Below are 139,840 nucleotides of genomic sequence, written 5' to 3'. Positions count from 1 at the left end.
TCGAGGTGTCTTCTTTAGAACTCGACCGTCGTTGCTACGTTTATGATGGGCAAGAACTCTGACTATGTTACGACGGTAGGACCTTTCTCTCCGCCACTGCCACACCCTTGCTCGTATCATGAAACAGAAATAAACACAGACATTTCTTCCAGTATTACAGTTCTAATAACAAAATATAAATTATTTTTCCGAATGTAAACATTATAACAACCTACAGCCTCTTACATTCCATGTGTCACGTGGCTGGAACAAATCGATGGTACAGCGCTCCAAATACTGTATCATCACATAACCCCACCGCCAGCTACGTTACACGTGAATTCAGACTAATGTACTTAATACTAAAAGCCTTACTCAATACTTGTCACTTTGTCATTTTTCTTCTTATAAAATAAAATTATGCGTTTTACACTCCGCTACGACCTTACTCTATATAACAATGACGCACGCGTCGCGAAATGTCCTCACAACTGTCTTACATCGCACAACACACACCGAAAGTGTATATTCTTCTGCCCTTTCCCGTACGTTACCACAATAGTCCTCACGGGAATGGCCCCTTGGTTATCTTCCCTGGTGTGCGCATGACAATATACATAGTTCCCATGACCTACGCCCTTTGGTATCAATTCACTGGTAAGTATTTCTTAAACTAAATCAAATAGACACTGAGTTATGCACATAAAGTCTTATTTTTTGATCTTCTTTAGTGTGAATTACTATCGTGCTTATTAGCTTGTTGGTCATTTATAAGAATACATTTTTGTTCTCATGAGTTTTAAGCTCAATTATTAATATTATACATTAATCACTAATACCCTATCCTTTGTGCTATTTTATAGATTCTTTTCTATATATGTACATACATTTATGAAGTTACTTTCGCATGTTATATTATTTGTAGTGTGGACTCTGGTAGAGAATAACTTTGACCAGTACATCGTGGTTCCTTCATTATACATGCACATCTATACGGTATCCCCACCTCAAGGCATGAGGTTTGCCCTATAATTAATCTGTATGCATCTTTTGCAGTAAAATACAATTCACACAGCGGCGGTTTGCTTCATGTTCCATTGATGGTCCTAAAACAATATTTTATCTTAATCCTATGCACCGTTACAATAGTGTACTTATAAGTTCTTGTTAGTATCTACCACTTCATTACTACCTTTACTAATTAATGGTTACTACTACAGCTTAAGAGGGATGACCAGCTTCATTAATTCTTCATACCTTAACCAACCCAATCATTATGATCAGTTTATGAGGATCCAGTGCACTCGCAGTTGATATCCCATCCCGAAACCTGCTTATATCTAGTCAGGTTCGACATAATTTTCGAACCTCCTCCATATACTCAACTATTTTCCATTACAGGGCCTACTAACTTAAACATTTCAGTTAGTTCCCTGCTTTTACTTTCTACTAGATACTTCGTAACCCGAATAAATTGTATGGCATACTAACAGGAAAAGCTCATTCCCATACTTTACATTTCCTTGCAACCAATCCCTAACTATGGTTTTACATCGTGTACAGGAATTTGAACTTCTACTGCTTAAGTCATTCTATGTTTCTTTCTATATTTCCTCTAGCGAATATCCTTCAGCAGTTCATATTCCAAAATAATGATGATGAGTCCTAGTCAGTGGGTTTCCCTAGTCTCCATTTAAATTGAACTACACTCTTCAATTTCCAATTGTTTTCTTTCTCACGCGGAACTTGCAGAACCACGTCGACTCTTTAGCTAACATAGTATCAAGCATAACCCTGTATGGCTGCATGTTATCCTTACTATACAGAACTTTGATTTCTCCCGAATTTGCGTCCCTTAATACCACACCTTTCACATGAAGTATTTCCAGTATTTCTCATGGTCCGTCATTTTTATAGTGAAACTTGTCCATTCTCTTATTTAACTTACAGCTCTTATGGTGCACTTTCACCATTATTAGGTCTCCAACTCTTAACTGAGCTACTCGTGCCTTTGCTTTTAATCTTTCCTTGACAGGTTGATTGGTTGGTATTTCTCCCTTATCGCGCAAAGGTGGCCACCTCACCATAGCTTTTGCTGCTACTACCACAGGCGCCAGTCATGTGCTTAAATTCGGTAACTCAGTCAATATTTCTCAAATTCTATTGCTAGTTCTACTCAACTACTATGCAGTTTAACACAATATGTTCTACAAAGTCTTCCCAGTTCTTTTATCAGTCTCCCAGAACTATTCCCCTGTGGATGAAATTTAGATATCCTAACATGTTTTATACTACGATTTGCTAAGAATTGCTTAAATGTTGTGCTCACAAATTGGCTACCATTATCTGATAGAGCTCATTTGGAAGTTGCGTAGTTTATAAAATGATCCCTCTCTGAACATCTGATTACAGCACGCGAGGTAGCAGCCTTTAAAGGATATAATCGAACGTACTCGCACCAACACTCTAGCACCACCAACACATACCTGTAACCCCTTTTTCCTGAGGGTAACGGACCAAAAATATCCATTGCAAGTAAATCCCATAATCCATTTGGTATTACAGGAAACTTCTGATTCTATATGGTACATTCAAATCTTTCGTCTTCTGACAAATTAAGCAGCCTCTTAAAATTGTACCTCACTAACTTGGCCATGTTCTTCCGATAATAAAACCTACACTCCTGGAAACTGAAATAAGAACACCGTGAATTCATTGTCCCAGGAAGGGGAAACTTTATTGACACATTCCTGGGGTCAGATACATCACATGATCACACTGACAGAACCACAGGCACATAGACACAGGCAACAGAGCATGCACAATGTCGGCACTAGTACAGTGTATATCCACCTTTCGCAGCAATGCAGGCTGCTATTCTCCCATGGAGACGATCGTAGAGATGCTGGATGTAGTCCTGTGGAACGGCTTGCCATGCCATTTCCACCTGGCGCCTCAGTTGGACCAGCGTTCGTGCTGGACGTGCAGACCGCGTGAGACGACGCTTCATCCAGTCCCAAACATGCTCAATGGGGGACAGATCCGGAGATCTTGCTGGCCAGGGTAGTTGACTTACACCTTCTAGAGCACGTTGGGTGGCACGGGATACATGCGGACGTTCATTGTCCTGTTGGAACAGCAAGTTCCCTTGCCGGTCTAGGAATGGTAGAACGATGGGTTCGATGACGGTTTGGATGTACCGTGCACTATTCAGTGTCCCCTCGACGATCACCAGTGGTGTACGGCCAGTGTAGGAGATCGCTCCCCACGCCATGATGCCGGGTGTTGGCCCTGTGTGCCTCGGTCGTATGCAGTCCTGATTGTGGCGCTCACCTGCACGGCGCCAAACACGCATACGACCATCATTGGCACCAAGGCAGAAGCGACTCTCATCGCTGAAGACGACACGCCTCCATTCGTCCCTCCATTCACGCCTGTCGCGACACCACTGGAGGCGGGCTGCACGATGTTGGGGCGTGAGCGGAAGACAGCCTAACGGTGTGCGGGACCGTAGCCCAGCTTCATGGAGACGGTTGCGAATGGTCCTCGCCGATACCCCAGGAGCAACAGTGTCCCTAATTTGCTGGGAAGTGGCGGTGCGGTCCCCTACGGCACTGCGTAGGATCCTACGGTCTTGGCGTGCATCCGTGCGTCGCTGCGGTCCGGTCCCAGGTCGACGGGCACGTGCACCTTCCGCCGACCACTGGCGACAACATCGATGTACTGTGGAGACCTCACGCCCCACGTGTTGAGCAATTCGGCGGTACGTCCACCCGGCCTCCCGCATGCCCACTATACGCCCTCGCTCAAAGTCCGTCAACTGCACATACGGTTCACGTCCACGCTGTCGCGGCATGCTACCAGTGTTAAAGACTGCGATGGAGCTCCGTATGCCATGGCAAACTGGCTGACACTGACTGCGGCGGTGCACAAATGCTGCGCAGCTAGCGCCATTCGACGGCCAACACCACGGTTCCTGGTGTGTCCGCTGTGCCGTGCGTGTGATCATTGCTTGTACAGCCCTCTCGCAGTGTCCGGAGCAAGTATGGTGGGTCTGACACACCGGTGTCAATGTGTTCTTTTTTCCATTTCCAGGAGTGTATTTAGATGCAATAGACATTTCTGTATTCCAATATGATCGTATCCACTATGAACATAATGAATGAGTTTGGATATTACATGTTTTGTTACATAGATTCTCCACTGCTCTTACTCCACGTTTTCCGTCCAGTATAGTATTTCCTCATGCCATTTCCAATGATCTGACTTCTCCTTGGCCCATAGAATTTTTCCAATAAGTTTATCACATCCCTTAAATGACTGTCTCTGTCCTGTTCCTTCATAATTAATAGCGCCAAAGCTTTTTCTTCTGTGGCTATAGTTTTCGAGTGTATAAAATAATTGTGAAATTCCTTCCCTACCCCTTCTATTTCGGTTTGTTCATTTATACCTACTGGTAGCCGTGTAAAGCATTCAGTACTATATTTTTAACCCATTCAACATATTGTGTCTCAAAGCTGCATTTTGCAAAAATAACATCCATCTCAATAGTCTAGGGTGTAACAATCTGCTATGCATCAAGAAGGATAGTGCCTTATGGTCAGTGTATATAACTATTTTTATACCTGACAGCAAGTACCGAAAACACTTAAAACCCCCACACAATAGCAAGCGCTTCCTTTTCCGTAACCAAATAATTCAAATCGTGCTTGCTTGGCACCTGACTAGCAAAAGCTATACCTCTGTGATTGCCATGACTGTTGTCGAAATCGCCCTGAAAAATTTCATATGCTATTCCATATGAGGATGCGTCCTTGCACATTTTGTATGTCTCACCCATTTGCAAATGGTGCAACACCTTAGCATTTAATAACTCTAGATTGACAGCATCAGATACTTCTCTCTCCTTATCGCTCCACTTCCATTTCGAGTTTTTGTTCAGTAAATGTTTGGACATACGGTTTTCAAACCCTTCAAACATCGTCTATAAAAACCTATCATTCTCAGGAAAGCTTTTAGTTGTTTCTGATTTCTTGAGCAAGGACACTTAGCAATCAATGGCTGCTGGTTTATCACGAACAGGTTTGATTCCCTCTGTATTAACCCTATGTCCTAAATAGTTCACTTCATTTGTTCCAATGGTTGACTCACTCAGTTTTTCTGTAATACCTCCTTCAGTGTTTCTTTGTGTTCCTTCCACGTCTTGCTTATAACCATTACATCATCCACATAAAGTATTCTTTTGCATTCTAGTTCCGGACACAAAGTTTGATCTAATGCCAGCACAAAAGGTTTAAGTAGTTCTGAGTTCTAGGGGACTGATGACCACAGCAGTTGAGTCCCATAGTGCTCAGAGCCATTTTTTACACATCGCGTACACGTACATAGTCTTGAAATAATTTATAGTTCATACGTCTCATAACAAAAACTTCCTTTCCCCTTCTCCAAATGTCCATTTATGTGACGTACCGTCACAAATTCACTTACTGACCAATTCAAACCGAAAGGAGGACCGTCCCTCAAAAAGGAAAACGGAGACTGCTCTGGAATCTATATGTAATTTAATCTGCCAATATCCGTTGTAAGATCCATACAGCTAAAATATTTAATTCCTTCTAGTTAACTAACATTTCTTCAATGCGTATAGGTCTATCTCGTTCTGTCTCAATTATTTGGTTTAATGTGCGGCCGTCCAAATCGACTCTTACATTCCTACATGGTTTCCTTGCTATTAAAATCGGACTGTTATAGGGACACAGAGATCTTTCTGTTATACTTTGACTAATCATCTTATTTATTTCTTTACTAACAGCTTCTTTGAATGCAAAAGGAATGGGATTCGCGTATTCGAGAAAGGATTTTTCTTCTTTATTTTAAGCTTACATTCGTAACCCTTTATCATTCCCGGTTTGTCAGAAAATATTGTGTTGTACTGGTGTAATAATTCAGCTAATTCCGCCTTCTTTGTCTCAGTCAAAATATTACTATCCTTTACCCTTTCTTCTATCATTTGATCAGTTGTTTTAACCATTTCTGGATTGTCTTTTGTACCCTGGTCAACTCTAGGATCCTCATTTTTAACACTGATACAAATTCTCAACTCTTTAAACTCATTATCGTCTTTAATACACGGTTCCATAAAACGTATTACTGCTAACTTACCGTGAATGTGTAAGCATACATTTTCATTTTCAAAATGTGAAATGGCTTTTTGCTCACTTATCAAATTTATCCAAGTAGAAGTTGAACATTCAAATTTGGTACTACTAAAAATGTATGGGTAAATGCGTAATTTGCTAGTTTAAAGGTTAATATCACCTCCTATCTCACTGGTTTACCTCTGTTCCTGGCAATTCCAATAATGTGTACTCCAGTAGCTGGAAATATTGGATAGGATCTCTGTTGCCTAAGTTTCGCAAACCATTGTTTACACATTTATCGCTTCATCACTCCAAAACAATAGCTACTGGCTGCCTGTCAGTGTGTCCTCCTACTACAGGTTTGAAAACTTTGTTCGGTTGTTTATCCTCTTCTAATAATTCTTGCCCCATTACTTGTCCCGGACAATTAATTCTCACTCTGAAAATTTTGGGCCGTACTTGTCTTCTATTGGTCCCAAGGTGTGGCCCCTCTCGCAGGACCATCGTCGTTTCCCGCATTTTCTGTGACTACCATACCTATTGGAGATCCGTCCGGGTTCCAATTCCATTCCCCTGGACGAATCTTTAGTACGAATTTAATTTCTATTCCCTTTATTGTAAAATTTGTTTCCTTTTACTTCACAATACTGACTATTTCTAACCACATATTCTCTTCTCATTCTTCCTCCATCATTAAATCCGTTTTTCTGTTTACAAGGCCACTCATCTTCACGATCCTTCCCGAGTATATCTACCTGCTCTGACTAACTCAAAATTGCACTTACTCGAGTCCGTTCTCTACCAAACATCTTTTTTCTTACATGAGTGTAGTCGACTGATAAGCACTTTAATGGTCATTTGCTTATTGATTCATCCAATTACTTGACCTTCTTTAAGTGCCACTCAAAGTATTTAAACAATCCACCCCATTTTCTACCATATGGTTTAGGATTTAACAATTATAAAATGAGTTTCTGGTGCTCTCCTTCTGACCAGTATTTTTCCTTCAATAAATTACAAAACTTTTCCTAATTTGTAAATTCATATCGATGAAGCACTCCCCATTCTATAGCCTCGCCAGCTAAATGTCCCATGACTAATTGTATTTTCTTCTGATTGTTCCATGAACTTGGGAATGCTCCTTCAAATGGTCTTAAGAAAATAACTGGATATAATCCACTTCCTGGTCTGCATACTGGGAACTTATTATATTGTCTTACGCCTCATTCTAAACTAAATTCGTCCCACCAATTTTTAGATGAACTCGGAGACTCTGTATTGTCAGTTCCTTATACTCTTACACTCAAGCTTTCCTTAGGATGATTTCCTTTACTCTCACCTCTAAAACTATTTGTAAAGTTATCATTGGATAGTTGCCCAGATGTTGTATCATTAATTATAGACACAGTCTCACTCCAAATTTTGGTGATTCATCAACTTGTCTCAGGTTACAGTGCTGTCCCTGAAGCTTGTTGATCCTACTAAGATTATTTACTTTTAACTTTATCTTTTCTAACGGTCTCATATCTATATCTGTTAGTCCTTTCATAATTGCTACTTCATCTAATAAAAACTCTACATCTCATTTTACCTCCATTAACACTTCTCAATGCAACCCACACCCGTCAGGTTTTATTTCACTTAAGGGATCCGATACCTTTTCCCATAGTGTACTGATTTCATTAGTCATATGTTCTGCTAAGATTTCTACCTCCTCATCTATTTCATGACTTGTGTTAAATTGCATTCTATTAAATTTGTTAGTTAACCTGTCTACCTGCAATTTGAATTGCACCTTTTCATGCTTTGATTCTTCAATATGAATACGTACCTTTTGGGCTACTTTGTCAGTTTTAGCATGTAGTATTCTCATACTATGTATGAATTCGTCCGCCAGAGCATCTCTCACCTGAAGTATCTCGGCTTTTAATTCTCCGTTACTACTAGCTATCTTATTGGACAACTCAAGATTGTTACTATTTATTAGCTACATCATTTTATCTAATTTAACAATTAATGCTTTCATATAACCTACAATAGTTGAATCTCTGTCTTAATATAACTGTATGCACTGACTTAACAGAACTTTCAGTCACATGCATTTGCCACTAACACCTCTCTAGTCATAATGTTGACATCCCTTTCCTCTACAGATCATTTATTTGATTAATATTCAATTCTATGTTACCCTTAACAGTCACTGGATTCAACTCACCAAGTTTTTTATATCCAATACTATACTGGAACTGCGCTTCGCGTGTTCGTTCTATGCACCTCGTCGTCGCAGCTGTGTTGCCCGCTAACTGCGCCTCAGCTGCTGAGTCGTGCTACAAGCGTCGTCTGCGACTGCCCACCTGATGGTTTACCCCGAGCCGTCGACTGCGTCTGCGATGCGACGCCGACGAACTGCTAACACCGACTGCGACTGCTATGCGAAGCCGGTGTATTGCAACCACTGACCGATTACGATGCGAAGCCGACGATTTCAGCACATCGACAGAGTAAAACCCCGTATCCTTACTTCATTTTAATTGTAATGTCAACTAATACATCTTACGTAAAATAGACGCACATCTACTGAATACTGTGAAGCTAGATGAAAACGTTGTTAATTTCATCTTTTATTAATAGATGGGAATACTTTATTCTGTATCATTGTGAAATCAGATTCAAATTTTCACATTTACTACAATGGAACTCTAAAATGAAAGGAACAATATCAGCCACGTGGATGCATTTGGCTCGTAAACTCAGATGTTCGTAAAGTTCGAAACAAAACAGTATTGTTTAGCTAGAGAGTTATTAGCTATAATTCAAAAGCGGGAGTGTATCGACATCCTATAAAGATGATCAATAAAAACTGTAATTACACGACATTTGTATCAGTTGTTTAGTTTGATTCTGTCATTACTGAGGTGCCTGATTGCACAAAGTTAATCTCCAGTGTAATATAATTGGATTTCAGATACTTTGTATATGATATATTTGTCTTAAAAGAAAGGGACAGCCAACGAGCTGTAGTTCGTAAAAATGCTAAGCATCACAGCGCGAGGGTAAAGAGACGAAATATTATTTTTAATGTGCACCTATACCAAGACGCGCGTCCAGCGATTAAATACTCTAAATAAACACTATGGCCCGCTGGGGGCAGATATTTAAAATCATTGCCGCAGCGGTTGATAGCAAGAAGCTGCGAAACAGAAGATGATGAATTCAGTCTCTTCTGTTTGAGGAATTGAATAAGGGTGACGTAGTAAAATCGGAAGGAAACATAACGAAACATTCATTACCACTTAAGCATTTTTTCTTGTATCAACACTTAAAGATTACGTGTTTACATCATTTCAAAAGAGAAATGAAACCAGCATACCTACAGAACAGTGGTGACGCATTACAGCAGTGGCTCGATGTGACGACCACCAACGTTGTGACAGACATTGTACCTACAAAGCATGTTCTGGCACATACTCTCTATTCCATTTCGTGTCTCTTTAGTTTCTAGTGCAGCGACTTGTGCCATCAGATCTTCCTCTGTATCTACAGGAGTCTAGACGGCCGTTGTGGCCGAGTGGCTCTAGGCGCTTCAGTCCGGAACCGAGCTGCTGCAATGATCGCAGGTTCGAATCCTGCCTTAGGCAGGCATGTATGTGATGTCCTTAGGTTAGTTAGGTTTAAGTAGTTCTAGGTATAGGGGACTGATTACCTCAGATGTTGTCCGATAGTGCTTAGAGCCATTTGAACCATCTATAGGAGTCTCGTAAGCTAAACTCAGACGTTAACTGACACAAGGTGGCCGTTTGACGTACTTCGCGTCATACTATCTACCGTATTGCATACCAGGACGAGCAGCTCTGAGACTTTCCTCTTTTCCTCAGCATACATGGATGCACTACACATCGGAACAGAAACCGTGGCAGAAACGGAAACGGCGAGTTTCCGAACGTGGGTTCCTATTCAAAATGCTACGTACTCATTCGCCTCTAAAAGTCCTTGAAGCTTGTTACGGGAATTCCCTAACACCTTAAATGTTTGATTTATCAGTAGTGACTAGTTTACTTAGTGAACAGTAAGCGGTATTCGAAGCGTAATTTTGTAAATATTTGAAATTTACTGAAACGCGGATCGACAATGTATTGCTCATTTCTTGTGGTACTAGTGAAGGCAGTGGGTTCAGTTATCTTATTTCTCGTGCGTTACTTTCAAACAAAAGAACAGTGCATTTCCTGAACTCGCTTTGGAGTTGATAACGCACATCCAATACAACAGGTCTTCGATCAAAACATTCTCTTTATTTCAAAAAAATGGCTCTGAGCACTATGGGACTTAACTTCTGAGGTCATCAGTCCCCTAGAACTTAGAACTACTTAAACCTAACTAACCTAAGGACACCACACACATCCCTGCCCGAGGCAGGATTCGAGCCTGCGACCGTAGCGGTAGCGTGGCTCCAGACTGTAGCGCCTAGAATCGCTCGGCCACTCCGGCCGGCTCTTTATTTCAGTTGAGCAACCTGCAAAACTCTTCACATGTTCTTGTGATTCATCGTAGTGTTTCAAGTGAATATTTGTTATCGATCAATCGCTACATCTGACAAAGTTTCCTGTTTTCAATTACATCCTGCGAGGGATAACAACAGAGTGGGCATTAGGCCACTCTCTACTGCTAAAGTTTCCAATGCCGCATTATCATGACGACTCCGTGAAGATAAGAGATAAGGCCAGAAGAAAGAAAAATAATTACATCCTGCGACACTGTAGCTTCCTGGGCAATGTAATCTCTTGTCGTCACTCAGGATGCTAAATTTAGTTCTCAGCTTCTCTGACTGTTGTAAGCACATCTATATAAACGTTGTGTTGGCCTACAGCTGCTGTTTGTTACTTAACGGGAGCCCTATCAATTTTTGCAACATATTCAGTGAACATGGTGCATGATTTACAGTGTTAAAATAGCCCGGAAATTAATCAAATGACATCATAATGTTTGAGGAACAGTCACAAGCCTGCAAGTTAAAAGTAAATACACTGTAAAGATACAGGGTGACAATTACTGAACTATATAAAAAAAATCGTCATAACTTCTGAAAGGTTTGCGTTAGGACGTTCAAACTGCACCGTTGGCCGCAGGGCATGACAGGAATTAGTGCGATTTGGTTTAGCGACGAAACCCACCTTCATCTGAACGGTTTCGTCAATAAGTAAAACTGCAGAATTTGGGGACTGAGAATCAACAGTACGTGATTTTTACCCCAAAGTGACCCTTATTTCCACAAGATATAGTTCATGCAAGACGGAGCTGGACTCCATTGAAGTAAGAGATCGATATTCTGGAGGAGCACTTTGGGGACCGCATTCTTGCACTAGGGTAGCCAGAGGCTACTGGCATGGGCCTCGATTTGCCGCCATATTCTCCTTTTTGTGGGACACAAGATGTACAGCAATAACCCAAAACCATTGTTGAGCTGAAAGAAGCCATTAGGAGGTCATCGACAGCATAAATATTCCGACACTACAGCGGGCTAGTAGAATATCGCTATTCGTCTGCGACACATCATCGCCAATGATGGCATGCATATTGAACATGTCGTAACCGAAATCCGATATCTGTAGTGACGTTTACATGTCGAATAAAGCGTGTGCACGCCACTGTTTCTAAGTAATTTACGTTTTTTTCATATAGAACAATATTTGTCTCCTTGTACAAGTAGGTCTGAAAATAAAAATAGGTATCAGTTAACAGAGCATCAGGCACATACAAATAACTTCGAAGAAATAGGAAGAGAAGTCAGTTAGGCGTTAGTCGTATTTTCACTTCACAGCAACTATTCACATACACTAAATGATAATTGTCTACAACGTACCACAGTGGTATAGGTGAAGCTGTCACTAACAAATTGATGTAGGACACTTGTTGTCTATGGAGTTGGGAAGCAGGCTCATATTGGTCTACGAAACACCTAAGCTAACAACATCTCGGCCACACGAGATTTATGTCAAAATTGTCCGTGAATATTAAAAACCTCTTTGTCCTTCACTTACAAAATGTAAAATTGACATTTTTCAAAGTTTTAACTAAAAAGAATCTAAGATTTAGCAGCTTAATATTAACTATTAAACTGTTTTGTTTGTCTGGCTTTCTTGTAAAAAAAGTACCGGGTGATCAAAAAGTCAGTATAAATTTGAAAACTTAATAGACCACGGAATAATGTAGATAGAGAGGTAAAAATTGACACACATGCTTGGAATGACATGGGGTTTTATTAGAACAAAAAAAAAGTATTGCTACACGCGTGAAAGATCTCTTGCGCGCGTCGTTTGGTGATGATCGTGTGCTCAGCCGCCACTTTCGTCATGCTTGACCTCCGAGGTCCCCAGACTCAGTCCGTGCGATTATTGGCTTTGGGGTTACATGAAGTCGCAAGTGTATCGTGATCGACCGACATCTCTAGGGATGCTGAAACACAACATCCGACGCCAATGCCTCACCATAACTCCGGAGATGCTTTACTGTTCTGTTCACAACATTATTCCTCGACTACAGCTGTTGTTGACGAATGATGGTGGACATATTGAGCATTTCCTGTAAAGAACATCATCTTTGCTTTGTCTTACTTTGTTATGCTAATTATTGCTACTCTGATCAGATGAAGCGCCATCTGTCGGACATTTTTTGAACGATTCTTTTTTTCTTGGTTCTAATAAAACCCCATATCATTCCAAGCATGTGTGTCAATTTGTGCCTCTCTATCTACATTATTCCGTGATTTAATCAGTTTTCAAAGTTATACTGACTTTTTGATCATCCGGTACTTTGGTTGTAGCGGTTAAATTTAGATCTAATTTTAAAGGTATTTGGCTAGTGCATAACATTTAAAACTTTTTCTTTCATTATCCTCTAGGGGAAGTTATAAATTAATATTGTCAACGGAATATCCGACTAAACCGATGACGGCCGAGGTGGTGAGAATATTGAAAATCTATCTCGCCGTGCATCCACTGGACGAAACACTGGTTTTTATGGTGAAATCCATTGAACAACGGCATACCATCTCGGAAGATATGATTAATTCTGACATTCCCGACCATGAAAGTTTACATTTTACAGAACAATTTGATGTTATTTTCAGCTTGATAGATCACAAATGCCGTGCGTGAAATTCTCGACCTCGCCTACATCTCTGATAAATAATAAATGGACATCTTTGTATTTTGCCTTGTTGCTCTTCTGCAGGGTTCTCTAATGAAGCGGAAAGATTTCTAAAATAATAGGTTGTGGAAAAATTGTTTAACAGTCAACATGATCTGAAAGTACGAAAATAGGTATCAGATTTTCAACACAAAGAAAACTACTTTATGAAAACATATTTCACTGTGCATCTCAATGATTTTCTTAGCGGATTAGGAGATGAGACAGAGTGTTGTTTGTGAGGTTTAAATCTGAGGTCATGGAGATTCCTTCTCACTGATGTGTTCAATATTCCGAAGCGAAGCATGGATTTGTGACCATTGTGTGTTAAATAGCAGCAATGTTTTCAGTGTTGGATACACTCGGGCCCGTTTTGTAGACATCGACCAAAATGCCTGAAGTTGCTTAACCTGGATAGATTCGTATTACCTGACGTAATGGGTTGGTTGCACGGCGTGTTAAAATGACATCGAAATGCACGTCGCTTTTTCACTAAACACCCGCCATTTTGCCGCGCCGGATTAGCCGAGCGGTCTCAGGCGCTGCAGTCATGGTCTGTGCAGCTGGTCCAGGCGGAGGTTCGAGTCCTCCCTCGGGCATGGGTGTGTGTGTTTCTCCTTAGGATAATTTAGGGTAAGTAGTGTGTAAGCTTAGGAACTGATGACCTTAGCAGTTAAGTCCCATAAGATTTCACACATATTTGAACATTTTTGAACTTGCCATTTTGATGTTAGGCTTTTATCATGTAGCCGTGTAATTCAGCTGCTGAACGATCTACGTTCACGTACATATTCTACAAACTATTATGAAGTGCATGGTGGGGAGTACTGCAACATATGTTGCTGTTTCTTCACTTTCAAATCATGTGGGAAGAACAAATTTTTGAACGTCTCAGTGCAATATGTTCATTTATGCTCATAAATTAAGGATAATGCTGATACATGGTGAAACAACGCTCTGGTGGGCGGTTTGTGGGTTTAAATCACCTCGGTGTATGACCATGCGGTGCATCTGACCTGCGGTCGTCGCACGGTGGCGCTGGCAGCATTCCACATACGCAGAGGTGTGTTGGTGCATGTCAGATTACGATGCAGCGAGTAAGTGTGCAGACGTTTCCAGACGTGCTAATGGTGACTGTGTGTTGAAAATGGCTCAAAGAACACATATTGATGACGTTATGAGGGGTAGAATACTAGGGCGATTGGAGGCTGTTCAAACACAGCAGGTCGTAGCACGGGGCCTCCGTGTGCCACAAAGTGTGATCTCAAGGTTATGGCAACGATTCCAGCAGACAGGAAACGTGTCCAGGCGCTACAGTACGGGACGTCCACTGTGTACAACACCACAAGAAGACCGATATATATATACGAGACAGTAACTTGTTCTCGAAAGAACAGTTACTGTTGATGACCGTGCTGCTTTTCCCTGAAATAAATTATGACTAACTGAAAACCTCAGTTGCCGACAGGTGTTGTTGATATATCTCGATGTGGAGTCTCACGGGAAGCGTGCAACGGATATGTCCCTGCAGTCGCGCTATTCATCTGTGTCCTCGGTGGCTCAGATGGATAGAGCGTCTGCCATGTAAGCAGGAGATCCCGGGTTTGAGTCCCGATCGGGGCACAAATTTTCAGCTGTCCACATCGAGGTATATCAACAACAACTGTCGGCAGCTGAGGTTTTCAGTTAGTCATCAGACCGATTTCTCACCATTAGTGCCCGCAGACGGCGAAGGAGTTCTGGAGGTATCGTTGCTCGGGACCTTACCGCTGCCACTGGAACAGTTGTCTCCAGACACACAGTCCACAGACGACTGAACAGACATGGTTTATTCGCCCGGAGACCAGCAAGGTGCATTCCACTGACCCCTAGTCAGAGGAGAGCCAGTAAAGCCTGACGTCAAGAACACAGTACATGGTCATTGGAACAGTGGTCCCAGGTTATGTTCACAGACGAGACCAGATATAGTCTGAACAGTGATTCTCGCCGGGTTTTCATCTGGCGTGAACCAGGAACCAGATACTAACCCCGTAATGTCCTTGAAAGAACCTGTATGGAGGTCGTGGTTTGATGGTGTGGGGTCGGATTATGATTGGTGCATGTCTTTGACAGAGGAACTGTAATAGAACAGGTGTATCGGGACGTCATTTTGCTCCAGTATGTCCGCCTTTTTAGGGGTGCAGTGGGTCCCACCTTCCTCCTGATGGATGATAACGCACGGCCCCACCGAGCTGCCATCGTGGAGGAGTACCTTGAAACAGAGGATATCAGGCGAATGGAGTGGCCTGTTCTCCAGACCTAAGCCCCATCGAGCACGTCTGGGATGCTGTCGGTCGACGTTTCGCTGCACGTCTTCAAACCCCTACAACACTTGTGGAGCTCCGACAGGCACTGGTGCAAGAATGGGAGGCTATACCCCAGTAGCTGCTCGACCACCTGATCCAGAGTATGCCAACCACGTTGTGCGGCCTGTGTAATGTGTGCATGGTGATCATATCCCATATTGATGTCTGGTACATGCGCAGAAAACAGTGGCTTTTTGTAGCACATGTGTTTCGGGACGGTTTTCTCAACTTATCACCAATACCGTAGACGCACAGATTAGTGTCGCGTGCCGACCGGAGTGGCCGAGTGGTTCTAGGCGCTACAGTCTGGAACCGCGCAACCGCTACGGTCGCAGTTTCGAATCCTGCCTCGGGCATGGATGTGTATGATGTCCTTAGGTTAGTTAGGTTTCAGTAGTTCTAAGTTCTAGGGGACTGATGACCTCAGAAATTGAGTCCCATAGTGCTCAGAGCCATTTGAACCATTAGTGTCGTGTGTTTGCCTATGTGCCTATGCTATTAGTGCCAGTTTTGTGTGGTGCCACGTGTGTGGCACCACATTCTGCATTTGTCCTTAATTTATGAGCATGAGTGTAGTTAGTCTAATCTCATCTTCGTTTTCCACACGGGTGTGATAGGATATCATAGTGAAGTATATTTCTAGGTTCTTAATACTGGTCCTTGAATCTTCGAAATTGGGAGTATTTGTTTAGGCGTGTGCCAGTACATGCTTTCCAGTATTTCCGTGACACTTTCACTTGAAACCATAATCCAGTGATCATTCGTGCTGCCTTTCTTTGAGAACGTTTAACATTCCCTTTTAGTCCTATTTGACACGGATCCCTCACAATTAAGTGATATTCTAAGATGAGGCACAAAACTGTTTTATAAGTAATCTCCTTTGTAAACTAACATCCAGCCGGGTACTTGTGTCAGTTTATCGATTCAGATTGTTTCTAGCTGGTATTTTAATCAGATAATATTACTTTTATGAGGTTTGAGGAATTCACATACTTGCATCTCTGTACATTTAAACCAAGTTGTGAATTATTGTGAATTCATTCAAGTTTAAAATAAGGATGCAGTATCTTGGCCCTCCATCATAGATAACTGCATTACGGGCAAAAAATTTGCCAGATTAGTTATATGGAACACGAGCGGCAACATATAGCGTCCCTAAGGACCGTGATAAATTTGTGAGAGTCCTTGTTACCTAGGGCGGCTCACCGTAACAGATAAAAGAAAACACCTTACCTGATGTAGTCAGTTTACAGAAACGTGTGCCATGTGTGGACGAGCATTGTCTTACTGAAAAATGTCATCACAATACCGTCGCATGGGACGTAACACGTGAGGACTCAGGATGTCTCTAGCGTACCGCTGTGCCGTCAGGGTCCCTTCAGTCACTACCAACCGTGACCTGAAGTCATACCTGATGGCTCTCCGCAACATGACGACAGATGTAACACTGGTGTCCTCTCCAAACCATAGTGACTTCTACCCAGGTCGCCGCCATTCTAAGCGCCGATAGTCGTCTGGGGTCGCACAGAGCGGCGACATTCATCAGCAGTCCGTGTATCCCAGTCACGGCACCACTATAAATGCAGCCGTTGTGATTGTGGTGTTGAGGGCAGCCTGTGCATGGGATTGCAATTCACTAGTCTGGGGGCTACTAGTCTCCAAACTGTGGTTGGGATCACACAGAATGCTGAAGGTAATCCATATTTTTTGTAGATAGCAGGCGCACATAGGATTAGGTACCGTGTGCTTGGATCACAGAACTGTGATCCGCCTTCGTGGTTGCCACATGTGGTTGTTCGGAACCTTGATGTCGCGTATGCCTGCCCTCACTTTCCCGTGCAGTCCAACATTGGATTTTTGTCACTTCCAAATGCCCCACAAATCTGGATGTTGCGCGATTCGAGCAGCTGGCCAGATGCATGTCCCCTAACGAAGCACCTTTCAAACTATCAGGTGCTGAAACGTTGCCTCACTCGATGACTCGGCATCTCCATGTTGATTCAACAGTAGATGCTGTTCCCGCCCTTTTCGGGCGACGAAAGTCATGGAATAGCGATATGCACGTATACAGATAGCGGTGGTAACACGAACACGAGGTATGAACGCGCAGTGCGTTGACGGACTGTCATCTGAACTTGGGCTATTTACGTGAAAATGTTTCCGTCCTCCGTTCTGATTATGGTCGCATGACAGGAATTTACAAGCTCTGAATGCTGAGTAGCAGTTGGAGGCAGGCGCACGGAACATTCCATTTCGAAAATTGTTAGGGAATTCAATATTCCGTGTTGAACAGTGTGAAGAGTGTGCCGTGAATACAAATTTCAGCCATTACCTCTCTTCACGGACAACGCAGTGACCGACGGTCTAACCTAGCGACCGAGAGCTGCGGCGTTTTCTTAGACTTATCAGTGCTAACAGACAAGCAATACTGAGAGAAATAACCGCAGAAATCAATGTGCCACGTACGACGAACGTATCCGTTAGACCAATGCTGCGGAATATGGTTGTAGCAACAGACGGCCGATGTGAGTGCCTTTGCTAACAGGAAGCCAGCACTTGCAGAGCCACTCCTGGGCTCTTGATTATATCGGTTGGACCATAGACGACTGGAAAACCGTCGGCTGGTCAAATGAGTCCCGATTTCAGTTGGTAAGATTTGATGGTAGGATTACAGTGTGGTGCAGACCCTACAAAGCCATGGACACACGTTGTCAAGGCACTGTGCAAGGTGGCGGTGCATCCATAATGGTGTGGGCCGTGTTTACATGGAGTGGGTGGGTCCTCTGGTCCCACTGAGCCGATCTTTGACCGAAAATGGATGTTCGGCTACTTGGAGAGCTTTTGCAGCCATTCGTGGACCTCGTATTCCCAAACGAAGATGGAATTTTTTGGGGTGGCAATTCGTTATGTCAGCGGGGCACAACTGTTCGCGACTTGTTTGAAGAACATTCTCAACAATTCGAGCGCATGGTTTGACCACCGACATAGTCCGACACGTATCCGGCCGACCATTTATGGGACATAAACGAGAGATCACTTCGTGCACAAAAGCCTGCACCGGGAACACTTCGGAAGCTATGGACGCCTGTAGAGGCTCAGTATTTCTGCTTGCGAGTTTCAACGACTTGTTGAGTCCACGCAACGTCGGGGTTTGCTTAGCTGCACTACGCCGGGCAAAAGAAGGTGCGACACGATGTTCTGAGGTATGTCACATCTTTTGTCACCTAATTGTGTATTCCGCAGTAGTGGCGGAAACGACACTAAACAGGAACAACACTAATGCATGCTGGTGGCTATTATACTTGTAGATGTCACAGAGAATTTCAGATGTAATCATTCACACACTCGTCGATGGTGCTTATGTATACGAAGTTACATTGACATCCGACCATGTCCTTATTTTTGTTGTTAGGCAGTTAATATTATTCCTTTTTGAATTACCTAGCTCTTTTTAAATATGAGTGAACAATTCCGATGCAAATCATTAGGAATTTTTTCATGAAAATACTCAGTATTCAAAATATGATACTGTTTTCTAAATTCATCCTGAAATATTTTATCGTCTTTAACAACTAAAAGTTTTTGTCGAAATTCACGAAGTATGTGCCAGCAGGACACAACGGAATGGGCCAGGTATCCGAAACCACGAAACATTTACGAGTAGTCTACAGCTACAGGAATACAGGCGTTGCCTTTGTCTTGAGCACTGTCGAGACGAGTTGGAAATGAGAGTTTTTCTCGAATGCAATATTCGAATAACCTATTCTTAAGAAGAACATAACTAACAGTTTTCTGTGTTAGTGCTCTTCTGATTTTCTCTCAATTCCATAACTAATGTAGAACCTGAACTTAAATATTCGCAATGAAATTGATCAGAGGGCATGTGCGGTCTTTTAAGACGATACAGCCATGCTCTTCGAACCTCATGAGTTCTCTACTCAGAATCATTCTAATACAAATTATGTGCTTCTACATGGTCAACTGTCCTCTGTCCTAGAAGTATGTTTGGACTTTAGATGGAGCGCGTGAAATGTAGTTTCTATAAACATTTTCTACCCATAGCTCACAGTACCGCAGCCTGCTCCAGCCAAAGGTCTTTACCGTTGAATGATAATGGGTTTCGCCGGCCGTTAGTAAACGCCTTTATTTAAGGAAACGTGTTTCGGTCTACTGTTTGCTGGTGGCTGCAATTACGGAAACGTGCTGACAGATGCTTAGCGGTTGTTGGTCGCCTTCATTGAGCTCAGGAAAGCTTCCTCTTTCTGCAGTTCTGCACTTCTTAGGGATGTGGTGAATCTACATACCGCTGGATATCTGCGGTTTCTGAAAGCAGAAGAAGAAGTTTCCCGACAAAATACGACAAAGGCCGTGTAAAGCAGCTAGACTGGATGATGTTTCGTCCTACATTCAGTGAAAACAGTGCCTTGTCTTTTCAGTATTAATTAAAATGGGATATCCGAAACGCAGGAGATAGTGGAAAATAGATATCATACAAAATTTCTGCCTCACGTGAAAATTCATGCCTCAAAATATTGGCATTCCCTATGACTGACGTTAAGGAATATGTTGCTACATGAATGACATTAGTTTTCATTAGGAACACGTTCAGTGGGTTAGTAAACCACGTATACTACAACCTGCCATTACCATAAAACACAAAATACCAATACAGAAAAAAATTTCACAATGCAACTGTAGCATCTTATCAAACAAGTACTTCTGTACTTGGCCTTCAACGTGACTAGTAGTTGGACGTTTTAGTAGTTTCTGTAATTCTGACTATTCTTTACTTTGAGTCTTAATGTCCAGAGGTCGGGTTTTTCAAACCTGAGGAGAGAGTTGCCTGGAGGGCGGAGTTAACAGCGGTCGGCGAGTAAGAAGCTGGACATGCTCTGCCCACCGCCTGCACTTTTCCAAGCATGGTTGAAGCGGAAGACTGTTTTAGTATCGACAGGGTTGAATGCGGGAAAGAAGGGGGACTTCGCAACTTGTAGGATAAACTGTTAAAGCTGAGCCGGCCGGAGTGGCCGTGCGGTTCTTGGCGCTACAGTCTGGAGCCGAGTGACCGCCCCGGTCGCAGGTTCGAATCCTGCCTCGGGCGTGGATGTGTGTGATGTCCTTACGTTAGTTAGGTTTAATTAGTTCTAAGTTCTAGGCGACTGATAACCTCAGAAGTTAAGTCGCATAGTGCTACGAGCCATTTGAACCATTTGTTAAAGCTGATAATTTTGAAATTAATTAACTAATTATAGGAGCGTCTTACCATACATCGTGATACACCAGACTGACAATGAGATGCTCGATGTACGCACTGATGCTTGAATGATAATAATACTACAAGAATTATAGAAGTTACGTCATATCAGTTTTATAAATCAATTTAATTAATTTTAAAAATTAATATATAATAAAACTATTGAGCGGTAATTATAGTCAAGGTGTCTGACGATAACCGTGGGAGATTCCTATGATTGAATGGTGGGCTCCATATGGTTCCCAAGTCGTGCAGCGACCATAAACCATAAAATTACCAAATATGCAGCAACCAGGCGCAAAATCATGTTTTATTTATTCACTTTTGCAAATCGATTTCAACTGATTAACAGCCATCATCGGTGCTTTCAACCAATATGTGCCCTGAGTGGTAATACTGTCTTAAGCAGAGGTCAAACATAAAGTGATACATCGAGAATTGACTATCATAGTCTCTGTCGTACGAAATTGTGTTTATTAAAAAGCCACAGATATCTTTACTAACATCACATAGCATCCAAAGAGCTGTGAAGATATCTCACGGTTTACCTGCTATACAAAGTCCACAACCCAAGAATTACTAAATTACTACAGTGCAGTGGCAGAATTATTTGTGGTCTTCATGGTTCCGTCGTCCTTTCAAGATTAATTCGCAGCACATTGCATGCGTAAGTCTAGTATCTGAGTTTGTTGTCATTTCGGTTGTAATTTCCAAGTAATCGTGACTGGGGGTTGGGGGGGGGGGGCTTAAACTGATAAAAAATGTGAGCTGGTACCTGTGATGAAATCTGATGGTACAGTGTATACTGGTCCGATAAGAAGTGCAGCCATGTACGCGGCCAGTCTGCAGGAAGTCAGCCTTGTTACGATAACTAGAGGATACTTCTCAAGATGTTACACATCCGGTATGAAAACAACAGCAGTCAGTACATGCTCTTGGAAAGCGTTATCAGATAAATAATGCTTTATAAGCAAGTAAAGTGTTGTGTTACTGGCACGGTAAGCAGCACGATGGCACCACTGTCGTACTTGGAATTGCTGGGTATTTCTTGCCTGTTAGCAGCCATCAACGGGAGTGAAAGCAGAGCGTTCAATGAGTTTCCAGAGGGTTTCCTGTTTGGAGCTGCCACTTCAGCCTATCAGGTAGAGGGCGCGTGGAACGAGGATGGTGGGCGGAAATTTTTGTGTTGATCAGCATTATCTTGGACTCCAAGAATATAGTAATAACTCTAATAGTGCTGCAACGAAAAATTACAAAGGATAAATGCTTGTACATTATGGGCACCCTTCACATGCATCTCTACTTCTATAAGTTATATTTATTTTCCGTTTTCTGTCCGTGAGTATAGGTTGGGAGGTTAGTGATCTGAGCTATTGTAGATTCAGGAAGTTTTCAGTCAGAAGGCGATCCAGCAGTGGTGCAGAGAGAGAGGCACAAATGGGAATATTTGGACTGGGGGTATCTAGTTTCGGCAATTGCCCTAATACCAAGGAAATCACCTGAAAGCGGTTAAAGCAAGCAGACTAACTGCGTATCCAGGAAACCATATATTTGTTTGAGGGATATGTGGAGTACATTAATAATATCAAATGTTTCAGAAGAAGTAATAAAAAATCGAGGAGGTGGTCGTACATAGGGCTGTATACTCGAATTAGAATAATACATTATATATAACACGTGCTGAAATTTTCAATAATTACAGAGTTACAACCGTTACAATGGAATACAAATAAATAGTCAGAGGTCTCAAGCAAAGAAAAAGTTTAAGTTCAAAGTTAAGTCACATAAATTCCACCTCCGACTTCAAAACACTTGGGTTTTTTTTTTTTTTTTTTTTTTTTTTTGTCAAAAGCATGTGTAGTTTTCTCAGATAGTCTTGGTGTCGTTTTAATCATAAACCCAACGGCCAATTCGTCACTTGTGTTTACTTTCTCTTTGTTGACTTCGCACCTCAGCCGTTAGCACAACCAAAAACTTTAAAGGGTAAATTTCAGGGCCCTTGGCGGCCAAGAAACGTGACGTTTTCTGCCAATCCAACTTATTGGAATTTTAGATTAACATGATACGTCACATGACAACTAGAGTGAGCAGGAACCTGGTCATGCTGTAACGACAGACCCACTCTTATCGCCAAAGTAAACTTCTTCCATCAACGCAGGAAGCTCATTTTCAAGGACGTCAAGATAACGGCCGCTGTACGACGACGCTTTAACATGACAGGCCCAATCAAGAGCTGTTTATCATATCACACCACTCTTGTACAGAGATGAGCTCTTAAAACTGTGTCTTGGAAAAGATATGTGAGTTTTCAGTGGCCACATATATTACATAAGTCTTTCATTGGACTGTAACAACTGAAAGTGGCTTCATTAGTAAACGACTATTAACGGGACTACTCCTGCGATTTGCAATCGGAAAACGACAAAACTGCAACGCAGTACCTCCATGTTCTTCTTGAAGGTGATTAGTCCTGTGTACACGATCAGGATAGAGAGCGTACATACGCATTGTCCGCCTTATTCTTATCAATGGAACTTAGGTGCTCGCAGAAATTCTGGATGTCCTTACTGAAGTGTGAAATTCCACCAATTGAACGTTTTCTTCTATTTCATTCAAAAACCATTCATTTTCTCGTTAGGATGACGGAGAATGCTCCAGTCTAACGAATTTCAGTGAAAATACGAGTGAAGTTGAAGCAGATACTCGGCCGCCAGGAAATCGTCTATCGTGTTCCCTGCAAGGAGCAACAGTGTTTCCATTAAAAAACCCGTACAAAAAAAACCATATCTGCTTAATCAGAATTTGCAGTCACATGAAGCATGCATAAATGACTGAGCAGAAACGGCTAAGAAAACACAATAACACAATGAGTTAAAAATTGAGTTGTTTAAATTGAAGCACAACTTCACAACTCGATCATCGAAACGAAACTGACAATAAATAGATAAATACACAGCAATTGGAATTTAAATTAAAAGTTATTCATGCAAGAGCGTATTATCGCACGGAAGTTTGACCATCGAACCGAGTCTCAAATGAAGGATATCAATTTCATTACCGCCTTATTGAAGAGCATTTAAGACTACTTAAAGCGAACTTATAATCAGGCGCTGCGAACATGTCATCAGGCAGCATGATTCCGGATTTAATACGCCACGGAGTTAGCTCGTTTCCTTGCTCACGTATATCCATGATCGCTTTCACAAGGAACAGTTCCTTCTGACTGCAAGACAGCACAGGTCAATGCTGCTTACACATAGTTCTCGTTTGAACATGCTCAATCCTGAGCCGAAAAAAATGCTGACCGGAGTTTTTGTAAGAGAAAATTTATGTGCATGGTTTAGGGCAAAGGTTGTGCTTTCTATTTGGCTCCCTTTAGTTGTTGTGCTCAGGTACGCAATGAGTGGTACTACTGCGAAAGAGAAAGTCAGCCTTGTATGCGGAGGGTTAAAATGACAACCATGGTGGTCACTACATCATTAATTGCAATGGCAAAGAGGACAACACTCAACATCGAAACATGAGGTCCTCTTCTCTGGCACGCTTGCCACTTGGACTGAACTGACCTGGAACAGTATGAGGGATAAAAAGTTCTGCAGAAAAATTTGCAAGCAAACCTTAAAACTACTTGTATAGGGTAAATAGAAAGTGATGGCACAAAATGATATCATATGCCTTTTGCAAATCAAAGAACATGGTGATCAGTTGTTGATGATGTTTGAAAGCATTCTGCACTTCAGGCTCCAGATGCATTATGTAGTCTGCAGTGGACCAGAGAATCCAGAAGCTATTTTGAAACAGGAATATATGCTCTGTGGCTCCCAGGCACCAACTTATTTGTAGACTGACAAATCTTTAAAATAATTTATGTAGCATATTCATTAAGCATTTTAATCCTTAATTAGTCAAAATTCATAAGTATTTGCCTGCTTTCTGTACAGGGATAATGAAACCCTCTCGTCACGATGGGGAAATTCCTCTTGTTGCAAAATGCGTTTAAAATTCCCAAGATGGTGTATTATGATGTAATTATTAATGTGTTAAAGGATTCGGTTATGGATTCTGTTGGGTCTACAGGACGTCTCTCTGCACTCTGTGAAAGCACTGCAGGGATCCCATTCACTTAATGGAGGATTGTAGGACTACAGGCGTTGCACATTTAAAAACAACTTGTTTTGTACCCCCTGGCATTTATGACTCAAGAAATTAGAATGGTAGTTGCTGTTTTGGAAAGAGTATTGGGAAAAGTTCAGTCATTACTGACATGTCACTGGCAATATCAACATTGATAGAGATTCTGGCCATCGGCGGTATCCTAGAGCGTAATCTAGGCCCAAACGTTATGAGGTTCCTGAAAAAATTCTCAAAAAGGAATCAGCAAAGATTTAGGAAAGAATCACTTATGTCAAACACAGCTTCATTCATTCAAGACGTTTTGAAAACAATATAATTAAATGAATAGGTAGAATAAGCCTTTCTAGATTCCCGTAAGGCTACTAATCAAAGTACGAGTGGCCGCGCGGGATAGCCGTGGGGTCTGGGGCGTCTTGTCACGGTTCGCGCGGCTCCTCCAGTAGGAGATTGGAGTCCTCCCCCAGATATGGGTGTGTGCGTTGTCCTTAGCGTAAGTTAGTTTGAGTTAGATTAAAATATTGGATATGCGTAGGGTCCGATGGCCTCAGCAGTTTGCTCCCATGGTCCTTACCACTAATTTTCAAATTTTTCCAAAATACGACCTTACAGAGTGTTCTTATGAATACGTGACTGGCGCTGGAGGAATATACGATACACTCAAGCGTTAGTGTTCTTCAGAAATGTAACGATTTTTGGGTGCCACCCAACCAGGAAGGATAGCAGGATCTCTAATCTGTTTATGTACTAAATGTAGCCAGAAGTTCAGCTTCATCGCTAGGCTTTTCGTTTCATTTGAAGATATTGATGATGTTGCAGAACATTTTCAATTAGATTATTCGCCTTAAATCGGGTGATGCATCCAGTGAATAATTTTGCTGGTATGTTTTACGCCTATGAAATCTATTCACACACATCACAGTACATTTTATCCGTAGGTAGAGGTTCATTCACGCCGCCTGTCGTGACTAGCTGTTTATGTCAGTCACAGCTCCCTAGCGACGTGAGCGATCATTACCGGTTGTTGCTGTCGGAGGCAGTCTTCTGATCTCGCCATACGCAAATTTTATCCAAGGAAAAATATAGAGAGAAAGGAGAAATAAAAGTCAGAGTCCATATGTACTGGAGAGCAGTAGCTCAGAATCCGATTTCTGTTACGACCATTGTAATAGGCTTTACCTATTTCCTCAAAATAATAGCTACCGTTGTAATCCTCTACAAATTCGAAAAGCTCCTTCTTATTCAAGACGTCGCAGTGAACGAAAATATGACTCCACTATGGTCGGTTGTTGCGAATGATGAATAGAATAGAGAATCTCTGTGGACAGAACGCATTGTTTGCAGTCGGTGTCCGTGCAGGTAGACCTTGGTCGCTACTCGTCACAGTTGTTGGTACAATGATGAGTAATCATTCCGAGTTCATGGAACTTTGGCACACGGCCGCCTCAACCACCTTCCCAGACTTCAGAGGTTGCGGTTGGATGTGAGATAGTAGTCAGTTCATGACAGTAATTGCCTTGGGTCATCACGCAGTTTCACTGTCCCTTTTCCAGGGCAGAATTTTGCAACGTCGCCCATTTTTTAGCCCCACCATTTGACACAGTGGGTGCAATTACATCTCGCATATGCAGTGAGGCAGTCGTTCACATGCAGAAAACTGGCAACAGAATTGTCATGTGGTAATTATTCACCGAATCTCCCCCCTCCCCACCCTTTCCTTACGTTACCAAGATCTTTCTGATACCAAGCTTTAACAGAGGAAGTAATGCTCGTTCCTTTTGATTAAATACCAGAAGTATTTTATTTTGTGTGCTAACTTCTTGGCATGTGTTAATGTCTGTCAGTACATTTGAGAGCGCTGCTCTCACCTATGTGACTTAAATTTATTTAAATTTATGGAAACTAATTTGAATAATTTTCTGTGTTTGAACCTCTGGTCACCTCCTCACTACTATACATATTTGTATTTGATCCCCTTATAAGTAGGTTTCAAATCGATGATAGAGATTACGTAGAGGAATTTCCTGATGGAACGGAGAGTTTTTACAGTTTCTAACACACAATTCAACAAAATCTGACGTTTTAATTTCACAGAATGGGCATATGATTAGTGAAACTAAATAGTTCAGATTTCTAGGTGTTCAGATATTAGTAAACTTTCGTGGAAATCCCATGTTCTGGATCTTGTTCAAACACTTAATCTGCCATTTTTACTATTCGAACGGTATGTGATGTGAGTGATCGTTCGACACGAAAATTAGTCTACTTTGCTTATTTTCATTCTCTTATGTCATATGGTATTATATTTTGGGGTAACTCTTCCAATTATGAAAAAATATTTTCCGCTCAGAAACAGACGTTTCGGGCAACAAGCGGTGTAAGTTCACGAACGTCTTATCCAACCCTGTTCACGAGTCTGGCTTCTCAATAAATATATTACTTACTGTCACTTCTTGTTAGCACTATTAGCTGATTCCCAAGAATAAGCATCTTTCACTCAGATAATACTCGGCAGAAATCAAACCTGCATTTGGATCGCACTTCCTTAATTCTTGCGCCGAAAGCTGTGCAGTATACTGCTGCATCCATTTTCAATAAGCTACCACTAGATTTCAAAAATCTTAGCGGTAATCCACGCGCTTTCAAATCGAAAATGAAGAGTTTCCTCATGGGTGACTCCTTCTATTCTGTCGATGAGTTCCTTGAAAAATTAAGCTAGTTCTTGTTGTATTGTTGATTGCGTTTATTTAAAGTCATGGCTTAACTTTTGCGGGTTAATAAATATTTTAGTTTATTTGTTATTACTTTTATGTTGTAATTTGATGTACTGACACATTCAATGACCTCGGAGATTTCTCCTCAATTTGATCCTACGGCCGGCAGGAGGGGCCGAGCGGTTCTAGGCGCTTCAGTCTGGAACCGCGCGACCGTTTCGGTCGCAGGTTCGAATCCTGCCTCGGGCACGGATGTGTGTGATGTCCCTAGGTTAGTTAGGTTTAAGTAGTTCTAAGTTCTAGGGGATTGATGACCTCAGAAGTTAAGTCCCATAGTGCTCAGAGCCATTTGAACCATTTATTTTGTCCTATGGTACTTGAAATGTAAATTAAAATAAATATAATGAAAGGGCACCGTTAAAATCTACGCGAGACAGTAAAACGTAAGACACCCGAGATGCGAACAACTGAAGTAGCGTCAATCAGAAAGACTCCTGCTAATCAGTGAGTTAAACAACTTCGCTCGGTGCAAGCGTGGATCGATGGAAACTGGTCCATCAGACTCTTTCCAAGAGACGAATACTGAGCCGGCATGTACCCTCATTTACCTTATTTGCCTTCTCCTCTCTTCCATGATAAAAGAAAAAATAAAACATAAGAACTCACTAAATCTAAGTGTGTAGACTTCCACGGCCAGTATCCTTGTGAATAAATTACTGTTGAGCCCTATGTCGCGTAATTATGAGACCCAAAGGCAACTGTAAAATTATCGTTTCAACCGTCTATACAGCAGTCCTCTTCGGAAAGACTAAAGAGAGAAGTCATCTCTTTTTCTTTTTTTTTTTTTTTTTTTTTAGACGAGAGGAGAAAATGGATATATCACGACAAATGGGATAATGCCGATTTCAGCTAATAAATGTATGCAATACTTGCTAGAAAAGCTCCCTCGCTTTAAGATCAATGCAATTGTGTTCAGAATCCTTACAATCAAAGTTATCCAAACGATAGAGGATCTTAAACTAATTATTTTGAGATAAGGAGCCAGTGATCGCAAAACAAATCGTTCGGACAGTATTTGATGGCCTTGAATGAAGAGTGGGAGAAAAGTGTATTCCTGTGAAGCGCTTACGTTTCATAGCAAACAACCGCTTGCTGCTTCCATGTTGTTGGAATTATCTTGATATTATCTGTGATCAAGTTTGCTGTATTCTACATGTTCTTCCATAGAGTCGTCACGCTGAATGCTACCGCCTTGCCAGTTGGTAAAAACGCTAGTATGAGACTATGTTTGTTCCAGGCTAAAGTATACCGTTTCTCCATCTCTTGGTCTCGTATACAGCCTAACGGGGACATAGACGTGATCAACCAGGCGGGGACTGACTACTACAACAACCTCATCAAACTGCTGCTGGAGATTTACATTCAACCGCTGGTATGTATGCAAAAGAACCTGTTTGATGCAACGTGTTATCAGAGAAAGAACACGTCTTTATAGGTGTGTTGGTTTACTCTTTAAATGGTAAGACGCAAAGTACTATTACATTCGTTTGATTCCAATCTGCCTGCGCATATACCGATTATAAATCGTATTAGTCAGATAAGTTCTTCGATTTTTCATATGTTTTGTTTCCTTTTCTTCTTTTATGCCCATTTCTGCTTGCGTAAATTTTCTTCATATTCGCCTAGGATCTGTTTAAATTTTTCGAGATAGCTACTTTTATAGGTTTCATCCAGATTTTAATGCGTCCTGCGCCGCGAGGGTGGGGTAGCAGAATATTTATTTTACCAGTTTCATCCATATCACATAAAAATTACATCATGATCAGGTATGAACAAATTAATAATGAGTCCACCATCAGTAATCGGAAGCACGAAGATGAATGTCAATATAACTGATCTCTAATATGAAAACAAACTGGGAGAGTATTGAGCATACAGTAGTTGCTATCTCTGAAAGTACCGAGCAGTTCTGTGGTCTCAGCACTAAACGGTACTTTCTACGTTAGAGAATACATTCGTAAGAAATAAATGAAATATAAATGAAATAAATGAATATAGCCTTATCTTCCTTCACCAGAAAACGATCAAATGACACTATATGTTTCCTTATTTTACAGCAAAACGAGGTAGTTGAAACTGCTCTTCTTTCTAGTCTTTCACCTCCGTTTATAATAAATCACAACCTGTTTCCGCCGGTGATGCTCATCCGCAGATCGCTGCCGTCAGGTATTATAAGGATCGCAATCACCGACTCGAACTGGCCGTAATTTAATGTGGAAATGTCAAACATACAAAGCGCCATCTTTTCACAAAACGTGTCAGCGGTTCTCTGTTGATTGTGTGTAGACTTCTTCCACGTGTCAGTTCGTGCTCCAAGTGTTTTAAACGTTAATTGCTAGATCGCGCATCGTCATTGAGTCTGACAGTGCTTCCGTTCCGTATACCAAGTGCCGCTTGTCATAGTCTCCTCTCTCTAGCCTGAGGTTGTTTGTAAAGATAACACACAAGTATTTGGTGACTGGGCACACCTTCTCAGAGACAGAGGTGTTACAATTATGAAGAAACAAAGGAATGTAAGCAAGATATCTGATCCACACTATTCAGACAGAATTGTTGTGTCTGCTAATGCTATGGGTCCATTCCATGGAATAAAAATATTTTCTTTAATTTTAAATATGCTGCTGCAACATTGTGATCAATGTAGATGTGTAAGAGCTCCAAGCACAGCATGATCAAATTGTCTCGTACTCATCCACCTCAAACAGCTGCATAATAATTCTTATTTTGAAACGGAAGAATGGAGGAATGATAATGTATTCAAAAGAACAAAGGCTATGGATAAAGTATACCATGCCGTAATTCATCAGAAAGATGTCTGAAAGAATGCAGGTCACTAGCAACAGAAAGACTTTTTGACGACGTTGTCATTTCATCCTCCACAGCACAAGGGGCTCTACAGTCATCTTTGGAAGATCTGAATTTCGATTAATAAGAAACGGAAGTCAATTCAGAGGGACTTTTTACTTGAATGTAGTTTTCTTATTCTCCTGTAAAAATTTTAAAATATACAAGTAATCATTTTCGTTAACTGCAGTTCTGCTAGGTAGAGCAATAATGCATTTCTGTACTTGTATTGTCAGTAATAAAACGTAATGCCTCAGTATTAGTGGCACTTGAAACAAAATGTTTGTTATTGGCGCTCACAACCAATTACTTCCTGATACAGCCCTTAGAACATTCCCACTAAGTTATTTATAGTCTAAGTTGTCTCTTTATTGTTTGCAGTGATGAGATCTGGAATATAATGCTGTGCTACCAGAAGGCATTTCCCATTTTTTGGATGCAAATAGCTATTAAAAATTGTTACTATAAAACAAAAGAATGGAAAGAAGAGATACATTGTTTTCTGTTGCTCTTTATTAATGTGAGGCTAGGCACTTAGAAAGATTGACATTTCTACTCTTCCATAATGCCTTATAGTCCGCAGTTCGTGGTCTCGCGATAGCGTTCTCGCTTCCCGACCACGGGGTCCCGGGTTCGATTCCAGGCGGGATCAGTGATTTTCACCTGTCTCGAGATGACTGGGTGCTCTTGTGTCGTCTTCATCATCATCATTCATCCCCATTACGGTAGGAGGAAAGCAATCGCAAACCACCTGTACTAGGACCTTGTCTAGCACGGCGGTGCGGGTCTCCCGCATTGTCTCCTACGCTCTTACGGAGTATGGGACTTCATCATCAGCATCATATTGTCTTAAGGCTGCTGAGGCTAGACAAAGGATAATGTTCACTGTAATCCGCTGCAAATTGAACAACGTCAATAAAGGACAACTTACAGGAACATACGAATGTTACAAAGAATCCTTCATTAGACGATAAGTTTACTTGTCCATCCTTATATATCAAGTTGCCACACATGCATCGCATTCCAAATGAAATTTATTATAAACACCTTGGTTAATCTTCTCGTTTTATACTTCCACATTTCTCGTTACTGCTTAGGTTTTACATTTCTAGGACTTTCTTTGTACTCATCATCGACAAAGGTAACGTATTAGTTAAGATACTAGAAAACAATTGGAACTAACAGTAGTGAAATCACCGTCAGTCCATCGACATTTCGGTTTTATGTTAATTCCTTAAGCAAGTCAAAGTGAATGTAGGGATCAGTCCTTTGATAAGGACGTGGCCAATTTCGTTCCCCTCGCTTCCTAAGTTCGAACCTGCAATCCACCTGTAAGGCCTGATTACCACCTAGTCTGTGATACGTTAAGCCTGAATCTTCAGTTGTCGCGTACACTGTGTGTTTTCCTCGGGAACAGTGGAACTGGATTTTTGTGTCATGCGATATTTCGGATTTCTTCTTTATTTATTTCCTGTCAAGCAGCCTTTTGTGTATTGAATGTCAGTTACTTTCTTTAAGAACGTAGATAATAACCTCACACGAATGTAGTACATTTATTTTGGGTTTTACAGAGGAATTTTCGGCGTACTACAGTTGGTTGCTTGCGCCAAAAAAGAATTTATTCATGCTTTTTAGCGCAGTCAGTGTATTTCAGACAGTTTGTAACACTATTACAAGATGAAACTCCAGCGATACCTTAGCCATCTATGTGCGTCACTTAACTCTCTCCTGTCCAGGCGACGATGTACCACTGGGACCTGCCGCAAGCCCTGCAGTACATTGGAGGCTGGCCCAACCCCATCCTAGCGGTCTACTTCCTGGAGTAGGCCAGGGTGCTCTTTGACAACTTCGGTGACAGGGTGAGTTCATTTCTGTTCAAAACGTGTCTCCTCTTCTTGGCTTCAGACATCCTAAGACCCAAAAATAAGTTTCGTGGGAGCTATACCGCAGTCAGCATAAAACGCATTCCTTGAAGTACGGCTGAGATAATCTTCGTACTGTCTCTAAGTCATCGTCCTACGAATAACGTCCTAAGTCATGCACTATTGGAAAATTCGTAGGGTTTTCGAGAGGTGAAACAACGAATTTAGTGTTTTAAGTTACAGTTTTCCTTATCGGGGCATTAAGTGTCAGAGCTTTGACAGTATAGTTAAAAATGGACTTAGAGTAACCTACGATGTGGAAGCGGGGTGCAAAACCGGTTGTAAAATAAACCTAAAGAACTAAGGCGCAGTTAAAAGAAGCATTTGTAAAATTCAGGTGAGAGAACGAAGAAACTTTCTGATGTGAATAAATTGTGATCGTCACTGATTTGACAGGGCAGCGAAGTAACAAGAGAACTACTGCCGTCATTTTTACTGTCAGAGTAAGAGGACTACGAATTATCAAACTTACTATAGGTGCATCGATTGCGGCGTATCCGCATTTCATACTGAACCAAATCATATAAACAAAGAGGAATGCTACCTTAGAGACTCATATCACATTTACTGACTTAGTAAAAATTTTAGGTGGATATATAACAAGAAGGTGGGTACACAGTGAATCCACGATCATTTGCTAATTGTTAAAGGAGCCTGTGTAGAAATGTGAAGGTGAAAGTAAAATTCTACTCTCACTTATTACAATGACTAAGTGGAACGAGTGTCTCTAACTGGATTGTGGCCTTCCTCCAACACTCACTTTTTCAAGGAATTAATCGGTAAGCTAAAACTGGATATTAAATTAATATACAAACTATCTGTTACTGATTGCTTATCAAAACAGTATTTACAAAAATAAAGATGAAATCGAAATCCAGCTACAGTTATTACTATAAGCAAGAATATAAAGAGGGACAAAAATATTGCCACTGTCTCTACATTATCGCTTTCGAATCAATTCCACAGGCAAGAACTCCAGTCTTAACGCAATTTTCAAGAGACTAAACAACGAAGGTGGTGTTTTAAGTTAGATTTTCGTAATTGGAGTATTAAATGTTAGAGCTTAGATAGCAGACTAAAAGAGAGACTTAGAGGTTACTTATCAAATTTATATTTACGTAAGAGAAGACGAAACCTATATCCCGCTACAATTACTAAGTACACGAATATTGTACTGGAGAGAAATCTAATATTTTGATAAATGCTGCATTCTTGTATGCAATAAATTTCGTAAGTTTCTGTTCTCGAGAATAAAGATGATGAGGGAATTTGAGTTACACCTAATGCATTTTTAACTTTGAACGGCAAATGTGTGTTAATATTGATAATTTTTGTATCAGATAGCTACCGATGGAGATCAAAATTCAGAAGAAGAAGTCAAACAATTGTTATAAACTCTCTGGCAGGTCAAACCTGGTACTATACATGTACAACTTGGGGACCGAGGCTCACGACCCAGACTCAGAACTGTGTTTTGGATAGTAAATCAAACTTAATAAAAAAAATAGTGCAAACGTCACTGTTTCATTAAAGATGTTCGGAAAGAATTCCACATGCTGAATTTATAAAACTCCTTTATTTCATTGGAGCACACCTAATTTAGACGATATTGTCAAGAATCAAGATAGACTCAACTCATTTTACCACAGTGAAGCAAGGGTATTTTCTGTGCGTTTTTTTCCTAGAATGTCCAGTTTCGTAGGAACTGTTGTCATGAAACACTAATCTTCGTCTCTGAAAAAAAATTTACATGATTTCTAAAAATAGCTTCGTCAATAATCTGGTTTCCCACATCTTGGATGTACACGCACACGTAATTCGACAGAAAAAGCGAGGGTTATGGAAGATGGGGTAGTTTGAGATGGAGAATAACTGTATAGGTTCGTCGAATTCCTACCTATATCAAACTGTGCTGAAAAGCATGGGATTTCTTCAAACTTCCCATTTTTAACTAACCAATGATACTAGAAGGTGTTTCTGTTCAGTGTCCATTTCCTACACACCAACATATAAAGTCATCGACATCCACCTGTATTACCTGTATTGTGGTGCCATTTTTCCCTCACAGGTGAAGATGTTGCTGACATTCAACGAGCGTTACGATTTTACGAAAGGCTACGCCACCACCGGCGGCCACGCTCCGTCCCAGAAAGCTCCGGGCATCGTCGACTACCTGGCGGCGCACACCGTCATCAGGGCGCACGCCATGGTCTACCGGCTCTACGACGAGCAGTATCGCTCCACGCAGAACGGTGAGTTTGTATTTTCTTTCTCAACTGTTCCCCAAAGAAATCACCTGTTCTCAAATCCATGTGCCAAAATTCCATTCAAGTTTTAACGTCATGTACTTTGGAACAAGATGAGGAGTTCAGTGACCATTGCTTCAATAACCAACTGCACTATCTGATCAAAACTATTCAGACACATACTAATGGACTTTAATGTGGGCTGTGTCCTCCCTTCGCCTTTATGATGGCTTGACCTCTGCCTGGGATGCGTCCAATTAGATGTCTGAATGTCTGGCAGCCCATTCTTTCTCAAGAGCCGAAATCAGAGAAGGTAATGGACGCTGGTGTCCGGGGCGATGTCGACGTTTGACGCATACCGTAGGTGTTTTATTGGGTTGAGGTGGGGATTCTGGTCAGAACAGTCCACAAACTGTTGTTCGAAAGAAGCCGCTTTATGGCAGGGAGCATTCTCAACCTGATAGAAACACTCATCGTCTACGAGCCGTTCCTCTAGTGTACGCAGTACACAATCCAATAAAAGATGTTCGTGTGACTCTGCAGTTAGTGTCTTCTTTAGCGTAATAAGGGAGCTCCACACTAACCACGAAAAATACCTCCTCTGTACTTCACTGCCACCGCTAGACGTGATGGCTGGTAAGGTCCTCACCAAACCCAGTCTCAACCAGCGGTTTGCAACAGGGTAGAGCGTGTGTAATCACACAAAGTCACTCGTTTCCCATCATTCACTGCCAGGTGGCATCACTCTACAGCACCCAGCAGCAGTCTCCTAATCAGCATGAGACAAACGTGCCTCGCACCACCGACACACCTAGCGAAGATTCCTTCGGGGGCAGGCTGATATGAAATTACAATATATGTCCTTACATCTCATCCCACTATCGTATTTTTTCTGTGTACTGTGCAGCGTGCCATTTTATTTCACCACGTTATCGAGTGTTTATACCATTCTACACATCAAAACACGTCACTGGTCTAAGATGAAACTGTATATCTTGTAATTTTAAACTAACTGCATCCGATATTCCGACATTTTTAAAAAATTTCAGACATTTGCATTTTCCAGCATTTAGCATTTTATTCAGTAATGGAGTAAAAGCCCAATTCTAGAATGTACACAGGGAATATACAGATATATACACTCAAGTGTCAGTGTATTTCTTCAAGAAATTTCTGAAATAAACTAACAAGCCCATGATCGCGATCTGAACCCAACAGAACACCTTTGGGATGAGTTAGAACTTAGGACTCGCTCAAGACGCATCACTGCCTTCTCAGAATTCCGCTGTTGATGAAGAATGGACTGCCAGACATTATGGCACCTCAAAGTATGTGTCCTAAACAGTTAAAACCGTCATAAAGGCGAAGGGTTGATCCACCCTAGATTAACGTTCATTAATATGTGTTGGGAAACTATTGATCAGTTAGTGTGTTTTAACATATTTATTCACACAGTTATCAGAAATTATGGACTGAGGAAAAACTCGGTCCCAATTATCCTGGTAGCATTCATTGCGCGCCACATTCCTGCTCTGACATTATGCAGACACTCGTGGTACAACCAACAAGTGTTTTCAGAACTCCAGCTTCTAATGTTATGCAAGTTCACATAGCCCATCAAGGGCAGAAACGCCTTATTAGAAAGAATGGCACATTTGAGGATCAAGCTCTCCATCATCATCAGACTAAAATTGCTAGTTGTAGTACTTACGACTAGCAACATTTCTTGAATTTATCAGAGGGCGCGATACTGCTATTGTGTACGATGAAGTGACGTAAGTCTTGGTATGGAGACATGCCCGTATACAGATGGCAACAGTATTCCTCACATAAGTTACAAAAGTGCAGTGCGTGCCGCTCGGGACTAGCCGAGCGGTCTGGAGCGCTGCAGTAATGGACTGTGCGGCTGGTCCCGGCGAAGGTTCGAGTCCTCCCTCGGGCATGGATGTGTGTGTTTGACTTTAGGATAATTTAGGTTAAGTAGTGTGTAAGCTTAGGGACTGATGACTTTAGCAGTTAAGTCCCGTAAGATTTCACACATATAACATTTTTTGCAGTGCAGTGGTCAAGATGTCATTTGTACTCACGTGATTCATGTGAAATGTTGTTTGATGTTATTTAGGCCGCACGACGGGCGTTAACGGACACTGAAACGTATAATGGTAGTTGGAAGTAGACGGGTAAGACATTCCTTTTTAGAAGTCGTTAGGAAATTCAATATTCGTAGATCGACAGCGTCAAGAATGTGCCGAGATTACCAAAATTCAGGCAGTTCCTCTTACTCCAGACCAAGCAGTGGCCGACGGCCTTCACGACCGAGAGCAACGTGGAATTTCAGTGCTAACAGAAAAGCATAACTGCGTGGAATAACCGCAGAAATCAATGTGAAACGTAAGACGAACATATCCGTTAGGACGGTGCCGCAGAATCAGGTGTTAATGGGCTATGCCAGCAGGCGAACAACGCGAGTGCCTTTGCTAACAGCACGACATCGTCTGCAGCACCTCACCTGCGCTTGTGTCCGTATCGATGGGACCCTAGACGACTGGAAAACCGTGGCCTGGTCAAATGAGTCCAGATTTCAGTTGGTAAGAACCGGTTTCGGGTGTGGCGCAGACCACACGAAGCCATGGACCTAAATTGTCAACAAGGCACTGTGCCAGTTGGTGGTGGCTCCATAATGGTGTGGGCTGTGCTTACAAGGGAAATATTGGGTACTTGGTTCCAACTAAACCGATCATTGACTGGAAATATTGCTCTTCGGCTACTTGGAGTCAATATTCAGCTATGCCTGGTGTGTTTTTATGTATGTCCATGTGCCATGTCGTCGAGCCACAATAGCCCGCGATTTGTATGAAGAACATTCTGGACACATTGAGTAAATGATTTGGTCTCCCAGACCACCCCACACGAATGCCAATGAACATTTATGGGATATAATCGAAAGGTCTGTTACCGCACAAAATCCTGCTCCGGAAACACTTTCGCAATTATGCACGGCTGTAGAGGCAGCACGGCTCAATATTTCTGCAGGTGACGTCCAACCACTTGTTCAGTCAATGCCAATAGAGTTGCAGCTCTACCTCGGGCTCAAGATTATGAGGATCCCGTGACCTTTGTTACCTCAATGTAAGGTTTGTGTGTGTGTGTGTGTGTGTGTGTGTGTGTGTATGAGAGAGAGAGAGAGAGAGAGAGAGAGAGAGAGAGAGAGAGAGCACGCGCGCTTGCCAAAGCGATACGCCACGTATCAGTGTGTGAGGAAAGGCCACATCATCAGCTGCCAGGGGTTTCCTCCTCTGAATTGATTGCCCGGAAGCGTCGGACACAGCTCTCGCGTTAGTTGTGAGTCATCCTGGTGGAAATGGCTCTAGCACTATGGGATTTAACATCTGAGGTCATCAGCCTCCTAGACTTAGATCTACTTAAACCTAAATAACCTAAGGACAACACATCCATGCACGAGGCAGGATTCAAACCTGCGACCGTAGCAGCAGCGCGGTTCCAGACTGAAGCGCCTAGAACCGCTCTGCCACAACAGCCGGCTGAGTCATCCTGTAATTGCTGAATAACACACCGTAGGTATCTTCCGATATTGTATCCATCGCATTAGTACAAAAAAAATGGTTTAAATGGCTCTGAGCACTATAGGACTCAACTGCTGTGGTCATCAGTCCCCTAGAACTTAGAACTAATTAAACCTAACCTAAGGACATCACACACATCCATGCCCGAGGCAGGATTCGAACCTGCGACCGTAGCAGCAGCGCGGCTCCGGACTGGAGCGCCTAGAGCCGCGCATTAGTACACCTTCAACAGTAAATGCACGAACCGATCACGTCGTTTATACCAGATATCTGCAGACACCGGTTATCTTATTTTTGATCCTACAGTGAGCACATGCGATTGGATTTTACCCGATCTATTTCTGTCGCATGGTCTCATAGAGAAGTAATGTAGCTCCGAAACTGGTAGCATATTAAAAGAGTTCAGAATTTACGATTAAATGTGTACTGCCGTTTACTTAAAACTGACCAGCCGATATCGTTTTATTCGTTGTATAACTAAAATTGTGTAACTATTTTATGGGCACAGAAGATGTTTTTGCAGCAGAAACAGCAGAAGACAGAGATAAACAGAGAGCTAAAACAGCTGTTATACTCTTTTCTTGACTGCATCGTAGTATATACTTCTTTACAAATTCCTGCTGGTGTAACGCAATGTCATTATCAGTTATCTTCAAAAATGGTTCAAATGGCTCTGAGCACTATGGGACTTAACACATATGGTCATAAGTCCCCTAGAACTTAGAACTACTTAAACCTAACTAATCTAAGGACGGCACACAACACCCAGTCATCACGAGGCAGAGAAAATCCCTGACCCCACCGGGAATCGAATCCGGGAACCCGGGCGTGGGAAGCGAGAACGCTACCGCACGACCACGAGCTGCGGACAGTTATCTTCAAGCAGCATAATGATTACGCAGTACACTTGTAAAACAGTAAGCTTTCCTGACCTTACGTGTTCCAATTGGGCATAAAACTGTCGAATATATCTCAGTTGAACTCTTGCTTCTATTAACAGTAAAACGCTTTCGAATATAGTCTGACAGCTGACCATAGATGATGGTTTGCCTCGACACTGCATAATTCTCATAAAAATATGTTATATACATAATTGACATCATTGTAAATTATGGTCAGCGTAGTCGACGCAACCTTAGGAATGTGTGACGGCCATTTTTATTGCAGGTTGTTTCCACTACGCTTCGGAAGTTCCGCTGTGGGGCCTTTAAACATGCTCCATAAAGTTTCGATATATCCCCAAACGATTTCCACATTTTTGAGCAGCGACGAAAGACATTCCTGACCCTCGATCTGATTCGGACGTGGAGGAGCACACCTGGATACAGTCATGGTTCTTATAGGCAACTGCAAATATTTTTCCATGAAGGCACTGACCACTTTGACTCTCTGTAGGAAAAAAGTATTAAGAATCATGATTATTACTTCTCAAATAGTAGTATATTTACTTTTTTCCATTTGTCTCCTTTTTATTTGACTGGCCCTTGTACTTTGACGGGGAAAGAGACTGGCAGAAGGTCGTATGCAGTAAAATATCTGGTCGCATTTGATACCAAAACGAAGAACGACGAAATTTGTTGAACGCTTTCATGTTTTTCCACGCTGCACTGTTTCATTTTGCAGTATCGTGGGTTGTCGATACTTCCAGAGCGGGTGCGTCGAAGGTTCCTGCGGGCGCCGCGAGAGGCTCTTTGAACATCGCCTTCAATGAAGAACCTCCAGGCCGCCGTCCAACGCAGACAGCGTCAGGACAGTGTCATAAGCATGACCACCTCTGCATCAGTCTTCTAACTCTACTTGTAGTTCCGTGATTGTAGTGAGAGTCCCAGGTTGCTAATGGGTACCAACATTACCCCAAGTGGTTGATAGCTCTACCGTCAAACATTCAGTGTACACAGACTCATGCCTGTGTCAGGCCTATGCTTATTATTAGCCACGCCTAATCTGGCCACCTTCGACCCATTTCTCATTAGCAACGAGCGCCCAACAGTTGCCGATGCTCAACGCAAAAGATTACGGGCAGGGCACTGATGTTGCGAATGCGAAGCTGTCACCCATCTTCCAAGTATGCTAAAAACTCTGTGATATTAGTTTAATTATGTAATAGGATGCCAGTCCGTTTCCGATAAAGTTTAACATTCATGCACTGTAAAGCTAGTCTACTCTCGATGCATTCATATGACCATTGTTTTCCCTTTTTCTGACACAAAAAAAAACCATTAAATGTAGTGCATTGGCCATTATTGGTAATTATCGCCTTTTTTTCAGGTAAAGTCGGTATCACACTAAACTGTGACTGGTTCGTACCATACGATGACCTGGAGGAATCCCTGGAGGCTCAGGAACGTGTGATTGAGTTCCAGGTAGGAGGACCGCACCATAAAATGTTTGACCTCAAACACTGTTTTGTCAACACGATTATCCGTTTTACAGGAATGGGTGATACTGCATAATCTGACATTTACAATGGTATGAGATATTACCAATTTTAAGTAGATGTTCAATAAACTTTGGTAGATGGGAAATTCGTTTTCAGGTTTTATTTCTCTCTACGTGGGATTATAACTCAAAGATGATATTTTGTGACCGATTGTATAGTAAATATGACTGAATGGTGAAATTTTTCAGGAGATTGTGTAGTAAGTAAACATTACTCATTTTCTCGAAGTAGTAAAAGCTGTTAGGTTCATAGTTACGCCATCGAGATGAAGGATTGTAGCCACTCATTAATGAAAGGTGAGTACCAATTAGTAAATTGACGCTCTTTGTCTACAGAGCGTAACAGGCCGTTATCAATCGGAAAACAACTTTTGACGAGGAATTAAACCACATTTTTGCCGAGAAATTAAATCACATTTGTGTATGTATAGAAATTATACGTAATTTAGCGTCCGGAATGTTATTTTCAGTAGAAGCACGTATATTTCACCGAAACTAGTACTCATAATCGTATGAGCTCTGTTCAAATTACGAACCTGGTTTCTCTAAGATATGTGAACAGCAGTGTCTCATAACAAGGTGACAGCTGATATCTCTCTTTGACCCTTCCCTGTCATGAGTAGTTGTTACATTATCCAACTCATTTCTTAAAAATTAAGAGTAGTATCGTACTTCCGGGGCACAAAGTAGTGGCTATGTCGTTCAGCTGTCGTGTCATCTTCCGTAGGTGACATGATAAAACTACCCCCCTTCAACTCTGACTGCCATCGTGACGTTAACTAGAGTAACTCTGTGTACCAAAACAAGCTTTTCGATAGTTTTCTGGGATTCAACAGCTAAGCGCCATTTTCCCTGTAGCAAGAAGAACCGACATAGTGATCAATCAACACCTCAGCAGAAAAGACAATAGGTGCTGATGGCTCATAGCATTTTAGAGATGCCTTAGTACAAGGTAAAATCAAAAGATAATGTCAGGGCGTTGTAGATGTCAAAAATCAATGAAAATTCCATTGTTGTACGCGTCTCTTTAGTCATTGTTTAAGCAGTGAGAATCCATGCAAGAGGAGATAACAAAATGATATGAGTTTTGACAGAAAACATCGTGATCACCGGAGAAGTTGTTCCCCAATCCTGATAGTTCCTGTAGTCATTACATGGGTAAGTATTCCTGAATGAGATTTTCACTCTGTAGCGGAGTGTGCGCTGATATGAAACTTCTTGACAGATTAAAACTGTGTGTCGGACCGAGACTCGAACTCGGTAACTTTGCCTTTTGCGGGCAAGTGCTCTACCATCTGAGCTACCCAAGCACAACTCACGACCCGCCCTCACACCTTTAATTCCACCAGTACCTCGTCTCCTATCTTCCAAGCTTTACAGAAGCTCTCCTGTGAGAAGCGGAAATCTATAAATTCATCTTCAGATCCAGTGTAGCTGTGTAGAAACTGAAGATTGACATGGCATGTGAACTAATTTGGAATACTTGAAACAAGTGGTGTGCTGTGGTAAGAATGTAGCTTAATTGCTTAGATAGGTGTCATTGTTTTCACTGTATACTGCTTTTTTACACACAGAAGCAAACATTTCAAAAATAACTGCTAGTTAGCTTCAAACTCTCCAAAAAATAAGTACTGTACTAAGCGTTTGTTCGGAAGTGAATTTTATGTCGAAAGGTGTATGAGCAAATAAACAAGAAAATTAGTTTATGAAAAGAATTATTTTATTTTTTAAGGTCATATTTATGTAAGTTTTAGGTCGTAAATGCCTGCATATTTCACTGATTTAATGTCATTAAAATCCGGGACCTAGACACCACATACCATTTTCGTCCCACTTCAGCGGCGGCTGCGAGGAACTGGCGAGCTCATAGCGAGAAGAGTGTACTCTGGTGCTCCACAGGCTCTCCGACTCTCGAGTGTGAAGAGGGCGTCCTTCGTTGTGTAGGAGACAAGCTGATGACGAAACATTGCCCTTGTCATGTGCTCCTGTAACGAGGACTGGTCAGACCCCATTACGTCCATTATGTGTGTATGGTGAAATGGGAAATGTGAAAGTGATCCGATCATCAAACTTATTTTTCAGACGGTACATTCTCGGACAAGGGTTAATCATCAATGCTGTATCCACAGAGTCCCCTTTTTAGCCCCTATAAGCCTGTAACAGAAATTGTGAATCACCCTGTATACAAGTAACTCTCAATTCAAATGATTTAAACAATGATTGAAGACTATTTTGCGTCCACATAGGCATAATAAAACTAAAGATCTTGGCATGATATTAGTTGTGGACAAAGTTAAATATGAAACAGTACAACAGAGATTTTGGAGACACCCCTAGGGATAAATCTGCTTATGGAAGTACAAATAGTAAACAAAATTTCATATCCACATGTTACTATCTCGTACAAAATAATGAAGGGTTTTGTATATTTAAAGTGGGCAGCGTTTGTTGTTTGACAGACATCGAAGAGGTACTCCACTCTCGTCACATGTTCATAATCATGACAGGAGTCATGTTTTCTGCTAATACGTAGAGCCATTGTCTGAAATCTAAAAGAAACCCAGTTCTGTATGCAGAGTCCTGATAAACCCTCATGCTTCAAAATCCAGCGGAGTCCGATTAAGAAATGCCTCACAGGGAAATGTGGTAATATCCCATGTGTGACGGGGGGGAGGGGGAGGAGGGACATCCTACTGGAAAATGATATCGGGAGGCATGAGTGGAACTGCTTAGATCGCCAGCATGTCGAGATAGGTGTTCTCTGTCACTGATGAGCATGCGCCATGCGACTTAGCGCTGTTCAGATGTGAGAATCACATCTTTGAGAGTGTCTTTATCGATTTCATGTTTACCCAACAGCATTAGAAGTCCTTTCGTTATAAGGATTAGTTTTTGTGTGTACCTGTAGCCCAGACACCTTGTTTGCGTGACACAGTTTGACTTTTCTTTGTTAAGATTCTGTGGTTTGGCTTCAAGCACTTGCTGCATTATGTACACCTTACAGCTGGACCTGTACGCCAACCCTATCTACATCGACGGCGACTACCCGGCCGTGGTGCGGGAACGTGTGGACAACAACAGCAGAGCCGAGGGTCGACCCAGGTCACGCCTGCCCAGCTTTACTGACGAGGAGAAGCGGATGATCAATGGTTAGTACACCAGTACCAGATGATGAAAAAATCTTGAAACTTCTTATTTGTTTCTTTTTGCATGTTTGTTTCTGCTCCTATGCAACTTCCACCTCTTTATTTAGATAGTCTCTACCCCGTAATGCAGTTGCTTTGTCTGATGTATCATACTTCTATTACAAATACTGCTATTCATTTTCTGTTGAGATCGGGCCATTGGTGTTTTTATATTTTCAAGCTATTTTTATTGGGTCCAGAATGAGATTTTCACTCTGCAACGGCGTGAGCGCTGATATGAAACTTCCTGGCAGATTAAAACTGCGTGCCCGACCGAGACTCGAACTCTGGACCTTTGCCTTTCGCGGGCAAGTGCTCTACCATCTGAGATACCGAAGCACGACTCACGCCCGGTACTCACAGCTTTACTTCTGCCAGTACATCGTCTCCTACCTTCCAAACTTTACAGAAGCTCTCACAGACTGCTCTGTGCGACCATTAAGATGATCTCTTTTCTCGTACACTACAGAAAACTTGGAAGAATGTTTGCTGGGTAAAGAACACTTATGAGGATGTACCATTTTCTCACCGGTTTAATTAATACAGAAATTCATGAATATAAAATTTATTGTACTTAATTGTTCCAATCTATCCCATTTGTTACGGATTTATTCTCTGGACTGTTGACTCATAACTCTAATGTGTTTGTTTTAAGACTGTATGACTGTTTCCTTAGTTTCTGTAAATTACCTACACTCCTGTTACAATCAGTCTTTGTCACTTTCTGATTCATGTTGATCTTGATGATTTCAGTTCTGTACAACTCTTTCCTTGTCCCATGCAATACAAGCACAAATATTAGATTTGAATAATATTAACCATGCAGGCCTCCCCTAACCTTTGGAATCTATGTAACTATCTCTACAGATCCTACTAGAGGGCTCCATTTTTCTCAGAGCACTTGTTAAAGTCTCCTTCGTAGATGGTTCATGAAGATTCGGAAATATGAGTGGTAAATACTCCGATGTTTTGTTTCCCAGGATGTTTCTGTCATTTTGTGGAACACATGAGTCATCGGTGTTGTGTACGACATTGTACACAGTGGTAAGGAGAGGTGGGTTACAGAGTGCCGTCGAAGGGCAGTTTGACAGGAGCAGAAATGATTAGTGAACAATTTAACACAACAAACAGAAGATATATTTATCTAGTATTTCTCCAAGCGAATGAAGAGTGATTACAAATAATCCAGCAAGAAACAGGTTCCAGCTATCACAGTGCCCACAATGATGAGGGTCCTTGAAGTAAGCACAAGCAAATGGAGTTGGAGCTGTGACAGTGCTGCTTCTGCGCAGTGACTCATATCGAAATGGTTGAGCCAAAGTAGGATATGTGACTTCCACCGGCACTCCTGTATTGCTGTGGCAGAGGGTGCTCATGGTACAGAGCCAGAGCCATGGCTCAGTGGGAGTTCTTCATTGGGTCTACTGGATCCCACATTCCCACATGACCCTATCAGCGCTGAACGAAAATTTGCAATTCCATTGTCAACTGTGGTACGCCAGTAGGCTGGTGTTGTTACATGATACTACAGCCCCCATAGACACGAGTTGTTCCACAAAAAGTCAAAATATAAAATGACCACTTGGAAAGTTATGGTAAGCTTGTACAAAATATCCAAAAGTACCTCTTCTAATTGTATGGTATGGTAAACTTCATGTTGAAAACGTTGGTGAGGCCTTTGTTCTCCGATTTAGCATTTACAAATTTCCTTCTTCATTTCTATTATATTGCTTCTCTGCTTAGATCACAACCTACTCTTTTCTATACATTTATACAACTTAAACCATCGTGTGTTTATTGTGGCAGAAAGACTGTGTCGAACAATCAGTCATGAAGTAGCCTCACGATTCTTATATTGGGAATGCAGGTTACATTGTGTCATGTTATATCCTTCCTGGTTTTCTTTTTAAGTTGAGTTGCACAATACTATATCACAGACAGTCTCCCGTTGATATACTATCGGTATTGCTGACATAATATATTCAAGCTGTACGAGATGAAGTGAAGTTATCACAGATGTTGTAAACATCTGTGCTATGAAAATTACCCAAGAACATTTTAGGAAGAAACTACTCAGAAGCTTTGACTTTGCTCTATGGGCACATAAAGAACGACTAATTACAGGATATCAGTTTACATACATGTCCAACAAACATACTGCTCATTCAACTCCTCATACTGCCTCGCATTTAATTCCATCCGTTGGCTTCTTACCTCAAAATTATCAATTTACGAACTCCTGCTCGTACAAGGCACCTGATGTATCGATACTATACTACAGAGTAACTGGGGCATTGTATTCACATTGTGTGTGATATTTCATCTGGTATGCAAGTATTTGAGTCATACAGGTACCTCTTCACATTGGTGCATATTTTAAATAAAGATTAGCTAAAATTTTGTACATGTCTGGAGCAGTAACTAGGAATGAAATCCTGTTTTAGAAATAGCAAACAGCCAATCAGTTGCAAATTGGATGGTTTATTAAAATCCCTTTACCATGATGCCAACGTTTATAAAAACATCTGCTTCAGAAGGAAATACAGACAGCTGGATTTCAAGATGCGGCAAAGGTACATTAAAATACAAACAGCCGAAAAGCATCAGTAATATGTACAGAGTGTTTCAGAAGTAATGGTCAATAATTCACTCATGGAAAGTACAGCACTAAAGTGGCCAAAAAAACTCCAATAAACATGGGTCCGCAAATCAATCGTTGCTGAACTATCGCATTAATTGGAGTTGGGAACCAACTGTAAAGGCCTCTGGATACCGCAGTATTCAGGTTGGTATCTCAATGTTTGGGATCGGCTACCTGTTTGTTTACGCATGCGGAACTACTTCCCTTTCAACCTCCGTGCACTGTGCCTTCCCGGCCTCGCATTCAGTTACAAACGTGGGGGCACCATGGACAGAGGTTACACCAGTGAAGAGTAGGTTGACATGCACATCATGTATGGTAAAGCGAATGGTAGCGCCCTTGCGGCTGCACGAATGTGTGAAGAAGATTTTCTTATCTGCAGGCAGCCCCAAAGACGTACATTTAGCCGGTTGCATCAGCGCGTTAGAGAAACCGGGAGTTCCGTACACCACGTACAAGAAGGTCGAAAAAAATGTTCACATACGTGTGCGATCTTATGGGACTTAACTGCTAAGGTCATCAGTCCCTAAGCTTACACACTACTTAACCTAAATTATCCTAAGGACAAACACACACACCCATGCCCGAGGGAGGACTCGAATCTCTGCAGGGACCAGCCACACAGTCCCTGACTGCAGCGCTTTAGACCGCTCAGCTAATCCCGTGCGGCTAAGAAGGTCGACCCACACCTTTAACGCCAGATGCTGAGGAAAGTGTCTTACGTATTGTACACAAAGGTCTGAGTACTTCAACAAGGAGTTTTGGTACCCAAGTGTGTGTCCTGAGTCATAGCAGTGAGTGGCTTATTTAAAGTCGGCAAGTACTCTATCCATGTCATCTCCAGCAGTGCAAGTGCCCGGCAGTGCGGACTTCCCTCCTAGAGAAATTTCAGCAAATATGTGCAACGACAGTGTATACTGAAATCCCTGTTCGTAAGCACTATTCTGTTCACTGATGAGGCTGGATTTACCTCCCATAGCTGTAACATTTGGTCCGACGTCAATCCTAATGGAATGTACGTATCACGACATCAGTAGCGTTGTTCGTTGAACGTCTTGGCAGGTCTGCTCGGAGACAACATAATTGGACCACACTTTCTAACAGAGAGACTAACTGGACACCAGTATATGCGGATTTTGCGTACTGTTCTTCCAGTTGTACATGATGATATCCGACTGAACCAACTCCTGAACATGTGTTTTCATTTACGAGTGCGGTGACTTCTAACTCGGACTCACGGTCGGCTTGGATAGGTAGAGGAGGGCCTTTTCCATGGCCATGGCCTCCAACGTCACCGCATTTAAGTCCCTCGGATTTCTGTGTACGAGGTCATGTCGAAAGCCTGGTGTACGCTACCGAGGTCAACTCTCTGAGGAATTACGCTTGTAGATTGCAGCAACCTTCCAGAATTTATAGAATTCCTCAGGACTGCCTGAGAGGATTCGCAATTCATTTCAGAGACGAGTTTAACGTTGCGTTCAGACGCATGGACAACATTTCGAACACCTACTTTAACGTTTACATATGTCATGTGTTCCCAGACATTGATAAACTGCAACAGAAAATTTGTTGTATCTCAACACGGTTTAATTATGGATCCATTTTTATACTGATGCCTTGCAACACCTCCACCACAACATGTATTCCACTTGTTTACATTTTCTTCTGTAGAAGACCTTTGTATAAACGTTGAAATCTTAGTAAAGAATTTTCAATAAACCTTCTACTTCGCAATTGATTGGCTAGTTACTATTTCTGCAAGAAAACAAATACTAGCTAATATATAAATATATCTCTGAAGAGTAAATCGTTAAATTTGACATATCATTTACAGGTTCTTCTGATTTCTTTGGACTGAATTCATACACAGCAAGTCTTGTGAAGTCTGCAGACGTGGGTGGCTCACTATAATTGGAACACGACACTGGTGTTCAGCGAATAATCAACTTCACTTGGCCTGGCAGCGGCTTAATATGGTTCAGGGTGAGTTTCGCTATCAACTGGTCGGACGAAGATATAATAAGGTCAACCATAGCTGAAAGTGGTACAATAGGACTGGGACTCGTCGTGAACAGGAAGGTAGATCAAGGATAAGTGCCATCAGAATCGATGCGCTTGTAATTCCCGTGTTCCTTATGGTCAAACTAATAAGTGAATTAGTTGTTCACCTCGGTTTTTAGGAATCTGTATTTTTCTGCAGCCTATCAGAGACAGACGGTGGAGGGATGCAAGCGATCGACCTTCGTCACAGCCATAAACGTGTAGCTTTAGAGGGTCTCCTGGGCCATTACAACCCACACCCTCGCCCTGCAACGACACCGGGTCATGCCATGTTAATGTGATGGGAGGCAATACCCCTAGTTGCTAGAAACACCTCGTCCAAAGCCGCGATCTTCGTATGGAGAAACGTCTCCTTTAAGGAAAGCGGCTGTTGGAAATTTTCCGTGGTATGTATAAGACACAGCGATTCAGCGGCTGCTATGAAGAGTTTTGGCTTCTACCCATGCCCCCACCCACATAATAAACAAGAAATCTCACTATTGCAGGCGCTCTATCGAAATCTCACTGTGGAAGTGGTCGCAATCTCGGCAAAGCTTCGACAGAGATCGTGCGGCCGTCGGAATAATTACCTTCATTGGTGGGATGACTTGGAGCTTCAGTAAAACTTGAGACAGAAGTTAGAATTTCATTTTAGGGTCACACTGCCTCTCGCCTCCATGAACGAGGCCTTGCTGGCATCCTCGTGGGTTGCACACGCGAAGATGGGCCCAGTAGAACATAAACTGCCGCTGACTGCCGGTGTTCTTGCAGCCGAGTTCTGGAGGTTTATTTGGTTAGATTCTACTAGCAATACTTTCCGGGTGGAGTAGTTCAGGGGGCGCACTATTTGTTAACTTAGCGGTGACTCCAGTTTCGGTAACTGATGACCGCACTTAGTTGTTTGATTAGTGGGATGCGGTTTGCGTCTGTTAATGGTGTTTATTCTTTCTAGCTCATTTTTCGTCAGCACTTTCTGAAATGTTCTTCGCTTGATCACTGGCAATATTCATCACGCGATCCTAAAATTCATAAGAAAATAGGAAATAAATATAACTGTTCTCTACCTGTGCATTCATTGCTGTCTTGTTGTAGGTTTTCCCACATGGATACTCGTTAAAGGAAATAAATGGCATTTTTCATAAGCGTTGTTTTCATTAAATAGTCAGGTGCCTCCCGCAACTAACATATGGTTTCGTGTGGTGGACGACCTGTGTATTTCATGAATACCTATCTACTTTTGATGCTAAGCCTACCCCTTTTCAATTTAGTCTTAGTAGGATATTGTCTACTGCGCGACTTGATTCACTCCCTTCTAAAAGTAAATTCACATAATTTCGCATGCAGCTTCACTCTGCTTTTCGGTCATGTGGACTTCACTTTTGTATCTCAGTGTTATGTGCACTGGAACCACAACCACCACACCTCACACAAGGCCAACAATTAGTTCACAAGCAGAAGATGACGTCATATCACACATCTCCCCCATCTAAAACGTAACACAATGCCATTTAGTTTCGTCGTTTAAAGTAGCTCTGTATATTTTTCTTTCGTTTTATATCTCTTGCAATCGATTATGTGTTCACCTAGGCAAACGTATTTCTGCTTCTGTTGTCAGCGCCAAAGGATGAAAATAAATAAATAATGAAAATGCTGTTCTTTTCGAAATAATGAAATTTCGGTCGAGCTACTGACCAAGGTAATTATGTGACCCAATCACATTTAGTTTTTACGAAATGACTCATTTCGGCTGGTATTAGTCATCCTCAGGACTTAAAATACATACCATGGTTCAGTCTCAAAACATGTGATTGAGGCAAATGATTAAACTATTTTCGTGCTCTGATTTCTTGAGACAATCAGGTAGAGCGGACGCAATTCGAAATGCTGGTTTGCTTACGTGACTGACGGAAGCAATAAACATTCGTTGGGCTAATATTTGCGTTACTTACTTCACTGAAAAAACAAATTATATGGGGTGATTCCGGAATGATATTACAAGCCATCAGGAACGATAGAGAATAAATGTAGCAATTTGAGATAAGGAACCCTGGCCCAGAAACGACCGTGTTGAAAGTTGCAAGCGAAAGTGTGTCTGATACTTCTGCGAGTGGAATACATGTACCAGAATTGTTGTTGCTAATATTATAGGATAGGCAACTTGCAAAGGTGTCAGTATGGACCAAAACACGAAAACAAGGCCAATATATTTGGGCTCTATACTGTGTACCTTAAGAGCTGTGGAACTTGTTCACGAGAAGAGATGTGTTACACTGTAGCGCAAATGATCAAGTGCTCATAGTTCGTAAGGTATGTATATTATATTCCAGGTTAACTAGATTTTTTTTCCTCCTTTTTCTACATACATTTCTTTTTCTACATACATTTCTCTGACATTGTTGCTCCTGTAGTCTTAAGTCCAATTTTAGCACGGAAAGTACTGTTATAAGTATTCTATCGTTGAAGGTACCAGAACGATTCCCGGTTGTAACACTGGACTCAATCGTTTTCGAACTAGGGTCAATTACCCTAAACTGATGCATTTACCTTCTCCATTACCTCAGAAAGTTTGCAACATCATCACGGCTCGTCTTATATAATCCGTTTGAAATTATACAAGTAGTAGCAGCAGCAGCAGCAGTTAGAAACCATGCCAGAAGTGAGGACGTAGGTGTATTAGAATGACGAGATAATGTAAACAAGGACGACAAGCAGGTATTTAAGAATGAAAAGGAAGATGATTATCAAGTATGAGTAGAAAGATTTTTTTAGGAAAGGAGAGAAGGCTACGTAATGGCAGAATACTGTATAGCTAGTTAGAATAAGAGAGTCCTCTTGCAGTAATAGTTCCTACGAGTTAGGAATAGGAATTGAAAGCTGTCAACAGGATGGAAGGGAATTCATATCTTCGTGACGGTCTTCATATTTCTAGCCGTGTCCGAAGACTCTATCGCCCAGGTTTACCGGCAGCAGTATACACTGTCTAGACACAGCAACGTGACCACCTGTATAAAACATAAATAAGCAACTTTTGCAACGCGGACCGCTGCAAGGCATACAGGAAAATAGTTAGTGAGGTTTTGTAGGTACTGGCAGGGATGTAGAGCCATATTGACTCCAGTATCGTGGCCAGCTGTGCGACGTTCGTCGGTTGAGGTTACAGGCGGGAAACAGCTCGAGTTAAGTGGTCCCACAGATACTCTGTTTGGTTTTAATCTGGGGTAGATGGCCGTCAGAGGAGTATACTGCTGTTTTTCAATCCACGCACATGTGGCCACGTTGAATCGTCCTGCTGATAGATTCCATCCTGCCGAGGAAAATCGAACTGCAAGTAGGGATACACATGGTCCCCGGGGATAGATGCATTCTAGTGTTGATCCACTGTGACTTTCATAACGATGAGATCACGCAGGAAATGCGCGGAGACATTCCCTGGGCCATAAATATTGCAGGGTGTCTGCTCGTTTCACGCTGTGTACGCCAGCGGTCGTCTGTCCTGTGAGAGCATAAAACATGATTCATCTGAAAAGGCAACCTCTCGCCACTCATTGGATGTTCAGTTGGGGTATTAGCGTGCCAATTCCATTCTCCGTCTCCAGGTCATCCAGGGGGCATGAAGTACGTGCCTGTTGAGGAGGCCCAAACGCAGCAATGTTTGCTGAACAGTCGATGGGGAAACACTTTTGGCATCCCCTTGGTTTATCTACAAGGTCATTTGCTCAACAGTTGCACGTCTGTTCGCTAGTACGCGGCATCTGTTAAGCGGCGTTACGATTCTAAGAATAGCTTCACAATAGAAATCTCTGTCTGTAGAGACTCTGAGGAGACTGAACGCTGTCAGACTACTAGGGGCATTCAATAAGTAATGCAATCCATTTTTTCTCAATGCAGGTTGGTTTTCTTCAAGATTCCAGTCCACCATAGTATTAACCTCTCTTTCGGATATAAAAACTTATTTTTCAGCCTCGTTCAATTACCTTACCGTGAAAGACTGTATGCCCGCATTGTGCCACTCTATTGGTCAATGCCGGAGTCATTATCTTGCTGTATTAATAACCTCCTCACTATGCACGTACTGCTTCCCGCGGAGTGCTTCCTTCGATGAACCAAACAGAAGGAAATAGGAACGTGCGACATCCGGACTGTAGAGCGGATGATGAAGAACAGTCAAATGAAGTTCTGTGGGCTTCTCTCGGATGTGGAGACTTATGTGTTGCCTTGGGTTATCACGGAGTAGGAGAAGTTCATTTGGATTTTTGTGGCGACAAGCACGCTCAAATCGTTTCTTCACTTTTCTCAGGATAGCACAATACATTTCAGCGTTGATCGTTGCACGAAGAAGGAAGATATCACAAGACCGACACCATAACTTGACCGGATGAGGCTGTCGCCTTGAACATTTTACTCGGAGAGGCGGTGTGGTGCCACTCCATGGATTTCCGATTTGTTTCCAATACGAAGTGATGAACCGATGTTTCTATTTTAGACAAAAAATTGTAACGATCAGCCTCGTAACGTGCAAACAATTCCTCACAGATGGTCCTTCGTTGCGTTTTATCGTCTTCTTTTAGGCCGCAATGAACCCAGCAGGCACCCACCTTTGTGTACCACAACATGTAAACGAATGTGTCATAATTACCAACACAGATGTGCAGAGCAGTGAGATATTTGATTGCTATCCGTCGATCACCTCGTACGAGGGTGTCCTCACGTTCCAGCATTGCAGGAGTCACAGCTGTGCGCGGCTGGCCAGCACCCGGGAGATTGGACAAGTTTTCGCTACCTTTTTGCAATCATGACAGACACCTCGCGCCGGCCGGAGTGGCCTAGCGGTTCTAGCCGCTACATTCTGGAACCACGTGACCGCTACGGTGCAGGTTCGAATCCTGCCTCGGGCATGGATGTGTGTGATGTCCTTAGGTTTAGTAGTTCTAAGTCTAGGGGACTGATGACCTCAGATGTTAAGTCCCATAGTGCTTAGAGCCAGATACCTAGCCCAAAGACTCAGCGTGCCTTTGCTCACTGCCTGATCTCCACAGACATTCTGCAGTATCCTATTCATATCTGCAATGATCTGGTTTGCGAGCAAGAGTACCCGTAGACAGCTCTTGGCACGCAACGCATCTCTCTTAGAGACGTCACTTTGAAGGCTCTGTCTAGCGCCAGAAACTAATAGCAGCTTCATGAAACTCTGTCGGCTGAAACTGTAATATACCACTACGTCTCACAACACTTACCGCATTTTTTTCAGCCGAAATTAACCTAGGAAAAAATGTGTTGCATTACTTATTGAACGGCCTTCGTACAATTGTCAACATTGGGCCCATCACCTCCCATGATGGTATGAGGTGCCGTTAGGTAGGCAACATGTTTACCTCTGATTTGCATAGCTGGTAATCTGAGCAGCAACTATTTTACTTCTGGAACGTTAATACCAGTGACTTCGAGGCCTCCGTGACGTATTTCAGCGAGATAATATATGACTACTTGTTTTATCTGTTAGCGTGTTGCTTAAACACTGGCACACCACCAATTTCCAGTCACTACTATTGATGGCTTTTGGCGTAGAGGCAGCGTCATGCGACCACAGTTTGACATGATGCCGACCTACGTTAGAGAAGTTGTTACTGCCAGAGGTGCAAATACTTCGTATTGGAATTTCGCATACTCTCCACCGACGAAGCACCTAGAAGTTTCATAATTTGCTCTTATAAGGGATAGTCAAATGAAAACGGAACAGATCGGAAAAAATAGGTAATCTGTTAATTATTTAAAAGCAATCGCCACAACTGTTAGTGCATTTATTCCACTGTGAGACAAGGCAATGAGTACCTCCGTGGAAAAATGTTTTTGGTTGCCTACGAAGCTACGATCGTACCCATGTGTGCACCTATCCGCCAGAGGCAAATCAACGGCATGAATGTCTTTCTACAGGGCCCCAAAAATACGGAAATCACATGGGTGAGAGATTGGGACTTAATGGAGTATGTTAAGGGCTTTTCCCTGCGAAACATCTACACCGTAGTCTAAACAAACTCCCAACCAAATGCCCGCCCGCTTGATACCACAGTTACTTCGAGTACGCTGCAGAAGTTTTACTGGGAAGTCCTTAATCATCCTCCATACAGTCCCGATCTCTCCCTATTCCATATTTTTGGAGCCCTCAAGGAAGACATACGTGGCCGTCTGTTTACTTCGGTGAAGAAGTGCTTCCGTAGGCAGCCGCAAACATTTTTCCATGAAGGCACTGACCCCCTTGTTTCACCGTGGGGTAAATGTATTCACAGTTACGGCGGTTACCTCTGAAATGATAAACAGTCTACGTACTTTTTCTTCATTCTGTCTCGTTTTCAGTTTACTGCCCTTATAATATACTGCAAACACATAATACGTAAAATTTAACTATTTGATACACTTTTCGGTATTCCAAATGTAATGACCACCAGTATAATTTCTTCTCTGCTGTTAACTAGAATCTCGGCGAAGTACTGAGGAAAATAGAAGATGTATTTCTAAAAAAAGACAGAAGAAAATATAGGATAAGGATATCATTAATAAGATTATCTGACGACAAAAGCGTCCAGTATGAATGTGAAAAATATGACCTGTTGCACGTAATAAACAGGGTACTGTTACAGTCTACGAATTAGGAGCAAACCAAAGAAAGAAAACAGCTTTGGGGAACGGCAGATATGAGATTAGCGAGTAACTGGTCGTCAGAACTGAGGTCCACAAAACAAGGAGGACATGCTGTAAGCAGACCAGAAAACAAGAAGGGTGGACAAACTGTAAGCAGAATAGCAGAGGTGAAGGGAGCAGTCCCCGCCAAAGGAAATGTAGTGCCAAAAATACTCCCAAATTAGGCAAAGGATCTGCGTATAGAGTGCGGAGCTGCATGGAAGTGAAAATCAAGAAAAACAGAAAACGAAAGGACCTAAAAATAAAGAGCCCTTAGAAGGCAACAAGGAATAAAGTTTTTTCAGCATATAAGCAAGAGAAATAGAGAACAAAAGAAAATATAAGCCAGATGGAGGAAGGATATATGTTACGACATTAAGAAATAATTCCATAATAGTTGAAGGAAACAGAAAGAGAAAACTTGTAGTTGGACGAAGAGATTAGATTATATAAAACAAATAACTGCGGAAGTTGTGAACAAGTTTCACTCTGAGGTGAAATGATTGACCCAAAACAGGAAATCTAGGTGCGCCGTTTCAGTTCAGTCAGAAGACACCACCGTTTCCCACCTCCATCCCCAAAAAGTTATTTTTACTTTTTTGAACCTACAGCGATCTACAACGTCTACACTATGTTAATAGTCAGGCAGACTAGTTCTGCACTAAGTTAATAATCAATCGCTTAGGCGTCACTTCCTACTACGACCTGTATCTGTTCCGTCACAAATTCGTCAATTGTTCCGCGAGCGTAGTGTAGAAAAATTGTTTACTGGGAACTGACGCACAAGTAATTTAGTTGTCTAACAAAGCCTGATAGTTAGAGATGTTAGAGGATGTACGTAACAATGGAAATCCAATTAAACTCCCCCTACACATATTCCAACTTCTTCTGTGTCTTTGTTTACTTTGCTGGCATTTTAATCCCTCTTAACAGATTCATCCTCATGTTGGGGAAACATGCAAATTTTTATTTTATTTCATATCTTGCTAGGATTCTTTGATAAATTCATGTTCATAATTAATGTTGAAAGGCAAGCAAACTGCATTTTTTTTTCTACTTATATCTGCTTCTTATAAAGTGGTTTTCGGCTCATTAATGTATTGAAATAAATTTCAGTAAAGAAATAGCGCTGCCAAATTTTAACCGTATGTCGGTTAAACCATTGCACGTATTAAGCAAGTACGAAATGTCCGAATTCGACTTATGAACAGACGCATCGCTTTCACCTGTCAAGAGGCATCGTAAAATCTTTGGAGTTATGTTTCTGAACTATACTTGCGATTTCCAAGTTATTAGTACCACAAGGATTGTTTCTTATCTTTAATGGAATGGTCATTTTGTTTAGGCTAGTAGTTAAATGTAGTAAATGTTTATCACTCATCGTTTCACCTAATCAAACACTTTTTAATTACTCCCTTCAGGTTGTTCCATTGGATTTCCGTAATATTGTCAACTGGGTGTCATAGATGTATCCGAACTACCCTATTTCCGGATTTTTAAATTCCCGTCATACCATATATAGTTGGGATTTCCATGATTTTCCTAAGTCACTTCTCATACTCAACTTCCTCATTATTAGTTGTATTTATACCAGTATAGCCTTCCTGTACATTTTAGGATCCTTTAGATCCCATCTAGTACTGTGGAGGATACTATTTGATGTTTAATTACGTATCCTATCACCGTATCTCCTGTCCTAATCAGTGTTAGTCAACTCTGTCAAAATACACTGAAGCGCCAAAGAAACTGGTATAGGCATGCGTATTCAAGTACAGAGATGTTGGAATAGGCGGAAAACGGCAACACTTATATAAGACAACAAGTGTCCAGCGCAGTTGTTAAATCGGTTACTGCTGCTACAATGACAGGTTATCAAGATTTCAGTGAGTTTGAATGTGGTGTTATAATCGGCACACGAGCGGCGGGACACAGCATCTCCAAGGTAGGGAGGAAGTGGGGATTTTCCCGTACGACCATTTCACGAGTGTACCGTAAATATTAGGAATCGGGTAAAAATCAAATCTCCGATATCGCTGCGGCCGAAAAAAGATCCTGCAAGAACGGGACCAAAGACGATTGAACAGAAACTTTCGTCGTGACAGAAATGCAACCCTTCCGCAAATTCCTGCAGATTTCAATTGTGGGCCACCAACAAGCGTCAGCGTGCGAACCATACAGCGAAACAGCATCGACGTGGACTTTCGTAGCCGAAGCCCCACTCGTGTACTCTTGACTGCACAACACAAAGCTTTACGCCTCGCTTGGGCCCGTCTACACCGAAGTTAGAATGTTGATGACTGGAACATGTTGCCTGGTCGGAGTAGTCTCGTTTCAAATTCTGTCGAGGGGATGTTCGTGTACGGGTATGGAGACTATCGCATTAATCCACGGACCCTGCATGTTATCCAGGGACTCTTTAAGCTGGTGGAAGCTCCGTAATGGTGTGGGGCGAATGCAGCCTAGATGCGACTCTGAAAGATGGCACGTAAGTAAGATTCCTGCCTGATCATCTGAATCTATTCATGTCCATTGCCGGCTGGAGTGGCCGTGCGGTTCTAGGCGCTGCAGTCTGGAGCCGAGGGCCGCTACGGTCGCAGGTTCGAATCCTGCCTCGGGCATCGATGTGTGTAATGGCCTTAGGTTAGTTAGGTTTAATTAGTTCTAAGTTCTAGGCGACTGATGGCCTCAGAAGTTAGGTCGCATAGTGCTCGGAGCCATTTGAACCATTTGAACCATGTCCATTGTGCGTTGGGCAATTCCACCTGGACAATGCGATGTCCCACGTCTTCCGAATTGCTACAGAGTGGTTCCAGGGACACTCTTCTAAGTTTAAGCACTACAGCTGTCCTCCATAGTCTCCAGACATGAACATTATTGAACATATCTGAGATGCCTTGTAACCTCCTGTTCAGAATAGATCTCCACCCCCTCGTACTCTTACGGATTTGTGGACAGCCCTGCAGGATTCGTGTTGTCAATTTCCTCCAGCACTGCTTCAGACATTAGTCGAGTCCATGCCACGTCGTGTTGTGGCACTTCTGTGTGCTCGCGGGGGCCCAACACGATATTAGGAAGGTGTGCCAGTTTCCTTGGCTCTTCAGTGTATAAGCCGGACAGTTGTCACATTGCTCACTATGCGCCTTTAGTATCACGATAACCTCACAGGTTATGTCGAAAAGATTGTAAGTAGTTCACAGAAATTAAATAAATAGAATTTAGTAGGAATATGACGACTGTCGTTATAAAGAAAATTACCAAAACTTGTTACAAGGTATTTAAAAACGATAAATGTAATGTGTCAATGTTTTAATAAGTTTTGCTTCTTGTGTTCTGTATCTTATGAAGGATACGAACGATTTCTACAAATAATCAGAGTAATTTAATGTCTAAAAGAACATCTTTTCTTATCAGCAATACTTGGCAGAATTACTGAAAGCTATCAATGAAGACAGGGCAAATGTCATTGGATATACAGCTTGGAGTCTTATCGACAACTTGGAGTGGAATTCTGGTTTCAGGTAAGCCGCTATTATGTTATATACAGAATGTATGTAAGAAATTTGTTTTGTTACTCTATAAGGAGGTAAATTTAAAGTGTTGCCTCCCCTAGCTCCCTTCTTTTGTTTTTTGGAACATATATCTATTGTCGCATGTTTGAGGCAAAAAGTCACCAGTAGTCAAAGTGCGATCTTCATTTAGCTCCTCCATTTGCTGAGTATTATATTTTCTCCCCTTTCTAATCGGGTAGTCTAAAACTGGATAAGATACTTTTTTCCTGTTTATACTAAGCTTTTAGGATGATCCTACATTCAGATACAGATTGTCTTATTATTGTTGTTGACATACAGTGTTGTAACTAACCCTGTAATACTTTGTTAGGGGGTCTGTAGATATTTTTATCATTTCTTCTGCTTTTGCAGACCGAAGTTCGGCATCTACCATGTGGATTTCAACAGCACTGAGAGAACAAGGACGCCAATGGCTTCAGTAAGCTTCCTACATGGCATCTACAGCAACATGAGTGTACCAGAAGAATACTTTACGTAATTTCGTAATGAAACAACAGTCTATGGCAATGTTAATATGAATAGCCGATACATGTACGTGAAATAATAAAATGCGAGACCAAGACCACATGTACCTTGTACGTCAAAGCTATCAACAATAACACGTCATTTTGATAATCCTTGTTACAGTATAGGTTTCGTCAATAAAACCATATTATTAATCCATATTGAAGATACCATTTATTGCCATTCATAAGATAATACCCTTTGGTTTGCAGGTGGAAGGATAACAGAAGATAAGGACTACGTATATTTGGGCATAGAGCCTCAACATTTCGGTACAGTAAAACGAAATGTTCCCAATATTGGTACTGAGAGAATTAACATTTTCCTGCTTCTCTGGCAATATCTCTACATCTTATAAGACTGTATGTAGGTCTGAATGTTCAATACGTCCTCCTAATGAATTGGATCGATTTCAATCAAATCTGGAAAGAAGCAATGTGGAAGTAAGAAGCAGCTGCCTCTCAAATGGGTAGGGGTGCGGATGCGTATCAAAGAGCTCACAAATATCCACACTATATTCATCCAGTATTTGAAAATGAGAGCCCCCAGCGACTTGGGACAAAACTTACACATAATTTCAAACGTTTCCGACGCTTATCCTTGCTGACAGCCCTAAAAAATGAGGAAAGGAAAAAAGTTGCCGGATTACTGCTTCCTCGCTGCCCACGCAGTAACTAGTACTTCTTTGCACCTAACTGCAACACATTTCATTGACAGCATCGATATACGACACTGATTGTTCCTGGGAAAATATATCATTGTACGAAATTTAGTTCAAGACGTCACAGAACTGAGATGGATGAACAACTAGCGAGTGAGGCATTAGGTTTAGATATATTACGTCTTTACTACTAACTACGTTCACAACACCAGTGTCGATATCAAAGTATAGCACTGAATGTACCTGCAGTATTATATCATTGTATTACAAATAATTAATGCGACGTAAAAACAGAGCGAACATTACCGAGACAACTAGCAGCCTGTGTTGGATAATGAGAGTACTTAGCGACCTCCTACCAACTTTAAACATAATTTCAAAGTATTTCTAGTTTTTGTTTTCGCCCTTTTGTGCAACACGTTCGTAAGGTAATCAGAATTTTCAGCTGTATTATACAAGGGAGTTTATTGCAGCCAAATTGCTAGGTACATTCGTGAAAAAAGTTGCATGCGAGTAACAATCCTCACTGCCAGTAGGGATGAGAGTGTTAATGAGAAGCGATGACGTAAAATTCTCTGTAAATGATCTTTTAGTATAAATGTCCTGTATTCAAAGTTGCCTATGGTTCAGCTAGGGATTGAACTTGCTATTCACTTCGGCTTTTGAGAAGCTGTATTTTTCTGTTTATTCGGCACAGCAGCCTAACAGAAAGAGCCGGTGGAGAGACGCAGGCATTTGACCTTCGTCACACCCATGAATGAGTAGCCTTACGCAGTCTTCAGGGCCGTTACAGCTCCCACCCTTGTCCTGAAACCGACTCGGGACTCCTCGTGCTCGGGCAAAGGCCTGATGTCTGCATGGAGGAGTGTCTCTTTTAAAGAAAGTTTTCCGTGGGAGCTGCGAGACACATCGTCTCAACGGCTGGTATGGAACGTGGCTACAAACACTACTGGCTTCTGCTTGATAGGTTCCCGGGAATTACGTCGAATAATGCTGTAGAAACCGCACAATATTTCAGTGAGACAAGTGCCCGCCATCTTCAGGTGCTACTGCCACGTCGCTTCTTTTTTTCTTTATTGATTTTCAATTCTTCCCGAAGGGAGCGGGCTGCAGCAGCTTAGTACGCTGCTCTCCAGGCTACATACTTTTTTTAAAAACGGAAGAAGAAAAGAAAGAAGAAAAAGGCGATAAAACGGTGACTTAATGGGTAAATTGGCGGAAAATTTCGAAAAGTTAAAACAGAAAGCAAAAGGGGTTGGCAATGTTAATAAAAGACACAGGAATCAGACAAGTAACATAGTAGACACACAATTAAAAAAACATGGCAACAGTCTGGCTTCTGTTCGACAGAGATAAAAATCACACCCAGTGACAGTATGATGGCCGTTAGCCGTTAGCAAGACGCTACGCGGAACACTCACTGTAAAAACACTCACTGAAAATACTGCACGAAAATGGCGGCACTAAGATGACACTCCCGAGCCAAAGGCAGATGGGGGGGGGGGGAGGGAACCTGGAGGAGGGGGAAAAACAAGGAGGGAGGAGAGGAAAAAAACGAAAAGGGGGGAACCAAGGAGGGAGAGGACTCATAAGGGGGAAGAGGGGCAGAGCAGACGCGAGAGGGAATGAGAAGAGGCAGAGGAGGGAGATGCAAAAGGACTCGGGGGTGAGAAGGGGGACAGAGAGAGGGGAGGTGGGGGAAAAGGAGGATGGAAGGGGGGAGAGGGAGCCCAGGAAAAGGACAGAGGAAAGGAGGGGGAGTGAGGATCAGAGTTGAGCCACGTCGCTGAGAAGCTTGCCAGTTTATATGGGATTTTGTATATTCCTGATCTTCTCAGGCAGAGGTTGTCTTTGAGCTGAGCATTGATTGCACTCGTGCTGAAGGCCGGAAAACACATTTAATCCGGTACTTCTTGAAAATTCTGCCCGTCTTAGCAATCATATACAACCGCTCGCTCACCAATAGATCTGTACTTACAGATTGGAAAATTGCGCAGGTCGCGCCAGTGTTTAAGAAGGGTAGTAGGAGTATTCCATCGAACTACAGACCTATATCATTGACGTCGGTTTGCAGTAGGGTTTTGGAGCATATACTGTATTCAAACATTATGAATCACCTTAAAGGTAACGATCTATTGATACGTAATCAGCATTGTTTCAGAAAACATCGCTATTGTGCAACGCAGCTAGCTCTTTATTCGCACAAAGTAATGGTCGCTATCGGCAGGGGATCTCAAGTTGATTCCGTATTTCTATATTTCTAGAAAGCTTTTGACACCATTCCTCACAAGCGACTTCTAATCAAGCTGCAGGCCTATGGGGTATCGCCTCAGTTGTGCGACTGGATTCGTGATTTCCTGTCAGGAACGTCGCAGTTCGTAGTAATAGACGGCAAATCATCGAGTAAAACTGAAGTGATATCAGGTGTTCCCCAGGAAAGCGTCTTGGGACCTCTGCTGTTCCTGATCTATATAAATGACCTGGGTGACAATCTGAGCACTTCTCTTAGGTTTTTCACAGATGATGCTGTAATTTACCATCTAGTAAGGTCATCCGAAGGCCAGTGTCAGTTGCAAAGCGATTTAGGAAAGATTGCTGTATGGTGTGGCACGTGGCAGTTGACGCTAAATAACGAAAAGTGTGAGGTGATCCACATGAGTTCCAAAAGAAATCCGTTGGAATTCGATTACTTGATAAATAGTACAATTCTCAAGGCTGTCAATTCAACTAACTACCTCGGTGTTAAAATTACGAACAACTTCAGTTGGAAACACCACATAGATAATACCGTGGGGAAGGCGAGCCAAAGGTTGCGTTTCATTGGCGGAACACTTAGAAGATCCAACAAGTCCACTAAAGAGACAGCTTACACTACACTCGTTCGTCCTCTGTTAGAATATTGCTGCACAGTGTGCGATCCTTACCAGGTGGGATTGACGGAGGACATCGAAAGGGTGCAAAAAAGGGCAGCTCGTTTTGTATTATTACGTAATAGGCGAGAGAGTGTGGCAGATATGATATGGAGTTGGGATGGAAGTCATTAAAGCAAAGACGTTTCTCGTCGCGGCGAGATCTATTTACTTTCTCTTCCGAATGCGAAAATATTTTGTTGAGCCCAACCTTCATAGGTAGTAATGATCATCAAAATAAAATAAGAAATCAGAGCTCGAACAGAAAGGTTTAGGTGTTCGTTTTTCCCGCGCGCTGTTCTGGAGTGGAATGGTAGAGAGATAGTTTGCTTATGGTTCGATGAACCCTCTGCCAAGCACTTAAATGTGAATTGCAGAGTAATCATGTAGATGTAGATGTAGATCTTGAAAGACACGCAACCGACATACGGTAAAAAAAGAACCCCGTGGTGTTCTCTGCTTCTTCAGGCTGTTCTTGAGATTTGGGGCGTGCTGGTCGAAATGCATTCCTGATCTGCTTCTCGGAGTACCGTTCTGGGAAAACACAGAGCGGAGATGGCTAAGCTCTGTCGATAAGCTGTCCTGATCAGAGAAGGCTCTAGCTCCATGCACTGGCGTCCGTAATACACCGCTGCGCTGTGAGGGATGATGACAGCTCGTAGCTTGTAAATACAAGTCTGTGTGCGTAGGCTTCCGGAATACACTGTGACCCAGGAGCATCTCGACCAGCACGCTCCAAACCTCAAGAACAGCCTGAAGAAGCAGAAAACACCACGGGGTTGTTTTTTCTACCGTATGTCGGTGGCGTGTCTTTTATGATGGGCAGATGTTTCAAGAAGTACCGGATTAAATGTTTTCCGGTCTCCAGCACGAGTGCAATCAATGATGGCCTCTGTTAAAGACAACCTCGGCCTGAGAAGTTCAGGAATATACAAAATCCCGTGCCAGTGTGGGAAGTCTTATATTGGCCAAACCTGTCGTACTGTTAAAGACAGATGCGACGAACATAAACGTCTCGCGAGGTTGGGTCAACCAGAGAAGTCTGCGGTTGCTGAACACTGCCTTGACACGGGACACGGCATGAATTGTGAAGAAACCAAGATCTTCTCGCATTCTTCCACATACTGCGACTCCATCATCAAAGAGGCGGTCGAAATACGTATAAGCAGTGACCTAATAAACAGAGACACGGGGTTTCACCTCAGCAAAGCCTGGGAGCCAGCTTTGGTGGCACTAAGTAAACGTCAGCTGCAGATTAGCAACTGCACCGAGTCAACGCAGATGGGAAGCCTTAGCGCAGATGCTTAAATCGCGCGCCAACACCTCGAGCGCGTGAACTGGGTCAGTCACTCCCGGCAGCATTTTCCCGCGCCGCGGCGCGCTTCCGCAGACCGCGGCCCGTTTCTCCAGCAGAGTGCTGTGGTATTCGACGCTGTCTACGATTGGTCTTCGATGACGTTGTGCCCCGCTGGCGCCTGCGCTGTTCTAGAAAGCCAACATATAAATTGGCGAGCTTCTCAGAATCGCGACAGTAGCACCTGAAGACGACGGGCAGTTGTCTCGCTGAAATATTGTGCGGTTTCTACAATATTATCCGGCGTAATTCCCGCGAGCCTATCAAATAGATGCAGACCCGGGAAAGCCTCAAACAGCACTGTTGACTTTGTAAGTAGGCTGTTTAGGTTCTTATATTGGTAACGCCGCCGCCACGTAGCGCTCTCTGTATGAAAATCACTGGCTGTGCTGTGTGCAGTCTGTGGCTAGTTTGCATTGTTGTCTGCCATTGTAGTGTTGGGCAGCTGGATGTGAACAGCACGTAGCGTTGCGCAGTTGGAGGTGAGCCGCCAGCAGTGGTGGATGTGGGGAGAGAGATGGCGGAGTTTTGAAATTTGTTATAATGGATGGTATGAACTGCTATATATATTATGACTATTAAGGTAAATACATTGTTTATTCTCTTTAAAATCTTTCATTTGCTAACTATCCCTATCAGTAGTTAGTGACTTCCGTAGTTTGAATCTTTTATTTAGCTGGCAGTAGTGGCGCTCGCTGTATTGCAGTAGTTCGAGTAACGAAGATTTTTGTGAGGTAAGTGATTTGTGAAAGGTTTAGGTTAATGTTAATCAGGGCCATTCTTTTGTAGGGATTTTTGAAAGTCAGATTGCGTTGCGCTAAAAATAATGTGTGTCAGTTTAAACACAGTCATGTATAATTTGTTCTAAGTGGACGTTTCAACTTCTGCCCATGACCCTTACACATAATAAACAAAAGTCTCACTTTGCTGGTGCTATATTTAGTTGGAATACTTTCAAACATCTCTTATTTGGGCTGTTCAGTGTGTCAACCAGATCAGGAGAATTACCACAGCAGCTAGCCGATAATTTTGTCAACGTATTTCGGGATCTAAGATCGAGTCACGCCTCTGAATACTACATATAGATTTGACATCTTCTCTTGGGCTCTATGGTGTAAAACAGCAGACATGTATGTGTGTAATGTATGTTACATATGCATATGTTCAACATCTCCTCCTGCACTTCTACACCGATTTCAACCAAACAAGGTACACACATTAATGTATGGAAAGAAGTACTGTGGGGGTAAGAACCACAGAATTTTCCCTCGTGTTGGGGTAGAGATGATGAGCTGAGAAGTGGAAAGGAGGAGATGGATAGTGAGACGTCGTCTGAGGAGATGGACAGATAGAGAAGAGGAGGAGGTGAAGAGAGTGTGGAGGAGGAGATGGACAGAGAGAGAATAGAGGACCAAGTAGATAGAGAGTGGAACGAGATGGAGCTACAGATGTTTGAAATAAATTCATACCCAAGTAACAGATGATATCTGAGCTAGTATATGAAAACAGGTCGTCAGGTAAGTTGAAGACATGCGTTAAGTGGACTGATACGATAAGAGATGCTTGGAGGGAGACAGGGAGACAATTGATATGGAAAGACGTCAGGCAATACATACCATGGAACTAGATGAAGGTCTGGAGAACAAAATTTATACCGGATGACCAGGACTGACATACATGCAACAAATAAATGACGACATTGGTGTAAATAGTACTGAGAGAAAGAAGTAGGGACAGGAGGGGAAGTTGTGGAAGGCAGTATCAAAAAAATCAGAAATGACCTCTTCTCCCTCAAACAGTGGAAGCAATGCGCGCCAGTTATTACAGCTGTATGTGGATTTCAGCGTCTTTCCGTTTTGGCAGTGTGTATGACGTTCAGTAATGAACGAAAACTCGATGCTATTTTAGTTTACCTTGAAAGTGATACTAAGTTCAAAGAAACCGTCAGATTATACATTGAAAAGTATCATGTAATCAATGACACGTATCAAGTCAAACGAGAGCAACAATTTGTAAGAAATCTGTTGTCAAGAAGTGAGTGACCACACATGAAGAAGAAGATTGATAAGTGCGAAATCAAACAGGGAACCACTCATCAACATATATCATCCTTTCCATATCATCTTTTCAACAACATATCTTGCTTTGTAGATTTTTGTTGATATCTGAAAAAGGTAGCACATGGCCACTGAGGAAGGTACTATTTACTTAGGAAACTTATTTTTATAACAGGCACGTAAATTTACGCAATATGGATAACTGACGGTAGAGGACGTAGGTAGATTCTACAGGACGTAAGTTTTGTTGATAGCGTAGGTTGCGTGAAGTGTGGAAACCTCAGTAACTACATCATGTTTTATTGATAAAGAAATTGATGATGATGACCCATGCTCCGGGGAGTTCCTATGGGACCAAACTGCTGAGGTCATCGGTCACTAGGCTTACACACTACGTAATCTAACGGTAACTAACTTACGCTAAGGACAAGACACACACTCATGCCCGAGGGAGGGCTCGTACCTCCAACGGGGGCCGCCGCGCGAACCGTGACAGTACGCTTAAGACCGCTCGGCTACCCAGCGCCGCACCCCCGATTATGCAAGGTCCTGGCAGAGGTGGTTTGCCATTGCCTTCCTCCGACCGGAATGGGGATGAATGATGATGATGAAGACAACACAACAACCCCTCCGCAATTTAATTATTGCCCTCACAGACTTTTTTCAAGCACTTTGTGACGTTTCACTGTTTAACAAACGCCGGAACATATTCTTTCAACATAATTAAGGTTCTACACGTTCTAACGCTCAGCAGAATCTGAATCGAAGGCGGGCAGAGAGATGTACTAAATTTCGTAGCGTTATTATATAGATAATAAGCTCTCCTGATTTCACTCCATTACAAGATTTTCTGTGCCAGATTTTGAAAAATAATGTAGCTTACCAGACAGCATCAGGGGCACCAGATGGCATGAAGAAATGCATTGTGGATGCCGGTGACCAAATTATGGGAGAGAATCATCAATACTTCCGTCCATAATGTGAAAGTGTCCTGGTTCTGGTACCGCTTCGTATTGTAAGAAGCTATCAGCAACATTGCGCTCAGGTTACGTGTCCATCCTACAGTTGGTGATTTTTTACGATGTGTGTTTTGTATTACCCGACTCTTGCCGAAGAAGCCTACGAAATTGTATCTTTTCGTCGGCATCTGCACATTTGTTTACAGATATACATGAGTGTCGCAGGGAAATGCACAGAAATTTTATGTTCCGATGAATCATTTTTATAGGTAACAAAATATTTTGGACTTTTATGTAGATGCATTTTACCCAGCGGTTTTAACAAAGACTTTTCCTACTGCAGGACGCTGAGAATTTGGAAGATAAGGAAAAAACGCTAATATTTGAGATATCAAATAAATGCGATAAGAAGGCTGTACCAGAACACGATTATCGCTTTAGATTATGACGGAAAAATGACTAATGAGATACCGACTAACAAAGGAGTCGACAATGCTGCCGTATATCCACAGCATTGTTTAACATTTACATACACGAAATGAGGCATATATGGAAAACATAGTTTCAAAAACGTATATAACTGGACAGGAGGACTCTCCTAAATAAAGTACTTCGTGCTGACGATGTAGTGATCCTAGCAGATAAAAAAGAGGACCATTAGAATGGAATTTACTTAATGAAACAAGTAAGTCCAAAAATTGACATGGAAGCAGAAAAAACCTAAGACATTGGCTTTTATGGGTAAAGAACACATTAGAACCAAACTGGTGATTGATCAGAAGACTTTAGAGCAAGTAAAGCACTTCAGTTACACAGCAAAAATGTAGAAATTAAGCTTAGCAAATGCAGCAGGGTATGTGGTACAATTAATAGAAACCTTAAAGACACAATTAGGAAAGACACTCAAATTAAATTCTAGAAAAAAGTTGCAGTCTCCTCAGAGCTCTACCGAAGCGTGACGTGGATGATTAGCAAAAAGCAAGTAAGTTGGATTCAGGCACAAGAAATGAAATTCCTGACACGCATTAAAAGTTGCACAGTAGAGGACAGACTCAGGAATCAAGATATTAGAGAAGAATTGAAAATTTTTAATCTAAATGATAAAACACTAGAGTGTTGGGGAAAATGGAACGAACACTTGAGAAGAATGAAGAGTGACCGACTAGCCTTAAAGGCCAGAAATTATACAATGGAAGAAGAGGTAGAGGAGGACCCCAGCAACGGTGGGCATCGTAACCGACAATGTCGCTAAATACCCGAAGAGAAGTAGAAGAAAATATTCAGCATAACACCAGCCAGCCAGCGCAGATCACTGAGCAGACAGGAAGCCGTACCCCACGGAAGGATACCGGCGCAGGTAACCAGCTCTGGCCACAATGGCACCACTCTTAGCACGGCTTGTGCCAAGCAAGTCTGTAGCAGTGAGAGGATTAAATGAGCCAGTCACAGAACAGGACATAAAAAAGTACTCCGCAAAAATACAACACCTTTCCTAGCTACGACTACTCTACCTACTGATATGTCAAGGAATGCTTCCTCTTCTTTCTAATCACCCTTGCAAACCATTGCACCACAATCCTGTCCCCACGTTGCTATTATCAACTAAGTATAAGCTCCTAAATCAAAATTTTCCTCCAACCACACAAAACTCACTTCTGTTTCTTGCTCCTACTGCGTCATCTGCCTCACTTCAGTCTCTGACGATGCCTTCGAATCCATTCCCTTCCGATGCATCTCAACATATAACCCATTATTAAAAAAGGTAGGAAGATTTCTCTGTTTAGCATAAGTGACAAAAAGCAGATTTCAGATTACTTGACAGCTCAACACAAAAGTTTTATCTCAAGTAAGTGTAGAGGATCAATGGATAAAGTTCAAAACCATCGTACAATATGTATTAGATGAGTATGTGTCAAGCAAGTATGTGCCAACCGAGTTAGAAAACTGCTACGGAAGCAAAGGGATTTTCACAGCAAACATAAACATAGCCAAAGCTTGCAGACAGACAAATTAGCATGGGTTCGAAAGAGACGATCATGTGGCACCCATCTCGCGTTATTCGTCCACGAGGCCCAGAGGGCCATAGACACGGGTTCCCAGGAAGATGGCGTATATCTTGACCTCCGCAAGGCGTCTGATACACTTCTTCAGTCGTTTAATGAACAAAGTAAGAGCATATGGACTAACAGACCAATTGTGTGATTGGATTGAAGAGTTCCTAGATAACAGACCGCAACATATCATTCTCAATGGAGTGAAGTCTTCCGAAGTAAGAGTGATTTTAGGTGTGCCGCGTTTGAGTGTCGTAGAACCGTTGCTATTCACAATATATATATATATATATATATATATATATATATATATATATATATATATAAATGACCTTGTGGATAACATCGGAAGTTCACTGAGGCTTTTTGCGGATGATGCTGTAGTATATAGAGAGGTTGTAAAACGGAAAATTGTACTGAAATGCAGGGGGATCTGCAACAATTGACGCATGGTGCAGGGAATGGCAATTGAATCTCAATGTAGACAAGTGTAATGTGCTGCGAATATGCAGAAAGAAAGATCCTTTATCATTTAGCTACAATATAGCAGGCCAGCAACTGGAAGCAGTTAATTCAATAAATGATATGGGAGTAGACGTTAGGAGTGATTTAAAATGGAATGACCATATAAAATTAATCGTCGGTAAAGCAGATGCCAGACTGAGAATCATCGGAAGAATACTAAGGAAATGCAGTCCGAAAACAAAAGAAGTAGGTTACAGTACAATTGTTCGCCCACTGCTTGAATACTGCTCAGCAGTGTGGGATCCGTACCAGATAGGGTTGGTAGAGAAGATCTAATGCAGAGCAGCGCACTTCGTTACAGGATCATTTAGTAAAACTCCATAGGAAGACTCTGCAAGAGAGATGCTCAGTAGCTCGGTACCGGCTTTGTTGAAGTTTCGAGAACATACCTTCACCGAGCAGTCAAGCAGTATATAGCACCCTCCTACGTATATCTCGCGAAGAGACCATGAGGATAAAATCAAATAGATTAGAGCCCACACAGAGGCATTTTTGTCTCCCTCGACTTAGAGACGTCTACAACCTCGTAGCGCATTCCGTTCTCCTTTTCAGACTCCAGACTTGTGGACGTCCAGTTTTAAACATGGCTGTTTCTCAGCAACCTTGTACAATTTTCAAACATAGGAATTACACAGCTAACCTGCTGCAGATAACTGCTAGTACAGTGACCCACGTTTAGGCACCTACTAAGGTGTCTTTAGCATAATGAAATTTTCAGAAATCGTGAAAATACATTGCAAGAAAGCAGTGGTCAGATTTTAGAGCAGCTATACTCAAGTCAAAAATAAAATATAACACACTGCTGCTTGTCACATATACCTAGCTAGAAACAACATCAGTCACTGGATATGTTGTGACATATCCAGTCTTTTTCTTTGCTGCTTGTCACGTATACCTAGTTAGAAACAACATAAGTCACTGGTTATGTTGTGACATATCTAGTCTTTTTCTTAACAATTATTTATAACAGTATGTTATCCATCTTCTTCAGGAACTGTAGCTGTATATACCGAAAAGAAATTTAGTTTCCTAACAGCTTTCAGGCACATGGTAGCCTTCTTCAGAAGGTTATAATTATCGCATTTTTGCGAGTGTCTACAGTAAGAAATGAAATTTCTTTCACGCATCTGCTTGCTGATTATTTCTATATATATAATTATTCCTGTATTCCTGAGCACAGCCTACGGTGCAACACGCTTACACCATTTTCAGACTGTTTCTGACCGCCCTGTAAACAAAGAGTCAAGTTCTTGATTGTAATAAACAGTCTTGAATCGAAGTACACTTACCTTGTTACTGTATTATTAATGCCTAGTACCGTCGTCTTACTTTGCTGTATTGTCCTCACTGAAGTCATTCTTACCAGTGTTGATAAGTATGTGGATACAATCAATCTTGGGGGTGGTGGATTGAGAGCAGTTGCTTAAAGAGGGGCACCAGACAATCGGAGTCCCAGCAATGCAGTCTTATCAATTCCGCGTGCAGTGGTGGCGTGTAAGCGTGGCGCCCCCTAGCGGAGACTACCAACCGATGGAAGAGCGATGATCGCCCGGCAGCGCGCTGGCGGTCGACGAAGATGCCGTCGACACCGCAAAAGGCGAGGCCCTCGAAAAATACCGGCGTCGCCGCGAGCTTATGGTGTCGCACTAGTCGGCTCGTCCGCCACACTTCGCGAAAAGTCGGCTCCATGCACGGCCAACGAGAAATAAAAATGTAATTGAAAGGGTAGCCACTAACGCTATTAACTTTGTCGTATGCTACCGAGAGCTTTCAAGCATTCAAAAGCGCAGCCGAGAATTATTAACCACAGCTAAAATAAAACATTTTCCGGTTCATGAGGGGAATATTATAGCAATCAGAATGTATGGAATGAAGCAGTCTTGGTTGCCGTATAAAATTTTTTTATTACTTTACAATGACGCGTCGTTTCACCTTTCGTTAGGTATCTTATGATTGGCCGACGGAAGATATAAAAAACTTCATATTGGCGGAGTGACCCGATTTAGTGAGGTTGGATTACCAAGAAAATATGAAAGAACATACTGATATTTGGGGGCGATGAGTACATGGGATACCACGCATATAATATCTTAGCAGGTAAATGGCCCTTGGCAAAGTCTTGGAAACACTGCACGGTGTCCTATAAATAGAATAAAGCAGAAGATGACTGAAAGGTATTTTTAAAAATTAGCAACTTGCCTTTTTGCTGAATCGACAACCCATAAAAAATAAGAAAAAGAAAAAATAAGAAGAAAGTGGCATATTACCTTATTATGGCATGTGGCGCAGTCCAATGAAAACCAGAGGGATCAGACAACAGTAAATCTTTACATCACAAACACGCCGGAGGTGTAGTGCATATTCTGTCTGCACATGACACACTGAAAATAAAAAACAAACAAGGCCTCTTGAAACTTCCCCTTTGAAAATTAAGAATAACTGTGCTGGTAAACTTCTACGTTAATTGATTTTCAAACAGCTGAGTAAAACTGAACGTACTCAGGGGGACAGTTCTTTCTTTACTTATTTTGATCATCACTAAACTGACACAATATTTTTTAGCGCAACGCAATCTGAATTTCAATAATCCCTACAAAAGAATGGCCCTGACTAACAATACCCTTACTGCTATCTTTACTGTAATAATTTTTCTCCTTGAGCTTTGTCATATTTAGGTATAGTTTATTGCTTTTGCTGCTGCTGTTTGTCAAGCATTGTCCTAAAGAATTTCACTTTGTATTACTCTGTTAAGCCAGATTTACTACCGATTTATTTTCATTGCTGCTGCACATTGAGTCTTAGTTGAAATGATGCATTTGCTTCGCTAATTTATATTTATTGCTGCTTCCTTTGCCACTTTGCTTTTTTTTCTCATTCTTGTTTGTGTTGATGTTCGTGCTTCTGCATTGCCTCGTTCCCTAGTATAGAGGGTGGTCCATTGATAGTGACCGGGCCAAATATCTCACAAAATAAGCGTCAAACGAAAAAACTGCAAAGAACGAAACTCGTCTAGCTTGAAGGGGGAAACCAGATGGTGCTATGGTTGGCCCGCTATATGGCGCTGCCATAGGTCAAACGGGTATCAACTGCGTTTTTTTTTTTTTTAAATAGGAACCCCCATCTTTATTACATATTCGTGTAGTACGTAAAGAAATATGAATGTTTTAGTTGGACCACTTTTTTCGCTTTGTGATAGATGGCGCTGTAATAGTTCCAAACGTATAAGTACGTGGTATCACGTAACATTCCGACAGTGCAGACGGTATTTTCATCGTAATACATTACCCGTGTTAAAATGGACCGTTTACCAATTGCGGGAAAGGTCGATATCGTGTTGATGTATGTCTAGTGTGATCAAAATGCCCCAACGGGCGTGTGCATGTATGCTGCTCGGTATCCTGGACGACATCATCCAAGTGTCCGGACCGTTTGCCGAGTAGTTACGTTATTTAAGGAAACAGGAAGTGTTCAGCCACATGTGAAACGGCAAACACGACCTGCAACAAACGATGATGCCCAAGTAGGTGTTTTAGCTGCTGTCGCGGCTAATCCGAACATCAGTAGCAGACAAACTGCGCGAGAATCGGTAATCTCAAAAACGTCGGTCTTGAGAATGCTACATCCACCTCGACTGCACCCGTACCATATTTCTATGTACCAGGAATTGCCTGGCGACGACTCTGAACGTCGTGTACAGTTCTGCCACTGGGCACAAGAGAAATTACGGGACGATGGCAGATTTTTTGTGTTCTATTTAGCCAACAGCGGAACGTAAACCGGCTTAATATGCAATATTGGGAAACGGAAAATCGACGATGGCTGCGACAAGTGGCGGTTTAATGTATGGTGAGGCATTATGTGAGGAAGGATAATTGGCACCCATTTTATCGATGGCAATCTAAATGGTACAATGTATGTTGATTTCCTACGTAATGTTCTACCAATGTGACTACAAGAAGTTTCACTGCATGAGAGAATGGCAATGTACTTCCAACAAGATGGATGTCCGGTACATAGCTCGCGTGCTGTTGAAGCGGTATTGAATAGCGTATTTCATGACGGGTGGATTGACCCGCACGTTCACCGAATCTGACACCCCACGATTTCTTTCTGTGAGGAAAGTGGAAGGATATTTGCTATCGTCATCCACCGACAACACCTGACAACATGCGTCAGTGCATTGTCAATGCATGTGCGAAAATTACGGAAGGCGAACTACTCGCTTTTGAGAGGAATGTCGTTACACGTATTGCCAAATGCATTGAGATTGATGGACATAATTTTCAGCATTTATTGCATTAATGTGGTATTCACAGATAATCACGCTGTAACAGCATGCGTTCTCAGAAATGATGAGTTCACAAAGATACATGTATCACATTGGAATAACCGAAACAAAATGTTTAAACGTACCTACGTTCTGTACTTTAATTTAAAAAACCTACCTGTCACCATCTGCTCGTCTAAAATTGTGAGCCGTATGTTTGTGACTATTACAGCACCATCTATCACAAAGCGAAAAAAATGGTCCAACTAAAACATTAATATTTCTTTACGTTCTGCACGAATATGTAATAAAAATGGGGGTTCCTATTTGAAAAAATGAAGTTGATAATCGTTTGATCTATGGCAGTGCCATCTAACGGGCGAACCATACCGCCATGTGGATTCCCTCTTCAAGTTAGACAAGTTTCGTTCTTTGTAGTTTATTCGTTCGACGCTTATTTCGTGAGATAGTTGGCCCGGTCACGATCAATGGACCACCCTGTATAATCTAACCGAAAACTTCCAGTCTCTCCAGGCGTCGCGCGGAGTGGCCGCGCGGTTAGAGGCGCCATGTGAGTGACTGAGCGCACCGTCCGCAGGAGGTTCGAGTCCTCCCTTGGGAATGGGTGTGTGTGTAGTTTGTTAGTTTAAGTAGTGTGTAGGTCTAGGGACCGATGACCTCAGCAGTTTGGTCCCTTAGAAAATCACACCACACACACACACACACACACACACACACACACACACACACACACACTGTGTCTCCAACCCTCTTCCACGTATACAGCCAACTTTCATGATTCTTAAACCAAGTGTTAGCTGTGCTTAAGTCATGCTCTGTGCAAAATTCTACCATGTGGCTTCCTCTTTCATTCGTTACCCCCCTTGCATATGAATCTACTTCTTTTCCTTCTCTTCCTTTATCTACTATCGAATTCCAGTCCTACATGACTATTAAATTTTCGTTTCCCTTCACTATCTGAATAATTTCTTTTATATCATCATGGAGTTCTTCAGCCTCTTAGTCATATTCGGAGCTAGTAGGCATATAAATTTGTACAGCTGTGGTAAGCGTGGGCTTTGTGTCCATCTTCGTTGCAATAATGCCTTTACTATGATGTTCATAGTAGCTAACCCGCGCTCCTATTTTTTTATTCATTATTTAACCCACTCCTGCATTACTCCTATCTGATTTTGTATTTATATCTCTGTATACACCTGACCAGAAGGAAACGTGGTGGCTACTTTAGTGTCTGTAAGAGTATAATGTTTTACAACACATATTGGTTAGCTACCACTAATTGTTACAGCTGGTTCTCTTTGTTTTTAGTTGTTCTATATGTTTTTAATTTAAACTGTGATCTGCAACATTGAATATGGAAACATGTGATGGAATGTAAACGACTTGAAGGGCACAAACCAGAATCCGGTCGCGCATAAAAGAAAATCACCTTTTCTTGTGGTTGGTAGTGGCTGTTACCCTGCATCCTATGAAGGAACAGTCAAGAACTGCATCTATTATGGACAAAATTCACTGTTAGAATCTGTAACCAGAATTTAGGTGAATTGATTTACAACATGATTTTCCTTTTGTATGAGTTGAACAGTTGATTTGTCAACGTGAGTGTGAATTGCTGTGGAAAAGTACATGATTCTGAAGCTAACAACATGCGAGACATGTACCCATGTGAATAGTTAGTTTACCATAGGTGGCTATGCCCTAGCTAGCAGTGTCTTTGGCCGCTTGTGCTTCCACCTGTGGTTGTGATCGTAGTTTCCCAGAGTGAGGATGAAAGGATTGTTCGAGTGTGTCGAGTTCCTGTATAGTCGTGTGGCGTGTTTTTTGAATACTTCCTTGAGGGTATCAAGGCGGTATTCATGGTGAAGATCTACGGTGCGTGTGTAGCGTGGAGCGTTGCTAATGATTCGTAGCACCTTGTTCTGTATGATCTGCAGGCGGCGCAGTCGTGTAGGAGCTGCATATCCCCGGACGGGAGCTGCGTATGTCATCAGAGGTCTAATCAGTGTCATGTATATGGACCTCGACACCCTCCTATTCAGTGTGCTTTCCCTGTTGAGCATTGGGTAGAGCTGTTTGAGCCTCGCGTGCGCTCGGTTGGCAACGTATTCGATGTGGTCCCCCCATGTAAGTTTCCGGTCCAGCCAGACACCAAGTTACCTGACTTTCTCTCGGAAACGTATTGGGCGTGTATATAGTGTTATTGGTCTACAGTGTTGGTGTTTGCGGAGTAGTTTCGGTCTGCGTGTGAACAGAACTGCTTCGCACTTGTCGACGTTTACTTTAATACGCTATCGCTCCAACCAAGGCTCAGCTGTTCTGAGTGCTGTCTGTATTCGTGAATTGATGTTCGACGGTTTCAAGAGACAGCGAGAGTATTAGAAGAGGTAGTTCTAATACTCTCGCTGTCTCTTTATATACTGTCATGCATACGTGATAATATTTCAGTGACAGCATTTGAACTTTGACAAGAGCGTTAGATAATATCATATCAGAGCATGTAATCAGATTAATAAAACATTTATTATCTGTTGATAAAGTCATCTCCTTCGGAAACACAGAAAATAATGACAATAGAATGAGTCATTTCCTATCAAGACACAGCAAAAAGCAGACACACGTGTTTCAAGATTTGCTAAAGTAACTAAATTCTCTAATGGTGTACGACATTAACAACATACGATGCTAAGGTGCAGTACAGAGCAGCTATTCTCGACTATGGCATCTCACTAGAATGAAATTTCCTTCGTTGTCTGTACCTTCATTCGTGATTGCTCCCTGGAAAGGGTTATGTAGGTGTTTGCGAACTACGCATTTGTGTACAAGCTACTGACGTAATAGGGAACTTGTGAAGCCTGAAGATATCGGCAGGTGACTACGAATGTAAATAAATGTGAAATAATGCGAGTGATTAGACCAACATTGGTTTACTACGCTATACAGTCACTGAAAATAATCACAAGCTTCGAATACGAGGAGTACATGTCTATGTGGAACAGCCACAAGAACCTAGTCCCCTGGATTACGTTGCCCAGTTTATTGAAAGAATGCTTAGAAAGTGATGTTCATTCACATAAGAGATGAATTACAAAAAAGGTAATTCAAACAACTGAATTTTTTGTTGCTCTGAGTTCATTACAAGTTTGAATTGATGGAAGAGAAGGAATTCAATGGCGAGGGCACGATTCGTCAATGATTTGTACATTGAACATCATCGTGCTACAAAGATTCTCAAAAATCAGTAGTGCCCAAGCACTTTACTCACAAAATTTCGAGAGCTTACGTTCCAAATTGACTTCACAAACGTATTAATTCCATCAATGCCTAATGACGACGACGCTAATATATTATACTGGTACACAATGTAGAGGTGACTGTAGTTACAGAAGTGGCAAGTAGAAAGGAAAAGTTAGCACAGTTACCAAAAAGTCTCACTAAATATTTAATGAAAACAACTGTCCTGAAGGGATGAGAGCATTGCTGTATGTTACAGTATTAAATTCAGAAACTTGTCATACTTGTGTATTAGTATGCTGAAGGGTCATCATCTCGTTCTTTTAGTGTGTATGCGTTATTAAATTCTTACGACCATGAGACTCATCTTCACTCCTTCAATTGCTATATGGTTTAGCTTTCAGTTCTCTGTAGGCGATTCCGCTGACAGCTATTCAGTAGTCATGTTTTCTTAGGAACCTTTTCCAGCCAGCAAAATTCTTTCGCTGCAGTGATTACTTGATGTAATTAATATTTGATATGCATCATTAGATGACTCAGTTAACCAATTCTTCTTCTTTTCACTGTAATAAACAGGTTTTCATAAAAATGAAAACCGTAAGAACAGGAAGGTAACAGAAGGTCGGCGTGTAAGATACTGAAAGTTCTGAAGACAGTCGTGGGAAGTGATTCTGGTCCAATTCTAATACGTATTTAGGTCCTATTTGTGGCCACCAGTACCACAATTGTCAGAGTTAGAACATTTAAGTTAAAATATAGAGGTATATCAACAACACCTGTCGGTAGCTGAGGTTTGCAGTTAGTCATCATTTATTCCAGGGAAAAGCTGCACGGTCATCAACAGTATCTGTTCTTTCGAGAACAAGTTACTTTCTTCGTATACATTTTAGTTAGTTTGTTAGCTTGATGCACCATTGGTCATTTTGCACGATAAATCGTAATGATGTATAACGAGTCATTTTACATTCACAACGCAGATTAATTTTCACATATGGCTACATTCTGAACATTTATAAGTTATTTTTGCATTTATTATCTCGATGAGCACGAAATAAGTGTTTAGCACATAAGCTAGAATGGAATACATCAGGGATGGAGCAGAAGATGCTTTTAAAGTGAATCATCTTATCAAAGAGAACTATTTACGTGGTAAGTATATCAGTACAATCACAGATTAATGTGCCACCTCAGCAGCACTAAGACAGAATTCATAATTTACGCTTTAGTTCTTAATTTGAAACACTTTCTTCACCTTCCACGTAACGTAACAAATCTGTCCTTCCCGTCAGTGTTAAAATGGTCGGTTACTTTCAAGGAACGGAATGAAAGTTGGCCTATCGGTTATTCATTTTCTAAGTGAAGTTACCTTTCTAACCCCATTTCGACTTTCATATCGTAACTAAGGTAACTGCGCTAAATTAGAGTTTAACGTGTGTGAACTGCAAAACGTCTTTCCCTGTCGTCTTTGATGAATTTAGTTAATAACTGCTTTTGGCTGTAGCCACGTCTTCAAAGACAGTTCCCTCAGCTCACTGGTATCTATTTCCCGCGCCTTGATGACCACACATAGTGTTAGAAAGACTCAAACTCGCCGCTCTACCCTTACGAGCATAAAAGCAGGTACCGGTCTCACGTTACCTCCTCAGCAGCGGCTCCCACTTCATCAGTGAAAGCCTCCTAATGGCTTCTCCATGTTGACATAATTGATTTTTACTGCCTTGATTGTACCTAACCTTTACCTAATATTTCGTAATACGTCGCAGAATAGATTACAGGGTGCAGAAAGGGTGCAATTGGAAATCGAAATTGTGTAAGTCGTTTGTATATAGCAAGTAAACTGAAGTGTGGTGAAGATCTATGAAATTCCCAAAATCTGTAGCTGTGCTGTATGCGTGTTAACATCTCGCGTACAAAATACTTTTCGGCTTCAACTAACAATCTGCCAGTTTGAGGCAGGCACGTGAAAGAGTGCTACGTGGGAAACGTTTGTCTTCTTTCCGCTTCCTTCAAAACGATTAATTTATTTTCATTTCCAGGTTACAATAGACTGTGGCACCGGTCTGTGAAGACAGAAACGGATATACGTTGATGTTTCGTTATAGTAGTACGAAATAAGCACAGTACTAGAGGATAAGTATGTAAGAAAAGAAACGGGTAGAAAAAGTGGAGAAGGGATCGTCGTTAACACTTCATAGGCGAGAAGATTATCTGTCAGACACCGATCTCGGCCTCATTAATAACAAGGAAGGAAATCCACGGTATCAATTACGGTGTTGATCTTAGGGTTTTACGAGGTTTTATCTGCTGCTGATCTTTGACCTGTTAAGAAATGTAGCAGGTAGTATCACATGCAACTAAAATTCGTATCTGCATTATGGGCTCTTTGAGGCGATGAAACGCAGTAGCTACGTTATATTAATGAATTTGTGGAGTGCACATATCTTTGATAGCATACAACAGAGGGTGATTCTACTAAGGTTTTAATTTCAAATATTTCCGGATATCGTAATACTGTTTTCACCCAAATGAAGTGTCAAGGTCCTGACTAACTGACAGAATATTTTTCGTTCCTATGTTACAGAGATGATGAGGTCAGCTTCGCTTAATCAAACGGAATTGTACTAATTTCTGTTGCTGCTATATTAGTTCTAAAACAGAGCAGTCAATGCGTTTCGCTCTTCTACATACAAATACTAGTTTGGGATTAATTAAGATTTCTCCTGTTTAAACATGAAATGGATGGAAACTTTCTGGCAGATTAAAACTGTGTGCCGGACAAGAAGTGTAGCGAACGTGCCGTTTGACGGCAAGTGCACTACCTGCTGAGGTATCCCCCATAGTTGTAGTTCCACCAGCAACACATATCCCTCTTTCAGACTTCACAGAAGTTCTTCTCATCCCTTGTGGGGCTATCACTACTGGAAGCAAGGAACTGAACCTCCCTGTCTATAAAAATTGTGATCTAAGTTTTTTGGTATTTAGTAGGATTCAAATAACCTAACAGTTGTACGTGTTTATGAAGATGTAATATCATGACGATATAATAATTTTGTAATACATATCTGTTATTCTTATACCAAATTATTTCGTAAATTCTGAGACCATATCTCCCATCCCACTGGGTATCAAAATTCTTTCTACATACAGTACACTGGTTGAGTCCCGAAACGTGTGACACGTGCCCCATCTCTGACAGTTGCAGGCACTGCATGTTGTTGCATTTTTACACTAGTATGGCACTCCGTCTCTTGTGGGTCGTCTGCGTTAGTTCTGTAGCGTGACCTTCCGCCGTCAGACGCAAGTAGATTTCGACAGTGATCTTGTTGATGGAACCTGAAAAGATGTAGAGAAGCGATGAGAAAGCTGAATCTGGATAGCTGGTCAAGGGTTTCTATCCTGCCAGCCCTGAATACTGGTGAAGAGTAACAACCTGTACGCCACTTGACAAGCAGGAGGCTAGGGGGCTTCTGGAATGCAATTGACTGCACCGTGATTACACCGCGATTGTGCAAACGCACCTTAAAACTTTGAAATCCAAAATACCGGGACTGGTAAGAAGTCCGTTATCTTAATAACATAAATTGCTGAACTTTTCAAAGCCAAGTACCCTTTCTAAACACGCTGATTACGAGGGATAGTGAGAACTTTGAATACTGTGTGTATCGAAAAGCGACACACTTAAACCGATAGGTGCACAAATGTTCAAACCGCCCTCCGAGCCAGAAAAGAGGTATGATTAATACACTCGTAAGGTGTTCGACAAGAATATACCTATGAGGCACAGTACCTCGGACTTGAGGCCCTACACCTCGAATGGATTCTGAGGAACAACGGTTCCTCCACTGATTATGTAATAAGTATCGCGAAAGTCATCTCCTGCCGAAGTGGCACGTCCGAAGAAGAAATGGTTCAAATGGCCTTGATCACTATGGGACTGAACAGCTGACGTCATAAGTCCCCTAGAACTTAGAACTACTTAAACCTAACTAACCCAAGGAAATCGCATACATCCATGCGCGAGGCAGGATTCGAACTTGCGACCATAGCGGTCGCGTGGTTCCAGACTGTAGCGCCTAGAACCGCTCGGCCACTCCGGCCGGCGAAGAAGAAATGTCGGATATGTCTTTTCTGCCGTACATCCTGAGAGTGACATACAGAATCGGCCGAATATTTCACAAAGAGTGCTGAGAACTATTTACAAACCGACCAAGAAAATCAGAGAGTACCTACACTCGCGAAGTAACAGGTGGAATCCATTCGTATGTCAAGAGTACATCGCAAAGGTAGACATACAGAGAAAGAAAATATAGGGACATGGGTCCGGAAACAATGTATTTCCTTGTTAAAGCTATGTTTTCATGATTCTTCGACTCATTAATCACGAGAAACTCAGGAAATGAACGTAACACCACAATATGGAACACTTTCCTAAATGGAATGATCAAAAATCCCTCGGTAAGCAATGATAAATGGATCAACACGACGCTGAATCCCTGATTCGTTGGAGGATCTCTGGAGAACAGCGTATTGTTTCACAGCAGTCTAAAATGCAGGCACAATAACTCTTTACTTATTGTACCGAGCTTCCTTACACAAGGGCTTTGAAATACTTCCGCAAATAAAAGTGTAGTTGGCTTAGAGCATGAAGACAAAGAAATCGAAAGGATGACGCTTCAAATCTCCGTTTCGCTACCCTGATTTAAGTTTCCCCCAATTCCCTTAACTCACTCCAGTCAATTGCCAGGATGGTTCCTTTAAAAAGGGCATGGTTGGTGCCTCCAACCATTCGTAATCCGATCTTGTGTTCCATCTCAAATGACCTCGCTGTCATCGGCACGTAAACCTCTGGTCTTACTTTCTTTCTACCTTCATTCACTTCCCTTGGAGCCGTTGACTGTGAAGAAGTCCAGGTAGGAACACGTCTGTTTCTGTTTCCCATGATTAATGTAGGTACTTAGAGCAGCAGAAAATGAACTCCTATACGAAATGAAGCGTTTCCATACGCATTTCCATATAACAAATTTTATTTTTCTACGCGTAAAAATGTTTTCTGGAAATTTGGCCGTACGTTTTTCTTACATCCTATATGTTGGAAAGGCCTGTCAATTCATCAATATCAGTATTATCGAACGTATTGCCAACGATATTGGATGTTGGGACAGATGTAAACGTCGGTCTTGGCGGAATACGCGCTGTAGAAGATCAAACACATAATAAAATTCGCTGTCAAGAAGTGTCTCGGCGTGGAAAAGAGGTACCACGCCCACATGTTCCGGACAACAACCGAACTTCCTAAATATGGTAACAGACTATCTCGACAGGTTCAAAAATAGGCAGGAACATTAAAACTTTGATTGAAAAACTTACAATAGAGCTAAGTCAATCACCTGTCTCATTCGTGGCTGGATGTGTGTTCGTTGTAACCTTGGTATTCTAAGACTGGAGCACACACGTGTCACAATAGTAGTGAACAAAGTTTCGCGATAAAGATAAAGCAAATGAATAGAAAGCAGCATGCCATATAAAATGTTGTATACTGGCGGGGAATTCGTCTAGCCAGCCTCTATTGACATGGTGCACTATTTCTATTTTTACGGCCATGACAGAGAGTGGCTGTAAAATCTCGCAGAATGAGAATAATTTTTTCTGCTGAGTGAGGAATATAAATGCAATTGACAAGAGGACCAAGGAACTAAAGGAAGAGTTCAAATTCTTTCGTCACTCCGATTATGTTGGCAGTTTCGTCCTTTGTGCTGTTGTAAGTTGCAGGTTTCTTGCTGTAGTGGGACGAAATTAAGTATCACCCATCCACCAAAGTCAGCCCAGTTTGCAGGTGACTATAAGTTTAATTTAGTTTTGTTTATGTGTTTTCTTATTATTTATAATAGATGTGAATTATCTAAAAGTTTTGTATTTTTTTATGTGTTTCATGTACGGAGAGATCGGCGCAACGAACGGGGACAGCATCTTCGTTGCCGCGACCAGAGAGGAAATTGCTGGCCGCTATACGTCGCGGGTCGACAGCCAAGGAGCAACAGAAGATCCTGGAACCGAGTTGTTGCGTCGTGTTTCTAAAAATTAAAAATGAATTTTTATACTCTTTTTGTACAACAATGACAAAAAAAATAGAGCTTAATCTTATTGAAATGTTAGTCACTGTCTGTCAACGCTCAAGTTCACATCTGTATGTGTAGGAAGCTAATAAAATAGTGTATGCTATTAAAATTGAAACACGTGTCTTGAAGATTTATTTATGAAGAGTTATGTGAACGGATTAATAATATATTTTGACAAGATTATTGATTCAGACAGCGTTGGCCGAAACTTTGAGTCTAAAAAAAAGTTTATTTAATGTGTGATTCTGATATCGATTAGATCAAGATAACGTGTGTCGATATAATTTTCTGAGGAGAAACAAACGAAATTTAAATTGGGAAAAAGTTACGAAAACCAATTGGCCCAAGTGATGTAATTTTCTGCACACGACTCAACTGATGTTTTACAGTTTCGTTCAAGAACCATTCTATGACAATTTAAAAGGAATATGAATCATTTTTGAAGTGGGTTGTAACTGACGTAGGTGACGAAGTCTGCACATGGTCATATAACAAACGAAAACCTAATAAAACGTCGTTACACCGCACCGTGGCGACCTTAGAAACAGGACTTGTGTGCAACTAAGGCACACAGGTACGAAACGAAACATCAAGAGTCCTTCGGAAGTCAACGCGAGTTTTCGTGGAGCCTTCACCAGCCAGCGGCGACTTCGCGGGTGTGGGCATCTGACGGAGTGCAGCCAAGCAGGACGGTCACGCAGTTGTTCCACGAGAAGGCGCATCTGTTGGGCAGCAGCTGAACGCTGCAAACCCCGACAACCTTTTTTCTCCCTAAACTAATAGGCCCAGTACGTCAGCTGCGGGGCGTTCCTCCGGCTGGTATTAGAGGTGTTGCTGAGGGCTTCGCCTGTCTACGGCGGTGCCGGGCGTGGTTGCAGCCAGCGACGTTTCCGGTGTTCGACTCAGCGTCCTGCCGGTTGCGGAAGCGGGGTCGCAGCATCTCAGCGGCTGCATCGACGGCTGTTACATCTGCAGCCCATAGCAGCACACTGATCATCGAGAACTACAAATTACAATATTAGTGTCCGGTGAGTTTGTTTCAAGTTGGAAGTGGAGTGTTGTACATAGGAAGTGTGCTTTTATAGGATTGTTGATTACAAGTCTGCGTGTGTAAATAGTTAATATCTTACAATAATGTCGGGAAGTGAAATGTCAGACGAAGAGCAATCTATGTCCGATAGGAGCATGAGATCCCTTTTTAGGGCGATAGCTAAATTAAAACAATCTAACGGGGATTTCCTAGCTGAATTAAAACAGTCTAACGAAGAATCCACTGCTAGATTAAAAGAGGAATTAAAACAGTCTAACGAAGAATCTATGGCTAGATTAAAACAGTCTAACGAAGAATCTATGGCTAGATTAAAACAGTCTAACGAAGAATCTATGGCTAGATTAAAACAGTCTAATGAGGAATCTACTGCTAGATTGAAACAGGAACTAAAACAGGAATTAAAACAGTCTAACGAGGAATCTACTGCTAGACTTAAAGGGGAGCTAACAAAATCAACAGACAGGTTGCAGGAATATCTTAATGAAACCAGTCGAGAATTAAGTGATAAAATAGAGTCTTCTAAAGTTGAAATGCAAGAAAAATTAGTAGGACTTAGTAATAAGATTGCCGATAATTGTAAAAGGTTAGAAGAACATATCCAGGAATCGCGCGAGGAAAAAGCTCGCATGCGACACGATATTACTGACTTATCCGAGAGACTAGATAGTGTCAATATCTTAGTTGTAAATGAAATACAGAAAAATAACGATATGTTACGAGATGAATTTTCTATGCAAACAGAAACTGTTCGCAGAGAATTATTGGAATCTATTAAAGAGGTCTCTACCAAACCTGGAGAGATTTCTTCAATAGATAATGTAGAATTAGAGACATTAACTCATCAAGTAGAAAAGGACCATACCGAAATCGAAAACATGAAATTTTTAATTACTGAAATATGCAGTAATCTTGAGACTGCCAAAGATAATAATATTGACGAAGGTACAGAGCGTTCACATCGTGAACACAGTGAAGAATCGATATTAGCTAATCGCGTATCCAATACAGAAATGCGGATACAGGAAATTACGAAACGGTTATCGGAATTAGATAATAACGAGAACATTTCAGGTAGCAGAGGTAATAACATAATCAGAGACAACAGTCGCATCGAATTTGCTAGCACGGATGACAACAATATGAATAAGGCAATCACGGCAAGCCAATCCGATGCAACTCCGTCTCTGCCAGCTAAACAAAATCCGACTATTTCTCTCGCAGAATGTCTGGATGACATAACAACAAATTCACATGTAGCAAGTCGATTTACTGTATTCAAACCTGGAGGCGAACTGCACCCTATAATCTTTATAAAAGCTTTTGAAACATCATTATCTCCTAAATGGAGTAATGAAAAACGCATTCAATTTGTAATAGGACATTTAGAAGCAGAAGCTGCGGAATGGGCAGTACTGCATAGAACTGAATTCAGGGATTGGGATGATTTTGTTAAGCAGTTTAAACAAAATTATTGGTCAAGACGAAAACAACAACACTTAACTTTAGAGTTGATAGCCCCTCCTCCATATTCTAAACGGTGGAGAGGTTATAGGAATTATGTCGAATGGAATTTAAACCGTGCTAAATTAATTGAAGAACCAATTATTGAAAGTCATTTAATACGAGTCCTAAGTAGTAGGTTACCGTATTACGTAAAGGAAAGAAAAATGTTATTCTACGAATTATACAAAACCTTAATAATGGGGACGAAACAGTTAACACCCGGGGTGTGTGGTTATATTTTAACGACTTGTTGTATTGGAAAGCACAGAGGGAACACCAGAGATGGAAAATCTGCATTCCGGAAACTGTTGTGGACGAGTTAATTACTTATATTCATGAAGGTTACGGGCATTTCGGAATTCATAAATGTATTAAACATCTAATGAAGTATTATTATTTCAAAAATATGTCCCGTATTGTGAGAAGTATTATTAGGGCTTGTGAAACCTGTCAAAAGGTTAAAGTTAATAACAAATCCAAGCGTTATAAATTATATGCTGTAATTCCTCGAGGTTTGTGGGATCTACTATCATTGGATTTTTTCGGCCCTCTGCCTCGGAGTTCAGGAGGATTCACATATGTGTTTGTTGTAATGGAATGTTGGTCCAAACATGTGAAACTGTATACTTTGAAACGAGCGAATACAGCAAGCGTTATACGCTGCCTCACCCGAAATTACTTTGTTAACTGGGGCATTCCTAAACGACTTATGTCTGACAACGGTAGTGCCTTTATTAGTCAAAGATTTCAAGATATGATAAGACAATATGGAATCAAACATATCTTAATTTCGAAATATCACCCTCAAAGTAATTTAGTAGAAAGAGTCATGAAAGAATTAGGACGATTATGTAGAACTTATTGTGCACATAAACATACTCGGTGGGCCAAACTAATGCCTGAATTCGAAAAGATATTAAATGAATTGCCTCACCTAACGACGGGATTATCACCTATAGAAATTTTAGGCAAACGAATTATAGGTGAGCCTTTACTAGCTGCTTTACCTTGGCCACCAGTAAATGAGATACAACAATGTATCCCAGACGAAAAAGTTTGCGAACAGATTGTAAAAAATGCCGAACGGAGAATTAAAAGTTATAATCAACAGGCTATAGAACCCTCATTTCAGGTAGGAGATCTTGTGTTAGTACGATCTCATCCTAAAAGTTCTAAGATCGATAAGGAATGTAGAAAATTCTTCTTTATCTTTGAAGGTCCATATGTTGTACATAAGATTGTACATCCCAAAGCATTACTTCTTATGGAACCTTCATCAGGTGTAATTAAAGGATTATATAGTGTTGATCAAATGAAACTCTTCATTCCTAAATAAGTTAATATTTAGTATATGTTACACACGGAAGAGCGTTCATAGTTTATTCATGTGAAGTTTTCGTGATAGTTACGTGTTATTTTAAATAAATGACAGAAAGCTTAAACATGTGTTCTACAATAATCTACTGGTACTTCAAAAAGAGAAAGATAACCAAAAGGGGGATTTATATGGAGGAAATTTTGCTCTTAGGTCAAAAGGAATTTTGCATATTTCAAATTTACTCGGATAGTAGGAACCAAAGGGGATGGTTAATAGTTTTAGGGACCATGGGCGTCCAGAGCTATATGGCTCACGAGAACATAGCAGAGTGCCTTTAATAGAGGTTTGCAATAGTGTTAATATAGAACACACCAAACGGGGCTCTCTCGCTTGTTTCTCCTAAATAAATGGCCATTACCCAACAAGGTGTCCGAAGGTAAAGAAAGCCGTGCCGAGATTCTAAAGAAAGTTTTGCTTGATTTCTTCTTGACCTCAGGCATAAATAAGGCATTAGGGAAGAGAATGACGTAAAGTAAATAGTACTATTAGTTATTGTGAGAAACTTATTAGTAATATACATTCTTGGAAAGAATAACTCTAGTAAATAAATGAAACTATAACTAATCTATCACAATTTGAACGCTCTGTCCTAATGTACAACGTTAAAGAACGTACTAAATTAGTATTTATTAGCAACTATTAACTGAAGAGGAGCAATCTCCCTATATTCGGTTACGAATTACCATAAGAGCACAATTAAGAGTAAATGACAAATAGTCACAACAATATCGTATTAAAAGGATTAAATCTATCTAAGAGCAAGGGCTCTAGGTTACGTAAAATGTGAGAAAAATGTATTAACAGTTAAATATTGTATATTGAAAAGTTTTAATTTCGGTTAAAACCTGACAAACTGAGCTTGTGGGTGGGGTATGTAGTGGGACGAAATTAAGTATCACCCATCCACCAAAGTCAGCCCAGTTTGCAGGTGACTATAAGTTTAATTTAGTTTTGTTTATGTGTTTTCTTATTATTTATAATAGATGTGAATTATCTAAAAGTTTTGTATTTTTTTATGTGTTTCATGTACGGAGAGATCGGCGCAACGAACGGGGACAGCATCTTCGTTGCCGCGACCAGAGAGGAAATTGCTGGCCGCTATACGTCGCGGGTCGACAGCCAAGGAGCAACAGAAGATCCTGGAACCGAGTTGTTGCGTCGTGTTTCTAAAAATTAAAAATGAATTTTTATACTCTTTTTGTACAACAATGACAAAAAAAATAGAGCTTAATCTTATTGAAATGTTAGTCACTGTCTGTCAACGCTCAAGTTCACATCTGTATGTGTAGGAAGCTAATAAAATAGTGTATGCTATTAAAATTGAAACACGTGTCTTGAAGATTTATTTATGAAGAGTTATGTGAACGGATTAATAATATATTTTGACAAGATTATTGATTCAGACAGCGTTGGCCGAAACTTTGAGTCTAAAAAAAAGTTTATTTAATGTGTGATTCTGATATCGATTAGATCAAGATAACGTGTGTCGATATAATTTTCTGAGGAGAAACAAACGAAATTTAAATTGGGAAAAAGTTACGAAAACCAATTGGCCCAAGTGATGTAATTTTCTGCACACGACTCAACTGATGTTTTACAGTTTCGTTCAAGAACCATTCTATGACAATTTAAAAGGAATATGAATCATTTTTGAAGTGGGTTGTAACTGACGTAGGTGACGAAGTCTGCACATGGTCATATAACAAACGAAAACCTAATAAAACGTCGTTACACCGCATTGCACGTATTAGTGAACAGCGTGATTTACATTGGATTACTCTATTTTATGACCTCTGGTATTTATACACAAAGCTGTCATATTCTGTCTCAGTCTGCAGGAAAATTGATACTACAACACAGTACGTGACACTTTTAAGTTACTTAAGTTTCATCGGGTTTTATATTGAAGCATAGTATCGAAAAGTTCAGTTCATCATCTTCGTGTGCCCGCTGAGAGGGTCAAAGGTTGTGAGCATCTGAAGGGGGTCTTTAAGTAAATAAGTTCATCTGAAAACATGTAACTATATTTATTAACTCGGAATACATTTGGGCGCTCCCGAGTATCAATGCGAAGCCATTAGTCATAGAAAGATGTAGTTTCGGCTTCGCAACGAAGTATGAAGGGACAACGAGGAGACAGTTTACATCGTAGCTACAGTAGGTGAAAATGGAGCCCGGGAGAAAGTCCGGAGTTGGACCGTCGTTTCGGCAATGGCCTGCAACCAACACATGATGTGTCTCCCTTCCTCCATAGTGACTACTCATAACGGCGCATAGTGGCTTGTTGGGCAACAAGTGCCACGCTACCGAACATCTGCTGCAGCAGCGATCCTGCTGAGCAAGTAGCCACGGCGAATTCTGCTAGAATGTTACAGACGAAAATGCAAGTGAAAAACTTATAGATAACAATAAAAATTTAGAAATAACCAGACAGATTCACAGTAATATCAACTGACTAGAAATTTAGTACATAAAAAATTGAGACACATCACTATAGATTTGCTTTTGGAGTAAACTTTATGTAAATAATGATTATGCATGTGATGTTTTCACAACCAAAACAAGCTGTTGATGAAATAATTATTTCCCAGCTGATCCCGGCCACATTTTTCTTTAGTTCAGTCAGGTTATGGGGAAAAGAAATAACTGAGAAAGCACACGTTGTAATATGTATGGAATTTCGTTGTACGTCCTCATCTCATCCTCTGCGAGCGAACCGCCGAATCTTTCCATCAGTAAATGGGGTATGTTCTCAACTGACTCGGTTGTTTTAACCCCCTCCACTGACAGAATGACCCACTTCCTACTTCCGTATGTATAAAGCCGATACGGACTTGTAGCTGTCACGCCTTTGCGCTTACTGCTACGTATTTTTACTGTAAATAGCTCAGCCCTAATGGTAAGAGGTAGTAGTGAATTCACGTTATTAATCTTTGAAGACAGCACAGCTGCCACAAGCTCAGCTCACTTTTACTCCACTCCTACCCTCGCCATTGCACCACATTAACTAGGTGCTACATGGACCTTGCTAAATTCACTTGCGAATACATTTTTGACCGTTACTCGCCAGTATTTACCTAATGATTAGTACACTCCTAACCGGACTATTTCCCAAAGAGCTGTGATGATTGACGGGTTCGATCCACGGCCTACAGTGCCCTACAGTTCACACGGTAACACTGCCTACCTGACCCACTTAACTTGGTAGTGAGCTTATGTATCCAATCACCACTGCTAGCAGCAGTGAATAATCCTATCAGCACGACGAGAGCAGCAGACTTACCGCCGAATCCTCCTGAAAATACTTATAACTACGATCGTCAGCTCTGAAGGAGCAAAAGAATAAATCAATTTTTTGGCTCGTTTCAAAGTGAAACGGCTTGAGTTGAATTTAAACTTAATTCTGAATATTACTATTTCTGATCATTCTAGGTGATTCTACAAAGCAAATACTCTCTCAATTTCTGTGAGTTGGCTTGGTAATTACCACCAAGACAATTTAAGCAACTTAGGTTAACAAACTTCTACCCTTCAACTTTTTTAATGATTTTGGGATATTACTCTTTGGACAATTGCTATAGAATTAGTTAAGTGACTTTACTTGAAAGGTTACTCAGAAAAATTTAAGTAACTATAAATAGGCGACTCATTCTGGTGTGACCATTGCTCTTTTCAACATTCTTATACGCTAAAGTATTCTACAACCAAAAGAATTGTAAATGAAAGAGGCGATGGTGGCCTTAGTCTGATTTCACTACACTATATTTGAGGTTACTACACTTTACAATGAACAACATGTGTCGTAATTTTACTCATTACTATATTCTGTCCTCTGCACTTGCATAAAAGAAAACTGGTATTCTCCTTTTACATGTATACAAAGTTCGACTTAACAATTGCAAGCAGTCTTGCCTTGGGTAGACGTGTCGGTGCTGGTGGTGAGATGCATGTGGCTAACGCAGCTCTTCACGCCTCATGCCCTTAATGGCGGCTGGAACTACGAGCTGTAGCACTCGTATAAGCTACTGCACGTCCGCCATAAAATCTGGGCGCAGGAACTCTTACAATCAGCACCAGTGGCATAGAGACGGCTTCGACAACCATTCGTCGCGTTCTACTCCACAAACGGCGACGATGTTCGCCTCTTCGCTGTTGCACAATCACTTTTGCGTGAGCACAGTTACGCACGTCCCATCACGTCAACACTCTCCAGGCCATTCCATTGTTCAGTCCCTGTGTCTCCAGCTACCTCTAGCTACGCTCGTATCACCAAGAGTGGGGGCGCTCCCCTACCACCTTTTCACCGAAATCATTTAGTATTTAAGAATATTTATATTTATTACCCAGGAGTTCATACCAGTCATAATAATTTACTACTAGCGCCTTATAACATTAAATCATACAGTAATAACTTATAATTACCATCAAAAAGAATACATTTGACTCCGAGAGCTTAGTGCATTGTCTGACAGGCAGCGCTAATTCCCAGTTTCGCCAATAGATGGCATCAGGGTGCACTCCCTGGCAGTCTCACACCAGCGCGCCCGTTTCCGACGCGCGGGCTCCAAATTACTGTCAGCCCACCATCATTTCAGTTCCGTTACACCTCCCTCTCCCCTCCCCCTGTCTCTTTCCTTAACCTCATTCCCTCTCTTTGTCTATAAGCACCACCTTTCCCTTCTCCCTACCCATTTCATTCTCGAGGCTAATTATATGTTTGTAGACAGGCGTGCGGTGGCGGCGTTGATGATCCACACGTCGACGAGACATAGTGCTACAATGCTGTTGCAGATAGAGGTCACAGCGGAATGGTTCCGCTGGCGTTCGCTGCCCGCTTATATAGAAGACGAGTGACCTTGATTACGTAACGCGCTGATAACGGGCTTTGACTCTGGAGACATCAGCAAGCTGGCTTATCCCGGACGCGCGCTGTGGTCTTACTCGCAGCGCGCTCCTGCTGGTGCGCCGGCCTGGCGCCGAACCCAGTCGGGCGGGTTGCGTCACCGACTCGCTAGGCGCTCAGTGGCCAGTGCGGCACAATGCTTTCGAATTTTTTCAAACTGTTGCATCCTTGAGCCCCCGGTTCGCGATGTACGTTTAGCGGTTACAGGGGTCTAGGATCACACTTGATTAATAATTATAGCGCAAAGTAATATCTCCAGTTACTGTTACATTTTCAGCAAATACACCAAGTCCTTTCATCCATACAAGTATTTTTTCATCATTACTAACTTTTCTACAAGAGCATGTATACAATGTAAATGGCATATCACTATAAACATAACTAGGTCTACTTTGAGTCTTCTGGTCAATTCCACAAACCGAAGATTTGTAGGCGATGACATTTCTGTCGGCGAAAGATTCAAGTCCAGGAAGGGACTTCCAATCTCACTGTCCATCTTCTACTTCCCCTCTCTCTCCATCACTTTCTGCCCCTCCTCAATCCTTTCTCTGTCCATCACCTCTTCCTCTCCTCTATGTCCATCTTTTCCTCCCACTGTCTCTCCAGCTCTTCCTGCCCCCTTTGCCTGTCCGTCACCATCTCCCCCTATACTACGTCCGTCTTCACCCCTACCCCTCTGTCCATATCCTCCTGCCCCCCACTCTCCACTCATTTCCTCCTTTTAGGTTTCTGTGTCCATTTTCTGCAGCCCCTTTGTCCCTCTGTCTCTTTTCTCTCACCTTGTGCCATGTTTATTATCATTGAAAAGTCAGATTCAGTAGCATTATTCTAATCATAACCCGATAAGCTGTAAATACAACTTTTCAGCATTTCGCATATGTATATCCGTACGAATGTTCGTTGGACTACTGTGTAAATATTTAGAAGTATATCTTTTCGAGATTTTGGGTAGTAAAATGTATCTCCTTTATATATATTATGTATTTACTTAAATATTACCTATATAGGCATATAACAAATAGAATAACATGCCTGTATTTGAATGCAACATTCTGTAAAAATTTTGAAGTAGTCGGTGAAGAACTTTCGGATATTTAAGGTTCTGAACAAATGAACATTTACTTTTTTTATTTATATAGATTTTTCTAACCACAACAAAGATTAAAATGTTTCAAATGATTATTTCATTAAATAAAGTTAATTTCTGTAACTGTCTGTTACTGTAATGAGTTTAAAAAAATTATAAACTACAGTTTCCAAAATCATCATCAATGGCGACCGAAGGCTTCTGCATCTACATCTACGTGATTACTCAGTAATTCACAACTAAGCTCCTGGCAGAGGGTTCATTGAACCACCTTCAAACCAATTTTCTATCGTTCCACTCTCGAACACCAGGGTGACAAACGAACACTTAAATCTTTCTGTGTGTGCTCCGATTTCTCTTATTATGATGGTCATTTCCGTCTTGTAAGCAATACTCCAGAAGAGGACGGACAGACACAGTCCACGCAGTCTCTTTAGTAAATCTGCAGTATTTTCGAGCTGGTTTGCGAATAAATAGGAGGCTCTGGTTCGCTATCCCCAGGATATTAACTATCTATTCGTTCCAGTTAAAGTTATTCATAACTGTAATTCCTAAGTACTTAGCTTATTTCATAGCCTCAAGATTTGTGTGATATACCGTGCAACCGAAATTTAGTGTATTCATTTTAGTACATATCTGGATGACATCATATTTTTCATTACCTTTATTCAGCACATTCCGGCATAAAAAGTCAACATCGTTTTATCAGCAGCTTTGTCAGAGAGGGTGGATGAGTGAACGAACGTTCAAGGCCCTCTCTTACTGTTGGTGTGGGAAGTTGCCCCTAAGAGATGGATGAATCACCAATGATCAACGGCATGAGGACGCAGAAGGCAAGGGAAACCACTGTATTAACCCTAGTAATACCTTACATTTTCCGTAACGTGCTTCACTACAAGGGCGGGGGGGGGGGGGGGGGGGTCGGGGGCGGGGTACTTTATGCCGGCCCAAAAAATCTAAAAAGCCACTGATTTGTTAGTAGGGTTCAAAACTAGGAAATACTGTTAAGCAACTGTTAGTAATATCAAGTCACTTTCAATAACTTGGACTACAAACTACATTATGACCAGAACAAAATTATATTAAATGCAAATTACACTAACTGTTGATCACTTTTACTTACAGCATAGATTTTAAACAAATACTGATGTGTAAGTAAGATCCATAAACTCAAAATAGTAAATACAAGTATGACATTCGTTGGAAAAAGTGACATCGAAGAGTGAGACTTAAATTTTTGGGGTAAGTTTAACTGAAGAATATAAACATTTCCGTAATCTGGTTGAAGAACTCATTGAAAGTAATACACATTTTTCCAAAATATGAACCAATAAAATACAATTCAAAATTTTCAAAAAGTGGGCATAATGTACAACCCCCCTTCCCATGCTATTGCCAGAGTTAAAGACACATAAAATGTATCCACAGGACATGCAGCTGTGATTGAAACATTGTAATGATGTTCTCCTTACTGGCAAACGATTCCGGACTAATCCCCCATTCTGTTGTCCTGGAGGAGACTGTCAAGGATGAGGTGACCATGAGAAAAAGAGGGATTAATCAACGATAGGAGTATGGAAAGGCAGAATTCTGAATGTGGAAGTCTAGCACGAAAATCTAATAAGGGAAATGCAGGGACTCAATTTAGATAAATGCGGTTCAGCGAAGTGAAATGGAAATAAGATAAGAGTTTCTGGTCAGACGAAGATAGGGTTACATTAACAGCAACAGAAAATGGTATAATGGGAGTTTGATTCGTTATGAATAGAAAGGTAAGGCAGAGAGTGAGTTACTGTGAACAAGTCAGTTACAGATCTCACATCATAATCGGAATAGTTTTTCTAACAAAATGCTTGCTTTGACATTAAATTCGTCAGTTCTGTTCACTTTATATTCGATGTCCAACCAACATTGGCACCAATAGTTGATGTCTACATCCCGATGTCACAAGCAGAAGATGAAGCGGAAAAGTATGTGAGGATATTGAAGGGATGACTCAGTATGTAAATGGAGGTGCAAATGTAATAATGATGAGGTTGTGGGGCAAAAAGTAAAAGAAATAGTTATGGCAGAATTTGGGTATCGTAGTAGGAATAGAAGAGGGTAAGGACTAATTGAGTTCTGCAGTGAACTTCACTTAGTATTAGCAGTTATACTGTTCAATAATTTCAAGAGGACGACGTAAACTTTGCTTCGACATACAGACAGATTCAAGTTGTATTACATTACATCATAGTCAGAGAGAGATCCGGATTGAAGGCCTACCAGCGATCAGAGAAGAGTCAGATAAAAATTTATAATGATGAAGAATAGACTGAAGTTTAAAAGAATCGTAGAGAAGAATCAGTGTCGAAGGGAGCGAGATGCTGATGTACTAAGGAAGAATGAGACGTATTTGAAGTTCACTAAAAATGTAAATACTGCAATATGGAATATCCAAGTACTCAGTGCAGTAAAAGGGGAGTCGACTTCATTGAAAAGGGCACACAGAGATGTTGGATAGATGAACTTAAGTACTAGTAAAGGAACAGTGAAGGAACATTGGATAACTAATTAAATGCTTCAATTGATTGTCGAAAGATATACGAAAATGTGTAGGGAAAAATGGAATACAGCACTATAGATCACCCAGGAATGAAATAAATAGGAAGAGCCTGGTATCAATATTGAAATTGCTGCAGGGAAAAGGGAAGAAATCAAAAAGAAACGTCGACGAGGGAACTGACATATAGAAAAGTCATAAAATCATCGGAGAAATTAAGAACAAGGGTGACAACATTAACAATACAATGGGAATTCCATTCTTAAAAGCAGGGACGAAAGCGAATGGGTTCAAAATGGTTCAAATGGCTTTGAGCACTATGGGACTCAACATGTTAGGTCATAAGTCCCCTAGAACTTGGAACTACTTAAACCTAACTAACCTAAGAACATCTCACAAACCCATGCCCGAGGCAGGATTCGAACCTGCGACCATAGCAGTCCCGCGGTTCCGGACTGCAGCGCCAGAACCGCTAGACCACCGTGGCCGGCAAAGCGAATGGGTAGAACGAATACACTGAAGACCACTATAAGAGGGAGGAATTGTCTGATGACGTGATAGGAGAAACAGGAGTCCATAGAGAAGAGATATGGGATTCAATATTAAAATTGCAAATTCTAGGAGGTTTGGAGGATTTAAGATCAATTAAAGCAGCAGGGACAGATATCATTTCATCGGAATTTTTAAAATCCTAGCGACAAGTGGCTACCAAACGACTACTCAAGTTAAAAAAACAGAAAACAGTCTTTGTTTGTCACGTAATATGAAATTAAATTAATACATATAGAAACTAATAGCAACTTTTTATTTGAGTCAATTTAAATGAATTTTCGAAAAACATGTTGCGTGAAATTATTTTTTACTGCGAAAAAAATCAAATATCGGTATAAAAATTGAGATTTAAAACAATGAGAAGACATGATTCAGGGTTGATCAAAGTTTTGATATTTCGCTTCCAGCAGCAAATGGTATGTCATAATAACTTACGAGTCAACTGAAAGGAATTAATGACAGCATTACAAAATAAAAAAATTAAAAATGAACTTGGTTCTAAGATAACAGGAGATAACCTCAAAACTGATTCATCCAACGAAAAGTTTATTGACTGAATTATTGATTCTAACAGTACACATAAGAGTGAAGTGGCTAGTCCAGTAATGGAAACAAAAATGGAACAGTGTAATTAAATTGCAGATAAATTTGTGGAGTATAAAAGTAAACTAACTGGTCCCATAACAACTGCTTTTGGTAATTAGACAGTCTGATGGATATCTACATCTACATCTACATACTACTCAGCATCTCACAGTTAGGTGCCTGGAAGAGAGCTCACTGAAGAACCTTCGACCTATTTCTCTACCATTCCACTCTCGAATAGCATGCACTAGCAACAAATACTTAAATATTTGTGTGCCAGTTTTGATTTCTCTTATTTTATTATGATGATCATTACTTCCTATGTATGTCGGCACCAGCAAAATATTCTCTTGCAGAGGCGAAATTTGGTGACTGATATTTCTTGAAAAGATCTCGCTGCGACGAAAAACGTTTTTTTTTTAGTGACTACCACCCAAAGTTGCATATAATATGCATGACACTCTCATCCCTTTAGCGAGATTGGAATGGAAACTGAGATTTTGAGAATGGAGTGAAGCCTTGAAAAGAGGGTAATAAGGTGAAAAATAAGATATAAATTGACAAGGGCGCAAGTATAGGGTGATCGTCAGGTTGGCAGTGAGGCATATAAACCAAAACTGAGGTAATGAATCAAACAAATTATTTAAAGAAAGATGAAATCAGGGAATCTCCATAGTTTGATTGGATGCACATCAAGAGAAAAGCCTTTTTGATGACTGGTAATGGAAAATAAAGAAAGCGAACAAAAACCTGGAGTCTGCGGACATGTGTGGAATGAAGATACCGTACTGGATACTGATGTGCTCACAGTTTTCTATAGCCTGGCACAAAGTGATGTACTAGGGTAAGGGGTAACATTAACTAATATTTATGATGAACCTAGTATTAATAAATTAATGGGTAATTCGGAAGGAAGAGGAAAATGTGATCTGTAGATACTGAAAAAGTGATATATGTGAAAGATGTAGAGCTGTGGGAGTAGGGAATGAAAAAACCATCTGTAAATAATGACAGCGAAGTTACCAGGATTAGAATAAGTGGAGATGCCGTTGTTTATGATGGGATGATTACAGGTAAGATATTAGTGCAAATAGAAGAGGAAGAGGTTTTGAAGATTAGTAGCTTGAAATGTGGTTGTGATGCTATGACATGAAAAGGCAAGTTATTGATAATATTCCACGTGATCAGATCCTGCCTTCTGTTGTAAACAAGTTATTATATGCTGGGAGGGGGAATAGAGATATGAGATAGTAATTATTACTAATTCTGATTGTTTAACGGATTATTGGTAAAGAGCAAATCAAAGATTGTTTCAGAAATACACGGCAGTATTATAATAATACCAATGAACAACACTGTAATTTTCTAAAAGCTGAACAAATTTGTGGGAAGTGGTATCCAGATTGGTGGAATTAAGTAAAAACAATTATTCAGGAAGTGGTTGGAAAAAGGGCACATGTGCTTATGATGAAATAATTCCACAGCTGAATACTGCTGCGTAGCGATGGTGGCTAACCTACAGTAACTTTTACTTTAAAATTAGTTGCTTAGTTACCACAAAAGAAATGATAAAATCAGTTTCTAAGAATGTTATAATAAATCACATAACTTTTTAGGATGCTCATGTAGAAAATACTGACAGCCTGCAACGATTGTGGTGGAAGGAAACTGTTACCAAAAAATTATACAAATAAAGAACATAGTAAAGCAGCAAGAAATACAGACAAACAATATGTTAGTGCTTCAGATATGGTAACAACACCTAAAACGTTCAATGTGCAAAAGGGCTCTTACCAGAAGGACAGTTACAAGCAAGAAGATTTAAATGAAGAATACCAAGATGAATGTTTCAGTTAGTCTTGGTAAAGTGGGTCTGAAGAAATTCAGGATACAATCATAACTGATTGTATGATATGTACTGAACCATACAATACAGCTCTCAATGCTGCAAAGATTAGATCACATATCTGGGCTTACCGGTTATGTCAGCCAGGGATGGAAGTCAAAGTTTGTCAGAAATTTTTCTTAACTTCACTTAAGGTCACTGATAAAAGAGTGATCTGCTTTCAAGAGAAAGTGGCATTAAATAAATCTCCTGTGAAAACAAGAGGTACTCATGCTAACAGGCCATCTAATTTCGGCCACAATGCATGGGAAATGATGAAAAATCACTTACACAAAAGTTATTGCTGGCAGAGTGAATCTATTATTATTTCAATGATAAAGAGTTAAAAGTTAAAACACTTTATGAGATGTACAGGAAATATGGAATGGATCAGACTGGTAATGTTGTTCTTTGAGTTATAGCACATACTTTATATTATTTAGACGGAAATGTGGATTCTTGTTTCAAAAGCCTATTGTTTTGTATGTGACTATTTTACACGTTGTGAAATAAAACTTGCAGCTCTGCCCCAGAGTTGTATATTTCCTTCACAAGAAGACGTTGAGAAATACGTTGAAATTAAAAGATAAATTTTAGAGGAAGATAAAGACAGTGAGAAATGTGTTATCATAGAATTTGATTCTGCCCGAAACTTTCCTTAACCGAAGCTTTATGTTTTTAGTCAGTTTTACGAAAGATTATTGTGGATGTACATGTTCAATATCCATTTTCATAACGACAAGACATTCTGCTTGTACTGTCTTGGAAATATAATCGACGAAAGATGCCTACCATATTTGGTTTTTTCTTAGTGACTGTCTTATAGAGGAAATGAGGAATTATAGCGATCTCACAAATATAATATTTTGTTCTGACCCTGAATGTGGGCAAAATAAAAATAAAGCCATCGTTGCTTTCTCCTCATAACTCTCATTCATAAGAAATGACACTGAACACTCATTCTACTAATTTCATACGAGTTTTTGCATAGTGAATTCGTCTCTAAAAAAGAAAATCATTACCCCAACAACCAAGCCATTCCATGAAGCAATCGTTTTACGCCGATCTTCTCCTTTCGCTGTACGTTTGACGCTGATATAATCATTTACTGGAGTGGAATAATGAGTATGCTCTTCCTACAGGCTCCTTTCTCTGAACGAAATCCATTGAAAAGTCAGTGTTACTCACAACTACATTCCAAACCAGATGGAGTGTTACTTGCTTCAGAAACTATGCAGCAAGCTATGTTCCTTTCAGATGTTTACATGTATTTGACGTCCAAACTCTCCAATCATTTCAGAGTGATCATTTACCTTTTATGGTAAATGTAAGGAATATAAAGGATGTTAAAGACATATACCACTTCAGTGATCAAGTGAGCCAATACTGTACTGAGAGTTTTCTAGTGGATAATCACCCACATGCTCCAGAAGCAGAAGAAGTAATATCTGACAACAAAGACGGTTTTTAGGTCTTACAGTTATTAACTGATTACATTTGAACATTCATTGTAATATTCTTATTTCTAAATAGAAAGTAGTGTGTTATCTGACGAAATGGTTTTATTTTTAAAGGTGTTTTATCAACAAATTCTTATTGTGGTCAGATAAAAGATATGTGCTTGTGTGTCCTGTTTCCATCCATTGGCTTAAACAGTCCGACAAACACCTTGTTTTTTTAAAAAAAACTTGTAGTAAAATTAAAATATTAATGATAAGATACTACACTTATTGTAACAAGGATTCTAATATTTCATTGAAAGTGTAATCATTATAGGAAAAAATAAATAAAATCACTTCATAAAGAGGAAAGAAATCCTTAAAGCTCTTTGCCTGAAAATATGGTCTATATCTATGAGCCCTACTTCCAGCTACCACCTCAACTGAAACATGGAAAGAGTTTGTATGTAATGATGAATCAGTTGCAGTGATTAGTGGAAGTGGGGTAGAACCTTGTGCCACTTTAAGTGCCGTATAATTGGCAAATGATAATTTTGAGGGAAAATAAATTGTCAATATAAGGATTTTAACGAGTTGAAAATGATCTGTTGTGTTTAGATAATGTGGGGAAAAGAAGTGAAGACTGGGGAAGTACTTATAGGACTATTTACGTTGATATTGACGGCTGGGATGGTAAATGCTTGATTTACACTGGATGTCCAGTTTCAGGAATCTCTGTAAAAGTAAGTGGCAAAATCAGTCACAGCAAATAGTTTGTTGAAATACTGACTGTAAGGTACCACTAAGGCGAAATAGTAAAATAGCAATTATTTTTATCATTTAGCATTGGAAGACGAAATTTTTCCATGGGTGCATATTGATTCAAGACTTGAGTGATAATCTCAGATTTGGAATGTATAGAATTATAAAACTTGGAGTATCATGTGAATACAGAATTTCATTTCGTATAAACGCTGGTAATCAAATAAGGAAGGTATCTTGTTTTAATGAAGGAGAACAATTTCTTGCAGTTTTTTCTCTAAACAAAAACTGTGAAGACCTGAGAAATGAGAAAGTTGGAAGCTGAATGCCAGGATTCTGAAGATTATTTATTGAAACTTCCACATGTATACTGAAATAAATGAGGCAAAATAAGGATTTCTGAATGGAAACTAAACGAAACCAATTAGATGTTTCCTATTAAATCATTCAGGTTGTTACTTGCAGGAACAACAGCTGTTGAAAAACGAAAGTTCAGAAGCGGAAAGTTTGAGATTATGTAAAGAAGTGCAGTGAATAACACAATCCACTGGTAGTTACGTCAAAGAAAGATAGGATGACAAACTTGTTGCTAACTGAAGACTTTGGAACAAATTTCTTCAGCGGAGAAGTGACCACGTGGAGAACACTGATGATCTTCTTTGTGAGTTTGTTTGGGTAAAACGTATGTCTGTCCTAGAACTTACTTCAAGCTTTCATCAGATACCCTTAGAACCAGAATGTAGGTAATACATTGCTTTCCTGTGCCATGGAAAGGCACTCAGTTATTGTACCACTTGGGTCAAAAATTTCAGGTAAGGGATTTATGAGGGCCCTGGATGTTGTTTTGGGGTAAGATTTGAAATTAGTTATCCTTTTAGACAATGCTTTGGTCTCTGGAAAATTGTGGGATGAAGGTTATGTGCTATTAATAGATATCCGCAATAATAGGAAAGTAGGGCTGCTGGTGTCGTTAGGCAAGTGATAAATCTGCTGTGAAATATTTCAAATATATAGATAAAATGTTTCTGAGAGTTGAATTTTGTAGAATATTGAGATAATTCAGACATATCTAAATTATCAACTAATAAAGAAACAAATGTTAGCAGGGTATATGGATTTTGTAGAAAATTACTTGCTAACTAACCACTAAATGACTAAAGTTACGTGACTGGTTGAAGCACAGAAGCGTTTGACTGATGGGCAGTAACTGTCAGTAATAATTTGAGAAAATAAAAAGTTAGCTAGGTATAGACAAAATATTATACAGTCTACATTCGTACCTTTCTTGCCATTTAATGACTGATAGCACCGATCTTGTTTATGGGCACATTTCTTTCAAGAAAGAAAAAAACATAGGAGGGTACTACATAAAAAGTGGTAGACATACATGGGGCTTCATTAAATAAAAAAAGTTTTTTAAAAGTAGAAACTTTTAATGCCAAGACCACAGTTTTCCCATGACATTTAAAGTTCGATAACTAGTTTCTGTTGCTATTTGTAAATATCTTGAGATCGTTCAAAAAGTGAGTAGGTTGTGAATAAGCTTTGTAAAGCCTCATTAGCTGTAATAATGTAACAACATCTTTTCTTAAGTATCTAAAAAAGTTGTACATAGTCGAAAACGTCACCATGAGCAAGCCAGATTGTAGACGGTAATGTCGATGGAAGAAGGTCGTGTATGAAGTTGTCCTGTTGCAACGGTAGAAGCTGGATCAAAAAATCACTGCACTAGTATAACAGGTATTGTCGTATTAATGTCACAATATATACACATCCTTTTTGTGCTGCAACTGTGATACGCTACTGTGGGCCTGCATCAGTCGACTCGGGCCCTGCTTGTGTGCACCATGAAGGCAAGGGAAGACTACTGTGCTAGAATTTGAGCCGATGCCCACTGGAAGGAGTCTGGTAGAGGCAGCAGATTGGCAGTGGTGTGGCATGGGTCCGGAAGGGAGAGCTCTTGGCCTGTTGTGGTGACACCGTTCTGCCTGATCTAGCTGCTAGAGCTGTGTTGTGCAAGTTTTGTGGAGCACAGCAACCCCACCTCGCATAATCATTTACATAGATGTTGCTATAGCCTATATGTTGTGACATTGCACTGCCCAACAGCAGTGGCTAACAATGCTCCTACTAAAATTAGGTAATGATAAGAAGTTTGAAACGGAACAGTAGTTTCCGCTCTATAATCAGCAGGTTTCGCGGCTCTCTCGCACCGGGAAACAGAAACAGACATGGCTCCGCAGCCAGTATTAATACACGACGCGGCCGGCCGCGGGTGCAACAGAACCCAAGTGGACGGGTGGAAAGAAATGAGTCAGGCTTCATAATACGTATACGCATTTCTTGTACGTGAATGTGAATCTGCACATGAACTTTACTAATCCTCCTCACACCTTTCCGTAAAGCGTGGCCAAATCTTTGTTGGGAAGTGGTTCTGTAGTATAGCAGTGCCAACCTTACTCCTGGTGAGGGGATCAAAGAGACAGCACAGGCAGGTAAAAGTCAAAGACTTTCCAGTGTCACAAGATTTGGGGTGGAGAGGTTGGTCATGGCCAAGTGGTTCGATCACCCCCTCCATCGGGGCCCAGGAGGACCTCCGGGTGCCTGTGATATTTTGGTGTTACAGAAGACGGGTAAATGAGCAGACGTGCCCTCAGTGTGTCTGTCTCAATGTTCACGCATCGAAGAGATGTATTTGAATATTTGTACTAATTCTTTTATTTCCACTTTCGGATTGTGTAAGGAAATGAACTATCTCGTTAATTTAGGAAATTTGACCCCCTGTGTTAATGTATCTGGTCCCCAGTTTGCCCGCTATCCTCCTCATATAGTGGATGTCCTATGTAAAATATTGGGAGACTTTGGTAGTATACATATGACCAACGCAATTCCGTCTTACACGTAGAAATGTGCGTGAAGATTAGTATATAATATACCAGAGCCATAAGTTGTAAAATTGTAATATCTGTAAACTGGAACAATTGCTGGAATTGCTTGAAAATCGAGTGATAACATTTAAAATAAATACGTAATCAATTGTCATCAGTCTTTAACATACCTTAAAAATCACAAAGAAGTCAAGTTAAAGGAATTCATTTTAAAAAAAGATATAAAATGCAGGGACCCACACATGTGAGCTCTCCAGCCCCTTGCCTAGTATCGTACAGAAGGGGCACGCTCTCTAGGCAGCGCTCAGAAGCTCCCCTCCCCAGTTATCCGTTGCGCATTTTTAATTCTGGGCTTGACGACATCAACTTTCATCTGGCGTCCCTAGGCAAGGAGGTATGACGGTAAACTTTCACGTGGCGAATCCTGCCAGGATAGATTATTTAATCGCCATATCCTAGGCACTTCTGTAAAACAGCCAGATAATATAATTATCCTTCTTGTTTCAGGAATTCGTGTAGATTAGCATAATTAATCATTTTATTTTCAGGATGTGCTCTATGTTGCTTTGATGAAGATTGATCAGCGTTGTTTTGCTCGTACTCAGCGTTGTCCGAAACGAGAGTGTAGAGATTTTCAATACTGTTGATTTTTATTTGTCATTGATTTTGTGAAAGTTGTAGGGGAGATATTGGAGAGGTAGAGCAAGTTTTGGTTGCTAATCTTGTGGTTGCTATAAGGTAATGAGCGTAATAACTAGGTCACGGGCAAAGAGTAATGCGAACATGGAGGCAGATAAATTAGTCGAGTTACGTGATGTAGGCGAACAGGAAATGGCCGCCAGTGGCGACTTTCGCTCCCTGAGCGCAGGTCGTTGTCCCAACGCTGGCAGTGATCCGGTTTGTGCTGGGGAGGGTGGACAATGGCCTCAGAGAGTTCGGACGAGTTTGCCGTTAGGCAAAGCCGCTGCCGAAGAGCGCGAGACAGTGTGGCTCATGTCAGTGATGTGCCAGCTTGGATGAGCGTTCTTCTGAAAGAAATACGACAGAGGTTTGAAGAGATAGATAAGAAGTCTAGCCAGAAGTTTGAAGAAATAGGACAGAGCTTTGAAGAGATAGATAAGAAGTCTGGCCAGAAATTTGAAGAAATAGGACAGAGGTTTGAGGAGATAGATAAGAAGTCTAGCCAGAGGTTTGAAGAAATAGGACAGAGCTTTGAAGAGATAGATAAGAAGTCTGGCCAGAGATTTGAAGAAATAGGACAGAGGTTTGAGGAGATAGATAAGAAGTCTAGCCAGAGGTTTGAAGAAATAGGACAAAGCTTTGAAGAGATAGATACGAAGTCTGGCCAGAGATTTGAAGAAATAGGACAGAGGTTTAAGGAGATAGTCAAGCGGTTTGACGATTTGAGGGAAGAACGTAATAGGCAATTTAAGGAGCAAAACATTATAACAGATTCACTACAAGAGAGGGTCGAGGGGAATGAAAGAACAGTTAACGAAAGATTCGAGGCAGTGAACGAACACATAGAAGACGTGATTGCAGAGGGTGTTGTAACGACGACTAGGGTCGAAAAGAAAATTAACTAATTTGGTAAGCGACTAGATGCGCTACAGGCGCATAATGTAGTAAAAGATAGTGAGGAAGTTCAGTCGTTAATGAGTTTCCGTCAGGCACAAGAAGATATCAACCGCCAGAATAGGGAGGCGATAGCGAAACTGTTGAGAGATGAGACGGCACGGCGAAATGAAGAGGCAAATTCGATGAATTCCGATGATTCAATGGGCGCGCCTCACATGCTTCGGAGGACGTAAAAGAATTGGAGGAGCGTCTTTGCGAAATAAGAGAGCCAGTAGCAGGCCCCACCGTGGGAGCTCGTTCACGAGAAGTCGATCAAGATGAGGAGGAATGCCGCAGGCACTTTGTGTCAGTACTAAAGTATTCGGTATATCCTGACTCGAATAATTGACAACACCCGCTTGTGTGGTTGGGGCAATTTCAAGATACGATGCCGACTTCGTGAGGTGATAAAATGAAGAGACGCTTTGTATGCACTCACCTTCGTGACGAAGCAAGTGCCAAGATGCAATTAGCGATAAGAGACTGTGTGACGTATCAAGATTTTTGTAAAGCGTTTCTGAATGAGTTCTGGTCGAAAGGCATACAGGACAGGACAAAATTGAACATTTTAATGAAAGAAAATTGCCAGAACCATACTGAGAAGAATCCGGTACGGTACTTCCAAGAAATGGTCAAAGATAATCAATACCTGGATGTTCCGTATGGAGACGCGGAGTTGATCAGAATTTGCCTGACGAAACTACCGTATAGACTACGTAGGGAGATAACAATCGTGGGAAGGAGCATGCATGAGGTGGCTGCCTTCCAGCAGTTGTTACAAGAATTAGGGGAAGAAAGTGTGACGAACCAAGCGCAAGAAGTGCGGAGAAATGAACACGAACGCCATGAGCATAACGGCTATTAGCAAAGGTACAGGAACGTAAACTATGTGTCATACACGCAATATGGTAACGGACGTGGGAGAGGTTATGGCCCTTCAAATAACCGGGGACGAAATCAACGGAGATGGAACAATTATGGTAATGGAGCTAGCTATACTGGCTACTCGGACTCTCCTGATGTCGAAATAAGGCCAGTAGATCCACGACAGGATATTAGGGAGAATGATGCGGCAGTAGTGGCGAGCGAAACAATTTGACAGGCAAGCGCGGCTCCTGAGTCTGATAATAAAGGGGATAGATAATAAGTCAGATTTGTACATAGATTACGGTGAGATGAGGGAAGTTCTTTTGGAGGAACCGGAGGAGTATCCGGGATTTAAATCACCAATTGCCAGCGTGGATGTAAATAACGTAATAATTCCTTGTATCTTAGACTCAGGGAGTCAAGCATCTTTTATAAGGGAAGACGTATTTAATTGTTGTAGGGGAGATGTGAAGTAGCCGACGTTGCCACTACAGCGTACGAAGGTGCGAGGTGCTGTGCCTGGACAAAGCATCGAAGTGAAAAGGCAAAGTCAAGTTGAGTGTGTGTGCAAAGAGAAAACTATTAGTGTTGTGTTCTTGGTAGTAGAAAGAATGACGGTTGAGGCCATATTAGGGATTGATTTTGTCGGCCGGTACCAAGTCACCTTGGATCTGCAACGTGGATTTGCCTCCATAAAAATTGGTGACGAAGAAATTAGGATGGAATTCGATGACGCTATAAAAGTAGACGCGCATATAGTCGAGTCTCTTAGACTGTCAGTGGACACAGGACATTTGGGCCAAGGCAATGCGAGGATCAAACTAGAAACACAGGATAACAAAGAATCAGATGCGATAGATTTGGACTCTGTAATGAACGAGAAAGTGGGTCACATTAAAGATGATGGGATCCGTAACAGCGTGAACGGTATTTTCCAAAGGAACGGCCGTGTGTTTTTGGGACACACAGGCACTATAAGAGGTTTTACCTACAAGTTGGGGGTTAAACCCCATAAGCCATTTTCCGAGTGACCGTGGGTCGTACCGCTTTCGTACAGAGAGAAAGTGTCACGTGAGATAGAGTCAATGTTACTACAAGGAGTTATAGAACCGGGTGTTAGTTCCTATAACAGCCCGATTTTATGCATCCCCAAGAAGAATGGCTCAGTAAGGCTAGTCCTTGATTCACGCCAAATAAATACTATCATCGACACTGAAACGTATAGGCCTGAGACACTAGATGAGCTGTTGCAGAAGTTTCGCCGGCCGCGGTGGTCTCGCGGTTCTAGGCGCGCAGTCCGGAACCGTGCGACTGCTACGCTCGCAGGTTCGAATCCTGCCTCGGGCATGGATGTGTGTGATGTCCTTAAGTAAGTTCCAAGTTCTAGGGGACTGATAACCACACCTGTTAAGTCCCATAGTGCTCAGAGACATTTGAACCATTTGAGCAGAAGTTTCATGGCGTATCATTTCTCAGCTCCCTTGACATGAAGTCGAGTTGCTGGCAAGTAGAGTTGGACGAATCCTGTAGAAAATATACGGCATTCTTATGGTGTGGGCGATGTTATGTTTACCGGAAACTCCCATTCGGACTCAATGTGTCTTCCGCCGTATATATCCGGGCGTTAGGTACAGTGTTTCCCTAATCGTGGCGGCGTAGGATTACACTTTACGTGGACGACATACTCATCAAGGAGAAGACGTGGTACGACAATAATGACGTCCTGAATGAAGTTTTACAGGCTTTTGGACGATGTGGGGTGACAATATACACTCCTGGAAATTGAAATAAGAACACCGTGAATTCATTGTCCCAGGAAGGGAAAAATTTATTGACACATTCCTGGGGTCAGATACATCACATGATCACACTGACAGAACCACAGGCACGTAGACACAGGCAACAGAGCATGCACAATGTCGGCACTAGTACAGTGTATATCCACCTTTCGCAGCAATGCAGGCTGCTATTCTCCCATGGAGACGATCGTAGACATGCTGGATGTAGTCCTGTGGAACGGCTTGCCATGCCATTTCCACAGGGCGCCTCAGTTGGACCAGCGTTCGTGCTGGACGTGCAGACCGCGTGAGACGACGCTTCATCCAGTCCCAAACATGCTCAATGGGGGACAGATCCGGAGATCTTGCTGGCCAGGGTAGTTGACTTACACCTTCTAGAGCACGTTGGGTGGCACGGGATACATGCGGACGTGCATTGTCCTGTTGGAACAGCAAGTTCCCTTGCCGGTCTAGGAATGGTAGAACGATGGGTTCGATGACGGTTTGGATGTACCGTACACTATTCAGTGTCCCCTCGACGATCACCAGTGGTGTACGGCCAGTGTAGGAGATCGCTCCCCACACCATGATGCCGGGTGTTGGCCCTGTGTGCCTCAGTCGTATGCAGTCCTGATTGTGGCGCTCACCTGCACGGCGCCAAACACGCATACGACCATCATTGGCACCAAGGCAGAAGCGACTCTCATCGCTGAAGACGACACGTCTCCATTCGTCCCTCCATTCACGCCTGTCGCGACACCACTGGAGGCGGGCTGCACGATGTTGGGGCGTGAGCGGAAGACGGCCTAACGGTGTGCGGGACCGTAGCCCAGCTTCATGGAGACGGTTGCGAATGGTCCTCGCCGATACCCCAGGAGCAACAGTGTCCCTAATTTGCTGGGAAGTGGCGGTGCGGTCCCCTACGGCACTGCGTAGGATCCTACGGTCTTGGCGTGCATCCGTGCGTCGCTGCGGTCCGGTCCCAGGTCGACGGGCACGTGCGCCTTCCGCCGACCACTGGCGACAACATCGATGTACTGTGGAGACCTCACGCCCCACGTGTTGAGCAATTCGGCGGTACGTCCACCCGGCCTCCCGCATGCCCACTATACGCCCTCGCTCAAAGTCCGTCAACTGCACATACGGTTCACGTCCACGCTGTCGCGGCATGCTACCAGTGTTAAAGACTGCGATGGAGCTCCGTATGCCACGGCAAACTGGCTGACACTGACGGCGGCGGTGCACAAATGCTGCGCAGCTAGCGCCATTCGACGGCCAACACCGCGGTTCCTGGTGTGTCCGCTGTGCCGTGCGTGTGATCATTGCTTGTACAGCCCTCTCGCAGTGTCCGGAGCAAGTATGGTGGGTCTGACACACCGGTGTCACTGTGTTCTTTTTTCCATTTCCAGGAGTGTATTTACAGAAATCTGAATTAGGACGACGAGAGATCAAGTTTCTTTGGCACATAGTAACCACTGACGGGATTCGCCCAGACCCGGAAAAAATCCGGGCAATCAAAGAGTATCCAGTCTATAAGAGTAAGAGACAGTTGCGGGCGTATCTTGGGATCATTAATTTCTATAAAAGATTTATCAAAATTAAAGGAATCTGGAAACCTTGTCTGTGTGCCCTGACGGGAAAAGACACTGTATGGAAGTGGAGTAATGCTGCGCAACGGGAATTTGAAAGTTTAAAAGATGCGTTGATGTCATCTCCTCTGCTTGTACATCCGGATTTGTCCAAACCCTTTTGTATGGCCACGGATAGCTCCCGGGCGTGCTTAGGTGTTGTTCTATTCCAGGAGTGGGAAGAGAACGATGGTGTGGTGCCAAAGCCCGTTGCCTTCGCGAGCCCTGTGCTCAATAAGGCGGAGCAAAACTACTCCATGATTGAACTAGAGGCGTTAGCGATGGTCTGGGGGTTTCACAAATTCAGGTATTACTTGTTTGGCCGTGTCACAAAGGTATATACAGACCATATGGCTCTACAATTCCTGATGACAGCAAAACTTACTCACCAGCGATTGATTAGATGGGCGCTATTTCTGCAGGAATTTTAATTTGAGGTCCACTACGTGCATGGCACACAGAACATAGTGGCAGATGCACTATCTCGAGGTCCGATTGGACTCGCAGTACAGAGGGACACTAATCCTAACGAAAATGTATACGACCTGTTTTCTATGAAAGGTGTGCCGTTTGAAAGGTACGTAGGCGATGCTTTGTCTAGAATAGGTAGGGAACAAGACAAGGACGAGAATTGGCGGGAGATCAAGGCGAAGTTGAGTGACCCGGCCGAAGATCGGCTTCGACGTTTTTACCTGGTAAGAGGCGGCGTCTTGTTCTATCGAAAGAATCCGAACCAGCATCAGTGCATATTGGATGAGCTGGTCAACAAGTTAATTTGGTATTGCCACTTGAGTTATGGCCATTTTGGAGCGCGCAAGTGCAGTGGGAGGTTGGGAGAGTCGGTATACTTTATTAGTATGGAGCAGATGGCAGCGAGGGTGCTCCGTACTTGTAACGTATGTCAGAGGGTCAAATCCTCTACTGTATCCTGTCGTGCCCCACTATTCCCCATAGTTCCCGCGCGTCTCCGAGAATTCGCAGCGACAGACCTGTTCGGGCCGTTGCCGCGCACTAAGAACGGATTTCAGTATGTTTTGCTGTGGCACTGGTTTCGAAGTATGTAAGATTCGTTCCATTGAAAAAGGCCACAGCGAGAACCGTAACGGCGACGTTCATAAACGGTTTTGTGCTAGACATTGGAGTGGTCGAGAAAGTCATCGCAGATAACGGGCCGCTGTATAGGTCGAAGTTGTGGCAGGAGACCATGAGAAGGTACGGGATTAAGACCGTCTTTATATCAAAGTACCACCTGACGTCGAATCCTGGGGATAGGGTTATAAAAGAATTAGGCAAGCTTTGTAATATTTACTATAGCCGACGGCACAGGACATGGGATATGTTTCTGGGAGGTTTCCAAGATGATATCAACGAGATTCCTCATGGGAGCACGGGGATGTGTCCACTGCTGGTCTTGAAGAATAGAGCACCTCCGGATAGAATAAGAGAGCTGGTAAATTTTCCACCCACTGGTAAGGAGAGGCATCGAGCGATTGTCAACGCTGCGCTCAGAATGATTCAAAGGGAAGCGCTGAGACGCTAAAGGAGGCAGAAAGGGAATGTACGGCGTCTGACGTTGAAACCTGGTGACAAGGTTCTTGTAAAAGGACATCGATTGTCCAAGAAACACAAGTTTCTAACTAGCAAATTCTTTAATGTTTATGTTGGACCATATCGTGTTAAGAGGAAGGTTCATGAGAACAGCTATGAGATTGAGACTCTGAGATCTAGGAAGAGTCGCGGATTACACCATATATCCAGTTTAAAACTTTTCGTGAATAATTATCCTGGCGGAAGTAGCCCCTTGTTTTTCATGGATTACGTATTGAATATGTTTATGTTAAGAATTTTCATGTAGACTGTTTATGTAGTTGTTGATAGTAGGGATTGATCCTTTAGATGTGCGGGGACGAGACAAGTTCATACTCGAAGGTTTCTGGTTAATATGTACAGGAATGAAGTTTCAGTTTCGTGTAGGAGTTAGCGCGAATATTGCGCATTTGTTCGTGATTTACGTCTAATAATTTCATGTGTTTCAGGAGATAAGGATGTGGCGCCAGAAAGAGCGCTGATTTGTGGGCCTTGGGGGCCTGGGGTTCATTTCTTGAAGTTTCCAGAGTGACAGAGAGTGAGTATCAGAGGTAGTACCCGCAAGGACTAGGAGAAGCCATGAATGCAAATGGATGCGTGACTCAGTCGATAAAAAGCAGTGACGAGGCTGCGGAGATTTGTACATCATTCCAAGTCCAACAGCGAGTAATTAAGACGATGTTACCTGTAATGTTTTATTAATATAGATTCTTTGGTGTGTTCTGAAATTTGAAACCATGTGGTGCACATGTTGATGTAAGTGAATTTCTTTTGTTAGCAGGTTCTCATGTCATTTTGTAGGTGGTACCAATTTAGTACAAGTAAAGAGAGATTAAAGAATGACAACCAGGCAATGTTTGGTAAGGTGGAAGGAAGTCGTGTTTGCAGATCGAATGGCAAGAAGCAGTGAAAGAATGATGTAGACGCAGTTCGAAAAAAAGGGGGGGGGGGGGAAGGAGAAGTATTTAATGACTGACAGTTGTGTTGCCAGAACAGATTTCTCATGTTTAGTAATTTGATTTCATTGGTAGAGGGTTACTCTTCTTGTAAATTTTGGTGTAAGGACTGGAAGTAGTTAGTGGAATAATTTAACCAAGCAGCCTAATTTCTTTCATGATTGTAAACAAAGTTGTGGAAATGGTATCAATGTAGTGATTTGTGGTTGCGGTGTAGGATGAAGGACAACCATAAACCTATTCCATTCCTATGAAACTTCAATACCTTCATCGGTTGATTAGTCAGTCTTCAACCCTGAACAGGTGAACGTGTGTTCAGAAAATAGGCCCAGATAACTTAAGTCTAAATGGCACCTCGATTTAATTGTAAAAGCTGTGAGGTAAATCGGTGCACGTTAAATTGTTGTAAATAGGCTCAGATATAATATCTGTTTAGGCTCTAACTGGTACATCAATTTTATTGTACACTTATGAGGTGGTCCACAGTACTGCAATTGTAGTTCGTAACAGTTTCATTTTTTTAATCTGGATATTATTGTTTTTGTCACCTCCAATTCTATAAAACAAGGATCGATATAATTTTTGCAATAGAACTACTTTTAATTTTACTGTAAATAAAACCCTGTGGATAAGTTGTGATGAACAATGAGAAAGTTGTACTTTGTAAAATCTTATTTACAAAAATGTGTTTGCATGTGTGCAAGTCGCTCCGAGTGGTGAAGCGGACGGAGAGTGGCTGGGGCTGCGTGGAGAGGAAGAGACATAACGGGACTACCTACCTGGAGCTGGCGCGTGTCTCGCTCCCTCCTGGCCCTGTCTCTGTCGCACTCTCCCGCCACCTGGCGGGACGGAGACGGTGAAGCGATCAGCTGAGGGCAGCTACGACCCCTCCTCGCGTGAAAGGGAAAATTGCAGGTGGGAGCCTCTGCTGACATCACTCACCCCAGCTGAGCCTACGGCCAGTCTCAGGGGCCACGCCTCGCTAGCTGACAGCTGCGTCATCAGACAGGCCCCACAGCAGGCATCACAGTGGGAGCCTCTGCTGTCCAGTCTCAAGGGGCCACGCCGCGCTAGCCGACAGCTCCATCATCAGACACACCTGACAGCAGGCATCACAGTGGTAGCCGCTGCTGACGTCACTCGCCCCAGATGAGCGGGCTGGCCACCTCCATAGCCACGGCGCGCCGGTCAACAGCTGTGTCATCTGACACACCCCCACGGCAAGCATCGGCGGACACTGCTCGCCTTAAGTTGGGTAACCCCTGAGGTGAAGCAGCGGTGTATGGCGCTGAAGCACTTATATGCAGCGGGGAATGACGACCGGATGACTGTCACCCTGGTCTCCAGTAGCCCTCGCTGTCATCATTATAGTTGTCGTCGAGACATTATGGGACTGATGAATGATGATGTGTTTCAAACTGCTCTGTCGTGAAGAAGGAGAGAAAGGAACTGTTTACGAGATATGATTGCTGCCAAGACTAAGGTACCTATGAACAATTATGTACTCTGTGGATCGGTAGGTAGGCATAAAGTAAAGGAGGACTGAGACAGGCGCCATTGTGAATGGTTCGACAAAGGAAGAAATGAACTCTCAGGCAATACGATTATGATGACCAAGTGAAATAGTAGAGCATGATGAACTCGCCTAGTTTATCGGTGATCCATAGCTCAGGTCATAGTAATATTGAAAGTTTACTGACAAACGTTAACAGAGGAGTTTTGTTCAGAGGAAATCTGGTTAGTGATAGGCACGGGTGGCGGAGCTGATGAACAGATGTAAGAGGAGTGGGCCATGCTGTTACGTCGTGTTTCGCGAGGTACATGATCACATAAACAGACGGCATACGGAGTCACCGGCACTTGGATGTGAAGTTAGGTTGTCCTCCAAGTATCTTTGGAAGAATACCCTCCCATTACCCCTAGGCTGTGGTACATTGTCGATTGGCGTGTGACGATATGAAAGTAGGCAAAGTGCATTTTGTGTTTGTTTATTTTCAGGTCCATCGATTTTTGTAAGAACTTTTCTCTGTTCTAATGTTTGCCACTATTTTGTACGTTTCTTTTAGTGCTATGTGGCACAGTGTTGAGTTTGGATAATTTATCTTTATGATAGTTCACTTGAAGTTTTTTTGTTGACTTTTTTAATCATGTTCATTTGGAGTCTGTCAACAGGTTAGGTTAGTGGTTCTTTAATTTTATTATGTATCTGAAGTATGTGTCTTTTGTTGTTGTTTCTGTACTAATCCCAGTGTTTTTAACATTGCAGATAACTTTAGTGTTATTTTCTTTGTGTATCTAGCTTATGAAATTAGTTGTGACGTGCACAGTGTGGGCGTTGTCCCATATTGTTTAGAGGCTTTTGTCGTTGTTTGTGTAGTAAGGTAACATTTAATTTTAGTATCAAATAACTTGGGTTCTTATAATTGTCATCGTTTCTTGATGTTCCTTTATGTGAATTAGAATACTTCTATTGTAATTTGTTGATGTGTGTTTGCACATGTCCATGTTGGTAAGGATTTAATGAACATAAGGTGTTCTTCTATTTCGTGATGTTTGTGATGTTACCTGGAAAAAACTTTTGTCTCCGTTATAGTAGTACAATTTTCACGAATAACTTGATATTTCACATGAATTTTTTAGTTTTGCACTTACATAATAGATAGATAAGTAAAATTAGTTTTCTTTAAGGTGTGTTTGAGAAATCCTTTGATAATTGATTGCTAAGACACGGACGTCTTGATGTGGTATAGTATTAAGTCGTTCCATAACAATATTTTGTTTTGTTTTGCCCATAGTGTAAAACGGGCGCCAACAGAATTTTATGCCTAACTTACTTGTTAATTTTGCACCTTTCCCTCAGATTTTGAAGTGTATGTCAGCTTCATTTGATTTTGCAATTGACGTTTCTTTGGCTCATCTTAACGTAAATTCTTTCATTAATTATTTTAGCATTATTGGATTTGTTTGTTGATCTTGCACATTTCACTTAGAATTTTAATGTGCTTGGCAGCACCATCTGATTTTACAAATGACGTTTCAGTGGTTCATTTTAACTCAAATGTTCATCACAAAATGAATGATTTTGAATGGTCATCACTTGTTTGGTGAGGTTAATTTAACATTTCCTATGTTATTCACTGTCTAGGTCGTTTTAATGCCATCGCCTTATGCCAAGTGGCCGCATATTTGATCCGCTCATAGCGGGAATATTCATTCATGCCAGAGAGAAGGACGTTGCAATTCTTTTATCCTTTTCTATAGCACAAACTACTGTTTGCAATTGTTTCCATTTTTCTGTTAAGTAAGCATAGAACATAACATTGGTAAAAGAAATGAACCAGAATTGTCCTCCCATGAGAAGAACATTCCGGATCATTTCTTTCCATCCACGCATGGGGTGATGAAACGGTAGATTAGTTTCCTCTCTATAAGCAGCAGGTTTTGCTGCTCGATCGCACCAGGAAATAGAAACAGACGCGGCTCCGCAGCCAATTTTATTACACGACGCGGCCGGCCGCGGATGCAACAGAACCCATGTGGACAGGTGGAAAGAAATGTGTCAGGCTTCATAATACGTATACGCATTTCTTGTACGTGAATGTGAATCTGCACATGAACTTTCCTAATCCTCCTCACACCTTTCCGTAAAGCGTGGCCAAATCTTTGTTGGGAAGTAGTTCTGTAGTACAGTAGTGCCAACCTTACCCCTAGGTAGGGGATCAGAGAGACAGCACAGGCAGGTAAAAGTCAATGACTTTCCCGTGTTACAAGATTTGGGGTGGAGAGGTTGGTCATGGCCAAGTGGTTCGACCACCCGCTCCACCGGGGCCCAGGAGGACCTCCAGGTGCCTGTGATATTTTGGTGTTTCAGAAGACGGGTAAGTGAGCAGACGTGCCCTCAGTGTGTCTGTCTCAATGTTCACGCATCGAAGAGAGGTATTTGAATATTTGTACTAATTCTTTTATTTCCAGCTTCGGATTGTGTAAGTAAATGAATGATCTCGTTAATTTAGGAAATTTGATCCCCTGTGTTAATGTATCTGGTCCCCAGTTTGCCCGTGATCCTCCTCATATAGTTGATGTCCTATGTAAAATATTGGGAGACTTTGGTGGTATACATATGGCCAACGCAATTCCGTCTTACCCGTAGAAATGTGCGTGCAGATTAGTATATAATATACCCGAGCTATAAGTTGTGAAATTGTAATATCTGTAAAGTGGAACAATTTCTGCAAACGCTGTAAAAATCGAGTGATAACATTTAAAATAAATACGTAATCAATTGCCATCAATCTTTAACATACCTTAAAAATCACAAAGAAGTCAAGTTAAAGGAATTGATTTAAAATAAAAGATATAGAATGCAGGGACCCACATATCAGCGTGTGAGCCCTCCAGCCCCTTTCCTAGTATCGTACAGAAAGGGCACGCCCTCTAGGTAGCGCTCTCAAGCTCCCCTCCCCAATTATCCGTTGCGCAATTTTGAATCAGGGCTTGACGACATCAACTTTCATCTGGCGTCCCTAGGCAAGGAGGTATAACGGTAAACTTTCAAGTTGCCCTGCTCCATGCAGAAGACTGAGCCCCTCAAGTCTTGTTCAAGACTGGTTCCCCACCATGACTATTCCCAGTAAGGAAAACAAAAATGGCACACTCCCAAGATTGTATTAGACTGCAAATTTTAAACATCATACATTCACTACATACATTTTATGGCTGCTTCCTTGCAGATCTTTCAGCATATCTGTGGTCTACTTTATGTGTGCGACAGGTACTGTGTTCCTCCCACATGGCTTCCTCCATGCTCACAATCTTTCTTAAGTTCCCAAAAATTCATTTTTATCTGCTATTTGCGCTGTAACGTTCTTCATATATTAACTATGGCTGCCATCACCTTTAATGTGTCCTTAGATTACTTTATCTCACAACATCTCTCACAAGTCCATCGATCTCAAACAACACAAACCATATTTCACTGCTAGATATCCTGCCTCGTTTATGCACACATAACTGATAGCTCTGTACTCCACACTTACATTCTTCCTTTTTAAACGAATTATACTTAGCATATCAACTTTAACGATACATGGTCTTGGCCCATTACTCTCTTGCGTTTGGCATCTCGTTTGTCTATTCAGTTGTCTTTTAACTCTTTGTTTTGGTACTACCTTGTCCTTGAGACAGCAGCTACACCTATTTTTTCCAGAAAAAATATGCTTCCAGGTCTACCCTCAGGTCTACCATTCACAATAGGTCGAAGGCAGTCCCACTTATTCCTCAGACTTTATCCCGCACTACAGACATGATTCCTCTTTGAATGCTTGGTTTACTGGTAGTCCTACCTCCCACCCCCACCCCCAAAACCAAATTTCTGATGCCTGGTGGCACTGTATCAAGCAAACTATGCCTCAGCATGCCTGTACACAGTTTAACTGGTGGGCAACATACATTAGACACCCCTCTCGACAGCTCTACACTGTCATCAGCTTACTGTCCGCAAAGGTTAAATTTGGCGTAATGTTCAGTGAGAATATTTATTTTCAGGTGCAAGTTTTATCCTTAACCTACTTCATACTCCTCGTGTTTAGCGGGCTGCAGAAGCGCTTTAAACAGTTTGCTGTGTAAGTTAACTGCTTTCCCTGAAAGGCTCTCATCCAGAATTGGTGTTCCCACTCCATACTGAACCCCTGGTCAACACTCTTCAACAAATTCAGCCCCGTAAACTTGGTCATCCATTTTACGTAGTCTTGTCCTCTTCCTTTTCCTCCATTCAACCTGCTTCTGGGGAAATACTAGTACTTCTAGCGTTCCTGCCACAATAGCTGCAAAACAACTGTCAACAGTTTCTTGTGCGTTCCCTACCGTGTGCAAAACAACATTGGGTGCAGTTTGACCCCGCACTATGCGAAACTCAGCGGTACGCGCACTTTCCCGTGCATCCGACCCCAGGCTCTCCAGCCTCAACAGATCACCCATTATCACCCAATGGGGTAAATACTACTCCATTTCAATCACCTATGTTGCCATCCCCACGCTTAATCACTTTAAATAGCCTACTTTGACCCCTTCCATCATAGAATCAACAATACCACTTTATCTCAGAGCTGCTACTTCTGCGTTACTTTCCGTAACATCAACAACGTCATTATCCTGTCTCTCACGTAACGACATCTGTAACAATTTTAATCACCTTACTCGAAAGATTGTCCACTCATCCATGATGTTCTTCCCTACTCTTCACAGGACTTCAGGTTTAATTAAACTGACGGTAGTCGGACGTCCAGCAGGAACCCGTAAGCTGTCCCCGTGCCTTCTTCCCTCTCTTTCAGCATCCTACGTTTCCCTACTCTGTGCTTCTTACTTTTCCCTTCCTTTCTTTCCCTCCGTAATAAATATATTCCTCGCATCCTGAGGTCCGATATTCGGTCAACCAGCTCTGTCCGCAACTATTCACTGAATTCCAGCTTTGTGATAAGCTATTTCTGTCTCCTCGGTATCAAATAAGACTAATCTTTTAGATAGATGCAACGACTTTCCTCGCAATTTAACCACTTCATCTCCTAAAATTTTAAACATCGCTCCTGTTGTAGCCCCTTGCGGTATTGACAACCCTGCTCCCAGTGGTACTGACAATGATATGATTGTCTCCTATCAATTACACACACAAATGGAAAGAAAAGTACCTAAACACACCACTACCGCACACATTCCCACTACTATACACGCCTAAATAACAAGCCATATTCCTTACACTGCAAAAAGAAAATCAAATTACGAGAACTTTTTACAGAAACGTGGTCGTACTACATCTCGCTATAAGTTACGTAGTAATTGAGTAGCTGCTCATACATACTATTACACACCGAAACAATGACTAAACGTAACATCTCCTCCTCAATCATTACTCTAGTCAACAGCTTATACTACTAGACAATGAGCCACATTTCTTCCTCTTGACACCCATATTACTTACATCAACCAGATGAAAACTAAGACTTATATTTACATTATTCTTAAAATCCTGCTTTCTAGAAATCGATTGTAAATCTTCTTATTGGTTGTTGGTTGCACGACATCTGAACTGCCATCATTTCATGATATGTTAATAAGTTACAAGATCCGATGATGACAGCAAAGATCAGTCGACACCGGGATTCAAATCGCCACAATATCAAACATACACTACCGGCCATTAAAACTGCTACGCCAAGAAGAATTGCAGATGACAAACGGGTATTCATTGGACAAATATATTATACTGGAACTGACATGTGATTACATTTTCACGCAATTTGTGTGCATAGTTCATGAGAAATCAGTACCCAGAACAACCACCTCTGGCCGTTCAAATGGTTCAAATGGCTCTGAGCACTATGGGACTTAACATCTGTGGTCATCAGTCCCCTAGGACTTAGAATTACTTAAACCTAACTAACCTAAGGACATCACACACAACCATGCCCGAGGCAGGGTTCGAACCTAGGACCGTAGCTGTCACGCGGTTCCAGACTGAAGCGCCTAGAACCGCACGGCCACACCGGCCGGCCCTCTGGCCGTAATAACGGCCTTGATACGCCTGGGCATTGAGCCGTTCAGAGATTGGATGGCGTGTACAGGTACAGCTGCCCATGCAGCTTCTACACAATACCACTGCTCATCAAGAACAGTGACTGGCGTAGTGTGACGAGCCTGTTGCTCGGCCGCCATTGACCAGACATTTTCAATTGATATGAGATCTGGAGAATGTGCGGGCCACAGCAGCAGTCGAACATCTTCTGTATTCAGAAAGGCCCATACTGGACCTGCAACATGCGGTCGTGCATTATCCTGCTGATATGTACGGTTTCGTAAGGATCGAATGAAGGGTAGAGTCACGTGTCGTAACACATCTGAAATGTAGCGTCCACTGTTCAAAGTGCCGTCAGTGCGAACAAGAGGTGACCGAGACGTGTAACCAATGGCAACCCATACCATCACGCCGGGTGATACGCCAGTATGGCGATGGCGAATATACACTTCCAATGTGCGTTCACCGCGATGTCGCCAAACACGGATGCGACCATCACGATGCTGTAAACAGAACCTGGATTCATCCGGAAAAATGACGTTTTGCCACTCGCGCACCCACGTTCGTCGTTGAGTACACCATCGCAGGCGCTCCTGTCTGTGATGCAGTGTCAAGGGTAACTGCAGCCATGGTCTCCGAGTTGATAGTCCACGCTGCTGCAAACGTCGTCGAACTGTTCGTGCAGATGGGTGTTGTCTTGCAAACGTCCCCATCTGTTGACTCAGGGATCGAGACGCGGCTGTACGATCCGTTACAGCAATGCGGATAAGATGCCTTTCATCTCGACTACTAGTGACACGAGGCCTTTGGGATCCAGCACGGCGTTCCGTATTGCCCTCCTGAATCCACAGATTCCAAATTCTGCTAACAGTCATTGGATCTCGACCAACGCGAGCAGCAATGTCGCGATGCGATAAACCGCAATCGGGATAGGCTACAATCTGACCTTTATCAAAGTCGGAAACGTGATGGTACGCATTTCTCCTCCTTACACGAGGCATCACAAAAACGGTTCACCAGGCAACGCCGGTCACCTGCTGTTTGTGCATGAGAAATCGGTTGGAAAATTTCCTGTCAGCACGTTGTAGATGTCGCCACCGGCTTCAACCTTGTGTGAATGCTCTGAAAAGCTAATCATTTGGATATCACAGCATCTTCTTCCTGTCGGTTAAATTTCGCGTCTGTCGCACGTCTTCTTCGTGGTCCAGCAGTTTTAATGGCCAGTAGTGTATATTTACACCGCATACATTTACGCTCCACTGGCGGCGATGTCAGCTCTCCCGACATTACTCTGTAGGGTAGGTGTTGGAGTGAGAGGCCAGTGAGGCCCAGTGACTGACTGGTGATCCAGAGAAATACTTTATTATACATCAGTTACACATCTTGTCAGTACTATCGTAAGGCAGACATGGCCCACTCCAGTTTGGTGGGACATCAATGGCCATCGGACAGCTGGCTTCAACATCAGCGAAGAGGTACACGTGTCAGTGGTTGTAGTGCTGACAACCAGCAACTCTGCGCCCCATCAGTCGCCCAAGGACCTGATATCATCGGCGTTCTGCTTGTTGATGCGAGACTGCATTCTGCTGTTGAACGCCTGCATTCAGGGCATGACCTACTGCCACCTAGCCCCCGTCTAGAGCCTCCTGGAGTGAACGGCAGGTCGCGGTGCTGCGGCATCAAGCCCCACAGTGTGAACTTGGTGCGAGAGGCAGCTATCCCGACACAGTGTCGACCCCATGGCTGCAGCTGGCGGTGCCCAGTTGTTTCGTCGGCTAGCAAACTCCTGGCACTTTTTGTAGCGCTGCTGTCCTCCAAATACCTCTGCCTCAAAATTAGTAACTTTTTATATGCCTCTGGGGAACATTTGTCAGACTATTACCTGGAGCCAGGTCACATAGCTCATAATACGGTACTTACACTGATGTGGTGATACTGTCACGCTGGTTCCAGTTATTACCATTGTTTGGGGCGTCTTGCACTGAGCTTGTGTAGCCTGTCTTGCAATCCTTTTGCGTAATTGTTGCTACAACATAAATGTCCACAGGCTGCGATTACCAGCCAGTGGCAGCTAACTAAATACTCCACGCTGACCTTCCTACAAATTCCTACAAGTTTTATTTCAATGTAGGTAACGACGCTGAAAAGTCCCCTTAGAAAAATTATACATGACTGTGCTTAAACTGACACATAATATTTTTGGCGCAACGCAATCTGACTTTCAAAAATCCCTACAAAAGAATGGCCCTGACTAACATTAACCTATACCTTTCACAAATCACATACCTCACCAAAAATCTTCGTTACTCGAACTACTGCAATACAGCGAGCGCCACTACTGCCACCTAAATAAAAGATTCAAACTACTGAAGGCACTAACTACTAATAGGGATAGTTAGCAAATGAAAGATTTTGATAGAGAACAAACAATGTATTTACCTCAATAGTTTTCAAAAGTTACAATGTATATAGCAGTTTATGACATCCAATCTTACAAATTTCAAAACTCCGCCATCTCTCGCCCCACATCCAACACTGCTGGCGGCTCACCTCCATCTGCTCAACGCTACTCGCTGTTCGCATCCAACTGCCCAACACTACAATGGCAGACAACCATGTAAACTAGCCACAGACTGCACACAGCACAGCCAGTGATTTTTCATACAGAGCGCTACGTGGCGTTACCAATAAGAAAACCTTAACACCCTACTTACAACACTATATCTAGAGGTGTATTTGCTTCATATTTGTGGTTGTGGACTTGCTTTCAAAAGTTATAAATATTTATCTGATGACAAACACAACCAGCAAGAGAATTAATTCAGAAACAGTCAGAGACTAGAGTACAGGTCCAGTGGCTTTGCAAGTCATTTGTTATTTAAATATGAGAAAATACTGAGAAAGAATAACTAGCAAGCGTTAGTTATCTAAGAAGTTCAAAAATTAACTTACAGGTCATAAAGGGAATGTTTATTGTGACCAATGCGTTAAGGTACTTGCAAGAATATAGACTTTACCACAGTAGTTTCATCAAATGGGTGCTGTATTTGTTGCAGTTTGATTAGAAAAAAAATCAAGAAAATTTGTTATGTTCTTACACTTTATCCAGGTTGCTTCTGTGAGTGGTGGTGACATAGAGAGTAGGTATGTGGAAATGAAAAGAGTTCAAAATCTTGGAACCAAAGGGAATTAAAGAAGAATAATAAATTTCAAATACTTATAATGAGTTAAGGAGAAATCACAATCATGATGAAAACTGGAAACTCGTGAAAAATTATGTGAGAAGAAAGGAGCATGAAAAACTTGAATAATATTGTACAGTTCATAAGGCGGTACCTTTCTGACGACCTATTTTAGATAATCTTGATTAAAAGCTGTGTTGACCTCAACATTTCATTGATACTGTAATAAAATATGACTATGGAAGTTTTGGGCACTATTGAATATTTCAATGCATACAAAAAAATCAAAACAATTCTTATAACTTTTGACAAGGGTGTGATGCAAAAGTTTAGCAACCTCACACGAAGTAGATTTGTGCAAAATACAGTACCTACTACTCAGATAAGCTTAATTAGAGAAGTTATGTCTGAGCCTTTACCTAGAACCAGAACATGGTTTGTTACACTTTTATTATTGAAGGTTTGATTTTGTAAGCTATGTAACATTAACCAATCAAGAACATTATTTCAAAAATTGAGAGACTTCTTTCCACACGTAGGGACACCAAAAAGCTATTTTATTTTAGAACACAGTTTCTCTCTGAGAAATGGAAGATCTTTGTTGACACCACTCCATCTGCAAGCCACAAGTGGCCCATCGGGACCATCCAACAGCAGTTTCATCTTCAGCTGAGGATGCGGATAGGAGGGGCGATGGTCAGCACACAGCTCTCCCAGTCGTTATGTTGGTTTCCTATGACTGGAGCCTCTACTGTTCGGTCGAGTAGCTTCTCAATTGGAATCACGAGGCTGAGAGCTCCCAGAAAAATGACAAGAGCGCTCGGCAGACCGGATAGTCACCCATCCAAGTGCCACATATGCCCGACAGCGCTTAACTTCGGTGATCCGACGGGAATACGGGTATTCACTGCAGCAAGGCCGTTGCCTTCTTGTTGACAGGGAAGATTTAAAAAGTATTCTCATATCTCCTCACCATCCATCAGCCAAAACAGATGAATTGTAGACTGTATGGGATATACTGCAGTAACAGTCATTCAGACTGGCTACAATATGTCACTAATTTTGAAGATATATAAATAATTTATAACACATCTACAGGACATTCTCCATACGACAGGAAACCAGCTAACCTCATATGAACTCAATGAGTGTGCTGTATGTAGGAGCATTATGTTTCAAGAAAGAGTGGGAATCTGCTGAAAACCATGGATAGACAGTGAGAGATCAGGAAGAAAAATATACCGAATGCTAAAAATGACTTCCTGTAAAGTGGTTAATATGGCACTCATTAAAACAGGATAGAGGCGAGAGTCAGTCAGATCACATTAAAGAATTTTTTTGATAATTACATTGTGGTGTTTGAAATCCTAGATAACCCTCATCTAAATGCATAGTGGTTAATTTATCCTAAATAAAAAAATAATTCAATCTGAGGAACATTACAGGGTTGAAACCTTATATGCAGAATTTGTGAATAGTTTGCTGAACACTTTTTTATTATTCATTTTTTGGTTCTCCATACCTTTGCAACCTTTAACACAATAGCAGTTTGGGAAGAAAATTAGAAATCACACTCTAATTCTGTCAGTGATGACACATTACTTGGATGAGCTGCTGAATAGAATGAGTTGTGTCTTCAAGTGAGATTATAAAATGAACATCTACAAATGTGAGACAAGAAAAACACAATGTAGTATCATCAATTCAGGTGCGCTGAGGGAGATGGATTATGAAATGAGACACTTAAAGATGAGTTTGTGGTGTTTGGGAGTGAAAATAAATGGGTATGGCTCAATCAGAGAGGATGAAAAATGCTGACTGTCAATATCAAGTGAAGTCTTAGTGAAAAAGTGTTATTGGTTAACTCTAAAATTAATATAAGCCTTACAACGTATCTTCTATAGATATTTTCTGGGGTTTAGCCACTGATCAGAGTGAAAAATGGATGGTAAGCTGTTCAAACAAGGAAATGATAGAAGTTTTTGAAATGTAGTGATATATAACAATTCTAAAGATTGGACTGATAAGTCGAATCACAAATGAGATACAGAATAGTACTGGGAAGAAAAGTAATTTATGACACAACCTTACTATAAATAGCGATCATTTTTCAGAATATCCTAATGCACCACTAAATTGTTAATCTGGTATTAAAGGAAATGTGTGGGGTACAAATTGTACAGGGGAGACCTAGGATCCAATGTGGTAAGCAGGTAGAAATTAGTTTAACTTTCATTAGTTATTGAGGGACGACAAGGATCCTATAGAACAGAGGTGGTAAAGAACTGCAGAAGACGACTCTCCAGGCTGAAGACCTCAATATTAACAGAAAACCAGATAGTGGGGTTGGGTGAATTGTATCACTGGAGTGATATGGAAAAATTTTCCACTGTGGAATATTTTAGATTAAGTGACCAATTGTTAACTTGATCTCTCCTAGAGCATGTTTTTGATTAAATATTTCAGATTACTCTGGATCTGAAAACATTAATAGCATATGTGATGTGCATCATAATTTTATTACTCCGTACTTCAGAGGTATTAAAGATTATGTTTACTAACCCTTTCTAGAGTAAACCATGCTAGGTCACTGATTATCGATTTTCTTTCGTTGGTTTTACTAATTGTTTAATGTAATTGTTTTCTTTACTATTGATGCTGATTATAAGGTACTTACAACTAATTTTCAGGATATATGTTTATAGTTGTCTTTAAATATACCTAGGTCAGATGATTCTTGTACAACTGTTTTAATCTTATTTTGTGAGGCTATTATTAAAAACTATTTTTAAAGTGGAGAACATAACTGATATGTCAAGTAATCCAATTTCTAAATATTTTATGCTTTTCAGTGTTTTTTCACAGGATTAATTTAGCTCTGATTTTTTCAATGCTTTTTAAATGTAAAGTGTAGTCTGAATTATCACTCATGTTTCTGCTATAATGATGTGCACCTTCAACACTACACAAGATTGTTTTACACAGTTTGACGTGTGGAGAATTGTATGAATAATTAACAACGATGACGTTTTGTTGCAAAACTTGCTTCACATATAATATAAACGTAAATATATTTCAGAGTATACTAATGCTCAGGGGCTATTTTATTACCCTGAGGGACGTTGCATAAACAGCATGTCCATTTCCCCAGCACTAGCGATCTTATTCGTGGCTATGTGATACTGATGCTTCCAGAGTGCGACATGTGACTGATAGGAGCACCCCTCTGACACTATTAGGGAACAATGCAGACAGCAGCAAGCAGTCAACTGAACATGAGTTGAATATACTGTATCTCCCTGAAGCAAGTTTGTAGTATGAGGTCAGAACCAGTGGTGAGCCGTCCATAGTCAGCAAGAGGCACACATAGCTGTGGTGATGGCCAGCGTTCAAAGCTTGAGCTGTGTTCATAGATGAACAGTCAGCGATGGTAGTTGCTAGAGAAATACCAAGGAGAACAGTTGTGCGTGAAGGCAAGTCTAAGACGCTTTGCAAATAGGAGTGCAAGCACAATCAAACAGAGAGGTTCAGCATGGGTGTAGCAGGATCCTGTTTCTTCCAATCGTGCACAACTATTTCAGGGGACTGAAGAACGGCTTCAGAAGATTCTAAGGAACATAGTCACAGTGATCTTGAGTTAATAGTATATATATATATATATATATATATATATATATATATATATATATATATAGTATGTAGCCTAATACCTTTTTGTTCAAGGTGACACAAACTGTACATACAAAAATACAATGTGAAGACAGTAGTAGCTCACTTTCCACAGGAGTTGTCAGAATACAGCTGCAGATTGTTGTTATTATTGTATATGGGATTGTGCTAAGTGGTTATTGTGTCATTAATCAAGTTGGTTCTTATTAGTACACACTGTGCAATGGTTATGCAAAAGTGACATCTAATATAAACTCTTGTTGCAACTGTGTATCAGTTCAGTACACTGTGCTTTTCATATTCACTCAGTTCTAGTCTTTTTATTAAACCTGTGGTTTCCTCATGTGTATTGTGTATTGCTATATTCTATTATGTGAATAAATGATATGCATATGTAACTGCTGTTCTAATGAAACATTATTATGTGAATGTATTATTTGTATATGTAACTGCTGTTCTAATGAAACATGGATAGCTGTGTGGTGTATTTGTAATTATTGTGTTGTTGATTGGAGGTAAATGGTATGGCCAGGTAAGTAGTAGCTAGTAGCGATTTTATTCAGTTTTCTATTATACAGGGCGTCCTGATGATAGTGACCGGGCCCAATGTCTCACGAAATATAACTACAAAGAACGAAACTCTTCTAGCTTGAAGGGGGAAACCAGATGGCGCTATGGTTGGTTCGCTAGATGGCGCTGCCGTAGGTCAACGGATATCAACTGCGATTTTTAAAAAAATAGGAAGCCCCATTTTTTATTACTTATTCGTGTAGTACGTAAATAAATACAAATGTTTTAGTTGGACCACTTTTTTTACTTTGTGATAGTTGGTGCTGTAATAGTCACAAACGTATAAGTGCGTTGTATCACGTAACATACCGCCATTGCAGACGGTATTTGCTTTGCAATACATTACCCGTGTTAAAATGGACAGTTTGCCAATTGCGGAGAAGGTCGATATTGTGTTGATGTATGGCTACTGTGATCAAAATGCCCAATGGGTGTGTGCTATGTATGCTGCTCGGTATCCTGGACGACATCATTCAAGTGTCCGGACTGGTCGGCGGATAGTTACGTTATTTAAGGAAACACGAAGTGTTCAGGCACATGTGAAACGTCAACCACGCCCTGCAACAAATGATGATGGAAAGTAGGTGTTTTTGCTGCTGTCGCGGCTAATCCGCACATCAGTAGCAGACAAATTGAGCGAGACTCGGGAATCTCAAAAAGGTCGGTGTTGAGAATGCTACATCAACATCGATTGCACCTGTAACATATTTCTATGCAGCAGGAATTGCATGGCGATGACTTTGAACGTCGTCTACAGTTCTGCCACTGGGCATTAGAGAAATTACGGGACGATGACAGACTTTTTGCACGCGTTCTGTTTAGCGACGAAGCGTCATTCACCAACAGAGGTAACGTAAACCGGAATACTATGCACTACTGGGCAACGGAAAATCGACGATGGCTGCGACGAGTGGAACATCAGTGACCTTGGAGGGTTAATGTATGGTGCGGCATTATGGAAGGAAGAATAACTGGCCCCCATTTTATTGGTGGCAATCTAAATGGTGCAATGTAGGCAGATTTGCTACGTAATGTTCTACCGATGTTACTACAAGACGTTTCACTGCATGACAGAATGGCGATGTACTTGCAACATGATGGATGTCCGGCACATAGCTCGCGTGCGGTTGAAGCGGTACTGAATAGCATATTTCATGACAGGTGGATTGGTAATCGAAGCACAATACCATGGCCCGCACGTTCACCGTATCTGACGTCCCGGATTTCTTTCTGCGAGGAAAGTTGAAGGATATTTGCAATCGTGTTCCACCTACAACGCCTGACAACATGCGTCAGCGCATTGTCAGTGCATGCGCGAACATTACGGAAGGCGAACTACTCGCTGTTGAGAGGAATGTCGTTACACGTATTGCCAAATGCATTGAGGTTGACGGACATCATTTTGAACATTTATTGCATTAATGTGGTATGTACAGGTAATCACGCTGTAACAGCATGCGTTCTCGGAAATGATCAGTTCAGAAAGGTACATGTATCACATTGGAACAACCGAAATAAAATGTTCAAAAGTACCTACGTTCTGTATTTTAATTTAAAAAACCTACCTGTTACTCACTGTTCATCTAAAACTGTGAGCCATATGTTTGTGACTATTACAGCGCCATCTATCACAAAGAGAAAAATAAAGTCCTACTAAAACATTATATTTCTTTGCGTACTACACGAATAAGTAATAAAAAATGGGGGTTCCTACTGAAAAAAAAAACGCTGTTGATATCCATTTGACCTAGGGCAATGCCATCTAGCTGGCCAGCCATAGCGGCATCTGGTTTCCCCCTTCAAGCTAGACAAGTTTCGTTCTTTGTAGTTTTTTCGTTTGACGCTTATTTCGTGAGATATTTGGCCCGGTCACGATCAATGGACCACCTTGTAGATAAGTGAATATTTTGTGATATAATAAAGTTGCTATTGCCATAACTATTGAAGGCCAAATCCACTTATTGATAAGTGTTATCTCATTATTTGGGTTGCCCTTATGGTCCAGCTTCAATTGTTTTGTATGAATTGTTGTTATTATTTGAAAAAGTTATTTTGTGTTAAATAAGCTCTGTTGAGATTTATTTGGATGTCAAAGAAGTTTGCTATTTAACAGTGCTTGCTGTTTTGTTAAATTTGCAGTTGCATGGTAAATAAACTGTTGATATAAATATTGATCCCCACATCTCCGCAATCTTCAGCTTGAACATGACAGACTGCACCTGAATCCCATGATAAAACATACAACAATGAATGTTTGAATGGCACAGATTGACATGTTCATATTTTGGATACAGTTATCACTTGGAAATATAATTATGACATTGAAATTAATTATGATATTAGTAGGATCTTGTGAGAATTATATGAGAAATTTAGTAATAATGTAAGAAGTTTTTGATAGTGAATAAATGTTTAATTATGAGTAATGATTGTTGAAAGATAGAGATTTATGTTTTGTACAGATGGTAGACGTAGAAGGTTTGTTTAGGAGAAACTTTTTATATTACATTCAGTAAAGTGCCTATTGTTGTGTAACATTGGATGTGAATTGCTTTGTATTGGATACAGCTTGCACATCGAATCATGATTCAAAGTAATTTCACACATGACTGGATATTTGTAACTGAATGAATGCTATGGCTAGTTGAGTATGTCATTTGGATAGTACAATCTATTGAGAAACATTAGTTTGTTCTAGCTTGTACTTGAAATATCTCTGTTTACAGTGAAGAAGAAAGTTATAATACAGTAATTTTAATTAGAAAAATGAAGCTACTGTATTCAGGTAAATGGGGTTTATTGATACTCAGAGTTATAATTTCTGCAGTCATTACAACAAAGTTTTGCAGGATACATTGTCTTCACATATTGACTAATCTGAGTAATTTTGAATTACCTGATTGGGATTTTGAACCATCACACACATGCACAAATACGCCCATATTCCGCCTGCATTTGATATATGTTTTTATGAAAGTAACGTCACACCTTATGTTTCATTATTTCAGACATGATATCAGTATTTAAAACGTATATTAGATCCTTTTGTGAATTTTTATCAATGAACCATATAACAAATTACAATGCAAATGACACGTTGACAGAACTCACAGAAGGGTCACATATGTTCCTTTATACATACTGGTTTCAAGTTGGAGATATTTTGTACAATGAAGAAGTCACACAACAGTTGGTTAATCTACAGTGTTTTATTTTGTGCATGACTGGTTTCATAACACTTACACTACAACATCTGGTGTGAAAAATAAGATGACTTGACCACCCTAATGTTGTTGGGTTGAGGATAGCATCGGATGGTTATGTGATTTTACTTCTTACACCAGATTATGGAGCTTTACGTGTTCCAAATCCAGTTATGAACACAACTGAAGATCGTGGACTAAGCAATTGCTGTGCGGTTTCCTCATTTTACGGAATAGACTTATATAGTTGCAGCTGCCCAATAACGAGAACACTTATCACATCAGAGATAGCTGTGCCCATACTACTACGTTTTCGTGAAATCATTGTCAGGGACACATCACATGTCGCTTCCTCCCCACAAAAGAGTGGAAAATTAATGCTATAAAATGGTTCAAATGGCTCTGAGCGCTATGTGACTTAACTGCTGTGGTCATCAGTCCCCTAGAACTTAGAACTACTTAAACCTAACTAACCTAAGGACATCACACACATCCATGCCCGAGGCAAGATTCGAACCTGCGACCGTAGCTGTCACGCGGCTCCAGACTGTGGCGCCTAGAACCGCTCGGCCACTTCGGCCGGCAATTAATGCTATACTTCTTTTTTATTGTGATGTAGCGTCATAAAGGGAGCGAAATTAGCTAACCCAAAAACAATTAATACAGTGGTTGTTTCAGATTATTACATGCTATGCATGAAAATTACTATCAAGAAATTCACAGTGGCTGTAGACACACTCATACCACACACCATTAAAGAGATATGTCTTATATTTGTGTATGTGACTCATTTGATGTACAATTATGAACGCTTCACGTCACAGTGCTTCCTGTTTTCAGTTACTTGCCGTGAGAACGCTTCTCACATGTCAGTACCATTCACTGGTCGTTCCTGAAGATTAAATAAACAGATAACCGGCGTCTCTGTGTGGCCACCTGAGTACTACACGTGGCCCCACCTCTTGTGTGAGACAGTATTTATCTTGTGTTAGCAGATATTTGTGTGATTCATCAAAGTCTGGTAGCACTACGTTGATGATTATTTTACAGTCTCCTTGACCAGCAAGTGATGGATAGTTCACCTCTGTGTAATTGTTCTTGCATCGCTTCGGAAAGTAAACTTTATTGTTAACAGAAATATGCCACATTCATTTAATATGTGGTGCTGCAAGATGTAGAGATATAGCACATGCATTATGCCTTGTCGTCTTCTGACAGCCTTCTTCTTCGTCTTCACTTCAAGGTGAAGGCCCATCGCTGATCTCAGTCCCATCATTTCCATCGTCCTCTGAGACCTTCATGTTCTAGTTATCTGTAATTTTAGTTCTGTAGTAGGGTAAAGCCTGCTCTGGTGCAATTTTGATATGAAATTTACGTGCAAATTAATTAACTAATTAATTTGTGACAGCAGATTGATTTATGACTTCAACGTATTGTTCTCCTAAGTGATTTTTCATTTAAACCCTCCCTCTCTCTTTAAACTACTGTTATGTTAATTGATTTATAATGCCCTGGGGAAAACCTGTCCTTCCGAGAAACTCCTGCAACATTCCCCTCCCCCTCTACCTCATCCACACCTCTGGGAAGTCCCATCGCCGGTTGAAGCACACTTTTGATACCAAATTAATTGACTACTTAATTAAATCGATCAATTAAAATAACCCTCCACCTCAGAGGAATCTCCACCCCACCCCTCCCCTCGCTCCCTCCCCTCTCCCCAACCACTTTGGATATTGGTGGGAAAAAGCAAGTCTGTGCTAGAGAGGATGGATCTCACAGTGTAAGATTGAAATCAACGTCAATTACATAGCAAAGGATACACTGATTATTTCTAGAAATCAAATCGCAGAGATTCGATCTCTTTACTATCTGTTTATCTAACTTTGGAAGATACAGGTTATGTAAAATACATCGGGAAGGAGTGATTAAATGCGTAAGTAAATCGCTTTCTTCCGATCCCACAAGGATTACCATCATTAAATCGACTTCAAAATAAGGAAAGATTCAAAGACAGCAGTCATCTCTTATATATCCCCATTACCTCAATAGACAATCACCAGAATGTTATTAAAAACCATGCAGTAACTATTCTGTAAGGTACTTGTTAGCTGACATCCCATGGATGTGATTGGTACAGAGCACAAAGAGACACAATGTAAATACTATTTCTTTTAGTTTAAAACCCATAAGGAGTATGTATACAACTACTGTGCAAAACAGTGTCAAGCAAGCAACCCATTTTGTAGTTGTATACTGCAGTTCCCAAGTTGGTAGTACAATGCTCTTTAGCCAACCACACTTCACAAGAATCTATAAGGCTGTTGCTCACAACTTTGGATCACACCTGGGCTAGTGATGTGACATACATTAATTAAGTACTCTAAATGTGACGGTCATAATAGTTAAACAGTCAGTTGCAGTCGTCTTATCGCTGTCCGCGAAAACTGTTTTCCTGGTGCTTCCGCTTCAACTTTGTTTCCTATTCCTCTTGCTGTCAAATACTCGTTCCCGTATACAGGAATTTTCCTGCACCTGTTTTCATGTGGGGGGGCCCCCATGGCACAGGGTAGTTTCGGGATAAGATCAGGATAGATATCATAGGTGTATCCATCCTGTGTTATATCAGGAATAGGGTTCGAGGTTGGATCCACCACGCATTACGTTCGGGACAGTGTTCGAAGGTGTGATCCACCATATTTTATGGCTAGGATACGGTTCGGAAGTGTATCCATCATGTGTTACGGCTGGGACAGTGTTCAAGAGATGATCTACGACGAGTTACGGCCGGGATAGAGTTGGAAGGTGAATCCACTCTGGGGTGGTGTTTGAAGCTGCATTTAACAGCGGTCGGTTTGGAGTATGGTCTGTGGACGAAATGTTTCTGTCATCCTGGTTTTAGTTCCGTTCATTGATCAGTATGGACTGTAAACTAAAGTCAAGCCTCTGCACTGCAATTCGTAAAGGATGGCTTTTCAGGAATTAAGTACAATATATGGGGTACACATACGTGTAAAACTATGTAATCAGAAGAGCATTATTAAATTTATGACTCAAATGTAAAATAAAATAATTTTTTGTAAACAATGCATCAGAAAAAGTTTGTTATAGTTAGGATACAGGAAGGCAACGATACGATATGACGATCGGCTCAGGCCGAAAACTAGTAATGGTATGACAACATCACTTGAAGAAAACTTGTGGATGGTTGTAGTCTCTCCTGTACTACAATTTATGAAATTAGCTGTGCTGTACTTCAACCAAAATGAATAAAATAAAGACGCTATTATCAACACCTCACTGAGTTTGAACGAGGTCGTGTAGTAGGGCTAAAAGAAGTCGGATGTTCCTTGTGGGACATTGCAGAGAGTCATGGCAAGCATTTGGCCACTGTACAAGGCTGCTGGCAGCCCTGGTCACGAGAATGTACCGCCACAAGAAGACCGGGCTACAGACAATCACGTGGCACTACCAAGAGGGACGACCATCCTGTTGAGAGTGGAGCTCTGGCGCATCATAGTGTATTTGCAGCAGCTATTTGAGTAACAGTTGGCCCATAGCGACACAAGAAACTGTAACAAATCGGTTACTTCAAGGACAGCTCGAGCCAGACTCCCTGGTAGCGTGCATTCACCTGAAACCAAACCACTGTGATTTTCTACTTCAAAGTGTGTCAAGCGAGAGCTCATTGGAGGACGGAGTGGAGGTCAGTTGTATTTTCAGATGAAAACGGTTTCTGTCTCGGTTCCAGTGATGCCCATGTCGTGGTTTGAAGAAGGTCAGTTGACAACCTGCAACCACATTATTTGTGTGCGAGACACACTGGACCTACATCAGAAACTATGGTCTGCGATGCGATATCGTATGACAGCAGGAGCACTCTCGTGGCTACCCCACAAGCCTTGACTGCAAATTTGCACGTATGTCTGGCGATTCGACTGTTGGGGTGCCATTCATAAACAGCATTGCAGGGGCAGTTTTCCAAGTGGACAACGCTAGCTCGTATACCGTTGTTGTAACCCAAAATGCTTTAGAGAGTGTTCACGTATCGATCAGTATATCTGTCTCCAATCGAGCGCATGTGGAACGACCAAGAGCACCTAACACATGGGACATCATCGGGCATTTCCAGCGCCATCCTCAAACAGATAGGGAATAATGTATTTGTACTTGAACCATGAACCATGAACCATGAACCATGGACCTTGCCGTTGGTGGGGAGGCTTGCGTGCCTCAGCGATACAGATAGCCGTACCGTAGGTACAACCACAATGGAGGGGTATCTGTTGAGAGGCCAGACAAACGTGTGGTTCCTGAAGAGGGGTAGCAGCCTTTTCAGTAGTTGCAGGGGCAACAGTCTGGATGATTGACTGATCTGGCCTTGTAACAATAACCAAAACGGCCTTGCTGTGCTGGTACTGCGAACGGCTGAAAGCAAGGGGAAACTACGCCCGTAATTTTTCCCGAGGGCATGCAGCTTTATTGTATGATTAAATGATGATGGCGTCTTCTTGGGTAAAATATTCCGGAGGTAAAATAGTCCCCCATTCGAATCTCCTGGCGGGGACTACTCAAGAGGATGTCGTTATCAGGAGAAAGAAAACTGGTGTTCTACGGATCGGAGCGTGGAATGTCGGATCCTTTAATCGGCCAGGTAGGTTAGAAAATTTAAAAAGGGAAATGGATAGGTTAAAGTTAAATATAATGGGAATTAGTGAAGTTCGGTAGCAGGAGGAACAAGACTTCTGGTCAGGTGACTACAGGGTTATAAACACAAAATCAAATAGGGGTAATGCAGGAGTAGGTTTAATAATGAATAGGAAAATAGGAATGCGGGTAAGCTACTACAAACAGCATAGTGAACGCATTATTGTGGCCAAGATAGATACGAAGCCCACATCTACTACAGTAGTACAAGTTTATATGCCAACTAGCTCTGCAGATGACAAAGAAATTGAAGAAATGTATGATGAAATAAAAGAAATTATTCAGATAGTGAAGGGAGACGAAAATTTAATAGTCATGGGTGACTTTAATTCGAGTGTAGGAAAAGGGAGAGAAGGAAACGTAGTAGGTGAATATGGATTGGGGCTAAGAAATGAAAGAGGAAGCCGCCTGGTAGAATTTTGCACAAAGCACAACCTAATCATAGCTAACACTTGGTTTAAGCATCATGATAGAAGGTTGTATACATGGAAGAACCCTGGAGACACTAAAAGATATCAGATAGATTATATAATGGTAAGACAGAGATTTAGGAACCAGGTTTTAAATTGTAAGACATTTCCAGGGGCAGATGTGGACTCTGACCACAATCTATTGGTTATGACCTGTAGATTAAAACTGAAGAAACTGCAAAAAGGTGGGAATTTAAGGAGATGGGACCTGGTTAAACTGAAAGAACCAGAGGTCGTACAGAGTTTCAGGGAGAGCATAAGGGAACAATTGACAGGAATGGGGGAAAGAAATACAGTAGAAGAAGAATGGGTAGCTTTGAGGGATGAAGTAGTGAAGGCAGCAGAGGATCAAGCAGGTAAAAACACGAGGGCTAGTAGAAATCCTTGGGTAACAGAAGAAATATTGAATTTAATTGATGAAAGGAGAAAATATAAAAATGCAGTAAATGAAGCAGGCAAAAAGGAATACAAACGTCTCAAAAATGAGATCGACAGGAAGTGCAGAATGGCTAAGCAGGGATGACTAGAGGACAAATATAAGGATGTAGAGGCTTATCTCATTAGGGGTAAGATAGATACTGCCTATAGGAAAATTAAAGAGACCTTTGGAGAGAAGAGAACGACTTGTATGAACATCAAGAGCTCAGATGGAAATCCAGTTCTAAGCAAAGAAGGGAAAGCAGAAAGGTGGAAGGAGTATGTAGAGGGTCTATACAAGGGCGATGTACTTGAGGACGATATTATGGAAATGGAAGAGGATGTAGATGAAGATGAAATGGGAGATACGATACTGCGTGAAGAGTTTGACAGAGCACTGAAAGACCTGAGTCGAAACAAGGCCCCCGGAGTAGACAACATTCCAGTAGAACTACTGACCGCCTTGGGAGAGCCAGTCCTTACAAAACTCCACCATCTGGTGAGCAAGATGTATGAAACAGGCGAAATAACCTCAGACTTCAAGAAGAATATAATCATTCCAATCCCAAAGAAAGCAGGTGTTGACAGATGTGAAAATTACCGAACAATCAGTTTAATAAGCCACAGCTGCAAAATACTAACACGAATTCCTTACAGACGAATGGAAAAACTAGTAGAAGCTGACCTCGGGGAAGATCAGTTTGGATTCCGTAGAAATACTGGAACACGTGAGGCAATACTGACCTTACGACTTATCTTAGAAGAAAGATTAAGCAAAGGCAAACCTACGTTTCTAGCATTTGTAGACTTAGAGAAAGCTTTTGACAATGTTGACTGGAATACTCTCTTTCAAATTCTAAAGGTGGCAGGGGTAAAATACAGGGAGCGAAAGGCTATTTACAATTTGTACAGAAACCAGATGGCAGTTATAAGAGTCGAGGGGCATGAGAGGGAAGCAGCGGTTGGAAAGGGAGTGAGACAGGGTTGTAGCCTCTCCCCGATGTTATTCAATCTGTATATTGAGCAAGCAGTAAAGGAAACAAAAGAAAAATTTGGAGTAGGTATTAAAATCCATGGAGAAGAAATAAAAACTTTGAGGTTCGCCGATGACATTGTAATTCAGTCAGAGACAGCAAAGGACTTGGAAGAGCAGTTGAACGGAATGGATGGTGTCTTGAAGGGAGGATATAAGATGAACATCAACAAAAGCAAAACGAGGATAATGGAATGTAGTCGAATTAAGTCGGGTGGAGCTGAGGGTATTAGATTAGGAAATGAGACACTTAAAGTAGTAAAGGAGTTTTGCTATTTGGGGAGCAAAATAACTGATAATGGTCGAAGTAGAGAGGATATAAAATGTAGACTGGCAATGGCAAGGAAAGCGTTTCTGAAGAAGAGAAATTTGTTAACATTGAGTATAGATTTAAGTGTCAGGAAGTCATTTCTGAAAGTATTTGTATGGAGTGTAGCCATGTATGGAAGTGAAACATGGACGGTAAATAGTTTGGACAAGAAGAGAATAGAAGCTTTTGAAATGTGGTGCTACAGAAGAATGCTGAAGATTAGATGGGTAGATCACATAACTAATGAGGAAGTATTGAATAGGATTGGGGAGAAGAGAAGTTTGTGGCACAACTTGACCAGAAGAAGGGATCGGTTGGTAGGACATGTTCTGAGGCATCAAGGGATCACCAATTTAGTATTGGAAGGCAGCGTGGAGGGTAAAAATCGTAGGGGGAGACCAAGAGATGAATACACTAAGCAGATTCAGAAGGATGTAGGTTGCAGTAGGTACTGGGAGATGAAGAAGCTTGCACAGGATAGAGTAGCATGGAGAGCTGCATCAAACCAGTCTCAAGACTGAAGACAACAACAACCTCAAACAGCATTAACCGTCTCTGTATGGACCGACAAAGAGCACCTGACATGGAATTCCATCCCACAAAATTACATCCGATACCTGCACAACACAATGCATGTACATTCATCATTCTGGCTGTTACACCTGTTATTCATGTACCCACTTTGTAATGGTTTATCTCGCGCTTACATTAAGCTGTGATCTTACAATGTTAATCAGTATTATGTTACCTGGACTAATGTATTCCTGAAATTTCATCATTCTACATTAATTATTTTTTGGGTTTCTCTCCCATCAGTGTATGTTAGTTGAGTGGGTCAGAACTTTCCTTTAGTGCTGGGATTGTTTCCTGTTAGAGGAACTGCCGGAAAAGAGTCGTATTTATTTGCCAACAACGGAAAAGTGACTTTCAATTAAAATGTCTCACCAGTTTGGGGATATACTCGTACATAATGAATGTACGAGTGCAGGTGGTAGACACATGGTTGACGTATATGGAAGTTCGGGTCTGGCCATAAAGCGTGCTGAGATAGCCTAATGGTAAGGTGGCCGTTCCGGATGACCGGGGTATCCATTTTCGGTTCATGGTCGTCCACAAATTTTCATTTTCTTCATGACAGTTGATGGATGTCCATATTAGCAACTCCGAATACGTGTATTTCATAATAGTTGTACTCGCCGCAGGACCTATTACTTCGAATATATTTGCATGTCCCAAGGAATATTCCATAGTACTCATGAACAACACAGGCACAGCAATATCGTGTTTTGAATCAGTGTTTTTCGAATGATCACTTCGTATAAATCATTCGTCTCCCTCAAAGAAAAAATTTGTATGGAAGCCCCAACTTAAATCAGTCCTAATATATATCATTACATCACTGATCACAGTGGCTCAGGGCCTATCAAGAAATAAAACGATAAGGCACCTATTCGTCTTTTTATTTTATGGCATTCATTGGACTACTCTGATCAGGAATAAAAATGTGTATACAGGTAGTTGGTGTTCTATATAATAGTACAGTTGAATAATAATTGAATGGGACAGTTCAATAGTGCAGTGGTTATACAAGAATTATTATAATTTATTGTTATTGCTCTTCTGTCTGCCTTATACCTCTTCAGTCTTTCAATTCTTTTTCCTTTCTTCATCTGAAATCACCCGTTAGTATCCCTTCTGTTGACCTTCGTTTGTAGACTGGTTTTTGTTTCTTGAAGTATTCTCGTTTTCTTTGTATTGTTTTTTAAGTCATCTACTGTAATTTGGAGTTCTCCTATATCCCCCTTAATCTGTGATCCATTTAATGTTACTTTTAATACACCACAATTATCTATTATTCTCTTACTAATTCTGTTTATTGGTCTTCTGCTCAGATGCCCAAACAGTGAGATACGTTTCTTCTGTATCGTGCCCATTACTGGTTTTATTTTCTTGTATACTGTTTCATTTGAAGCTATTCTCCAATGCACATTTACTTGATACTGATTATTTATGCACGTCCTAATTATTTTTCTTTGTATCTTTAGCATTTTGTCAATGTCTGCTGTATCAGTGATTTAAAAGGTGGTTTCAGCTGCGTAAGT

The 139,840-nt window shown here is 41.4% G+C and overlaps 1 protein-coding gene across 1 annotated transcript; it reads left to right on the top strand.

Moving 5' to 3' along the window:
- Positions 1–21,910: 21,910 nt before the first annotated feature.
- On the top strand, positions 21,911–59,428 carry LOC124805751 (beta-glucosidase 34-like). The gene is made up of 8 exons (XM_047266319.1): positions 21,911–22,042; positions 29,043–29,177; positions 34,640–34,823; positions 40,670–40,764; positions 43,845–43,989; positions 48,501–48,559; positions 58,793–58,899; positions 59,302–59,428. Exons 1-8 carry the CDS (start codon positions 21,911–21,913, stop codon positions 59,426–59,428), a joined length of 984 nt encoding a protein of 327 aa, XP_047122275.1.
- Positions 59,429–139,840: the final 80,412 nt, after the last annotated feature.

Source organism: Schistocerca piceifrons, chromosome 7, assembly GCF_021461385.2.
Source record: "Schistocerca piceifrons isolate TAMUIC-IGC-003096 chromosome 7, iqSchPice1.1, whole genome shotgun sequence".
Lineage (NCBI taxonomy): Eukaryota > Metazoa > Arthropoda > Insecta > Orthoptera > Acrididae > Schistocerca > Schistocerca piceifrons.
This window is presented reverse-complemented; position numbering and strand designations above follow the sequence as displayed.

What these genes read in the sequence shown, in the direction of transcription:
- LOC124805751 (XM_047266319.1), top strand. Translation starts at nt 21,911, where the DNA reads ATGGCACCACTGTCGTACTTGGAATTGCTGGGTATTTCTTGCCTGTTA. An exon ending in GGAGAAGCGGATGATCAATG is followed by an intron (nt 43,990 to 48,500) that starts GTTAGTACACCA and finishes TATCATTTACAG; the next exon opens with GTTCTTCTGATTTCTTTGGA. An exon ending in GAGTGGAATTCTGGTTTCAG is followed by an intron (nt 58,900 to 59,301) that starts GTAAGCCGCTAT and finishes CTGCTTTTGCAG; the next exon opens with ACCGAAGTTCGGCATCTACC.